Genomic DNA, 121,896 nt, shown 5'->3' on the forward strand with positions numbered 1-121,896 from the left:
CACCCACTACACAAGGAATTCATAATCAAATAAAACAGCAAAAAAAAAACAAATACAAAAATCTAAAAGGAAATCTAAAAGAAAAACAAAATATTAAATGGAAAGGGAACAATAAAAAAAATTGTAAGAAGAAGAGATGAGTTCAAAATTCATAAACAAATTATGTTTGATTGCCCAGAAGGTAAGGCCAAAGAACAACAACAATAACAACGAAAACAAAAAACATTCAATATGATTTATGGGTTATCATAAAAAAAAAGTAATAATTTCATAATTCACACTTTTTTAAACCTTTTATTTTAATTTTATTTTTTATTTTGGTTTTTATAGTACTCAAAATGAATATTCATTGCGCCATGCCATTAATATTCTTTGTATATAGAATGGAATCGTAAAATGAGCTTAAGAAAAAAAAATATTTTGAACTCCATAATAAAACACAAAGTTCACGTTGTTGTCTCACGCCACGTGTAGGTGAGAATAGGTATTAATAATTCAGTGTAAGACATACAAAATAATATCTTGTGTCTCTTATCTATAAAATTTATCACAATATTCTGATAGCGCATTTTAATGTTGGGACACGCATTAAATTTTCGGATTGATGAAAGTGACCTCTACATAACATATATGATTTTTTATTGTTATTATGGTAATTTTTTATCAATAATTTTGATCAATAATTAAATAATTTTATTTTTTTTAGAATACGAAGGTTCATCTTGTTTGCGATGAAAATAAATTGAAAAGAAATTTTTTAAATAAAAATTCAATGAGCAACAATCAGATTTACTAACAGTATATTGACAGTCAAGCAGTTTGATAAGAAGATATTAAATGTCAAACGTATTATATGGAAAATCAAAAGTACTCAAATCAAATTGCTCATTGATAAACGAAATTTATTTAATTAATTCGAAACAAAAATTTATGCAATCTAATGACACTTATGACTGACATTTTCTGGAATGTCATTGACGACAGTTAGTTGACAAGAAATTTAATTAATAAAAGTTTCAATATTCCAAATGAAATGAAATTTTTCTGAAACTAAAATAAATTTTTTGCAAATGCTACAATTTGTCATATACACTGTACTTTTCATTAATTTTAATTGAGACCAAATTTACTATTATATTATATACTACATGAAATTTTATTATAGTTTTTTAAAAATTAATAATTACATACTTAACATGCAACAATTTAATTTTTACATTATCTACAAAATTCTTAAATTACATTATACATACGAAATTATTTTATATATGTATAATGAAACTGTTATATTATATGGTCTGTAATTGAGGTTGTCTCTATATTATTATATTAATGAAACAAAAGAAAAAAAAACTCGTATAATTTTTTTATAAAGAATCCATTAATTATTTCATAACCATATAATAAATCTACTTTATCATGTAATTTAATGTTATATTTTTCAAATTCAAATAATAAAATTTAATTCCAAGACAAAAATTTTTTACATTTGGCATAAAATCTTTTAGCTTTCGTATATTTATGTATGAATATGTAAAGGATTTTAAAAGACATTTAAGAATATAATTTTCATTAAGAATATTAAGATAAAACTAACCTAACCTTATTTATAATAAACAAGAATTAAAAAATTAAGTTGGTATACTATTCAACTGTAAGATATTGAGGCTTGTTCTTATGCATATATAGAAGCGCCTTATGTTTTAATATGGTGTTAGATTATCTAATTACACCTGTGAAAACCTTAAATTTAATGTTCAATATTGTCCCATGTGCGTAACAAAATGTCCAATGAAGGACATTTTGAAAAAATTCAACATTCCCATTCAAAAATTAAAAATTTCAGAAATTTTAAGCAGTTTTAGCTGTCATGTAAGTGTCAGCTTTTCAAACTTTTTTCCAAAACAAAGGCGTCTGTCATCATTACTTTTATCATTCACATTTTTGTTAGCTAACATTAATTTTTGATGTCATCATTTCAAAATTAACTGTCAAAAAACAGTGTTGCCATTATGCATTGTAAACTCATATTTTGTGTTTTTCTTTAACGCAGAAAAAAATTAATCAACTGGTCTCTTTAATTGATTTTGTTTTCATTCACTTTTTTGTAACAATGATGGCAATTGGATGAATTTTGTAATACCCATTTCCAATTTTAGAACATAAAGTTATAAAGTACGATACAAAAAAATATTTAAAACTAAAAATAATAAAGAACTCAAAATAATTTTGTAAAAGCCCAGTGATATCTACAGCTATATACAAGTGCACATACATTTACATATGGAAATATGTATAACATTTTTTGCATATTTGTAATTTAAACTCATATATTATAGTTTTATTAAATCGCCCCATTTCAACAAAAAAAAAAAAAAAAAAGAAACTTTTTCAGAAAAACAAAAAACAATGAATAATTTTCCGTTTCCATTTACTTTTTTATTAAAAATATAATTTAAATTTAGCCCCGTTCCCACGAAAATTTACAAAAGTTAACTTTTATGCGCTCAGCTCATTAAAAAAAATAAAAGAAACCTTTACTTGTTTTCTTTATTCAGTTTTTTCGAATTTTGCATCGCTTTTATCTAGCTACCATTTTATAACCATGCAATAACAAAATTAAGTTTATAATTTATTTTTATAAAAAATGTAAAAAATTTAAAAAAAAAATAAAAAATGGCAAAAAGTGTTTAATTATAACAGGATCTTGCTTAATATTTTGTAGGTCTAATATCTAATTAAGAACAGAAAAATAAAAAAATAAAAAACAAAGAAGTGAAAATCAAATGAAAAAATTAAAATAACAAAAGTCTGCATAATAAGGGGCCATTTTTAATTTTTCCCTTTATTGTTATAACAATATTTTAATAACAACTGTTATACATGTGATATGTTAACATTTAATTATATTGTATGCATATTTACAATATATAATTTATATAAGAATTTTTAATAAGAACGTGCCAAATAATTAACCTTTAAATAATTTGAATTGTCAAATCTACTCTGAAATTTAATATGTTGTGTTGAATATTGAATAGTGTGTTGAATATATTTATCTCATATACATTTGCACTTTAGCCTCAATGTTTCATGCCAAACATTGAAATATGTGCTTTGACAGAAATTATCTTTTATGTAGCCTTTTATTTAATTTAATGATTGCAACGTAACCTATGATTCTGAAGTTGAATTCATTGGTTCATTTAACGTCCACTGAAATAATATGCGCTCAAATATTTTATATGAAAATTTAAATTTCTCTCATTTTTGTAAGTGACAGGAGCTGCCTTTCACTTAAAAAATATTCATATTTAAATTTTTCATTAATTTTTTTTTTATAATTGCAACAAAATTTAATTTTTCAAGTTTCAAGTACAAATTTTGAATTATTTAATAGTCACGTGTCTTTCAACTTTTACAAAATTTAAAATTTGTTTTGCAAATAAAATCTTGTATAAATTAAAATGTAATTATTGTTAACTTCAAAAATTATTCTGTATGATTAATTAAAATTGAGTTCGTATAACAAATTTATAAAAAAATATGGAAGTTAAATTTATAAAAATCAATGAATATTAAAGACGTATTTAAAATATTTTTTATGAACCCCTTTTTCCGCCCAGTGTACCAATATTCCTGCATTTTTGAATAGAACCAAACAAACACATTATTCAATTGAAGTTGAAATTCTGTATCAATATTGTTATAGACTTGTTAAAAACAAGGGTTAATAAATTAATTAAAAAACTTTCAATAACTTCTTAAAAAAAAGCAAAAAAAAATATAATTATGCGGATGTAGTTGCGAGAATAATATTGTAATTTTATGTAAAATTGAAGCAAGTAAGTGCATTGCATTATATAATTAAAATATAAGCGGTTTTTTTCTTGTTCTTTTCATGGGAGAACGAGAACCTTAAGATTCTTCTCACTTCAGTCCAAGGAATTCCAAGGAGACGGCAGACCTCGCTTTTCGCTTTGCCCACTCTTTTCGGTGGATCATCGAGAGGCAGTGTTCAGCGCGTACACTCACCAGCCGTCTGTCGCCCCCTCGATCCCATTGTAAATATAAATATTCTCAAGTGAGAAATGCCCGGCTCCAATGGGCAACCCTGTCATTCAGAGCATGCAGTATCGTTCTTCTTCTTCACATTATCGTCCTCATATTCTACTGCCATTTAAATAGCAATTTAATTTATTGTATAATATAATCCATCTGCCGGAATAAATATCGTAACTGCTCCTCTCATCTGAACCTCTTATAAATTTAATTCTTTGTTATCGTGATATAGAATTTTTATACATCTGGAATGTTACAAGTTTAATAGAAAGCAAAAATATTATCCAGATAATTCTTAACTAGATCAAAGTATTTTAATTATTTACAGCAATGCTATTTATTTATTGTATAAGCAATAAGAAAAATAAATAGCCCTAATCATAATATCTATTTCAAAATATTAATTTCAAAGTATGAACATCTACCTTTATAATAGAGAAACGCTATATTTTGATTACCTTTAATAATAACATGAAAACATGCAAGATATATGTACCTGCCATATAATAACCTGTATGGCGAATAAAGTAATAATAATTGCGAATAATGTTTTTTTTTGTATACGTAGTATAAAATTAATGAACACAGAAAAAAAAACATACATCGTGTGAATTTTTGTTAATATTTTTTTTAGAAAAACAAAATGACCTCCCGATTTTCTATGTTTTCGTTGTGCCTTATACACGAGTATATGATGCTAGAAACAATGAAGTTATAAGTAAATCTCGACCTAAAGCAGTCATAGAAATAATGAGCAAAAATGACAATAAAAAAAATATGTATTTAAATTTTTAGAAGGCGGGACTATCCAATTTTCGATTTTAAAAATTGTTTGTGCTTAACAATAAAAAATTTAATCGATTTGTAAAATATCAGAGCATGATTGGCAGTTTGACATAAAAATTGGGAATTGGGCAAAAAACAAAGATGAAATGAATAGTAACCAAATATAGCATTTAAAAAGTTTTCTAGTAGGTTCAGGAATGTGATTAAAACATTTTTAAAGATAGCTGGTACAAAGACTTTTACTAATTCACAAATTTATAGTAGGGTCGACCTTGGGGTATCCTCATCTGGTGTAGTGAGAACCGAACTCATAGGGAAATGTGTTGATACTCTTAGCTCCTTTTATGGGTCCCAAAGACAACGGCTCTACGCGCGTTAAACTGTCCACACTTGGCCGTCCAGATTTGATTTTACAGTTTGTATTTGTATCTAATATTCGTCTTTTTTCTTTAGGTTAGACTCGAACAAGTGCATTTCTCTGCAAAAAGAGTTCGTTCAATGTGAATTGCCCATACATAAATTAGAAATCTTTTCCTTACAAAACGTAAAAAAAAATATTAAAAAGATTGAATAAATAAAACTTATGAAATTTTACAGCTATTTTGCATGTTAGGTGGCATGTTAGATAAGAAATGTAACAAAACACGAGATAAGCAGAAAAAGATGAAAAAAAGCATGCAAATGGAAATTGAATCAAGAAGTTTCATAAAGGCCATCTGTAATCTACAATTCTGAAACAAATTCAAACAAATATAATGGATTCTACATTAGAAAAAGTTTTATACAATTACTATCGATATAAAAACAACAATAACAGTTTACAGTTTAGTTTTTTTATCTTTCAATTCTAGTGTTGTTTTTTTTTTTTGTTTTGGCGCGGTAAAATTCATAGCGGAATATTAGGCAAAAGTCTTCTTATTCTGCATATCAGATCAATCTATCTTCCTTTTTTTTCTTTTAATAGTATCTGCTTTTGTGTTGTTGTTATTTCAGATGCTGGAGATATATATATATATATAGGTATATATATTTGTTTAAGTAATTGCATGATATTTGAAGATTTGTTTGATTATTAATAACTTTTTTTTTCATCCGCTACTATTTTGTATTTAGGTGGGTATATCTTTATATATAAATTAGTCAAAGCAGATATTTTAGAGTTATGTGTGTACGTATACGGATTGAGTGTAGTAGGAGGAGCGTGAGGAAGAACATGACTAGATATTGCGTTGGATGGCACACCTCTTCCTTTTAGTTAGAGCCCTTTCGTCCAATGTGGTAGGATTCAAGTTATTGGAGGAATGCATCAGTGTTGTTGGTGTTTTGACTGAGCATAACTACTGAACATAATTACTGTAGACAGAACTGTCGTCTTCGTAAAAGTGATCGGAGGGCGATTCAAAGTGGAGTTTTCCGTATCTTTCCCATTAAAAAAATTTAATAATTCATTTTTGGTTATAGGTTGGTAACAATCTGCATAGGATGTGCCAAATGAAGGGCTAGATGTGCCAAATCCTTTTGAAACAAATGTTGTATACATAAATCTGATCTGATTGCAATACGCATACTTCTATGCATAAAAGTTTAAATGTATTGTGTGAAATATAGTGAAAATATGTATGTTTTTTTCACCCAGTTACTTTAAAATACAAAATAATTTCGTATTTAATTATCAGAAAGAAGGTGCACAAGTAGAGTGAATGAAATATGATTAACTGTATTTAAGTGCCTTCTTTTTGTGTAATATTATGATTCGCCATTTATGTCGCGCCTATTCAAAACTAAAGCGTATCGATTCAATCGCTTTGAAATTGTATATTTAAAATGTCCATTGTCTTCATATATACACATTATATGATTTAAGTCTATTTTTAGTCAAAATTTCCATTATTTGTTTATTACATAGAGATAACATTCACCGTACTTATACTTATATGCAATGAACTAAATTGCTAAATATGGTTTGAAAAAATTATGTATAAATAGAGTGGGCTTTTTTGTAATGTAACCAATTACAAATAATTTTTAATAAGATAAAATGTGTGTGACAAATTGCAGAGAGATCTGTTATAAACCTTTTGAATACATTTTTAAGCGTCTTACAACTAAATTTTAAAATATTTCTAATAAGTGCAATTATTTTCTTCTCAATCAATTGATATCGGTTGACAACTAATATAAGAATTTAATTACCTACGAAATTGACAATACGCACAATGAAAATAATTACATTTTAGTAACATCAACAACAGGTAGTGTTCAAAATAATTTTATTTATTAAAAATCAATAAATTTAAAAAAAAAAGCAAAATAAATTTTCAATGGATTTATTTTTTGTAATTATGTTGTGCCATTCAAAATTTTACTACCGACGCCGCTATTGTTTGTCGCAGTCACATCGATATAACTACGAACTTGGTACTAACACTAATGTTTTGATACAATTTTTTCCTAAATTGTACAACAATATTGTTTTTATTTTTCCTACATATTCACTTTAAAATGCAAGTGTATGATAGTTTTTGTAAAATGTTTGTCAATCTAAAAATAAACTTAAGAATAAAGAATAAAGTTTTTTGAATAAGTGTACTTAATCGTATGGGCTACACTTGAAATAAAATAAATGCATTTAAAATGCCATATGCTGCTCTAATCATATTTTATGATTATAAGGATTTTATATTTTAGTGTTACCCGACCGACTACACTCAAGTCAACCTAAAAATTTTGTTTACATGGCTTGAAATGTAATAGCTTAACGTTATTTTGGACTTTTAAACTGCCATGCATAGTACAAAACACAGTTTCAGTTTCGAGCTGATTTTAATAGAAGTATTCAAGCTGCCATATAAACGAGGTAATTGTCACAGAATAAAGTTAAATAAAGTTGCAGAATCAAATCACATTTTTTTTTACAAATTCTCGTCATTTCTTCTGTATTAGCTATTTCGTTTTTTTTCTCAATTATTCAATAGTTATTTTGCAATCTTCTTGTGATGTTTGGAAAAGTATAAATGTAACAAGAATTTAATTGCGATATTATTTTCTTTTTTTTATTATTTTTAGTTCAACTGGAGAACAACAACACCTGTTCATTGAAATTAATGTTAATTCACATGTACTCTTTAAATGTTAAAAATAAAATTAATTCAGATTTTTTCTTCTTCTATTATTATTTGTGCATACAATAATTTTTCACAATTGTAAATTCTTTTTTGCCTGTTTTGGTTTGATTAAAGTTATATATGTGTGTATGGTTGTAGTTTATCTTTGTTAAAAGAGTTTACAACAAAATTGACTTTGACGTTGATGCATTATGTTGTATAGGGTATACAATAGACAAAGATGAATTTAATTTTTTTATAGTTTAGATTTATACAAGACAAGATCGCATATACATAAGTAAATTCAAAGTAGGTAAGACTATGATGAAATACTAATCTGAATAATAAGATTTTTGATTACTTCTTTTATACATATGTAGTTTATTTTATTGTAGATTACTGGAAATTGAAAATCTAATTGTTGTTACGGTAAGCATCCAAAAATGGTATTACCTCACACTGCACTATATTGGCAATTGAAAATATCAGCAATAAGAATATATAAGATGACAAGTAAAATAAGACGGAATATAGGAATGGCCAGTCTGAGATGGTCAGTCAGTTTGCATGTATGTTAAGATATAACATAAATGATATAACAAATTCATAGACTCGAGAAAATTCTTCTAATGTTGAATCCTTGGAGTACTTAGAAAATCTTTTGGCTTTAAATGAAAATATTCTCAAAAAAAATTAAAAGGGACAATAACAACTATAAAATCAAATTCACAATTATAATTGAAAAAATTTTTATTTACTTTTATTATTTGTTTTTGTATTTTGGCTTAAAATTAGCAAAAAAAAAAATAAAATAAAATATGTTTGTCGACTTGTTCTCTTAAAATTAAAGCTCTATAATATTTTGAATATATTATTTTTATTACATTATTTAAATTATATTAATTAAGCAAGAGAATTCTTAAATTTTATTTGTTTTTCAATTTTACTAATGATAATTTTAGTTACAAATTTTTTTTGTGCGGTTTATAATGCGTGTAAAGTTCAAATTTTTATAAACAAATCGCTATATATTGTTGCCCATAAACAAATTTTTTATTTCATTGTCAGAATTTTATTCTACAAATGTGTAGAGTATTGCATATTTTGAAATTTAAAGAGTATCAAAAATGTGGTTCTTGTCAAAAAATTAACAAAAATAAAAAAATTTATTATTTTTCTTTGAACTTTTTCTTTTAATTTATAAATTTTTTTTAGCAATTTTGTGCTTTTATTGAAATCATCTTCATTATAATTTGTGAATAATTAATAGAAAAAAGTTTATAAATAAAAGTGTTAAATTTATTTTATTAACTTATTAAAGACTCAAACCGAAATGTTATTATTCTTTCGAATAATTTCTTAATTTAAATTAATTATAAAATAAAATTATTTTTAAAATTTTTATTTATAAATTTACAAATATTTACAAAATTTTTTTAACTAGACAAAAATGTATTCTTATTTTTATGTTTAATTTTTTATTTTACAAATTGGACAAGATTATCTTAACAGTCCGCTTATCAAATACAAAAACCTACTAAAATCTACAATGTTTAATAATAGTATGTACAATAAAAATTTTATTTTAATTTTCTATAGAGAAATTTTTAATTGCTATAACAAGTTTTTCTAACACCCGCTAATATATTACTTATATCTTCATCATCACGTCGCATTGTATCGCTTGCTTCATAACTAATCGGATATATATTTGTTCCAGGATGTGTTGAATTAATTGGACCACCAATCATAGCATCCATTTTGGCTAAAGATTGTTGTCCAATTGGTGGTAAACTACCTAATGGTGATTGATTACTATGATTATATGCTTGATAATAATCTTGATGTGGATGATTTGGATGTGTATTAGATGTTGCATATGCAGGTATACCAGAAAAATGTGTTGATGTTGCTAAATTACCAGTAGCTGAAATCATTGCTTGTTGATGATGATACAACTGATTGTTATGATATTCATATTCGTTAAAATTATGATTAGAATCTGGATATTTCATATATTTATCTAAATCTCTTGGATCCATTTCCTCGGCAGTCGGATGTGGTGGTAACATATGCGGTTGGTATGTACTATATTGATATGGATATGTAGCAAGTGGTGCTGACACTATACCACTGCCACCACTACTACCACCTCCGCCTGGACCACTTATATTTGCAGAAGATGATTGCATATAAAAATTATCTAATTGATTATCACTGCTCGCGTTACCAGCATTATTACCATTTGAAGAATTTTGCTTACTACCCATTGCAAGAACTGAATTGTTATTAGATGAACTGGAATGTTGGTTCGAGTATTGTAATGAAGCTGATGTTGGTGGTAAACTTATTGTACCTAAATTTTGATGATCTTGTGGTGTTGGTAATGGTGGATAATATGTCCCTCGGACTATATGTCCATGATCAAGAATACCACGATTACTACAAGTAACATACATATTCTTACCAGCTACAATAGTTGTTGCATTTGTTGTTGCATGTAATGCTAAATAATTACGTTTATCTGCAGTATTTGAATTGAAACCATTAGAAGTTGTTGTATCATAACTGTAACGTTTGTTTTCTCCATATTTATCACTTGAATTTGGATTATATTGCTGATTATTTCCATATTCATTACGTTTATGTGCTTCTAATTCATTTTTAATATAATTTGAACCATAATTTTGTGACTGCTGCATTTTTTCAGCTTTTAATTGACTATAATCTACAAAGGCTGCCGTACTATGTAATTTAGATTTATCACCGTGATTATTTATACCACCACCACCACCACCACCGCTAATATAATTATCTTTTTCCATTTCTAATGGGCTCATTTCTGGTGTTGGTAATGCTGAGACATCTTGTAATTTTGAATTAATATCATTACATTTACGTGGTTCTGGACTTTGGGTTGGACTTGATTCCGGTGTATGCATTGAATTATTAGAATTATAATAACCATTATATGAATATGGACTTAATCGATTCGATGATGTATCATTATCATATGATGACATATCACCAGAATTATTTGACGATTGAGTATTAGACTGTTGTTGTGTTTGTTGTTGTTGTTGTTGTTGTTGGCTAGATTGTTGATGACTTTGATTTGATTGTTGTTGTCCAGTTGCACTACTATTACTATTACCATTACCATTTGGTAAAGCTCTAGCTTTTGTATGTTTTCTTCGACGTGGTCGATATTTATAATTTGGATGTTCCGTCATATGAATAACTCTCAAACGTTCAGCTTCTTCTACATATGGGCGGCGATCTTGTGGTGTTAGAGAGCGCCATTTTTTACCTGAAAATATAAAATTGGAAAATTTTGTTAAAATTTTAATAAATTTTAATTGTATCTTAAAATCTAAATTATATTTAAATAAGGGAAAAAAAAGTAATATTAAAAAAGTAATCAAAAATTTTTAAATGACAAAGAAAAAAATATCTGACCGGTCAAATATTTCAAGTTTTTAAGTGGTTTTTATTATTATTATTATTTTATATATAAGAAAAAAGTATGTTACGAAATGTGTAATAACTTTCCGAAAAATTAAAAAAAAACAAATAAATTATTATTCAATGTAAGTATTTTTAAATAAATTCCCGATTTGAATTACAATTTAAAAATAAAAAATATAATTTTTATTTATTCATCCCAAGAAGGGACGATGACACATAATTATAATATTAAAAAAGTTACAGTGTACTGACATGAAGGTACTCACTTGCATGCCACTTATAGAATAAATAATTTTTAAAAATTTTATATTTTCATTTTATAAATTAATTTTTTTTTGTAATTTATTGATTATTTGAAAGAATCGATTAAAAAATTATTTTCTTCACAGGTAATTAAATTTCAGAAATGTGAAAGAATTTGGTGAAATTCTTTAGGAAGAAGTCATTTTTGTATTTTCCATACACTTGACAGTAAGCAACATTCTCTTTCAATATCGTTATATTGCGTGTGTTTGTACTTTACTGTAGATTATACAGTAAATTTGAGAGAGAATGAAAGAATTTTTGTTTCCGTCATGTTGTTGGAATTCTCTTATGTTATGTGTAATTTAAAATGTTGTTGTCACATTATTTAAAATGATAAACCAAATTTTTATTTTAGGAGCAATTCAGTGGTATAGTCTGTGAGAGCTGACAGTATAATAAGAGCATAGCTATAAAGCGCATTAGTTATTGTTATTAAAAACAGAATTATTGGGAGAACAATTCTTCTGGTAAAAGAATCAACTGTTAGACCAGTGAGTCAAAATTATGAAAATATGTACATCAAATCAAATCAATAAATTTGCATAAATAGCTTACGATTATGGATTGAACCCGACTGTCTTTCGGATAACATCGAAAGTAATTAAGCTTTATCTCAAAAACCATTCAATTTATAGCACTACCGTGCAATAGATGAATATAGTACATAATATTGTATCTATGTCGTTAAAAAAAAGTTGCTTAAGCCTTTATGGTCCATTTCTATCCGAAAAAAAGGCTTGTTGTATAATACAAATGAAATTCCACACAAGACAGTAGAGTAAAAAAGCACTATTTGGTCACTATTTTAATTACATTACCAGTACGTCTGAGTCTGATTTTTAACTTTTCGTACGGATACCATCAAGTTGACATGATCAACTATATCAATTCTCGTTTGGTAATAATGAATATTACCATTGAATTTTACAAATAAATAAAAACATCTTCAATGATTAACCATTTTTTTAATAAAATTTATTTTAATACGAAATTAATGCAAATTACATAAATACAAAAATAAGCAAAACTAACAAAAACACCATGCAACAACTAGGTCAAAATCATTCATCCCTTAAAAGGTGAGCATGAAAATTAATACAAATATAGAAAAAAAAAATTGACAATTTTTTATAAAAAAACTCATCATTCACTTTGCAAAAAATACAAACAAATCTGAAATTTCTAATTTAGATTATGTAAAGGCAGGAGAAGCTATATAAAGTCTATTATGTTTGTAAAGTGTAAACAATACAATGTCTACATATAATTCCAGAAATAACAATGATCCCATTTACCTTGTTCATAAATAAAATAATAGGAGTAATAAAATAAAAATTCGTGTATGTAAGATTGTATTTGTGAAAAGTACAGCGCAACGTACTTATAGCAGAGAAATGCACTTTTAATTTGATTTGGTATGCATGCGTATGTGTGCTGAATACTATATTATGAACATTTAAATTAAGTACATGTAAAATTTGAACTATATTTGGTAAGGTATAAGTGATTAGTGTTGGAAAGTTGATTTAAAAATGTGTAAGTTTGATACTTAAAATTGATTATGTTTTAAAAATAATGACAATGATTTGTTGATGAATTAATTGCAATTCCTTACATAAGGCCATACAATTTAATCAATGACATATAATGTTATTAATACAAGAATGCAGTTAAATTTTGTAAAATTTATTGTTCTTTAAAATTTGCAGTCTCAATAATATTCTTAAAAATCCAACTAAAAAATAAATGATAAAAAACCCCAAATTACACGTGAATGAATAAAAATTATTGTTAAACATTTCTCAAGCTTTCATTTAAATAACAATGAGTTGAAAATAATTTGTGATTTTAGAGAGAAAAATAATTAAAATATTTAATTTATAATATGGTGAATATTTAAAAAAATTTTAATATTTTAATGACCCATGTGCCTTTTTTTATGAATATTAAATATTTTGATTTTTAATGAATATTTTCTTAGTGGAATAAATTGCTTGTATAATAAAGAACACGATCGAATTCGGGTAGATTCTGAATAATAAAATTGAGTTCAATATCAATAAAATACGTTCCACCTATAACGGCAACACTTTCCTTCATTAATATTTTAGTGTCGATCAACATTAAGGCAAATAATTTTCTGTAGCTATTCTGAATTTTGGTAGCTGTAGTTTCGATTCGAATAATACGATTTTTTGAATGTATCAATCAATAGTGTTGAAAATAAAAATTTTCGATGAATTTTTTTCATCGAAGAGCGTTTAACTATGCTCACTAGTTAAAATATTTAAGTGAAAACTAGATAATGGTTATAATGTGCACAATTTATAATAAAAGATCTTTAAATTAACTATGTAATTCAAGAAAGGAAAATTAACAAGCAGAAAAAGCAAAAATTCATTCAACCCATATTCATCACATATTCACCACATACTCACCACATACACTTTATAAATTGTTTTCTCGCTTAATGTTCCTAATATCAACCATTTCTTTGCATATCATTTCTCATTATCAAAAATCATCGCAAGATTTCAACTTTATGATTAAAAAGGAAATTATCATAAAAACAATAAAAAAATAAATAAATTATTAACTGAGCCACTCATTACGAATGAATTGAACGACGACTCATGTTTAGATTCAAGAAAAAAAAGAAACCATAAAAACCAAAAAAAAAAAACTCAAAAAAAAAAATTTGCTGACAGACAGGTGTGTGTACGTGTTATTTTAATAATAGTCTCCCCATTTCATTAAATATGGTGTTATATTTTGTACGTGTCGTCTTAATATTAAATTTTCGAGAACCCAACACGAAGCTCGTTTTAACCTAAAAGTGTATGTCGTGTATGTGATATCTAGTAAATATCTAAGCATATATAAAGATATAAATCTTGGGTGATATTAAAAGTACCAAAGAGAAAACTTTCATAAAATTGTGAAAACGGATTACCATGGAAAAAAGATAAGATAAAAACAAAAAAACAAAAAATGATTTTATCTTGTATATATGTTTTTGTAATTTCACTTTATTTTGTTTTTGTTGTACTTTATGATTAATATGAAAATTTTATTCACACACAAACACACATTGCCACTTTTGCTGTCATTTATACGAGCGAATATAAACACATGCATTATTATATGCACATTTGTGTGTCTCCTAATTGCAGTAATTGCAGAGCCCGCTCTATATAATTGTAAGGTTGCTTTCGTTCTTATTTTACAGTCTGTGATTTTATTTCTTTTCTGTTTTTTTAAGGTGGCATATTAATTTTTAAAATAACACTTTAAAATTGTTATTCACTGTTATTAAAATACACTATATGAGTCATTCTTCATATTGTATGGTGAGTCTTGTAAAAATTGTATCTTGTTTTAACTGAATAAACACTCATTGAGGAAAATACAACATCGCAATCGAAAAAGTGAGGTAATATAAGTGAGTTTACTAGTCTTATTTTAGTTATTTGTGACAAGACCTAAAACAGTTTCTAAAGAACTCGTAAGTTCATGTATATCTTGAATGAGAAAAGTTTACATATGGTCGTGCCAATCGGACTTGTTGTTGATAATTACCCCCAAGTTTCTAACCCTTGCTGAAAATATAATAACAGTACCATTTAGAATCTTGGAAGTATCAATATGCCTATTGTAGGCAATTAAAGCCTGGGTTGCCGAAGCGTTGAACAATAATCCATTCTCACTAGAACAAAAACTAACAGCATGAAATAGGAAACTTGGAAGTATCCACATAACTATTGTAGGCAATAAAAGCCTGGGTTGCCAAGGCGTTGAGCAATAATCCACTCTTACTATCCTAAAAACTAACAACATCCAGGTCCGCGTTCATTAAACCAATACTATAATGCAATTCTGCATAAATTTGGCAACCAGCATAGTTAAGGCATTTACCGAGGTTATTGATAAATGGGCAGAATAGAAGAGGACCCCAAATATTGCCTCGCGGTATTCAAGATGTTATTGGTAGTATCGACGAATCCTCGTTACACAGTGACACATATCTTTATATATAATGACATATATCTATAAATTTTGCGCTGGGAACAAGTTGAAAAGTTAAAATAAACTTCAAGTTTGTGACAAAGCAAAATATGATCAAATATTAAAATATGATCATTGTCAAAAGCCATTGAAAAGTCAAGTAGGGTAAGAATAGTCGCTCGTGAAGCATCCGAGCTAATTGAAATTTTATCAGTCAAATCAACCAGTGCAGTAGCAGTACAATATCCTTTACAGAACCCTGACTGAAAATAGAACAAGAGGCCATTTCTGTGTACAAAAGCACTGATTTGATTGTGGAAGCTTTTGAAAGTGCGGCTAGGATTTGCAGATCATTTAAAGCAGAATCATTCTTCTTAGGAATAGGGAAAATTTTAGCACATTTCTAACTAAAAGGAAAAGCAAAGGTATGGTATTGAATAAATGCGTAACAACATCTTGATAAATTTTATAGGTATATGGTCATAACGAAGCGAATTGAACTTTACAATGTAGATAGGATTCCTCCAGGTCTCCTCCAAAGTCATATTATGGAATCCATCAGAGTTTTGAAAAAAATTATTCACTTGCCTTAATTTTTTAGAATGAATAAACCCCAAATTGTAGGCAAAAAAAATTATAAAATTATTGATATAACTAGAAGATTTTGAAATATAAACTGTTAAATTCATAGCTGAAATTGTTAACTTTAAAATAAAGTTTTTGATTTTACAATTGACTTTGTAAATGAACGGTTACATTGGTTAGGATTATATAGCAGAAATATTTTGCTATACTAAAAAACACTGCAATATTTCAACTTTTAGATTAAAGAAATTTAAATTACCATAAATTTATTTATATAGAAATAATTGAGGCCAAAACTCCAATGATGGGCAATTTGAAATTAATCAACTTATGCTTATAACGTAAAATCTTACAAATAAAAGAATTATACCTATTAATGTTTGAGTCTGTGTGGTTGTCCTTGTACAAGAATCACATTATAGAGTTTTAAAAATAATAAAAAAAAACGTATAACAAAAAATAAATTTTATGAGTAATAATAATGATTTATTAGCTCACATTAAGCCACGAAAACCGCACCGCACATATATATAAAAAAAAATAAAAAATCAAAAACCAAAAATGACACACTGATGAACTGATTGAATTCTAAAATTAATTAAATATTCATAGAGCTCCTTTAAACTTTTACATATATACGAAAATATTATTTTTCTTGACATTTTTTAACGATATTTTATTAATATTGATTTTTATCTAGAAATTATCATGAAGGTATTAATCGTAAAAGGTGTCGTCTATGGATATAAAACGATATGAATTCGTAATGAGCCTATATGATACAGACTATATAAAGTCAGTAATAAAGAGGAGAGTTAAATAAAATGAGTGAGTGGAAATGCCATTTGGAAAGCTACTTGTTCTTTTTTGTCTCTATTATTCATAAGAAAAAAGAGGAACAGAAAATATTTCCGTTGATGATTTTAAGAAGAATAGAAGTTGAAGATGGAAATTTTACTTAACGAGCCATGTGTTCTTAAGGCAATCAAGACTTCAGAGGACTTGCACAGAGTAAGTACACTATAAGTAAAAATTAGCTGCATTCGGCATAGTTAAAATGATCGTCATTCGATGCGTAAAATGAGGGTAACAATCAATTTGATGGTTGCAATTGCCACTTTCGACTTTGGTGAACGCAATTTAGAAAAATTTAGCATTTCAAACCTTTTTTCTCTGCCTACCAAAAACTAACCTCAAGAAACACAAAATTAAAAACTTATCACTAAAAAATTGCCGATTTCAATAATTATTTTGACGATCATTTTGGCATAGCGTTACAATAGAAGAACGATTGACGTGTGTCAGTTGCAATGCCAAACTTTTAATAATTGTCAAAGACGATCGTTTTGACTATATACAGAAAGCAGAGATTATTTTGTTCTGGTTGTCTAGGTGTATTCAATCAAGCTGCAGTTTTAAGCCAGGCTTTTAATAAATCGTACATTAAAATTAATTTATGTATATAATATCTTTAATTTAAAACCTTCTTTATTATAGTATTTTGTTACTGATGCAACTATTTTGCACTGGTATTAATAAATTCCGGATTTAAATGTTTTTTTAAAAACGAATCAATAAATTATTCTATTTTTTTCTAATACACATAAATAAATTCTTCCCGCTTTCCCGCTTTTTTATATGCACTCGCTTACAATACATATAAATAGGGTATGCAATATTACATTTAATATGCATAATTATTTAACATGTTTTTGTTTTAGCTCCCCCTATATTATTATTAGTATTTGCTATCTGAATACTTTAACCTTTATGATAATTATAAATTAAGAGATAAGGCCCTCATTTTATAAGCGAAAATGTGACTATAGTAAATGCACTACAGAGTAAAAAAACTAAAGTAAAAATTATAAAGAAAAATAAGAAATAAAAAAAAAAAAAGAAATAAAACAAAATTAGATTGTGGGAGAATTTTGACGGTGGGAAAAAATTTCAACACACATATTCAGTGTAAAATAGCGTGTTTGCGAGTTGAACAATAGAACTTGACATGAAATTGAGGCAAAAGTTGTGCCGTTTTTCTTAATTTTTTTCTTCTTCTTATACATATTTAAAAAAAAAATATTTTTTTTTTTTAATTTATTTAATATTCTAGTTTTTTCTTTAACTTTGACTACTTGTTCTCTTCTAAGTTTAAGATTTTTAAAATAAATTAGACGATACAACATTACGAAACAACTGAAAATTACTTATAGTGAACAGGTTGTTTTATGCCCTATAACAATGAACTTATATGATTAAATTCGTAATGTATAAAGGAAAAATAAAAATGACCCCGCCAACAGTACCACACATTAATTTTAATTTTGCCAGTTGTTTAAGGTATATGCCATTTTAAATTGGATGTTGAAGTAAATAAAAAAACGAAAAGTGCTATCTGAGAGATTTGGATTATGTACGATTTTAAGGTTTAACATTAGTTTTTTTATTAAGCTTCAAAGGGTTGCATTTGGAGACAGTTTTAAGGCGGCATTTCGCAAATTTTAGGTAACGAGAGCACTTTCACCGTGTACCGATGAGGAGAAAACAAAATCTTTGGAGAAGAGTGGCGGGAATGTTGGCGAGATATCGATTTTTGATCAAAAGAAACCAGAACTACAGATTTCTCAACTGATACAATATTACGACGGTGGAGAGGACAGAGGGTAGATTCTTGGAAAGGTGATTTTGGAAGAATTTTTACGAGTATTTTTGAAGTCATGAAGGAAGTTCATTGGTTCAGCCTGTCTGGATTTTCAGGCAGGACCTGCCTGCTTTAAATCCTAATTGCTAAGCTGTATATATCTAACTGAACAGACAGACAAAATTTATCTGTTAAAACATATAAATGAATAAGCTTAAAAAAGATTCACTAATATATTTTAGACGAGTCAATCAGGCCTCAAGTTTGAACTTATTTACCTACTCTACTACTATTTAATTTTTTTTTTTCTTATTTCCTAATTAAATTACTTCTTTACTTTCCATGTTGTAAATTTATTTTGAAAAGAGGAAAAACTGGATTTTGGTGAACGCGCGGTAAGTATACCAGGAGTGTGTGGTTTAGTAATAATAAACAATGTTGGCGACCTTCTCTCATTTTGAATTTTATTTAAATCTAAACTTTTTTGTTCTATTTTTAATTTTAAATTTTCTTGTTGTTTTCGTTTTTTTTCTTCAAATTTAATCTAAAATTTTGCAATATGCTAAATTTTAAGAATAAGATCTTTTTCTCCAATTTCAACTGCCTAAAGTCAACAAATCTTGAAGCGACAGTTTTAGAATAAATACATTTGTACACATAAACAGTTACTATGTACATACATACAATCTTTATATATAGAAGAGAAAAAACATGATTTTTTTTTCTTAGTACATGATTAAATTTTTTAAGCGTTATTTTACGGTTTTACCTAATTAATAAATTGCAAAGTTAAATAAGTGGAAAATGCAAGAAGAGTAGATTTTTAGTTACCATAATGAGGTTGAGGTTGAAATGAATTTTCTTGCAAAAAAAAAAAGCAAGGTTATTAATGATTAATTTTTTATATGTGAGTTTTGAATTAACTATGTTTTTTTTTTTGGATTATTCCTGAGCGACGCAGATGGTGACAGAGTGGCCAAGCCTTTGAGACTGGTTCTAGTGTTTGGTATACGCTGATGGAACCAAAATGGATTCAGGAGTGGGCTCGAGCGTATATGGAGTCCAGCCGGAGAGACGTATAAGTGCGGGCCCGTAATGCACAGTGTTTCAAGTTGAGATACATACCTACATAAGTCTAGAAGAATAACTTAGAAAGGGGATATAAAAATCGCACCATCTATGAGCTCTCTTACAACAGGGCGGCAATGTTGGCGCTCCAATCGACTCAGGTCACATCCATCTGTAACTGGCATCAGCAAACAGAGTAACACTTACTTGGGTGCCAGGGCACAGCGGGCACAAGGGCAACGAGATCGCTGACAGGATTTAAGGTCTCTTTCGTTCGTTCTTTTCTGTGAACTGCCAATATCTGGCATTAGGACCAGACTTTACTCTCTGCTTGGGATGGAATCAAATGAGGGAGGCTATAAAGGGATGTCATCATGCGAAATTGTTCCTTCCATCTTGTTTAAGGAAATTCTCCTCAGAGCTGCTTGGAATGGACTGAAATCAGGTTCGTGCAATTACTGTTTTCTTCACTGGTCATTGTGAGGTGAAGTAACTTGCACAAACTGGGTAAATCGGGCTCCCTTTTGTGTAGGTTCTGCCGGGACGGCAGAGCCCGGGAACAGGCCGTCATTCGGCATAAGAGCGTCCATCTAAACTACACGGTTCTTTTGAAGAATCTCTCTAAATCCCCGTTCCAATCTTTGATATCTCTTCCAGCCAAATAACATCTACTCTACTCTACGTGACCAGTCACAGAGATAGTAAAAAGGAGTCTCCTAGTTGTCAATCTTTTAATATTTGATCAACTAATTTAGTTAAAAAAATTTGCACAAATTAACTCCAAATTTTCATAATTCATACTTCATTTTAATCAAAAATATTCGAGATTTAATAAGTTATTCACTGCAAAATAAGCCGACCGGTCCTATTGTTTGCAAGCTCATGTTTAACGTTTCAGTATGATTTTGTCAAAGTTCATTTTCTTGCAATTATTATAATTCAAAACAAAAATTTCTTAGTCACATTATAATTTCATTTTGATCTCATTAATAACATTTATACACGCGTAACTTATTTCTCAACTCGTATTTCAAATATTTACCTTGAATGCGTGTAAATTAAAGATAACCGAAATTTATTTATTTTAGGCGTCTACTCATTAGTGTTTCGCTCTTCTTATTACATAAATTTTAATCCCTTCTTCCTGTGTAATATTTGAGCAAAACGAAATCTTCGAATTTTTTTTTTTATATGATTTACGATGCACCAAAAACTTTTAAAAGCCTACGTATTTTCATCTTCTGAATGCATTTTGTTCTTCTTTCTTCTTCTTTTTTTTAATTTATATTACCATTTAGGAACTTAAAGTTCCGAAAAAGATTATTGCATACCTCATTAACAAGAAGGGAGGGAGAAGACAGAAAAAACTTTAATTGGGATATATGAGTTCGAAAATGATTTAAATCGTGTTAATGGAACACTGTACGAAAATGAGAACCAAAAAAAAAGATATTGAATGAAAAATCTATTAATGTCTTGATAAATAACCCGAAAATGTTGTATGTGAATCTCAAGTGGTTTATTATAAAAGTATGAATGAAACCCGCAATCATTATAATCACAGTAGGATAAAGTAAGATTACAAATAAACGTATATAAAATGAATGAACCTACAACCGTTTTAAAATCTGTTTCATTAAATTAATTTTGGATTTTGAGTTGAATTGGATGGATCTTGAAGTATATGGATTAGAATTTTCTATAAAAGTTTATAATGTCTTGTATACATTAAGAGCTGCTTACCTAATAATTGTAGCCTAAAAAGATTATTGTAATATCCCACAAAATCATCAGATTTTTCCTATACCAATGACAGTTAGAATGCTGTTAATTCTCTCCAAAGTTCAGAAATCAATCATGTGTTTCCGAACCTTAATAAGAAAAAAAGGCTGCTTCTTAATATGCAACGCCGTTTTTTCTAACTTGAACCAACTCGTATGATAATTGAGATGTCAGTGGTAAACAGGAAATTCAACACTTTGAGTGGTTTTTCTAGGGTTTTTTTCGTTAATGTAATGAAGACCTTAGACTGCTGTTTTTAGAGATATATAAGATAGTAATCTTATTGGAATACATTAACGCGGCCCTATTAAAGCGAGTGGGTATAGTAACTTGGTAGACCAAAGCAAAGATTAGAGTGGAAAAAACGGTACCCTTCGAACACTCCAAGAAGCCATAGTCAGCAAATTCATTATATACATATCCCTTAGTTTTTCAATTCTCTCCAATTTCATATTCATTTCATGGACATATATATGTATAAAAAAAAAAAACAAAATAATAATTCGTTTATAAAGGAACACGATACGAAGACGACCACTCAAAACTTGTTAAAATGTGTCAAAATCAATTTGTAGTCATTAATTAAAACAGAATCTTTTTAATATTCATAATATAACATGTACGTTGAAAAGGCCACTGTATCTCCTCATTTATATATGCTATATACTACTATACACGTTATATAGATTAAAGATCTCTTCCAATTCACAAAAACCAGATATAAGAATAAGAATGGAATAAATTATTGCACCAAAATGATTATATGATGCGGTTGCTTACCGCGATGTATAAAGTAGTAATGTTTTGGGTCAGATTACATTGATCTTTTAAGTGTAAAGCAAGTGTTTAGATGAAGATTTAGGTTTATCTTAAGAACTGCTCACCGATTTTAATTTAAAAAAATGAGATGCAATATTTAAAGTTCACATAAAATATTATACGTATTTAAAATTTTGAGATAATTGGCACGCGACTATGGTGTTTATTGGTTTGTTCCTTGTGCATTTTCTTTTCCTCACAGCATACCCGTGTTCCTTTAAGAATAATTCACTAATATATAGTTTTCATAATAAATCCTTAACAATTTTAGAGTTTTGATGTCCAAAAAGCAAAAACAAAATTTAAAAAAAAATTGAATACATGAAGAAAATTCAATTAAGAATAAAAGAAAGAAGCTTGTTCTCCAGTACCAGACACACTTATCAACGTATTGGCGGTATACAATTTTCAATAATGAAATCAAAAATTGCATTATAAAATTTTCGTGTCTAATTATACCTGAATATATTATATTTGATGTTAATAGTGGTCTTCGGTAAAAGCAGACAGGAGCCAAAATATTGTTATAAATAATTTTTTAATTAAAAAAGAAAGGGAAATGCGAAAAAGAAGAAAAATCTCGGAATGTGAATTATGAGCTCAATTAGTAATGATATTATTAAAGAAACTTGTAAATTATGGAGGCTTAATGAAATTGGGATTAAATTTGAAAATTTCATGTTAATATTTAAGGTATTTATGTTCAAAATGGTATAAGCTAAACTGTCAACAATGAAAAAGATTGATTGTTAGAGTTGGCTGGAGAATTATATAAATTAGTAAAAGAGTTATATTCACTGTAACATCAATGATAAAATACAAATAAATAGTGGTAAAAAAAAGAATCTTTAATGATATTCTCTGAATTTTTGATCCTGTTTAATGGTAACAGTCGACTGCACACCGCCTAATAACATACCGCCTCATATCAATCATCGATTGTAAAATAATGTGGAAGAGTAACGTATACAGAATGAATAATGTTGCGAGATGCGATCACAGGCAGCGTTGCATATTTGCGATTGCTAAAGCTTACGAACGATGTGAATCAAAAAATCGCCAACGTTTAAAATTTCATAGTGGCATTGTTGATGTTAAATCAGGATCATATTAGCGGAGTTCTCAAGAAAACTTATTTGAAATGAGAAAAATAGAAAAAGCAATGGCGAAATTAAACAGAAGCAACATGTTTAGTTATTGGCCAGTAGAACCTTATCTAAATAGAACTTAGTTCAGAAAATTTGCAGACAACATCCACAGCAATCATATTCAATCAACAGTAACTCATACTTCTATAGAAGAGCAGTATTAACTATAGTCAACAATAAATGGATAAGTACAGTAATTAGGTAAAGTTTAAATAATTGGGGGGAGAAGTTCTCATTCATACATTGAGTTAGACAGCATGTATTGTCAGTTTAGTAATAGAAAGTTCCGCTAGAAATTGGAGCATAACAGTTGCTCATTATAACGTTATAACAAAACGACAGGAATAGAAATTCCGAAAAAACTCTTAGTTGTTGTTATATGTAGCCGTTTAGCATAAAAATTAAAATATCATAATCATAGTGCCGTAATAAAATTATAAATCTATTTTAATTATTTTATTTCCCTAATCTAATAGGATTATAAACGGTTAATGGTTTAACTCAAAAGATCTAAATTGAAAATATAAAAATGAAAAAAAAATATAAATTTTTGAACCAAAAAAATTAATCGATTCAAATTTTAACAGCACACAAAAAATTCAGTTCCGCGCCAAATATTTTTCTTAAAATTCCAGTATTTTACCGTTATTATAATTTCCTGTTAAGTATGTATATATACAAACATACTAAAATCATTAAATTATAACCGTTATTAATAAAATGAAAACTATTAATAATTTTTTTTTTTTAAATTTTTATTAAATTTTAAATGCCTTGTAAACGTAAGTTTATTTTTTCTTTAAAATTAAAAATTTTTAACATTAAAAAAATAAATTTTTTTGATTTATTAATTTTTAAAGGTAACCTAAACATCCGGAATTATGAGGCACAAAAATAATAATAATGAAAAAAAAAATTAATATACAAAAATAGCAATACAAATTTGTTATTTTATTCTATTCTGCGCGCCTTTTCTACGTCAATAAACATTCACCAAACTATAAAATTAAAATATATTAAAAATTTACCCTATGCTAGTGTATAGGATGTGTCATAAATAATTCCATACGTATATATGTATACATAATGATAGTTGAAGAAATTGTAAACCAGCTGACACGTTATTTTTTTATATCAGATTGCAGGGTCGGTTTTAATGAAAACCAGCAAATAACTATTAGCAATATCATATTGTTATAGCTTTTGCACAGATATAGTATCCCAGGTGGAGGTTAATATACAATTGAGCTGTGCCTGAGAGTAATCGTCCGAAAAAAGTGCAGTAACCAAAGGATATGTATTCTTTAGATGGTGGATTCTACATTAATATGGATCTACCTTGTAGTTTTACGTGACCTGGCAGTTTCGAGCGGGGTTATGTTGTTTTGAGTTTCAGTTTACGGTGGACTAATGAAAAATGAGGCCGCAAACGCACTTGCAAGGCGAATTTAAGGCTGAATGATTAAGATTCTTTATGGGCGTCAATAAGATAAAGTGAAGAGACTGACTGGAGTTTCGGTTAGTAACTGATTTTCGAATGAGGAACAGCTCAGAAAACAAACACATTTATGCTATAGTTTCATGTTTCCAAAACACTGTGCTGGTAAAAACCAACTACTAAAGTACACAGTTATAAGTATATGTCGTTTTTTAAATATGAAACGCATAGAAATTCTAAGTTCCAGTACTTGATCTTTATTGTTTTGAATTGCTAAATAGGTAAGAAATTGTTTTTCCGACATTTATTGCAAATAAGGTTCTGAGTGCTTTTACTTGATCAAAGTATAAAACAGGCTTTAATATAACATTCTGTTCAAAAGATATCAGTTCTTCTACCAAGTAGTAGACTTAAATGTGCCAAAAAATAATCGAATGATTCAGGCGTTCGGCTTCCTAAAGACCACCTCTGACTTTTCCCTTTAAACATAAAAAAAAAAACAAAAGAAAAATCAAAATAATTTTTTTTTTTTCTTCATCTACAAATGACCCCTGTAAGACGCAATATAAAATCGCACAATTCGAATAGAAATATAAATAGTGGTTGTTCCTACAGTGAAAAAAAACCGCACATTGTTAAGATTATTAGACCTCATCAAATTGAAATTAAAGATCTGACCATCAAAAAAGAAAACAACCAAAAAAAAATTTTTTTTCTATACTCGTATAACGAGTCGTAACTCATCACATCTCGGCAATGTTTTTTCTTCATGTCTACATGTCAAAATTCAAAGTGGAAGAGCATAAGTATAGTGAAGGAAAATTGAAGAAAAAACACAAGGGCAGAAATTTTTATCATATTTTTTTTCGGTTGTTTTTTTTATTGTTGGAAAAAAATCTTTAAAACGTTTTTAAATTTTTCCCTGTTTTCTTCTTCTATTTTTTAGTTTTTATGGTGAAAATCGTAATATCGTAAAATTTGTGATCCATCAAATTTCCGGGCTAAGATCGTGTAATAATTTTAACTATTCTGCATATTTAATTTTTGCTACCGTTTAAAAAATTCAAAAACTTGTGTATCTATTTAATTATTATGTTTCATATAATAAAAATGATGTATAAAGGTTTGTTTGTATAAATTTGTAGGTAAGTATAATATGGATTTGTAGATAATTTCATAATTCTTTGAATATGGTGATTAAACTTGCAGTGATAATTAAAATTTATGATAAATGATGATATGAAGAAATAGAGAAAATCAAGCAGAGATTTACTTTATATCGCATTTTGGTGGAATCCATTGTGGACTTATGATAGTTTGTGTAAAATGGGGTCTGTATGTGTTGCATAGTGTTCAAATTTCATTGTATTTTTAAGTAAAATTTTCAAAGATATCGGGATATTTAGATATAGTCTCATGAATGTGTGACGGATTTTGCGGATGCGGTGAATGTGGAACATGTCTTTTGTGGTTGTCCGTCTCTGATGCGGCAAACGAAGCGCATCCTGGGCGAATTCATTTACGATGATCTTAGAGGAGCCTATGGCGCGGCTCTTGAAATTCGCCAAGAAGGGTTGATTCGTTCCGGTAGATGGTTTTTGAGTACTGCATTACATGAGTACATGCAAAATGTTAATTTGAAGGTGGGCGATTGGCATTCCTGTCAGTTTAATGCATGGGTTTTAGTGGGATGGCTGGGCGGGATCATCGGCCATCTACAAATTTGTTTGTCCGTTTGGAAAGTTTTTACATTTTTTAAAATAGGATTAGGTCTTTGCGATATAGTGTTTAAATATGATGCGATATAGATCTTAAATAATTTGCACAAGCAATTTTTAATTATAAATAAGAGGGGACTATAAACAAATGGGTAGGCGAGCAATTCCCAATTGTTAGGATATAGTTACGGTAACAGCTACCGTAGTTTAGCTCTGTTAAAGTTATAAAACACGCATTTCAAGTTGGAAAGCACGCATTAGTTTTTATTCTGAACCGTAATGAATATCGGAAAGTTTTTAATATAATTTGAATAAGGTAACTTAATTATATTAAAAAAAACTTTATGTAATAAATACAAAGTTTTTAATTTTATCGTGCATAAAACATAAAAAATTTACATAAATAAAAACTTTGACATTTCGTATTGAGAATGTAATTAAAAAAAAAAGCAACAACAACAAAAAAAAAAAGAAATTTTAATTCGTTCATGTGATATAAAAAAATCGTCCATAAATTATTTTAAATATTTTTTTTTTGTTTTTAGTTCTTTAAGCCAAGTCATTTTGCTCATCTGTAAAAAGAGACGTAAATTTTGACCTCCCGCTCAGTTTTTTTTAAATTAGTAAAGTGAACAGATTGTATAAAAATAATATTACGATTTATAAACCAACACGCACACACATACAATGTATAAAGTGAAGATTTTTAATATCAGTATTAATTATTTGAAAAACAGTACAAAAAAAAAATTTCTAGTTCATATTTAACAGTTATTATGTTTAATTTATGCAAATATCTTGTAGATTTATTTCAAAAGAAAAACTCTTCTCTACTCTTGCATAAAAGAGTAGAGTGCGCAAAAGAGACAGATAGGAAAAACTTATTTACGCGATAAACAGTCACATTAAGTTGAAAATTTAAAATGAAAAAACAAAAAAATAATAATAATAAGAAAATTATTTGACTCCAGGTAACTATAAGAAATATGGAAGAAAAATGAATTAAGGGTCGTTTGTAAAGTCTTGGTTGCCAGAACTCTGTTTTGATATTTGCTCATCTTAATCAATAAATTACATAGGAACATCGAATTTATGTACGACATGAAGGAGAATGGAGTCTTCCCTTTATTCGATATACTGGTGCAAAGAATATCAGACAAAATTGGATTCAATATCTTCAGGAAGAAAACTCATAAGAAAAAAAAAATCTTCACACTGAAGTCAGTAGTTAAAAATGTTTATTCGGTTGAAGGTACTTATAAATTCATTACGCAATACACAATTCATTACACGAATTGGACGGGATAACATGAGCTTACGTTGTATAAACAGATCAGGTTATTGAAAGAACAAGGAACAATATGGGCATCTTTGACTTATGTTATGATAATCATTCATCGAATTTAATAAATAAGCAGCTATTCAGATATCTAAAACGAATAATAAATATCAACTAAGGAGCTTGTTAAATTCGGTCAATGATAAATTGAAAATATATGAGAGATTTGATGTATTTAAAATCAAATGTAATTATTTAGACAAATTTTACATACAGCAAACGACAAGACCAATTTAAACAAGACTAAAGGACATTTTAACGTTGCACCCGCAATATGTTTTTAATATTTTTTAGGGATCCTCAAAAATTACCTAAAATTATAAGCGAAACAGCAATTTCATAACAAATTTTATAAAATTTTCGCATTCACAACGTTACAATAAAAAAATTAAAAAGCAACAAAGTATAAATTAAAAATCAAGAAGAAAAAAAAACTATGAAAAGTTGTTTTTCTTGTTGTTGGGGCATCTTCAGCCAACCGTTACAATTTTTTTTTTTTTTTTTTATAGATTTATAAGATATTTTTCTTTAGATAACAAAATAGTTATTTTTTCCCTTTTTGTTTTTTTTTTCTTTTTTTTTAATAACGGGTGAGGTGAATGTTGTTACCTTGTATTTTTGTTGCCGTGTGTTGCCGTTTCTTGTTAATGAATTGATTTGTATGAATATGTACGAGTTAAAAGAGAAGAAGAAAAACATAAAACCAAAAAGGAAAATAATGAAAGATGTCAGAGTATCAGTAAGATACAATTTAATTTCATTTTTTATTTTTCTCTATATATACTTACATAAAGTAATAAATCAAGAATGAAAATAAATGAAACAAAGAAAAATTACAAAAAAGAACGAACAACTTTTCAAATTATAACCTAAAAAAATTATTTTAAATTTGTGTGTACATGTATGTATGTATATATGAATGTATACTGAAATATAACACGAATAGTTTTCTCTGTTATTCGTTTATAGGTGTAAATTTTTGATGTATTGGTGTTAAAAACACATATTTTTTACACATCTACATATACATGCATATATTAATTTGCGATTCAAAATGGTGATTATTATTATAAAAAAAGTAAATTAAAAATTTTTTTTTTTAATCAGAAATTAGTATTATTATTTATTGTACCTATATGTACATATGTATGTATATAAAATTATATAAGTATTTAATCGAATTTAGTGATTAAGATAATCGATAATATTGTTACCTCGCAGAGAAATTTATTACGTTCAAAATAATAGACTGTAATTTTGACAAATTAATTAATATGGCATTGAAAATATTTTCGGAGTGATTGTAAAATTCCAATTAAAAGTATATGAATCAAAAATTGAGTACTTTTTGTTTTATAATTAACATTAAAGAACAGAACAGCCTATCTAGCGCACAAGGAATACATTAATACACTTTATCTCTGAAATCAGTGCAGTTAATACTATAACAGAGGAGCTTATTAAACTTTACTAACAAAATAAAATTAGAGATGCGCAGGGTATAAAAAATAAAATAAACTAATTAGGACAAGTTTTAAGTGGACCAATAACAATAAGATTAGAGGAGCCGTTCGAAGTAGAAGTAGTAGGAATTCACAGTTTTTAATCTATGGCTACGAAAAATTTACATATATGTATATTAATAATGGATAATGAGTTATCCAACAACAGTAAATAATTTAAGTATTATAGAAAAGATTAAAATGGAAGAAATACAGAAGAGGAATTGCAACAGCATGCAGATGTACAAATTAAAGACTGCATGTTTCAAATGAATTGAGGCAATGCGGTTATTAACGCGATAGCTACTTAAATTCACTATTCTTTGACAAGTTTTTGCTATGACAAAATAATTCTATATTATCATTTTAGGTTTGAGAACAACAACAAAAAAGTATACACATAAACAGATAGGTTAATCTAGAAATAGCAATGTACGTAAACAGATATCGATTGTTAATATCGATTGTCTTAGAAGAAGAATGTCAGATTTCATGAAGTTCGAAACATCAACGAATTTTATGAAGATTTCCTATTAAAATTGAAAGAAAAATTCTTTACTTCAAAGTATTTAAAAAAAAATTCTAAATCGGAAAAGTTATTGAATACTTAATTTTTTAATATAGAAATATTTTGTATTTCAAAAGTGATTTACCATTGTGATAATATTAACGCCCTTCTCTAATATTCTGAAAGCGTATATACAATAATGACAATTTGTTATCTATGTATTCAATCATTTCATCATAATAACCATATTTAATGTTATTTTACTGTTAAAATGTGATCGCATAAATTTTAAATTTGAAAAATTAATGCAATCCTAAGTGTACATATGGTAATATGCTCTTCATTATGTAAATTTCTTTTGGTGTTCAAAATTAAGAACTCATAAATTTTATGAAATCCGTTCACATGTTTCTTATTATCAATTCACGTTTATCGATTTCTAAAAATCCTAAACAATAAATTAAAGAAATTTTTTTTTGGTTTGTCAACTCTGATTAAAATCAATCAGTGTCAATTTTTGAAAAAAAAAATTATAATATTCTTACTTACTATAAATACTTACGGACATACGGGTATAAGTAGCTATAAAGATTTCTAATTAGTTATTCTGTTCTCAAAATTATTAATTTACAAAAGTATCAATCATTATTTGAAAATTTGACAAAATTCTATAAATTAATTCAAAATAATTTTAAACATACATACATAATATAAAACAATATAATAAAATTAATTCATGTCACCATTAAACAAGTTATAAGGAGATTGCGATCAGAAATTTTAATTCTATAATTACGATAAAAAAAAAAAACACAATAAAAGGAGTTCATTAAACTGATATATGTATAACATTATTGTTATTGCTTAAAAATGCTTAAAAATTTTAAAAGATAAAATCACATTTTTCTTTTTGTTATTACAAATGCGATTTCATTTTTAAGATTACTGGTTAGTATACTAACAGCATGTCATGAAAAATATTAAAGAAAGTCTACATGTACTTATGTATGTATATAAGAAAACAATATAATGAAATTAATATTTTGGACCAATAACTTTTAAAATGACATTATGCCAAAAAGGTGAAAATTAATGGCACCTAATATTGTAGTTTATATACATACACACATTTACATAATGTTTATATGAAGATTTATATGTAAAAACAAAAATAAATGTACACATTTATTAATGCAGTGAGTAAAAATATTTTTTTTAAATACACACATATGTATATTTTTAAATAAGAAGTCGGTATATTGCGAATCATAGTGTACAGGTTGTGCGAGATCCAACAATACTTCCACAGTAGGCTGATAGAATGACTTCAAGCAGACAATAAACAAATACTGGCAATTTGCTTTTTGGGTCCTCCTTCCCAAATTATGAGGCCTTAAAACCGTATAATTTTTAGAACTCTTAATACTCATAAAATTCTTATTCTAACGGTATACCAGTGGTGTCGAGCACTTTAGTTTCAGAGATATTTAAATTCAAAGTCAAAATATTGAAAGGAAATGCTCCTACATGTTCATAATTTCAAAACTAGTTCACTTTTATTAACCAAATCTTTTTTGCAGAATTTAGCCCAAGAACTTCAAACTTCAATAACAGAATCATTTATTATGTATTTATAAAAATCACATACCCCTAAAATTATGCAAAACTTATGCAATAACAGAATCATTTATTATGTATTTATAAAAATCACATACCCCTAAAATTATGCAAAACTTAAAACTGTTTACAACAACTGATTTATATACATACATGAGTACATATTTATACTTTTTTATTTATATTTCATTATTTCATTATTTAAATATATTTAACTGTTATACATGTCTACCTATATTTTATCTGTTGAAATGAAGTATGTACAAATTTTGGAAGTCCATTAAAAAATATTGCATTTCGTTTTTTTTTTCATTTTTTTTTTTATTTTCTCTTCATATTCCTTTTTCATATAATAGCTGTATGAAAACGTTTAACTTATTATTTACTTATGTACGTACATATATACGAAAATGTGACATTTCAATTTCAAAAAAATTTATTGATCTTATTAGTTTTGTGACACCATAAACCCATAAAAATATTTTAACAACGCACCAAAAATCCAAAAAAGTATAAAGTAAAATACCGTGTACTTTGGTATTTTAATATCGAAAAAAAAAAGTAAGAAATATTTTAATATCGAAAAACAAAAAGCAAATAAAATATATATAAAAAATCGATTCATCGTCAGTCATACGAGTCACATGTCACAAAAACCTAAAACAAAATAATCGAAAAAGGAAAAATTGTGTAAAAACAAAAAAATCAAAAAATAGCAACAAAGAATTTAAAAAAAAAAATGTTTGCCACCAGAGGGATATGAAAAAAAAAGCAAAAATAAAGTACGACTCAATCAAATGGAGGGAATCGCATTAAAACAAGTATAGACAAACAAACAAACGAAAAAATCAAAAATTCACCTATCAATATGGAGAGGGCCCCATTATAAACTCATTTTTTTTGTGTTTTGTGTTTTAAATTTTGATTTTTTTTATAATTTCTTAATTAAAAATATTGGAAGAAAAAAAAATTGGTATTCAGGAGAAAAAAGTTTTTTTATTACTGATAAAAAAATATATAAAAAGTTTTGATGTTTTTATTTTATTTCTTGTTTTTTTTTCTTTTCCGAAATTGAAACTCTTATATTTGTATTTGAGTTTACACAAGTTCTTTCATTAAATGTATAGCCTAGCTCATGCTCTTATTGACTTAAGAAGCATATGTGTAAGTACAGAAAAACGAGTGATCCCGTAAAAATTTTGAATTGAAGTGACTATACACTTGAGAGAGAGAGAGAGAGTGAAACACTAAATAAGAGAGTGAATAAAATGACAGCAATGTGTTATGAATATTAATTAGGTACTTAATATTTAATTTTTCTCTTATTTTTTGTTTTTTTTTTTTTATTGATAATAATAAAGGGGGGCGACATTAGGTCGTCGTTATAATTTTTGACTACCGTGTGTTCTACAATGATTTTTTTTTTTGAAAATTATGATAATAAGAGAATGTGTTATTGTACTGTTTTGATTTTAGACTATTGACAAAATCTATTCTAGCATTTTAGAATATAAAAATTTAAAGAAAAATAATAAAAATAAAAAAAAAGAAATTATAATAATAAATAAATTTTTGATTTAATAGAAAAGTAAATGAAAAATTTTAATTAAAAAACATTGCGGTATTTTGGCGGCATTTAAAAACAACAAAATAACTGACGTAAACAATATTATTAAAATGTCAAATTGAATAAATTAATTTTCAATTTTTTTTTTATTTCTTTCTGTTTTTTTTTTATAATAGCAACAGAAAAGCAAAATAATTGCAAGACGTTACTGTTTTTTTTTCGTTTATCAACTAGTTTATTAAAAAATTATGGTGTTTTAAATCGTATAATTTAAGAGATATTAAAAAATACTTGTAATTTGTTAAAGAATGTCATTTTTTATAACATTTCGAACATTATGGCAACAATGGTGTAATTATATTGTTTATTATTGTTGTTTATTTATGTATATTTTTGTTTTTTATATTAAATATAGGAAATTAAATTGAATTCACTGTTATTTTAAGTGTAAATGGCCATATTTATGTAAAAAATTTTAGTGTACTTATAACGTAAATAATTACTTGCTGACAATAGCCTATTCAGATTTTTATATCGGCAATAAAAATGATGTGAAAACACTGATCATACTTTTAATATTCGGTTTACATTAAAAGAGTACAGTTAAATATAAATATAAATGAAAATTTCAAGTTATTTTTTCTATTTATAACTGTAAGTATATAATATAAATAAGTAAATCTTAATTAGAATAAAAATTTCTAAATTCATTGTAGAATTTAGTAGTCTTTAGTCTTTAGTCAGCGAAGCATGGCCTTTTCACACGACTTCAAGTGCTAGGAAATAAAAATAAGAACCATCGGTAAACCTCGAAACCGAAAACTCTGGTGTTGTAGCTATGCATTATGGTAATAATAGTAATGTGATTGAGATGGAATTTAGTATAATGACTCCAGCTGCATATGTTGTAACAAATTTTTGATAATATATGCCCATTATATATCAGTTTTGCTGCTTCCACTTGGTCACCGTCTGCTCTTTTAATAGCCATAGTAAAAGTAATAATGCTTTTTATTACCGTACGAACGCAGATTCGAAGGATATAATAAATTTGACTTACCGTTTGTAACGCTAACAAATAATGATCTGGGATATAGACTCGAGTACATGTTTTTAATCAGTGTCGAATTCAAAGTCCATTTAACCATGGCTGTCCGTCTGTTCGGCTGCCCGTCCGTTTGAGCGATAACAAAAAAAAAAACTAATTGAGCTAAGCTCACCAAATTTTCACAAAAGATTTATAATAAAAAATGACAGAACCTTATTTAAAATTTCTGTATTCTACATCTAATGCCCAAACTTCATTACAGTGCAATAAATAAAACCAAATATCTAATCAAATATAGCATACCTATGGAGTGAATCACTTAAATAAAGTTTTTGCTTTTTTATTTGCCTTCAATTTCTGCAATATTTTCTATCACATAAAAGTGACATTTTGCAAATTTTTTCCAAACTGTTTTTTTTTTGTACACACATTTGTGTTTCTTTTATGTTGAACTTTTTACAATATTGAGTGGTTGAATACTGGTGTCGTTTGAATGGACTTAGCTTATTAGTATAAATAATTTAATTTTCAAAATTATGTGCAAGTTTTATGTGTTTTGATGCACCACGTGATTTTATATGTAGCTATACATAACAGTACAACTACATTTATATTCCGTTATTTAAAATAATGTAAGATTGTCAATATACGGCTTGAATTTTTTAAATGTGCGCATTTATACTTAGAACCTCTATAATTCTTATAAGAGCATATACATTTCCAAGTCAATCCGGTTTTTACTTTTACTCTTATGTATACATAGACGTAACTAAATTGTAACTAAATAGTAAGAATTATTTCCGATATAATATGCAGAAGAGCGGGTATATTTCAAATACTTCTGAGGTGAGTTATTCAGTTTTTCAGTTTTATTATGTAAATATAGCAGTAATTTCTAAAATAGCACCTTAAAATATTCCATGTACTTCTTCCATACTTTTGTTAACTTGCGGCGTTTGCAATAATAGTAAAAGCCAACATGAAAAAACGTAAGAAAATTTATGCTAAATACTTTCCATTTACTTACATGTATAAGACTATGGTTGACTATATGAGTAACAAATGTAGACAAAAATTTTTCATTACTTGCTTTTTGGCTTCTATATTGAAATTGAACATAATAACAGAGTGGGAGGAGAGCAAAATTATTATTGCACGAAAATAATATTGTCAACAAAAGTATTAAGTATCATGAGGTTTTATTCTTTGCGTTCAATATTATGTAAAGCGATCAGTAAATACAGGATCATTGATAGAGTGAACGTCTAAGTTAAATTAAGGAGGGGAAAATCATGATCAATATGTTTTTCGATATGTTATTCACCACTTTGAATATTGTGCATAATGTGTGTGTGTGACATAATGTTCTTGCATGTGTGTATATATTTTGTGTTCATTTTAATGGAAAATTGATTTTAAAATTCAAAAAATGAAGTTTTTTTTCTTTTTCTAGTTAGGTTCTTATATATCAAAGGGAACATGCTATATTTCCCACTTCTTTAAACGATAAAAAAATAATAAAGTAGCAGTTCCTTCAAGCCAGATATTTGTTACGTCATAAATATCGATTTTTCTGTAAATGTTCCGAATATGTGTTAAACTCAGATAGATGTGCGAAGTCATGTTTTGGAGACACTTGTGTTCTTTTCGAAAGCAGCCAAATATAATTAAGTATTGCGGTACCGCTCAAAAAGTCTTAAAAAGGACTTTGAATGGTGTCCCATACAAATTTGCACGTTCGAACGGCGCGGTTAATTAGATATATTAAGCTTATCGTTTAATTTTTCGAACTAAACTTCACGATAAATTATTTTTTCGCAATTTTTTTACTTTTAGAATGAGTTGCAAAAAGAATTTTTGATCTTGAAATGATCGAAAAAATAATTTCAAAATCAAACAGACCGCACTTCATTAAATGGCGCGTTTTAGATTAAACAGGTATTCGGAAGTATTCTCTAATATTCGTAAATAATTAATATTTTTGCGCTCTTCTGGAGCCGAAAACTGCAATAACTAGAGACTTGAAAATTATTTTAATTTGATTTTTGCTATATAAATTATAAAAGTCATAATGAGAATTCAAATTATGAAATTGTCGAATTTCATTTTCAATATAGAAACAGAATAAAAAATATAAGTAAAATTTAATAATTTTTGGTAAACACTTTACTTTAAAATGCTTGTGCGTATTATTGTTTTGCTACTATACGAGATTATCTTTAAAAATTAGAAAGCACTTTAGCGCTTCTATTCAAATCTATTGTTAATTTTTTATTTTGAAGTAATTTAAGGTTATTAATTATTGTTTATTCTTATCGTTAAAATAAATTGATGTTACCGATCATAAAATAAGTGGACAATCTATTAAAAAAAAAACATAATAAATACTTGTAATTTTTTTTTAATAATTGTAAAAAATTTTAATAGGCTATTAAAACAATAATTATTTGTGTAATATTGTAAAGATTTATAAAGATAAAGTGTTTATAGGGCATAAAATTTGATATTTATTTTGGAGTACTTAAAGTACAAAGTATGTACTCTTTAATTTTTATGTAAGAATATGGAAATCAATGGAATATTTAACAATTTTTAAGTACAAATAGAATCAAGTAAATTAGCCTAAGGACTTTGGTGCTCAAATAAATCGGGATATGATAATGAAATAGCTAGATTAAACTTATATCATTGTTATGTCAGGTGAAAAATTAAGTTCAAATTAACTCAAACAAAATTTTGTTCAATTGTAATGGGACTGGAATTGCTTTGTTACTATTTGGAGCCTGAAGCATGAGCACATTTTTGCTGTTTTTCCCTGTTTTATATTAGCGCATAAATGCACTCCGTTTGAAAATTGACTTAGTGTATCAAATTGCTCCTAATTACAGCTATTTTCTCCGGTACTTTGAATTCCTATGACTGTAAAATCGATAAAATATAAATAATCGATTATGTCGATTAAAAAATTTTAAGCATTTTTGTATAAATTCTAAACATTTTCTTGAATTTTTTATTTAAGAAATTGAAAACCTATATTTAATACGAGTATGTAAAAGGCATGAAATCTAATATGATCAGAGAAAATCGTTTTCTTTTTTTCCTCTGTCTATTGTTTTTCCTCTTTAAAATTTTAAATTGAAATCAGGTAAATTTACCTGGATAATGTTCTATTTATGTATTTTAAACAAAGTTGATCAACATGTACACGAATTTGAAGTTCATGTATAAAAGTTGTAGTGAAAACAACAAAAATAAAAAAACCTATGGGCTTGGAACCTTTTCAGAGTTTTACTTGCACAAAACTATTTTGTTGCATTTTAATATCGTATATATAATCATAAAGAAGTTTGTTGTTTTGCTGCTCTTATACATTTTCCATATTGTTTACAACAAAAGAAATGCGCATACACATTCGTAATATAGAATTGTGTCCGATGATTTTGTTTTTTTTGTTTTTATTTTCTGTTGATTTCTTTCAGCTCACGCGATAGAACAAATTAAGTTAAGTGACAGAAAGGGACACAAAAGAGCATGAGAATGATTGCTGCGCCACATTAAAGGTAGAAAATAATAATGATAGTAATAATAAAAGAATAAAGAGAAAAAAGAAAACAAGAGACAAAAAAAAAAAAAACAAATAAACAAAATAAATAAAATAGAAAATACATAAAAACTGTTAAATAAAAAAACTGGTAAGGCACGCTTCGGTCCGGAAGGTGTAATTCACGTGTTTTGCATACAGTATAAACGTCACGGGATTATTTTGGTTATTTTTTTATTTATTTTTTTTGTTTTGATTTGTCATTTTTTTGTTTGTTTTTTTGCATTGAATACTAATTAGAAAAAGTAAATGTAAGTTATAAGAAAATTAATAAAGAATTCAAAATTTTTTTATTTTCGTTCTTTGATTCATTTGGTAAAGGAAAACCAAAAATTAGTAAACAAAAAAAAATTAGGTAAAAAGAATTTGTAATAAAAGAATTTTTAAGATTTACTGTAATAGATTTTGAAACAGAGTGACATTTCTTAAAGAGAAATTTGACTACACCGAGAATTTTGTTCATAATTTTTTTTGTAAACTGCTGCCACTAGCTTAACATATTAAATTCGAAAAACCACACCGATTTGCAAACACTTGCCTTCCCATGATTGAAATTTGTTAAATCATCTCTAAAAAAAATATTTTTGCATAAAACAACAACATACATTTCAGGAAATTTACAATTTCGAGTAGTGGCGCCTGAGAACGAGATATATATTAATTAACGATATTAAGAACGAGAGATCGAGAACGCCCGATACTTACGCAAAAAACACACTGATTTATAAATATTTGCATTCCTGCTATTGCAAAATTATCAAATATACTGTGCCTAAAGAAACAATAATATAAAATTCGAGAATTTAATGTATTTGTATAGTGGCGCCCGATCGTGGGAATTAATACAAACGATTTATTATATTTGTATTATACTGAAGCTTATTTAAGTCTACAATATAGCAAATGACCCTGTACTTCTTCTATTTGCATATAGTTATCAAAGTCATAATTGTAAATGGGTTGTATAGCATTTAATAGTTGAATATAATTTAAAGCGCATATAGAAAAAACTGCAGAATTTTAATTTATAACTTACATTAAAATTAACATATAAACAAATAATTACATTAACTACATAATGTACAGTATGTATAACTATTATACATACCCTATATATATATATATATATACATACAATAATATTTACTACTTTAGCTGTACTTGGGAGGTATCATAAAATTCAAATAAATTAACATCACTCTTAATGGGCTTGTTATTGAATTTGAAAACAGTTAATTATACGTGCAAATCTATAAACGTATACATAAAATTATCATGTAAAAAAATGTTACTGAATGGTTACTATATTAAATATTATGCGTTTGAATTTGATATCAAAAAATCTTTTAAAATTCTTAATGTTACAATACGTAATTACAAAATGAAAAAAAAACAAGTTGACAGAAACAAAAGTACTTAGACAAAATTAAAAGAAATAAGGACTTGACGCCTTTTAATTGCTATAATCAGCACTATCGAATAAATCTAGTATAGACACATTTTTAAAAATCGATTTTGAAGTGTTCAAATTAATTTTATTTCTATGCAGTGCATATAATTGACATTTTGTTATTCAACACTTGAGTTCTTAATTCTGTCTTTAAATAACAAAAAAAAAAAAACAAATACAACAAATATTTTATTGCAAGGCGCATAAAACTGCAAAATACTTATGATCATACAAAGTAAATAAATTTATTAAAGTATAGAAAGAACAAAATAAAAATAATAATAAGAAAATTTGCAGTTTTGCATACAAATTAAAATTTAATTGACTTGTTGGAAAATTTTTATTAACGTTTCTTGACTATAAAATTATATTTTGCTCTCCTTCAGCTACTCTCCCCAAAATACTCCTAATGCAATCAATATTTAATAGGTGAGTGATTTTTGGGTTTTGTTTTCTTAATTTCCACAAGTCGTTAAAATTGACATTTCTATTATAGTGTTGTAAATCAAAAGTTTCAACTGTTGTATTTTTTTTTAGTATGTCAAATTATATAGGCATATTAAATTTATAGAGTTGTCAAATTTGACGACCATCAATATGAAATACGAAATTTTTTTAATAAAATTGTGAAGGCATTAAAATAATAAAAGAATGAAATTATTTAGCATACTAGAAGTAGATAAAGAATTAAAAATAAAAAATTATAGAAAAAAGAATTAAACAAAAGAATATTTCTGTTCAAAAAGTATGCGTTCTGTTTACAGAAATTTTATGAGTTTTTTTCCATATTACGTAAAGGAATATTATATTTAAAATATTCAAAAATCGAAAATTTATTAGATTATTTTGTCTGGACGAACAAAGAATTATTATTATTATAATTATTTATATATTGGTACTTAATAAATTTTTTTAAGGAAGTTGAAATTGAAAAAGAGTTGCAAGGTATTCTGTACAAAATCAGTGTTGTTTTGATGTTTTAATATTTGAAATATAATAAAGATGTGCGATTCTACAATAAGTCCCGAGTGGGTGTGGTGGCCCGATGCCCTTTTGCCCCACTCAGTTCTCTTAGAATAATATAGATGTCCACAAATTTTTATTAAATATTGCATAAAATTAGGAAAAAATTTTGAAAAAAAAACTGAGAAATTATAACTTCACATTTAATTTTTCAATTAAAGTAATTTTAAGTTCCGTTACAAAACTGATATATTGTTATACTTTAGTTTTTTTATTTAGTTCTGCATAGTAATAAAATACTCGAAAATATTTTAATTTTTACAATTACATATGAGATTAATCGCTTTCTTAAAAGATAATTAAGTATACGTGGTGTGAATATCAAATGATCATGATAATTCAAAAAAATAAATTAATTTCAATCTTTTATATAATTTAAACTTTATATTATTAAATCGTGAATTAAGGTATAACAATAATAAATTAAACAAGGAAACTAAATGAATTCGCAACCGAATTAACAAGTTTCTTTTTTATTCCGCGCTCTAATTAATTATTATACTAATTACAGCATATAATCAGTATAATTAAATAATAATTTCCATAAATTATTGACAGAATTTGGTGTTGAATATAATAAATGCTCTCAAATAATACGAGGCCGAAGACTCCTTTCCTTAGTACTTAGCACAGTATATTGCTTGCGATCATCGTTAGAGTATGTGTTCCGGACTGCTAGTTGGGGCAAACAGAATCGCTCGGGAACTGTGAGCTCAACTCGAAGGGCGGAGGAGCGGCAAAAAGCCGGGTTAGAAGCCTGTCTGGAAGAATCTTTGACAGGCAGAAGGTTAGGTGAGCTGTGGGGTCATTCGAGGCCTACAAGTCCCCTGATGGAGATGGAATTTACCCCGCCATGTTGCAAGAGAGCATGGAGGATTTGGTTCCACTCCTAACACAAATATTCAAGGCCAGCTATTGCTATGGTTACATTCCACAGAGTTGGAGAAGGGTGAGGGTGGTATTCATACCGAAGGCCAACCGTCCTGACACTCACCCGAAGTCATGCCGGCCAATAAGCTTGACGTCGTTTCTCTTGAAGTCGATGGAGAAGATGCTAGATGTGCACGTGAGGGCCACATTTGAGGGGACCTCACCTTTGCACGGAAAGCAGTTCGCCTATCGGGCTGGAATATCAACCGAGGTTGCCCTGCACCGCCTCACTCAAGAAATAGAAAGGACAAGCTGTCTCATAGCGAGTATAATGTACAGGGCTACGCTGATGATCTGGTCGTTGTTGTGAGGGGCCAGCATGATGATGTCGTGGCTGACCGAATGCAAGGTGCTTTGAACATCATACGGGACTGGACTCAGGTGGAGCGCCTTGGTATTCACCCGGGAAAGGCAGTCATTGTACCATTTACTAGGCGGCGGAAATTTAGTATGCACCCGTTGCTCCTGGGGGGCAAAAACATTGAGCCTTCCAAGTAGGTCAAGTATCTGGGAGTAGTTCTAGACCAACGACTAAACTGGGGGGCTCATCTTAATGGAGTCATAGTTAGGGCCACACGGGCTCTATGGGTTTCGACGAGGCTATATGGAAAAATGTGGGATCTTAGACTTAAAACTGCTCTCACTCGATTGCAGCGCCTCGCATGTCTTGGCATAACGGGTGAACTGAGAAAGTGCCCGAGGAGATGGAGGTTCTCTTGGGCTTGGCCTAGCTTCATATTCACCTAAAGGGGGAGGCTATGAAAGGGGCACTGCGGATAAGGCAATACATGGAGCCAAAGCCGGGTAATCTTAGGGGCCATCTAAGCATTATTGCGGAGATCGATGGCCTACATGACATGAAGATGCCCTTGGACTTTGGTCTGAAGGAGAGGAACATAGTCAGGTCATACGTTGTGGATCTAGCTGAAAGGCGGATCTGGGATGGATCCAAAACCAATGAAGGGATGAACGTGGGTGTGTACGGTGAGGGCGTAAGCATATCAAGGCCCTCGGACGCTGCCCATCGATATTTCAGGCTGAGACATATGCCATAGAGTTGCGTGCTCTGGAATGTATCAGAAGGAACATGAAAAGGAGCAGGATTTTTATTATGTCGGACAGTAGGGCTGTTCTCGGGGTCCTCTTGTCTGATGAGTGGGATCCAGCCTGCTAAAAGAATGCATTGACACTCTTGGCGTCCTGGCCAGGCACAACAAATTAATCTTGATGTGGATGCCGGGACACTACGGAGTGGACGGGAACGAGAGAGCTGATGATCTTTCCAGGGAAAGAGCGCCGGCTCCCTTCATTGAGCCAGAGCCATGCTTTGTGGTGCCCAAGACAACGGTCTTGCGTGCCCTCAGTGAATGGAAGGAGTGGGCTAGAGTTGAACATTGGGACAGCTGCCTGGGCCTGTTCGCACTCTGGGAAATTTGTGCGTCCCCTGGAACTGGGGGGGCAGGGTCTGGCCATGCTCAGTCGTCCAAATTTGAGAACATTAGTGGGGGTTCTCACTGGACACTGCCTTTTGAGGGTCCACCTGAAAAGGATGGGCAGGGTGGCGGATGAGGTCTGCCGTTTATGGCTGGAGGAGAACAAAACCATGGAGCACTTACTGTGTGAGTGCGAGGCGATTGCTCGCTTGCGGCGGAGGTGCTTCGGGGCGGGGGCTTTGTGACTCCGGGGAGAATCTCGCAGCTTGATGTGGCTGCCATACTGCGGTTTGTCAGGGGCCTAGGAATAGAGTTAATGTAGGGGGTATGAGAATCACAAAAGATCTTATGGGTCGACGTGAGTGGGGCCTAAGGGCCTCGGTCCCCGTGCAGGAAAAAAAAATGTATTTGCAAATAGGATTCTGTTTTGTCTGAATATTCTCTTATACTTGAATAATCTGACCTATAAAAGGTTATACCCATTTCCTGCTTTAAATCCTTTCATGTTTTTTCTTTCATGAAAAAAAGGGAGCCTCAAAACCTTATTATCTTTGATCAAAAAAATGTGTGTATAACCTAAATTTATTTCTTTAAAATTTTTCAATTTTTATTCATATAAGTAAATGAATATCATTTGGTGCATCGTCAGGAATATCTACACTGCCTACTTGATACGCTCAATAAAAATTTTAGATTTACATTAATGTTTACATTTAAATATTTGTATGTGTTGCATCCTTGAAGAAATTTGACATCTGGTTTTTTATTTAAAAAAATAAAATAAAAATCAAATAAATTTTATTCTTATTAATAGCTTTTAATATGATTTTGATCTACGAGCTTGTGTCTACAAAATTATTGAATCGATTTTTAAATTTATTTCGTTATTTTCCAATTTGAAACTTTTATATAAAATTTATAACTGATATACATTTAGAATAAGTAGATTCATATGTTAAATTTGTATAATAAGTAAAATGTACAGAGTTCTGAGGTTACCAACTTTTCAAAAAGAAAGCGTAATTGTGAATATTACTAAAAGTTGGAGGAAATCAGATTTATTTGGTCCCAAACCCTTTTTCAATATGCTCCAGTAAGAGAAAATTGCTTGTTTGCAGTCGGAATACTGAAATATCTCGCCAGGAATGCAACAAACAAAGTCTCCTGTAGGAGGCCTACAGGAAGGCGACAAAAATCTAAAATTTCTTCGGGAAATAGTTAGGAAAAACAGTTGACGGGCGACTCTGATCTGAACTGCAATATTCACTAACTGTATGACTTGCGATTTCGACTCATATAATTGTGACTTTATTTGTCGTGCTCAAAATATTAAGGAAATTCCACAAAAACCAGTGTACGTTGGCAATCCTTTTAGATATTTAAGTATGGATGAATGAAATCTATAATATTTTATAGATATGTACATGTATATGTGATGAATGATGTGATGTGATATGATAATGATGAATTTATTGCGCTATCAAAAAACTTTGAAATATTATATTTATACATATATGTATGTATGTACATATGTATACTTGCAGTTCATACTTAATAATATTAAAAACGCAAAAGAAAATAAAATTAAAACCAATTTTATTTTTTTTTATCGTTTTTTCGTTCTGGTTAAATGATTGCGCGATCTCTGAAGGGATCGTCATTTCCTGTTCATTTGTTATGGTAATTTTTTATATACAAATATACAGATATGTAAGTATAGTTGTATGTAAGTCATTTTTTAAGGTTATTTTCAACAATACAATCATCTATACTTGTATATAACGCTTTTTTTCCTACTTTTGTTGTTAAATTTTTTAAAATAATCGAAAAAAAAAATTTCTAATGTTATAAATTCTAAAAAAATTTATAACAAATACAAAAATAACATAGAAAATTAAATGTAGGTGGAAGTTTAATTAAGCGCTTCTGAAATATTTTTTCTATATGTAAGTCATAAGTAGTTCGCGATATATGGAATCACTTTGTATATATAAAAGTAGGTACAGGTATGTAGAATGAGTGTGTATATGTAGGTACAACATAAGTTGACCTTGAACTAAAATTTATAATTCGATTGTCAGAAATCATTCAAGTTTTTCAAGATCAATTTTCACAAAAAAAAAGTAACAAAATAAAAACGTAAAAAAAACTGAATAGAAAAACAAACATGGCGTTTTTGGCTTTTTTAATTTTCTATTTTATTTTTATTTATTTTGTTTTTTTTAAATTTTCTAGTGCAAAAAAGGCGAAATTTGGATTGTAGTTAAAAACAAAAATTGAGAAAAACAGAAAAAAAAATTTATTACATTTATAATTTTAAAAATTAAATTTTATGAGAAAAAAAAATTTACGATATTTTTGCCTATTTATTTGGAAAACATAAGTTTCGTGAAAATAGAAAAAGATGACAGACAGTTTGTGTACATAATATAGAAGCTGCATACCAACATAAATATTTATCTAGGTATGTAGAAAGGTGATTTATTTTTTTGTCTTGCTTCATTACAAACAAGACATTTAGTGAGATGGCGGAGAATACTTGGGATCCGGCAGAAGAACTCTCAGGCGGCAGTTATCTGCAACACCGACTACTGAGGACCAAATGCATTAGTTGGAATTATATGGCATTTGGCAGGCTTTGGATCACAAATGGATTTCATATCTGTATGGGAATGTACTCCCATACCCTCTGATTTGATGGTAGTGCTTTCGGTGAGCAAAATTTGCAGAAATTATATAATTTTTTGTCATATTTAAATTGAACTTATTTATTTTCTGCTGTGATTTCCTTCATAGAGTCAGGTATTATATTGTATTTTGCAGAAATATGAAAAACAAAGTTTTGCGATTAACAAGTTATGTATGTAATTCAGCTTCATATACAAATAATTAATAATTAAAACAAAGAAATCTATTAAATTTATGTATATTCATACATTCAATTATCACCAACATTTGACATTTTTTAATTTTCGATCCAAATGAATCTCTTCTCCTACGATCTTAAATGAATCTCCTGCAATACCCTATAAATTACTCCTAATATTCGAAGCGACATATTTGTTTTCTTAACATAAGAGAAAACAATATTTATTAAAAATTACTGATACAACATATTATTAATATACGTGACTACTATAAAATAAATAATTATTTACATAGCAAACTGAAATAATGATACCCGCTTAATAGCCAGAGCACTTATAATAAGGCAGAGAGTAAATTACGATAGCATCAGTTTGTTTTCAAACCATATAGCAACAAAAAAAAAACAAAATTAAATAAAATAACAAAAACAAGTACCGAAGAAGAGAAGAGCATAACCATATATATACTAATGTCTCTGATAAGTTCGCACACACACTCACTCACATTCTAATGGATCGGGTGATTTTATTTTTATTTTTGTGTTTTATATATAATTTATAAAGCATAAACCAATCATTTGATTTTGGGTGGAGTTTATACGGTACATCTATTTATATTTATATAAAGATGTATTTATTATACACATATAAACTTTTTAAAAGTATATAAGAGAAAATAAGATGTTTAATCAACCGAGAAAAAGAGACGACAACATTATATATAACTAAATACTTATTATATTCATTGAATTTCATATTTTTAAATGTTCGAATGGAAGAGGTAATAAAATAAAACATCGTATTGGATTGTTTGACTCGATCGGTATCATCTTTTTATGCATTCAACTTGTAATTTGAATGCAATTTCTATTTTTTGCCTTATTATGCATAAAATGCAGCATATTAAGGTAGATGCATATGTGTTTGGTATATTTAAGAAAAAAATTTTATAATATTTGTAATACACAAAAAAAAAAAATAAAGTTTTCTAAAAAACATACCTAACATTTTACTTAAATCTGCATTATGTAAATCTGGGTTTTCATCAGCTAATTTTTTTCTTTCAACTTTTGCCCATACCATAAAAGCATTCATTGGTCGCCTTATTCTTGTTTCTTTAGCACTTTTTAATGAACTACCAGGTCCAATTTTACCACCCGGACCATATGCTTGCCTCGGTAAAACACTATAACTTGAGGCACAAAATTCATTTGGATAACTATACCATACTGGTGCAACATCATCCATTGAATTTGGTATAATATTAGCGTATGGTGAATATTCAGAGATCATTGGTGAATTTGCATTAAGTAATGGTGAATTTGAATTTAATAATGGTGAATGTGATGACATTAAAGGTGATGATAACATTGGACTTTGTGATAAATTTGGATGTGATAATCCACTTCCACTACCGATTGGACCACCACCTCCGCCACCGCCACTAGGATTACCTCCACCACCACCACCACCTGATATATTTGTTCCACTTGTTGGTGGTGTACCAACAAGGTGCATTTGTGAAGGACTAGGTGGTGGTATCATTGAATGTGTAACTACTGCTAAACTTGATAATTGATGTGAATGTTGTGATGATGACGATGATGTTAACATTTGTGGTGATGCATTAGAATTTCCGGTTACAGATGATTGTGCTTGTGGTGGTGGTAAAGGTGATACACCTCCAGTTGTACCACTACTATTGTTATTTCCACCATTTGTTCCAGAATTTGTATTTGATGCTGTCGAATAATTTTGCATTGATTGTCCTACATAACCACCATCATCATGATACATTATACGATGATATGTTTGTTGATGTTGTGGTGAACTGAAAAATAAAATTAAAAAAGAAAATTATTAGTCTAACTGGGTAGGTATTTAACACTTACATATGTAGCTACATAATATTTAATTAAGTATAAGTACTAAGTATGTTGTTTATAATAAATACGAGCACATAAAAATTGATTTAAAATTTAAGATAAGTTTTTCAATAATGATTAAAAATTTTTTGCTTTTTCAAAATTTGAAAGCTTAGGAATAGCATAAATTGAATAATTGAACTTTGTTCGAATATGATTTCAAAAGATCAGTGACCGATTATGATGAGTGGGAACTGTTATGAGTAGGGTATAACTTATATACGATACAATTGAGATGGACGAACAATCTGGAAATATGTGGAAAGAATTATGAAATTTTAGTTGTCTTACCTGCTTCAATTTATTCACTCTAATTAAAATTCATTCTGAAAGAGGATAACGGCCGACTGTGATAGGTTTTAAGTTCTGCTTACAAGGCAATGTTATAAATGTGGGAGTTTTTATTTGTAAGGTCATAGCGTTAGCTTACTTCTGCATGGAATAACTTTTGAATGAAACCCGTTCGTATCTTTCACATCAATAGATTTTATACGACTAACTGTATTTGACGCTTTTTCACTTAATCTTTAGAACTGTTTCGAAAAGTTATTATTCGCAAATTAAATTTATTATATTAATTTTGAAATAATTTACCTACATGTATGGCAATTTTAATTCTATTAGAATAAAATTAAATTAATAAAATTTTAATTACACTCAAATTAACCTAAACTTACGTCAATAATTTTTAACGTCACTATAACTTTTAAATTGTGTTCCAGTATACGCTTGCTGTTTTATATTCTTTATATATTTTGTTTTATAAGCAACTACTTTAAAATTAGTAAATATTTGCTATATAATTCAAATATATTGGTAAACAATTAAATTGGATTTTGTTTTTTCAATAATTTTAAGTGTCCATCGTTCTTTAAGGATTGATATCAGACTGATAGTCAGCATAGGCATAATATATAGATAGTGCGAAGTGATTATTAATAAGCAGAAGCTTTTAGTGCACTTTATTACGTTTTTGATACTTATACAATTAAGCTTTAACTTATTACTTGCGGGTAGTTACCATAGGGAATTGAAAATTGAAGTAATTTTTTTTTTGTTTTTTAATTTTTGGAAATTAAAAATAATCAAGGATGGCACCGACAATTTTTGATAACTAAAATTTTTTTATTCGAATTTGTTGTAATTTTATAAAAAATTTGTAAGAAATTTTAAAATATTTAAAAAAATTAATTGGTTTAATTCTAGATCAAATGAGCGTAATTCATATACATTCGAAGACCTGACAAAAAGGCCGGCTGATGTCGTAGGTATTCAATCTACAGAAGTCAAAGTTTATATTACTCGAACTTAAATATTATTTTTTTTAGGTAATCTTTCACTCGGTTTACATTAACGAGCTCAGGAGGCTATGTTAAGTTGATATATAACCCAGCATTTACACATACAAGTTACTTGCAAGCAAGTTTGTATAATATTAATTGTCAATTAATTTTTCGAAATGTCAAATTACTTGCTATTATGACGTAGGCGTTTAGCAAGTTAATTTTTGAAAATGTCTTTGAGAAGAAAACAACTAGCAATTTATATAATTGTTTATAAATTTTAGAAACCATAAGTTTGCTAAGTTTAATTTTTTCAAAACAAAATTCAAAAATTTTATATTAAAAAAAAAAAAAAAAATCAAAACAACAAATTTTTTTTTGTGAATTTCTCAATATGTCAAATTACTTGCTCAAATTACTGGCAGCAAAATTTTCTTGCAAGTTGAACTGCAAGTAAACAAGCAAGTAGAAATATTTCAATGTGTTAGTAAAATTTTTGTATGTATTGCAACTTTCTTGCAAGTAACTTGCACGTGTAAATGCTGGGTAATAATCAATGACAAGCTAACACATGACAGCATTAACGTTTCTATACTGATTTATAAAAAATAAATAAAAAATTGGTATGTACAACAAATCTTTACAATTGCTGAACATTTGATGCAAGCAACGTCATATTAATATAACTTTAAAAAATTAATTCAAATGTTAATGAACAAACAATCTACCTACTAAAGGAACGATGAATATAATGCTTTAGCATTAGACATTGTTCAAGTCTCGTCGGTTTGTTTCTGACGGCAACAGAATTTTAACAACATCTAATATGCTACAGCAACCTAATCACATACGTTAAGGATTCTGTCGTTTCATTTATCTTCACAAAATCATTAAGCAGAAATAAAACTATTCCCTTTCTACTCAGATTTCTTTAGGCTCTAATAAGCGTTCAAATATTCCTTAACAGAAAATTTCCTTTTACAATATCTTAGAGTTAAATTGAACAACTAATTTTTTTTTTATTTTGATAAGAATTTTTCCTTATCTTTTGTTTATAATTCAACTCACTGATTTATAAAACTTTCAAGTGTATACAATGTACATACAGGCACGTTTTGTACAATTTTTTATTTATTTAATTTTTGTTTTCTTTTTTTTTTATTTCCAATTTGGTGAAATACCTTATTGTAATCTATCTCTTTATCGCTCCTACATGTATGTCAATATTATATACTCACAGGCATACTCTCTGAAATCTTGAAAAGTGAAATTTCTTATCAAAAACAAAAACCATAATAAAAATTCCAAAATATAAAAGTGTCGTAATAACGTTTAAGTCGTCATCATATCGCGTATTTACGTCGTCTTTTATCAAAGTTTTAAAAAGTATTTTAAAAATTTTAAAGTTCAATTTTTTTTTCTTTTGTACTATAAACTTTTTTAATACATTTAATTTTTTTTATTACTTTTTGCTACTTTTGACAAAATTTTGGAATTTCAAATCCATAAATTTTTTTTTTTTAATCTTTTATATTTTATGATTTTAAAAGTAGGTTTTTGCAGCAGTCAAACAAAAATTATTTTTAGTCATTTTTTGCTCAAATCAATTGCGATAATAATTATAAACTTTGTTTCGAACATGAAATTCAGGATTTTCTGAAAGAAATTGCAATTTTTGACTTTAAAATGGATTTACACATCACCATTCTGTGGCAGAACACATTACAAGCAATCACAAATTTTTCCACATTCTAAAATTGCAGCCGAAGTTTTAAGGAAACCTTCTACAAATTTTTCAAAAATTTTACTGAATACGTACTGAAAATAAAGTCACTTAGAATAAAGAGCAAAAATAATGAACAATTCATGATTTACGGAACCCTAATCGAGAATGTCACAAGATTCAACTACTTTGCAAGTATCATTATCACACAAATTTAAGAGCAAAAACGAATTTATCTAACAGAATATGATTGGCTAGAATAACGCTTGGAATAATGTGCAAAAGTTTGAGGTCATCCCATCTGGCCAGAAGCACTAAAATTAGAATATTCAATTTTTGCAATAAGTCTGTACTGCCTACACTGCATACAGAAGACACAGCATTCAAGTAAATCGAAAAACAATTTGTATGCTCAAAATTTAATTAATCAAGATCACTTCAATGTTCTCCGTCTCATTCAACGAAATTAACATTTCAATCCAAATTCTTTGTTTTTCTATAAATTCTTCTAATCCATATTGAAAAAGAATTTATTTAGTTCCAATCTAAAACTAAATACTGCCAATCTATAGTACACAAACTTTAAAATTCTATGATAAAAGAAGAAAAAAGTAAAAAAAAAAACACCAGAAAGATAAAAGCTGCCAGCTTGATTTGTTAAAAAATTTGTTCTTTATAGTTAAAGTATTTATTTTTAAACTTACTTGAGCCACAAAACAAGCAAAACCAAAAAAAAAAGAAGAAAAAATAAAAAACAACTACATTAAAGATCAGTGCAAATCAAATAGTGATTGCATTCTAACAAATTACATTTAAAAAATTAAAGAGAGAGAAAAAATTATCACAATTTAAAAAGATTTAAAAAGAAGTGCACTACAAACTTAAAAATAATGTCAAAAAATAGAATTTAGAAAGCCCAAAAAAAAAAATACTTAAAAAGTTAAAAAAATAAAACATAGATGGCAACATAATAAAATCGTGAATTAAATCGACAAAACGATTTCACAGCAAGAGATCAAAAAGAACAAGGGTACAATTGGTCACAAATTTTTTCTGTTTTGTGTTCTGTTTTTTTTTTCTGTTATTATTTGTGTGTTTTGTGTCGCAAATGAGTTTTTAGAGAATTTGAAGTAGAGACAGGCTAAGCGAAAAAAAATGATAGAAAAAAAAAATGGAATAGGTTTGTTCACTGTTTAGACAACGTTTTTTTGTTGTGATTGTTTTCTTTTTGTGATTGCTCCTATTATTTTTGCCTGAATAAATGTAGAAGAAATGTAGAAGTCAACATTTATTTGCTTCTGAAGTAAAAACTTATATAATGTTTTTTTTTTGTATTTTTTTTTCTTCAAGTAACAGAACCGTGATCAAAATGTTTTTGTAGGGTTTTTGTTGTTTCTTTGTTTTGATTTTTATTTATTTTTTTTTTTTCTTTCTTAAAAAATATTTTAGTTTTATTTAATCATAAATGTCAGGTTCCAAAAAAAAAAAAATATCGCGAAATATTTGTAATGAAAATTTTTTAACTGATTTTCTTTTAAATTTAGTCTACATACCTTCATCTACCTTCATTTATACTCGTATGTATGTATATAAAAAGGTACTTAATATTTTCGTTTAATAGAAAAAATTTTAATATATTTTTTTATTGTCAAATACAAACAAATTACAATATTTTAATGCCCTTTAATATTAAAATAAAAAAAAAACTATTTATGTTTATTAAATAAGTATTTAAAAGTAAAGCGGTTCGGATTTTAGGTTAAAAAGTGAGTGAACGAAATGTGAACTAAGCAAAATTTTAAGAAAAATTTGATGATTTAATATTTTGTTTTCTTTTATTGAGGAAGAGTGAAGAGTTTGTTACACTTGTGACATTGGGATGATTCAACAGATTATCAACAGAGTGGCGTCAAATGAACACCAAGAAATCAGTTTGTTTTCAGGTATTCAATACCCATGCATCTGCATTACTGGAGCAATGAGGAGGTTTTGAGCCTCTCTAGGAGCGATGCAGGGAGGTGGGAGCCTTAAGAGCCTGACATATCAGGAGGGCTTCTCAAGGAACGTCGCGCTTCTATGTTCCCCCAGGAAGTACATGATTAGAAGCTACGGCTTTGAGAAAAGTTTTATCTAAAAATTTGGCAATAGTGGAGAAGTGAGTATTTGATCTACTCGATGGGGTCGTACACCATAAAATGGAATACTAATATATGGGTATATAGGTCAAGCAATGGGAACATATTGGAGGGTCTTCTTAGGGGGAGATATTTGCAATTGATATGTATGTGCCGTTCAATTTGGAAAATGGTTATGGGGGACAAAAGGTAGCGATCATGTCGGTTTTGGAATCTTGAGACATTGCTTAATCAGGGGTCACATGAGGATTAATCTTGGAATCTTGGAATCTTGGAATCATGATTAATCTTGGAAGACTAGAACACTAGCAGGTTTTGTGGGGAAATGGAGGATACTTTGATGTCCGTTGAGCGTTGATCTACTGGATGGTCTCTGGATGGTAATGTCGTCGCAGCGAAAACAAGAGGCCCGAGTTAGTCAGAGGAATAAGTCTCGAAGGCGGGCTTTGAGCATGATAGGTTGACGGGAGGGAGAACAATAAATCCTCTCTTTAGGTCGCAGTGTATTGTTACGCCATGTTTAATGTAACCTCTAATCTAGCTAGCCAATTTCGAATACCCGAATCTAATTTGTAACTATTGCACTATGAGATATTATTTTACTTAATCCAGTCAAATAATAATTCGAATTCTCCAAATCTAAAATTTCGGGCCAGTTAAAAAGGTTTAATAGTTTTTTTCCTAAGAATATTGCCTTTCCTATTGGAGTTTTATAATTATGTTTGGTTATATGTGCATACTTTTTTTATTAAAAGAAAAAAGCATGATCATGAGATGATGATGGTTGTGATTTGCTTTTTTTCATAAATATGGCTAAGCATTTATTATCAAAACTATTTCAATTTTTTTTTATTATATTTTTCTTATTTATTTTTTAACAATTTAAAATCTTGATTCTCATTTATAACCTTTAATCTATTCATTTTTTTTTAAATAAAATCTGTTCTGCACTATTTAAAAATTCAGGAATTTTTATAAGTTATGTGAATGAATAAAAATTGTGTTCAATATGTTATAATTTTGTTTGTATATATGTATATACGAGTACTAATATGTGAATATTATATTGTACATGAAAATTATTTTTTCAGTAGTTGTTATTTTATAATTCCTCTTTTGTATAGCTACCAAATGAACTTTGTAGACCTAACATTTACACTGTAAATGTAATAAAAAATACAAGAAGATGGTTAAGAAATTGCTTATTTTTTTCCCAATTCTATTTTAAAATTTTTAATAATTTTGAAGGTGTGCTAAATGTATTCGTATAGTTGTTGATTTTGTTAACGAGAAATAGTTTTAAACAACTAAGTTGTTATAATAAGTTTACGATATAACTCCCAATTTCTTATTTTGGTAATTTTTTTTGTTGAGATTTTGCAATAATTGGCAATACTTTCTTACGTAATAGTTTCATTAGTTTTCAAATTATTGCATTAAATCTATAAATTTTATATGCGCCTTACAATATGCAATTTTTCTAAATCTCAATTATTGTATTTCATTTAAATTTTCTTCCACTTAAATACAATATAAAGCAGTATTTTTAAATACATATATGCTTGAATAATGCTTGAATAAGAGGGAGTTAGAAAAAGAAAAAAATAATGACAATAAATGGCGTCCAACATTACAACCACTAGGTACCATAGGGCAGTGAAAAATAAGTTAAATATTCCAACATGAGTAGTCAAATGTAGAAATAACATTACTATGATTAACCAGCATATTATTAATTTAAATTTAACCGAATTTGAACTTAAGAGCACACCTGAGAGTACCATTGCCTACACGCATCAAATAGCAAAGTGCTAGAATCAACATAACGTAAGATTCTTGGAATTGCATTCATATTATGATATCATCAACTGATGTTCATTACGATTATTAAGCAAGACAACAGATTTAAAATATGTTACACTTCTTTTGCAATCATTAAATTTTAAATAACTTCAGCACATATATATTTTTAGTTCCATAAAATGCAGCACCAAAATTTATTGTATAACCGTGAGAATCTTAATGCAGAATCCATTTGATTAAATACTTTAAAATTGTTACAATTCCATGTTTTACACAAAATGTTTGTTATTCTTTTTGTATTTTTTTTATTCATCTATAAAAATTTTTAAATATTTTCGAAAAAGTAAAGCCGACACAATCGATATTTAGTATTGTATATAAATTTCAAAATTATTTTTGATCTAAGTTAAAAAACAACTTTAATTTTAAAATTCTTAATATATAAAATCGCTCAAACTCCCTTTCGAAAAGCCCGAAAATTCAAATCTTCTTATAATATTCATTTACACATATTTTAAACAAATAACTTTAATCTTAATCTTATGTATAAGATCAGTATAACCAAAAAAAAAAGCAATCAACTGAATTCTTAGAAGAAAAAGGAAACTCTAATTTATTTTCATTTTTTTTTTGCTTTCCTTGATCAAATTTATATAAACAGAATCCAAAAATTAAAATTTAAAATTCTTAACAAAGTATAACGTACATATAATCAGAATAATATCACAAGAATATGCACTAGTAGATAGATAGAGGAGAGTGAATCGCGTATAAACGCGCTTATGAACATTAAAAAAAGAAGGCTACACCAGAACAGCACAACAAAAAACATTAAACAGTAGCGAAACTATGTACCAATTATTCCTTTTTTTTTTTTAATCTAATAGCCAATTAAAAACAAACTTATAATCGCATACTTATGTACAAAAAAATAATCAGATCAGGCTATCTGCATCAGAGAGATATTCTAATTAATTGCCTATGCTCTCTGGCTTTTTTTTTCTACCTTACCTTTTTGCTGTTTTTTTTTTTTTGTTTTGTATTGGAAATTTTTTAAAAATGTTTTCTTAACATCAATTTAGATCCAATTTTATGCAAAACATTTCGAAAAAAAAAAATAATAAAATTGAGAATAAATTTACCGTTATACGCAGACACGATAATTTATTAAGCGGTTTAGTTTTTAATGTTGCGGTTTTTTTTTATTGTTTTTCTTCTTGTTGTTTTTAGTTAAAATCAATGATCATTATCACTTCGTCTAATTTGTGTCACATACTCGAATATATAACTTGTACTCTCATTTATACACATAGAAGTTGTTTTGTTTCTCTTATGCTTTTTATTTTCGTTTTTTCATATACGTCAATGTAGACTGCGAGAGTATTGTTATTTTGATTTAATTGGAGTGATTTTATTACATTTGTGTGTTCTTATGAATTCAAATTCAGGATTTTAAAATTCTCTTTGAATTTCAGTACGAGTTTCATATTTGATTTTGCTCCATGCTCCGAAATCCAATTCGTTTTATAGAAACAAATTCCTTAATTCCATTTTAATATATAATCACCGTTCGATGTTCAATGAGAATGACAAATACAACATCTGATATTGTTGAAACAGCCAAAAATTTTATTTTTGATTACATTATTTTTGACAAGAGTGAAGAGAGTCGGATGACACAGATATATTCAGTATTATTTAATTCAACTACACCGAAAATTGGTTTTTGTAATAATTTGTATTCTTCATTTTTCAATTCAAGATACATAATAAAAGACACTGTTTTCAATATAGTTAAGACATTAAAGTAAATAGAGATTTTTTAACAACTCATATTGACTCCTCAATTATGAATACAACATTATTACGAATATTAAAAATACTAAATACTAAATTTAGTATTTTATTAATATTACTAAAAATGAAGAATTGTGTTATACAATCAACGTTGCCATAACATAATTAAGAACCTGCGTTATTTTTCATTAGTAATTTGTGAAATTTATGTGCTTACACCATCTCTAGCACTTAAATTTAAATTATATTCAGAATTTTATTTCAACATGTAAACTCAAAAAATCCAAAAGTCGCTCTCTTATTATTTGAATTTCATACACTAAGTTTGACTTCATAATCTCAAAAACTAAACTGACTTTACCCTACTGCTTTTGTATTTTTCATATTCATTATCCATATTTATATTCTGAGTGCTCTAAATTTATTCTGATTCTATTCTATAAATCGAAAATTTATGAATTAACATATCACAATATTTTTAAAAAATCTTATTTTATAATATTATACGAGTAGTACAAATATAAACTGGCTTAGAATTAAACGACATCACTATATCAACTTTTATTTTTACATTTTGTATAAATAAATGGAAACAACCATAATATTATACTAAATTACAGTAAACTTATGGGATAACCAGCTAGGTATACGCAGTAACAATAAACATCAGTTTTATAAATATTAACTGATCATTCATCGGCAGGCAAACCAAAAAAAAAAGCATTTTTTTTAAACCATTTTTGAATATATAAGCTCATATAAATCTTAAACCATTTAATATTTATACTTCCATGCATCCAAAAACATAAAATCTACATCTATATGATGAGATCTTCTATGCTAAATGGTTCACAATATTATAACATAGTGAAGAAGTTTAAGTTCTTAAAATAAAACTATATGGAAAGTCTTTAAATGCGCGAATTTCTGAGAACTTGAAAATGTCGTTTAAAAGAACAAGAAAAAAAAAATTTATATCTTTTCTTGAATTTTTTTGTTCCTTTTTTGGGGCTTTTGTGAATTACCGCCGATTGTCCACCGAAAAAAATAAAAATAATAAAAAAAAAATGTAAATAAAAAAGGCAACCAGAAAACACACGAACGGTAACATTATCAAAATGTGAACTTCTGTGAACAACACAGATAGTTACAATAAAACAAAAAAAATAATAAATGTGGTCACATTTCAGTATAAAACTGTGTAGCACAATTCTGACTCTTTTTTTTTTCTCAATATCTACGTAAAGCGATATGCAGGTAATTTGAAAATAGAATCGGACACAATATTTTCCATAAGTGTTTTTCCTAACCTTCATAAATGCAAGTTCAGCAAAAAATTAACCAATAATCAGTCCGTCTATTAAGTTAAGCGTTAACTATTTGTAAAATGAGCTAACTAATAAGGAAAAAAAAATTGATTCACCATTTTCAAAAAATATCAAAAACACTTTTAAAGCAAACTGCTTTAACCATTCTTTCGATTGGGACCATGTTCCTTTGATTAAATTAAAAACGTTATTTTGGCTGTGCAGTTTTAATGAGTTTATTAAATAAGATTAAATTGAACATGGGACACAACAATGCACCGCGACCCAAGAAGTGGATATATTGTGCCCTCTTTCCCTTTGCGCCCCAACAGGTATAAAGAGTTTCCTCGAAACCTATCCTTCTCACAAATTCTGGTGTCTTGTGGGAATTTCCAGAGAACCTGGAAGTGCTCAGTCCTTCCCGGCCCAATCTCGTAATGTATCTGCCTAGAAGCTTTTGGGCTACCTCATCCCAGAACAAACTCGCCATAATTCTCTTTAATGAGTAAGGAATATAAACTCATTTCTTAGGTGATATTTTTGTGTGAATAAGTTCATGGTCGCGATAACGTAAGCAAAAGGAATGTAAAAGATTATATTACGACATGGGACAATCAATCGACAGCCAAATTAAATTTTACTTTTAAAGTTCTATGTGATCACTTAGAACTCTTTTAAAAGTACATACTTGTCCCATGATTCATAATTTCTTACTGTATGTTTGAATGTTTAAGAGTATGAACGTGTGTGTTAAGTTTTTGGTTACATTTTCAATTTTTTTTTCCTCCTCTACACTAATGTGTTATACTTTAAATGAACGGCAAATGTTATAAATGTTATTCCGAAAAAAAAAAAACAAAAACTGAAAAAAAACACATAATTACTTGAGGAGTAGTTATAAAACTGTTCTCTTGTCCTAAAACATTGCCTAAAATGTGTCCACCGTTCTTATAATGTGTTGACCGTATGTTTTGTTTTTTCTTTCTTGTGTTCAGCTTGTATTTCTTTTTTATAAGTATTTTATAAAAATAGCGAGTTCTGTGTAATAAAAATATTTTTTTTTTTATTAAGATTAAAGTTTATGCGTTGCGTGCTTATGTCAAATGTCTAAACTATAAAAATTATGTAGTCTAACTAGTTAAAAATAATAACAGAAAAGGAAAATATAAAGAAGGAAAAACGGAGTAAAAAAGATAAAAGAGCGAAACGGAAAGGTTATCGGTTCTTCTTGTTGGTTTTTAAGATCGAACGGAAAATTGGGTAAAAAAATCTAGTTTGTTCTCTAATTTATTACCTCAGTTTATTTTTTTTTTAAATATTGCTATCTTATCCGAATTTTGTAGATTTTATGTTATATAATTACTATTTTCACATTAAAAGGCCTTTAATATAGTATTAAATTTCAAATTTTTAATTTTGATGACTTAATTAAAATACTGTGTAAGTAATTGTGGAGATTTTTAATTGATTTGGAATTTTATTTGCAGTACAAAGTCTTTAATAAGAGGTTAAACTGAATACTTTAATTATTTTTTTTGTAGTTATAGTCAACTTGAGAGTAGCAATAAATCATTTAAGGAAATTTATGTCAGTTATATTCATCGATAATTATTTCTAATCTTTATTTTATATTCTTTTCTTGTAAAACTATTTGCACTAATAAGACACGACGAAAATTTAAATTTATTAATAGTAGTAGTAGTTCCAGAAGTAGTAGTAGTAGTACAAAAGGGAAACTTCGCCTACGCGAATGCCAATATTAAAAGGTTCCAGATATTCTTCATTAAACGCAGTAATTCTTTCATGAAAGTCCTTTCAGCCTCCTCCAAACTGCCAAACTGAAAAACTCTTAAATATTTCTTTCTCTTCTAGATCCGGAAAATCGTAGCATAAGCAGATCACTTAGTATATATTTTCTATTACCCTAAAATGATATCGTTTGACAATCCGGACAATTGTCCAATGATGCCGCACCCAGTCTATCATATGAAATAAACAGCTTTCCATTTTAGCTTTGACCGCAAAAGTAAAATCCTAGTCACCATTCTCGTTCCACCTCTTCTCAACCTACTATAATCCAAAGTAGATACATACTTTTTCTATTGTAATGTGCACTACATATCTCTTTGCTTATCTACTTTTGTATCTATTCTTCTATCGTAACATTATTACAATGTAGACCCAGTAAATCTATAACTTATATAGATTTATGTAGACTATAATGTAAATTGGATATAGTGTAAGTTTGTTATTAATAAAAATATTAATATAATTAAGTGAGGGAGAACTCATAACAAAACAATCATATTAATAAATCGGATATTAAAGTCACAAACCTTTTCCAGTTATTATATTCCGTTAATTTTTCATAATATTATAATATATATTTGCAATACAATATGTACCACAAAATTTTTTGAATAAATCATTCGAGAGCATAAAAAAAAGAGAACATATTCATTTTCTCAGGTATAACACAAAATTAAAAATAACTGGACTGGTTGAAACCAAAATAAATTCCGTAGTTTAATTGGCACGTGTCATTTAAGTAATAAAATTGACATTTGGTTTTGTTCTTCCTTTTTTGTTGTTTGTTATTATTATTGCGACTCTATGGTTTCACATTGTTTTCATTTATATCGAAAAGTTTAATCGAAAACAACAAAAACAAACAAAAAAAAAAAGAGCTGAGGTAAAAATCGTTAAACACGTTTCATTACGTTTCGTTTTTTTTTTTTTTCCTTAAAATTCAGTAATAAAAAATTAAAATCAAGAAGAAGAAATCATTTAATTTAATTGTAATCAAACAATTAAATTGAAACAAATTAAATTACTCTTTTAACTCTTGAATGTGCAAATATGTGCGCAACCGCGTTTATAATGGATTTGTATCGGGCTTTACACTTAAAATGCTCATATTATTTTTGTGATGTGCAATACCGCACGAAAATAGCTCATCTATACTAAGAAATTGTTATATTGGAAATTGGGATGCTGGTTGTCAAAGATTTTATCTAAAAACCATTTACAATAAAACCGCAAAGATATTAATCAGATGATTATAAAAATCTCATCTGTCAACTTCTTTGTATATATCACAATATATAACTCAAAAGAATGCAAAATGTAGATATAACAAAGAAAACAACAATACGCAATTATTAAGAAAAAGTAATGTAAGTAAATAAAATTGAATATAGTTAACTGGGTTTATGTGTAAGCATGTAGTTATAGGTTAGTTTAATTTATAAAATAAAAAATAAGAAAAATATGTCACATATTATTGACTTTGGAATTCTTGAATCATCTGAAGATCAAATTAAAAATATCAAGTTCATCGTTTTGAAATCTCAATCGTATAAAGCAACTTAAAGATCGTACGTTTATATCGCACGATCATTTGCGGTGAAATTCTACGTAAGATACAATGTTAAATTGATTTAAAAAGCGATGAATGATTGAAAACTTTTGAAAAATCACGAAGTGACTTTTTGTCTATCTTTCATTTAATGATCTTAAAAGTAGTATAAAATTTCCTTTATATCTGACACTCGTTATATTTGCAATTGTTAATTAAAACTATATAATAAAATAAAATTTTGTATTATGAAATATAAAATGTAAAATTGTAAATCCGTTTCAAGACTTACAAAAATTTCTGTACTAATCCTTTCACAATTTGCAATTTTATTGGTGCTTTCATTCAATAGGATTAATTTAATTGTATATGATATACTGAGTCATATGAAGGGTTAATACAAACTCACGTATGATACTTGTACATGTAGTATGAAGTATCAGAAAATAATAATTTTAAGTATTTTATAAAATTGATGGTCCGTGCAAATAAATACGTTTATCAAAATTTTTAATTTTTAATACACTCAGTCAAAATTGTATACACTTCTTGACGATTCGGTTACCTTTGAGGCGGAAGTTTTGAAGCTATATTGAAAGAATTTAATACCGCGGAAGGTCTGCCAGTTGTAGCTAGTAATTTCATAATAGTGAACTACCTGGCCGCGATTCTGGGCCTAACATCGCATGGAATATCCTCGAAGCTGGTGGGCCAAAGTCATCGCGAGCTGGCGAGGGCGTGTTCTCACCATAGTGTCACAATCCTGTGAGTCCCGAACCCCCGTAATATAGAAAATGAATGGACGGGTAAGGTGTCGATTTCTCGGTGGGATATTGTTTGCCTGACGGCAATCTACATAGGACACTGGAAGTTAGAGGAACATGCAGTTACGCTAAGGTTGCCTTCAACACAAAGTGTCCTAGCTGCTGAAAAATGGACAAGATCGAGACCAAACTGGTCATGTGGGGCAGAGCAAGTGTCACGGAATATGATGAAATATCGAAGATTAGTATCGGGAATTTAGAAAAACCACCTGCAATCGTATGCTCAGTGAAGGCCTGGTGATTACAGGATAGTGGTGCCAAAACGACACATTTGTGCTAATTTGGTTACGGTGGATTTGCTCCACCGGCCACGTCGACCAAATAACTGATTAAAATTCTGAACTTTTATATAATTCCTTAAGTAAACGTCAAACACTCACTCGTATGTCAATGTAAGTTTGACAATTTTAATTTTTATATTTTATTAATGAAGTGGCGAAATTAATTAAAAAATAAATATTGTTTTAAAACATTAAATTTAATTAGTAAAATGATTCATGTACAATAATAGAAGTAATACAATACATCAGTTTTAAAATTGATTTATAACAAATTTTATTAAAAAAAAAAAAAAAAAAAAAAAAAACAAGAAAGAAAACAAAAAAAAAACTAGATTTAAAAAACTAGAATTGAAAAAGAAATCATTCAATAAATCAAACACGTACACAGAATTCTCACTACATTTATTCTTAATGGTTATACACATAATGGTTAAATGCAATAGTTTCTCTGTAATTTACACTTAAACTTTGTATAACATTACATACGACACGAGTATATATTATGGCGAACGATGACAACTCTAACAACTTATTTAGGAAAGACGACAGATAAAATTGAGAATAAAAATTAAATGTCAACATTATTTCATTTATGTTGACATCAAAATTGAATCATTAACTGCCGTTTAGATTTACCATTTTTGGTAAAATATTATTTTGCTTGTTTTACTGAGTGCATGGTCACCTTTTCGGATCCAAAAGATTCACATAAGACACTAAAATGTTATTGATTTCTTTTCACTTAATTTCTGTTTGCTTTTTGAGTTTTCTTTTTTTTATCTTTTGTTACTCTTTTAATAATTTTAACACTGTTTCGACATCTTGTTTTTTTTTACTTAAATTGGTAATTCCCTGGTCACAATTATACCTATGTAATGTAATTTTTTTTCTCTCCTTTAAGTGGGCACATTGATGAAGTTATCTTATTATTATAACATTTATGAAGTTCTTTGGTATAGTGTCTATCACAAATAATAAAAATGATTCGAAAAATACGTGAAAACTAAAAAAAAAAGAAAATGAGCAAGAAAATCTCAATTGGAATTTTCAATAATTTTTTTTTGTTTTTGAATTAGTTATGTAGAAGGCACACAGAATTGAACGCCGTTGAAAACGAAAAAATCACTAAACAAACCCTATGAAATCAGATAAAATACGGCAAAGCTTGATTAGCTCGGTTGGCAAGAGGGGTGGGGGGAAGGAGGTAAGTGGAAAAGCATTTTTTTTTCTTTTTAACAAACTATATATAAGAATTTGTCCTTGTATGTGACTACCAATTTGGAAAATCATAATGTACTTAAATAATACTATTGGTATAGAGCGTTACAATATTAGCAATACGATTAGTTCATGTAACTTTGATTCAGTTCATTTATTTCAGAATCTTCTCAAGAATCAAATCATACAATGAATTTGCTGACATAGATTTTCGATTACGCATGAAAACTATGGGAGCAGAAATGAAGCATATGAAATAATGTAAAATGATTTTTGATTAAAGGAATTATTAATTATTGTTAACCGGTTTTGGAAAAAAAAAACAAATTTTATAAATATTCATAAAATAATTATCTAAAAAATCAGGAATCATTTGAACCTTATTAAAATTTGTGTGAACATGGAAGACATTACAAGTTCAGACTAAAATTTAAGTCATTTGTGAGATATTCAAAGGAATTACAGTGTGAATCAAATATTGCAAAATGTATCTGAATTCTTGGTCCTGTTCAGTTCAATAAGAAACATATCTACACAGCATAATAACAAAATTCCAGAACGTTTATTCTTTATAAAAATTTTATAGTCGAATAAGAATAAAATGAGTTTACTACTGCAATTTAATTAAATTTTTTAATAATTTGTGACTTTCACAGAATCTTTTGTTTGTTAGCTCTTTTTTAATAATTCCTAAGTGCACATCATAATTATTGAGTTTATAGATATACCTGCTAGAGTTTGGTTACTAATGGTAATATTCATGCACGAAATGATGCAGCTTCTCTTCACAGTAGTGCTAATAGCTATTACAGATGGTACACTACTATCAATTAATGTAAGTGCGTTAGTGTGTTATTCCAGATAAAGACAACTAATTATTTAGACTATAGAATAAATGGTCGAATTCTTATTAGAGTTGAAGGACCTGAGGGATTGCTTTGATAACATGTTGTCAATCACTGCAACTCTACCGCTGGTAAGACAAGCTATGTTGGTATTTGGTAGAGCTGTAAAGAATTTAATGATTCTAATATTTTCATTTTTTTTATTTTAAACCAGCTTCGTTTAAGTCATCTACCATACCTAACTCTGATGTATAGTGGTTTATTCGTATATTCTCAACAAATATTTCTGCAGTACCAAACTCAATTCTTCAATTTGATCATCATTACTGTTGATAGTCGTAGATTTTTCTTCATACTTTTATCATAGTTGTAGATTTCATTATTTGAATCAGTGCTACATGACAGCTGCAACTACTGAAGAGTAATAAATTTAAAAATATTAGAAAATGAAGGAAAAATAATGATAAACTAGGCTTACAACAATTTAAAACGAAGTAAAATTGATTTTGAATTTACAGTTTTTCCTTTTTTTTTATTTCACAGTAAAAGAAAAAAAACTGAGATCTTGAGAAAAAGATCTTGTCTTGTAGTGTCAGAACAGTTTGCTTTCTCGTTTTCTAGTAGTGTTACACTTGATAAATAAAAAAAAATTATTTAATTTATTTATGAGATGAGATGAAATGACAGAATCAATAAAAAATATAACAATTTTATCAATAGTAGTAACCTTTATAGAAAAAGTACTCTGAGTTATAACACTAGCAAAACGTTAAAGACCATGGCATTCTTGTCAGACGATTTAATCATCGATTAATATTTCAAAAGTTTTTTTAGGATTGAAAATTAATTCATATTTTTTAATGTTAATAGAGTTATGTGTTAAATCATTTGCTATTTTCAAGTTTTTTAAGACTATTAATAGAGAGTTTAATAGATCTCTTAAGTAGATAGAATGAGAAATGGAATACGAGTATAAGCAACATGTGATGTGATAAAGCAGTGTGAAGATGAAAAAATGTGGAAAAAGTTCCAAATCAAAAATGAAAACCGTGGTAATCACCAGAAGAAAAAAATTTGCTTTGTTACGATGTTGTTATTAGATCGGTAAATGAGTTCTCTCGAACACAGAAGGAAACCTAGGAATCATTCTCGTGAAATCTACATATCAATAAAATCTTCATTTGATGTAGTTATCTTATCAGGAATAGACGGGCAATCATTTATTTTTGGATTTCAATTCAAGGTTGATGAGCTTATTGTATTTTATGGCAGTTCATCCATTGATAATATATGTCGCAGTAATCTAATGGAGGAAAATGTATTTGAATGTTATCGGCATTTTAAGAAGACAAGGGTCTATCATTGAGGTTTTGTGAAGAGTTCCGCCATTGTAGCTGAAAAAAGAGTTAGGTCACCGTTTTAATAATCAAGATGATAGCAAAAGTCTTGTCGGTATTCTGAAAGCCCTGGTGGATTTAGACTGCATTGTTTTAATTGTTAGCCAAGATAAAAAAGATATAATGTGAATGAATTGCACCTCATAGTGTTTGTCATTAAAGGCAAATGCAAAGACCAAAAACCAAAATGGACCGATATTGAATGGTATTAGTAGTTAATTACACGACTGTAAATGGTGTTAGTCTCCACATCCTTGGAACGAAGCTTTTACTTGAAGTGACTACAAATTTGGGAGTTCTTTCTCGCACTAAACCGATCGTGTACAATTTTCCGTCTTCAGAGCTACGGATTGACGTTGTAAAATTTTTGGGTATTCAGCAGGTTTCTTATGAGTGGGTGCTGTCATGTAAATGTCTATGATTGCAGTGATTAATTGTAGAAATCGACTTCCCGGTGTTGGGGAATCAACCCCGTATGAATCTCAAAATTAAAATTTTGATAGGTTAAACAACTCGTTATTCAATTAACTTCCTTTAAGTTTTTATTTTCTATAATATATTTTTGTCCATGACTTTATTCTCAATCACATTTTTTATTAATTTTCATGCACATACGTCTGTGAATTTTTCCATAATATCATTTCCCATATCACAATGAATAGGTCAAAAAAACAGTTTTCCTTTATTTTTATTTCAAAAGTCTATATATAACAAAAAAAAAATTTACATATAAATTTGTTTTGAGAATCAATAGTATAAACAACATTATCAATTTGATTAGCATAAATTAGATTCCTATTACAATACAAAATATTCTTACAACTAAATAAGTATAAATTCACTTAATTTGAAATAATTCCTAGTCAAAGCATGTCAACCAACCACTACTACTTATACAATTCGTACGTATAGACATGTATAAGTAGATGTTTATATAGTGGAGTCTCTTTTTATGCAAGCACAATAATTTTCTATCAAATACAAAAATTTATTTTCATTTCTATTCCACAATACACATATACATGAACATTAGAATTTGCATTTATTCTATATGTTTTATACATACTCACACAAACCCATTTCAATTCAATATATTTTGTTCGTATTTGAATATCCTTGGTGGTTGATTGGAATGCCGTTATTATTATGCGCTCTGACAATATAATATGCAAATCAGACACTCTTCTTGTACATTCTGAATTGATAGAATGAGAAATAGTAAAGGAATTTGATTGAATTAAAACCATTTTCATTATTATTGTTTTATTACATTTGTGAGTTTGTGCGGTAAGAATTAAGAAAAATAATCTGGGGAAGAGGAGCGTTTTAAGACAAAAACAATAGTAGTAGAAAAATTTTATGTATAAAAAATTGCATAATCGACAGGCAAACAATAACAGTATTGGAAGAAAAATAATAACAGTAAGTAAAAACGACTTAAGCGCCAGCGATATAGGAATGAGTTTTTTCTTCATTTTGATTTTTGTTTAACAATTGCTTTCAATTGTTCTCTACGTCTGCAAATTTAAATTTCAATTTTTTTTTTGTACAAATCGAACAAAGAATACTTATATTTACTAACTACGTTTGTAATGATTCATCAATATTGTTACTCTTATTCTTATTATTTTCATTTATATACCGGGCATTTGAATTGATATGCCAAATATGCATTGGAATGTTTATAAAACAAAAATATTAATATACATAATTACATTCATGTTACATATATATGTATAACAAAAAAAAAACTCAAAAATAAATAAAAATAACAAAAAATCTTCAATTGTTTTAAGAAAAGTGTCAAAATTTTGACAAGCAATTCAATTTGTTCATTGAAATTTTTTGCATAGAAACTATTAAAAAGTAGGCAGACATGCTGCTAAAAAAATTAAAATAATTTTGTTTTTCAATCAAGCTTGTGTGTGTTTGTAAATATTGTAATATAACGCCATCCTATAATATTAAATTTAACTTGTTTGAAAAAAGAGTTGCCGTTATGTTAAAAAAAATTTTTTTAATTATGAAAATTAAATTGTTTTGAAGATTTAACGTACGTCCGTACAATTAAATTAAAGTACTGAAGTTCCGTAAAAATTTTAATATTTTATGGCTGTTAGAAAAACAAAATGGCTGTTAAAGAAGTTCTAAATTTTTTTTAGGAGTATTTAAGAAAATTCTTTTTCTGATTATTTTCGGGACTTTAACGTTGCCGTACAAACACCGATGACGCTCCGGTCGCCTAAATTCGGCAGTTACTGAAGAAAACATAAAAATTACTGAAGCAAATTGAAATTGAAGGAGATTTCCGTAAGGACATAAGGATATCTGAAGGCAGTGTGTTTACTATATTACACGAACATTTGAGTATGAAAAAGCTTTGTTCGAAATGAGTGCGTTTGCTAACACCGAACCAAAAACAGCAACGAATTTATGATTGATGATTGAGGCATGTCTGGCCCTGTTTCACCGTGATAAAACGACTTTTTTGCGTCGCTACGTCGCAATGAATGAAACATGGATCCACCATTTCACTCCTAAGTCAAATTGAAAGTCGGCTGAGTGGACACCAGCGGGTAAAAGCCTCCCAAAGCGCCCAAAAGACTCAAACCTCTGTTGACAAAATTATGGCCTCCGTACTTTGGGATAGCCATGCCATATTGTTCATTGATTATCTTGAGAAAGGTAAAACGATCAACAGCGAATATAGCATGGCATTATTGGAACGAAGGCTGTAATCGACAAAAAACGAGCGCACATGAAGAAGAAAAAAAATCTTTTTCACCAAGATAACGCATCGTGTTAGAAGCCGATGCAAACGATGGTAAAAACGAATGAATTGCACTTCGAAATGCTGCCCCATCCACCACACCCGCCTGTTTAGCCTCCAGTGATTATTGACTGTTTTCAGATCTCAAAAGGATAGCCTGGGAAGGAGATTTTGATCGAATGAGGAGGTCATCGCCAAAGCTGAAGCATATTTTGAAGGAAAAGATAAATCGTTCTACAAACATGGTATCGAAAAGTTAAAGAAGCGCTGAAATGACTGTGTCGCCTTAAAAGGAGACTATGTTGATGAATAATATCAAATTATGTCAAAATGTTGTTGTTCTGTTATGTTAATAAGTTTTGCTCAAGTGAAAGGATCTGACAATTCTATACCTAAATAGATACGATTATTTTATCTTTTTTCATTATTTAATCTTTAAATATAGGATATTTGACCCAAATTTCAAAAATATTCGTCCTTCTTTTTTTATATCTATATAGGTATATATAGTTTCCTTCTATATAGGTATATATAGTTTATTTTCTGTGAAATTTCTTCACTTTTGACATCTAAATTTGAAAACAAAAGCATTTTTTTATTCAAAATAGTTCAAGTTCCAATAAAATAGAAAGAGAACGAATCATAAAGAAAAAACAAACAAAATATTAAAAAAAATATATAAAAAAAAAAAGTCCGGAATTGTTCCAATTTCTCAAGTTTAGGGTTAAAAACTTGATTACATATTGTTCTCGTTACGTCACATTTATTGTTCCATCACTTCTTTTTTTTTATATAAGAAAATATAGTTAAATAACTTTAAAATGTATGTAAGTAAACAAAAAAAAAATAACTTACAAAAAAAGTTTTTTTAAAACAATTTCAATTGTTTAAAATTTAAAGTCAAAATAATTGAATGAAATAAGAGTGAAGAAAATCAAATCAAAAAACAATGTGTATGTAGTGACGGCGATGGCAACAATAATGCTAAAAACAAAGCAAAAATTAAATGAAGACGATTTAAGAATTGAATTGGAATAATATGCAATTACTAGTGCTGATAAATTGCAATGCACATAATATTACATGCACATGTGTGTGTGTATGTTTCGACAGTTAGAGAGAATAAGATTTTGTTTTTACTGTTCCTGCTTTTTATTGTTGTAATTCGCATGCTAAAAAATAAAATATTTCTAATTTTCTTGAACTTGACTGTGAGAAATTCTTAAATATATCCTGACATTATACATAAATACATTCATACATACATATACTTAAGTTTGTGTGTTGATATGGATTTGACATATTAGAATTTTTCGTTTTCATTTATCAAAACCAAAAAAAAACAGTAATGTAAACAATTTTAAATATAAAATAAAGAAAGCACTTACTTTTAAAATGATTTTTCCACAGCTTTTTTGTACGAAATACACGGTATACAATATATATACTTATATAAATCTTCACAATATGAGCAACAGTATGCATTATATAGATATGTACCTACTTATTGTAAACAATTTTAAAGAGAGAGGGAGACGAAGTAAACTGAAGTATTTATAAAATTTAAAAAAAAAAATAAGTAAGTACGCTCTCTGACTAACTTCTGTCTCTGATTGACAAATGATTAATTTCAATACAATAATCGATTGTTTTCTCGATTGTTAAGAGAAAATTGAAAAATAAGATGAATTTTTTTTGTTGTTGTTTTTCTATTAAATTTTTATTTGATATTTTTTTTCTATTGTTGTTTGTTCTTGATTTTTTAAAATTTTAATATCATCGCGTCTTCGACAAGTCTTTTTTTTTACCATCTTCACTACTCATACCAGCATTTTATTGAATTTCTTTCCCTATTTACAATTTTACTCTTATTTTGACATTGAATTTGAACAATGTGACCGTAAATAAACGAATGAATTTGAATTTTACCGTAAATAAATGAATAATCGAATTGTTACGAAATAATAACAATATTGAAAAAAGTTTAAAATTTTTGATTGATTAATTCAGTGTTTAGCGAAATATTTTAATAAAGTGATTTCGGAGAATTTTTTTCTAGTGATATTTTAGTATAAAATATAAAAATATTTATTTTGTATACGCAAATAAATGTATGATTATATATACTTTGCATACAATACAATAAAATTATTTTTTGATTCATAAATTTAAGATTGAATGAATGTAGTTTCGGGTTTTCATATAAAATTTGCATAAAGTGCTCAGAAAATATAGCATTTTAGTTTATATTGTATTGCAATAGTAACAGCATGCTCTAAAATATTTAAATGGTTATTTTAAAAGTGTATTAAGGTAATTGTGATGAATTTTCTGTGTTTTTGTATTGATTGCTTTATTTGAGATACGAATTTTGTTATGAAAGAAATAATCGACTTAGTACAAGTTAAATTAATGACAAACACTTTAAAGCCTTGTTGACCAAATTTGGAATACAAAGTGAAAACCCCAGGTGCACCAAACAAATTTCGACAAAAGCAAACATAGCTAGAACAGAATATTGTTGGCTTAATGTACACTTCTCCAATGGTGAAACAATGGATATTTTGACACATTGCAACGAAAATAAGTTTCTAACAAAAAAAATGAATATTATGGTATAAAGCTATGAGGTGGTTGTGCCAAGCAAGCATATATCAAACAAATACAAACTTTCCAGAACAAGGTCTATTATAATATGATAGGTGCTTCCTGGTATATGTATATGTGTACGTAATTTCATAGGGATTTGAGTATCCCCGAAATAAGTGAAGAAATAATAAACTGTGCTATGAAACATTGCGGATGCGCTTGGAGCAGCATGTAAATATTGAGGCCTCTGGACTTATAGAGGAAGGTTGTAATGAACGAAACCTGCTGATTTAGCCTGAAGTGGTGAGATAGCACTTCTGTGACTTTCTTTACGGAATTAAGACACAAAAACCCAGTAGAGCAGTTATTTACTGACTATTGTTAGTCAGTTTGACTTGTTTATGGAGGTTATAGCTACCCTGTTGGGTTTTGCAATTGTTTATTTTTAAAGCCCACATTATTTATACTACAAAACTAACAATTTATCAAAACCATTCAATAATTTTCAATAATTTTAAGTTCTAACTAAAAATTAATCAAAATTAATAATCAAACTCATTAAAATCATTAAAATCTTTCAATTTCTCTTATACTATTAATAACATTAAATTTAATTCATAAATTTATACAAAAAAAAAACAAATCAAAAACATTTTTAATAACATTAAAAATATAAGAATGAAAAAATATTTCAAAAGAACCCCATTAGTTTTTGCAAGCTAATAAGTCAAATAAGGAGTGCCCTTTTTTTCCAATATTGTGTATGCTATATGACGAATATTTTACAAATGTATAATTTGATGTACAATGTTAGCTCACTTCAACACTCGCTTTGATAATTTTTTTTTTTTACGTATTCCTTGGATCATAATAAAAATTTGCTGTTCTGTTGAGTTTTCCTTCTTTTTGTGTGTTTGTTTATGTGTTTTCCATTTCTTTATATTGTATAAAAGAGTGCATTAAAAATTTGCTGGGTGCGCAAATTCTTCGTTCGATACACTTAATTAGGCTGTTTTCTGTTTGAATAACAAGTATGAGGTTAGAATATAAAATAAGTTCTTAGTAGGCCTCTCAGTTTATTTTGTTATTTTTCTTTTATAATTCGTTTCGCTTTGATTTGGTTCTTTTTCGTTCATAGTTACATAGTCGCAGTCATTCTGAATTAATCATTGTAAATTATGATCAATATTGAATTATTGTAAAATATACCGTTGATATGGTTAAAATTTCATATATGTATGTATGTATGTATGTACGTATATAAAAATACAAGCACAGTGTTAGAAGTTTAATGATGAGAACAATACACAATCTTCACTTCTTCTTTGTATTCAATATATTTTGTATAGTTGTACAAAGGGTTATAGGATTATGAGTAAAAAATTGCAAAAGGTTCTTTATATCTCTTTTTTCGTATAATTCAACTTGAATTCGCTTTAGATGGAAAATTTAAGTTGTAATCAAAACACCATGTACATTTGCATTTATAAACGTATTTATATTTTCCAGGTGAATTTTTTTTGTACCTATATGAACACGTTATAAAGTTTGTTAACCATAAAATGCCATACCATACAAAACATAAGTGTACAACCGATTGTTTGGCATGCAAACATGCATCAATGATTTTGAAACCACAAAAAATCATAATTTTATAAGTTGTTATTATGCTGCTTTTGCATTCGAATATAGTATATAGTTGTATGTTAAAACTATTCAATGCCGTTTTACACTAAAGTGCCAATATACTGTTTGCGTTTTTAGAATTTAAAAAAAAATTATTCTTTTTACGTATTTTTGGTGTTTAAAAGTTACAGATTTGGAATTTTATTTTTTGTTTTTAAAAGTAACAAAAGAAATAAGTAACGCATATAACAGGAAAGGAACTTTTAAAAAATCAAAATGAAATAATGAAAAAACAAATGCAATTTCTGGGATGGCGCAGCACAAAATACGAAAAAACAAAAATATAGTGAAGAAAAAACTCATACAAGAGTGCTATAAACGATAATTACGTGACAAAATTTATTTCAAATTGTCAGACATTAATCATAATAATAAGGAGTTATAATGAAAAAAAAAATTTAAAAAAAATTAACCTTAAAATGGCAATAAGATAATAAAAATAAAGGAAGAAAACAAAAATTGAACTGCATCGCACTGAAGAAGAAACTAGTATGACTGGAAAATCAAATAAAAGCAAAGTTTAAAAATAAAAACAACAACGTAAAACTAAATAACTACATAAATAAGAAGTTTTTTGAAAACATACAAGGACACCCAATTAAGGGGCTTCAAATTTTAAGGTAGGTAAAACTTTTCTAATATTTCATCTTCAAAATCACAAAATTAAATTATAAATTAATTTATTTATTAGATCCAATTTCAACGCTAGAAGCTTTGTTATCACATTTTTGGTTAATTTCACTCAATTTTTTGATCCATTTTAACTCTAAGGCCCTATCACCACTCCTTTGATTAATCTCAACTCTATTTCACCTCTAAAACCACTATTTCATGCAAAACCTCTTACACGGTCGTTAAAATCTCTTCTATGCACATTTTATTCTACTTTTATAAGAGTTTATTCTCGTCTGTTTAATTTTCTGCCGTCTTGCTCTCTCTAGTGAAAATTTCTACCGTTTTATTCTCTCTGGTTTACAAATCTTCTGAATCACTTTATTTGTAATAAAGTTATGTATAAATTATATTGCATGCACAAAACCATGGAATTGAATATTTATACACATGTTTGTGTAGCGAATAATTATAGAAACCTGTAATTATTTCTGTTTTTAGCATTATTTTATTTGATTTTATATACACACATACATATGTTCGTATATTTTATTAAGTTATTTTGATGTCTAAATCACTTAAATTTCTACAAAGTAACGAAATATTTTTTGACAAAAAAGGGTAATGCTTTTCTTTCTTCTTCTTTTCAGAGCTTCCTTTAAAAATAACGATTTAATAATGAAGAAGTATATTAAGGTTAAAAATAAATTCCACAAAATCACCTTTAAATAACACCAAAATTGAAATTATATATTGGAATTTTGAAAATTCTCACATAAATATCAATAATAATTATTTAATAATTTTTATAAAAAATTCCAAAGAAAATACAAAGTATTGCGTTATATGACTTATTATAGTCTATATAAATAAAATGTATCCCAGTAAGAAAAAACCTACTTCATGTAAAATGTTGCCAAGACAAGACCATATGACTTGCACTCAAAAAAACATCGGACCTCATGTAGACCCAAGCTTTTAACTCTTGATCTCCTATTGTAAAATTCCAAGCCACAACTTCATGAACTCTAAATTATAGTCATGTAATCTAAATTTAGAAGCTTATATACTTCTATCCATTTCTACAGGGATTGATCTAAACTGAATGATAGGGTTGGAAGAGGAGTCTTCTCCAAACAATTTGGTGTAAAGAATGTTTTCCTTCTTCTAGACGGGAGGTGGTCGTCATAACCACCTAGGTAAGTTTTAAAGTGGGTGGTGGGCAATGTGATATCATGTAGGTATGTAGAACATCAGTATTGTCACGGAGAGTCAGGCAGCAATAAGGGAGTTGGAAGCGAAACTGCAGGGTAGTCGTGCAAGCTGTTGCTACGCAATGCGGCAACAGAGCAAACCAACAACTGGTGGGAAAATGGAACGATATGCGACGCTACCAGACGATTTTGATCTTAGGTAGATTTTCATCTGATGTCTCTTCCTTGGCCTAACAGCGTCAACCTTTAAAATTTAATTAAACATTTTGGAAAACTTAATTAAAATTTTCCAAGATATTTTTAAATGTATAAAAAAATTCGTTATACAAGGCCAAGTTTCAAATTAATTTCATGAAATCTTGATACGAGTGTAATATACGACACTGTTATAATAGTTACTGTCATGCAAGTACTTATACTTGAAATAATTAAATAAAGCATTGATCATTGTGTCGTCTTTTAAACAACATAAAATGAAATTGTGATTAAAAGTTAAACAATGAAAACACTTGTCACAGCTTTTTCCTTTAATTTTCACTATGACATTACAAATCAAAATTTAATTTAAATATTGTGAATTTTTTTAATTTTATGCATAGTTCATTTATAAACCTTGACCGTGCTATAAAAATAGTGAGAAATTATTGTCACCTTAATAAATAATGTAGAGTGTATTAATGTACTTCATCTTCAACGAACAATAATGTGAGAAATCTTTGTAAACTCTACATGAACTTGACATTTTTATTATACAAGATTAAATTAAAAGAAAGCATTGGTAAAAATCGGAAATTTATATATTTATGTACATATGTATAATAAATATTTTTGACAACGATAATGTTATAAATTTTAATTTTAGAAATTACCGTTATTAAAATGACAATTTTATGATCTCTTTTTTTCTCCCCGTTTACATTAAAATTGACATTCATACATACATTTTATATTTAATTTACAGACATCTACCCAATATCTTTATTTTCTTTTTACAATAAAATAAAAAATTACTTAAAAGAAGTTCAACAACAATGCGAGATTGTATAGATTTTATTTATATATAGATTGTGACTGTCTGTATAGCTAAAACGTTGAGCGCCTATTGTAAAGTCAAATTAATAAAAATATTTATCACGATTAGTTAGTGGCAGTAGTGTCAATGTTGATAATGACGTTTACCTTTTTTGTGTATTTTGTCGTCAACATTTTATTGTTGTATTTTTTTTTCAAGCAGTCTAAGCAAAATTTATAATAGAAAAAAGAATAAAAAAAATAGACAAGAGTAAAAAAGTTTTGGAAAAAATAATGACATTTAAAAAAAAATATAATAAAAAAAGGTAGAAATTAAATAATTAAATTAAGTTTTTTTGGTGTTAGGTGGCGTTGCAAACAAATCCATTCAAGTATATGACAATAATAATTCTTCATTTTAATTTTTCTCTTTAAAATTTAAAAAAATTAAAAAAAAAAATTTTTCGGACCTTTGTACATTTATTTGTATTCGTAACAATGCTGCCAAAGCTCTAAGGACAACAGTATTTTGCATCAGTTGCCAGTTTGACTGTGTGAGTAAAAATTTGTCAATTACAAAATCAAAATAATTTGTTTAAATTCTAAAAATTTCGTGATTCTTCGTTTAAAAACATGTAAAACTTTTACGACAAAAAAATTTGTAGTTTGTAGATGAAAGGGTATACAAAGGGCGAAGAATTGGAAGTAACGAAACATTGGAGGAAAAATAGGAGGTAACGCATAAATAATTTCTTGTAAGTAACATCGTTTTCTTCTATATTTTTGGAAATTAGTAAATCAGATTATTGTCAACAAAATAATGCTGTCACATTTAAGTATGCAAATTTCAAGTGAAACTCTACATTGAAAATGTAAAATTAGAATTTTTGAAAAATTTAATAAAAAGAATTCAATGAAAAAGAAGAAACAAAATAAGAAAAACTGAATGAATTACTAAAATTTTTTTTCTTTTTTCGAACAATAGAGTCTACCTTATCACCGTAAGTAAAAGTATATTATGGCGAATTTGTGTATAAAATAGGAAAGAACAATGTGGATAAAGTTCACAATTTGAGTCGCGATAGCGGCAGCGAGATTCCTATTGTTTAGCAACATTTTTTGTTATTGTACTTTTTTGTTTTTTTTACTCTTTGATTGGGTTTTTTTATATTTTTGTGTAACAAAACCTAATATTATTTGAAGGTTTTAATATTTTTCTTTGATAATATGAAAATTTTATTTCAATAAATAAATAGGAAAGTCATAATGTTTAGGATAGCGACTTTTATCAGACAAAAAGGCGCTTCAATTTTAAGTAATATAGAAAAAAAAAATGTTTTGTTTTGGACTCGGTACGGTATAATAATTGGACTTTCTGTTTCTATTACGAAAAAAAAAATTCTCTTTGCTTATTTTTATCTTTGTTGACCAAAAAATTATTGTTTTAAATAATATTCATAAGATGATGTCAATATGATAAGCATGGTAAATATTATTTAGTTTATTAGGTATATTTGAATGTAATCTTTATAAATTACAGTTTACATGTATTTTAAAAAGAGGACATTAATGAGCAAGTATGTTTCGTATGTTGAATAATCTCTAGGAATTGTTTGTACAATTTTATGAACAGGGATGCTCAACAGGAGATAAAAATGTACTCAGTTGGAATACAATTTTTATATGCACGATGAAAAAAGAAATTAATATGGAATGTTCATATTTCGTAAATTTTTTGAAATCTTTTAATAAGTGGAGTGAGCTGTTAACGTTAGCATTATAAATTTGAATGCCTATTTAAGGTATGCCGAAAAATTCGGTTAGTGGCTCCGGAACATTTTAATTTTTCCATAACAGTAAAAATATTCTTTTTAATTATAATTAAGTAAGTTATCTTCAGAACTAAGAGGGATGGATAGAAAACGCGCTAGTCTCATTACGAATTCTTTTTCTGTACGATTGCCGGCAAAATACCTCTTATTCACTGTTGGCAAGTCTCTGCGTACGACGACGAGACTGCTGCCCACATTTTCTTATATACTTCCCGGTAATGGTAAGGGGGAAATTGTTTTCGATATAGAGATTTTTTTTTAGTATTAACAAACGGTTTTTAAAAAAAATTCTACTTCTTAATTTGTGCTCCGAACAGAAATATTTTAGATCGCCAGCACAAACCTAAAGGTGCTACAGCAAGTCTATTCATTCTAATGGAGGTATGCATTCTAATTCGGGACAATATTGTCTTATGTTGAATAAATTTTGTCAATGTTTTTAATATCATGATTATCTTAAATTTCTTTCTCCACTTTTTGTTTTCAGCTTTAATTTGGAATCTAACTTAATAATTCATTATTTCTTCTTTCTACAATTATGTATTTAAAAAATTAAATTAATATAATGTATGTAGCATTAAGTTCAATAAAATAATATACTTTTAACACTTTTAATTCAAGGTGCAATGAAAAAGAAAACAACTTCATTTCTATCATAACTTCACCCACCCATACCATATAGCAATCATAAAGTACAAATTGTTTAACATCCATGTAGAATGTATAATTTAAAATATGTACGTTACACCTGATGTGATACAATTGCTTGAATTCTTATCGTTTCTTTTTTCAATAATAATATACTTAACATTGTGTAAGTGCAGCAACATTGTAGTCTAGTAATATATGTACATAAATTTGTTCTAAATGCCTAAATCAAGATGACGAACCCAACTTTTATTTTAGTATACGAAAAACAAAGCATATGAAGACTATTATATAGAATAAATTTTAAAAAACCAAAAAATATGATAAATAGGTATTTCACATTTTAACCAGCATGCGGTACACCAACCAATAAAACATACTACAGTTTATACTACTACTACATCATATACTCGTACAAAAAATAGTTTGTAATACAAGTCGTAGAATATGAACGAACAGGTATAAGTATGTAAGTACATGAAATAATTTTTAATATACTTTTGATTAATAATCGCATAATTTTGTTCTTTCTTTTTTTTCTACTTTTTAGCTTGTTTTCATGTTATATGTTATACTTAGTTGGGCGCTTCATCATGTATACGTATTAAATATAGAGTGAGAAGGCTTGATGTTTATAAAAAATAAAAATGACCATTGGCGAGTGCCTTTTAACACTCATTTCAATATTTTCTGTATATATTTTTTTTATTTCATATTTCACGCATTTAAATTTTTTCCAGTCAGGTGAGCAAATAAACGATCATTTAACTTATGACCAACTATAATACTCCTATGTACAAATATATGTATTATACCTTATAACATCAAATTTAATATAAAGGTATGAAGAGATCAAAATAAATATAAACTATCTATATAATTTTTATAGTAAAAAATAGAGAGGAACGTGAACAATATTTAAGCATACTATAGCTATAGACAATAAAAAATAGTTAATAAAATTATTTTGTAATAATTTTTTATTCGAAAAATATATATAGGAGGTAGCGGACCTTTTAAATTTAATAGATGGTAATGTACACTATATTTTCATGTAAATATGCAGTTACTTAAAATAATAGTATAATTTAAATGTGTACTAGATGTTTTTCTATTATATTATGTTATTAAAATAATAATTTTATTTTACCTTTATTTAATTGAATGTTTTATCTCACAAGTAAGTTATTACTTAGGTAATTTGTTGATTAATTGAAAAATAACATTAAATTAGATTTATTTGTTTAGGTCATTAAATAAAATTTTTTTATAAATTTATTAATAGTTTATTAATTTTTTTTAGATAGCGTGATAACATTTTTCATAGTTGGTTGAAGAATTGAAAATAATATGAAAATTCTTATGAGGTGAGGAAAATCATTAAATATATTAAAGTGAATGAGGTGCGTGAAACACGTAAATATTTTAAATAAAATAAAGTTTTTTTTTGGAGATGGAAGAATAAATAATGGTCAATTGAGTTGATAATTGTTGCAATCTCAGACAAGAATAAGATGAAGCAATATTTCTGTAGCATAATATTCTACCCACACATTTATGGAGCAAGTTGTTATCAAAATTATTCTTCCGTTTCCGGTTTGTAATCTATGTGTTTGTAGCTGCTACTTATACTCATTTTTTATTACATTATTGCATTATTTATTATTATTTTTTAGTTTAATTATTTTTAAAATAAAAATCAGCACACATGCATATGCAGGTAAACAAATTCCAAAAATCAAGAGGAGAAACTTAGATTTTGACGTTGTAATCATAATGAGTTTTTTTTCTTATAATTATAAATTCATTCTTTTCTTAATGCTCAACAGGTTAAGCTGATGTTTTAAAAACTGTTCAACTATTTTGCGCTAATATAATTAAAGTATTTATAAGACACACAGAGGAATTCCTCGAAAAATAATAAGTATAATTAGAGCATCATTTGCTTAATTGGTCGTGCTTCTTCATGGGCGCCTGAGCGTCTATAGAACTGCGAACAGGAGAAAAACGAGGCTGCCCACTCTCCCCTCTTCTGTGGTGCTTGATGCAGTTATGAAGAAAACAAAAAACACTGCAAGAGGTAAAAATGGACCCTCACAGGTCTTTGGATAAACGTAACCAAACCAAAATGTCTAAGAGTTAATGCAAGAACAACAATCCCTCTGCAAATAAATAACAGATTGTAGATTGCAAACAGTGCACCGCGGCCAGAAAATATAGATCTATTGTGCTCCTACTAGGTGCGGGACAAAGCCCTTCAACACCCCCTCGATACCCTACCTTCTGATGAATTTGAGCATCTTTTAAGCGCGGGCAGACCGCAGCTAGCGTGAGCACGTAGTTCCACAGTACCTCCCTTCTCATGCGGGCAAAGGCCCAGCATTCCCTTAGAAAATGCGCCGAGAACTCCTCGTCCTGTCCGCAAAACCTGCATACATCTTCACTTCTCAGACCAAGCCTTTTAAGGTGAACCCCATTATTTCCTAAAGCGCTCCTTGTTATAATTTCCCAGAAGCTCCTTAGCCAGTCGAAGCCCTGGAGGACACCTCCAACGCTCCGAACGCCGCCTCTCCATTTCCTTCCTTAATTATCCTCGAATCGTCTGTGGTTCGATTCCGCGGAAGGGCTCTACTCGCCAAAGTGTCCGCCGCCTCGATTCCTTCTACGCCCACATGTCCAGGCACCCAGCACAGTGTGACCCGGTTGAACTTACCGAATTTATTGAGTTCTCAAGACAGCCCCATACTACATCAGAGGATACTGAGAAAGAGCTCAAAGCTCTGATAGCAGCCTGACTATCCGACATCGTTAATATTTCTTATCCACGGTATCTTTTCTCAACGTTGAACTACACACACATTTCAATGGCATGCACCTTCGCCGGAAAGACGCTGGGATACGTCCGCATGGGTTCGGAGAGTTTGGTTTTTGGCCCAAAAACGCCCGCATCCGTCCCCTCACGGGTCTTTGATCCATCCGTGTACAACACGATGATATGTGAGCCGACCGGGTAGCCAGCAAAATCTTCCTTCCAGCTCCCTCAGTCGCTTAGCAACGAAGTGAAGTTTTTCTCGAAGGTATATCTTCTAACCATGTCATCTCTGGGAAATGTGAGGAGCAGAGCCTGGCCGATGAGACGTTCCCGATCTTCTCCTCCGAACACTCCCATCCCATTCTTCCCAAAACGAATTCGCCGCTCGACAATGAGATGCAGTGGGGTTAGTCCCAAAATCACCTCCATTGCGCGGTTGGACATGTCTTCATAGCTCCAGGTTCCGTTCCGAAATGGCTCTGCACACCATGAGTGCTTGGGTAGCCTTTGCCCTTACCACTTCTTCGTGTCTTCGCCAAAGAAGCCCGCTGTCAAATACCACATCAAGGTATTTCACTTCCGTTTTCCTTTTTACTGTCTCTCCGCACACCTATATAGTTCGCAGACGCTCAAGCTTTCTTCTCTAGTGAAATAAATAATAAGAGCATAGAAGATATCTCCGAGTTCTGCTAACTGGGTGGTATGGTTACTATAGATGGGATAGACTCAGGCTTGCTAGAATAGCATTCGAAAGACTATGGGCAGTTTGGAAGCAGCATTACCTAGCAAGGGGTACCAAAGTAATGATCTTCGACGCGTACGTCAAATCGGTACCCCTATATGGCAGTAAAACGTGGCTAATAAAGAAGAATAGGGTGCATAGATAAAAACTATAAGACAAGAACCATAAATAAAAAAGATATCTGGAAATTAACAGGACAGGAACCAGTATACGCCCAGATCAAAAAGAAGAAATCGGGCTGGGTAGGCCACACTCTCCGAAGGCCAGTAAATAACATTCCACGAAAAACCCTTGAATGGAATCCGCATGGTAAAAGAAGAATAGACACATCCAAAAACACATGGCGCAAATCAGTAGAAAAAGTAAGAGGTATCAACGTTCGTTCGGCTCCATTTCTTTGTATTTTATAATTTCTCAACATTGCGGTATTTGTACCGCAGGTACAGTAACTGTCACCTGTTTTTATTAGATTATTAAAATTAATACAAAAAAGTTTATGCATGTTAAGTACATGTTTACCTTTTATTTCTCAAAAAGTTCAATTGTACCTACTTACATACATTCATACATTGTAAGAATTGTAATTAATTTGGATTTTATTTAGATTGAAATCTTATACAGGTTATAATAAAAAAATTTCGAATAATTGCAATTTTCTCGAAATATTTTTTTAAAATTTTTAAAATTTTTTTTTTAAATAAAATATGTCACCTTTGAATGATTGATACTTTTAAATCAATTCGAATGTAAAGAATTTCAATTGATCTAAATTAAATAAGCGAAAAATAACAAAAAAAAAATTTCTGAAATTACGTCACGTTAAATAATTTGATTTTTTTTAACTATGCTATAAAAATTCATTTTTCACTTACATACGTGTGTTTGTAAAATTAAAAATTTTCTCAAAATATTTTTATTGAAAACATTAAATTTTAGTTTCTCGCTTGAATCTTTTGAATTAAAAGATACAAAAAATTTTTCTCATTAAATTGATGTCGGTATTTGAAAATTAGAAAAAAAATTTTAACATTTACGAAACCAACCAGCATTTTACGTTCGATTAAATGAAATACTATAAGTAATTCGCGAAAAATAATTTCAATTGAGCTCATGTCTTTTTTTTCTAAATTTAATTTAATGTTAATAATATGATTGTCCCTATACAGCGCCGGATCTGTACCATACATATTCAAAGACCATATATTCAAGGTAAACACAATGAGCGCGCGAAAACACGGACGCCATTGAAAATTTTAAAAAACAAACATTTTTTGCATATTGTTCATTGTTTTAAAGGCTGAGGCTGTTCACCAAAGCCAGAACCGAACCTGTCTCTACATATACTAAAAAATTTCGCATTTAAGTTGGAAAAATCAAAATGCCAAAGAAAATTTCAGTAGTTTTAAACATTTTGAAATTACAACTACACACATACCTACATACATTTGTATTAAGGTTAATAATGCGTGGAAAATAAAAATAAAGCAAGAAAAAATCTTTCAATTTCAATTGACTTCACATATCAAAAATATCAAGCCAATAACAGTTTTGCTTCATTTTTATGGGTGGTTTATTTTTTTTTTTTTTGCATTTTATATAGCGATTGATTGATTTATGCAAAATTCAAAAGAAAAATCGAAAATAACGACATTTGATAGTTTATTTGGAATTATACATTGTGTATATCTACGTAAATCAGTTTTAAGGCCGCATATTGGGCATTTTTTATAAGTATATAAACTGAAGAAAATTTTTTTAAAAGAGTCACTGATGGTAGAAGATTTAAGAAACATATTGAATTTTTGAAAATTATGAAATTGAATCTACTTACACCAAAAACCACGCATATATTATATTATGTGAAAGTATTGCAAGAGAGGAACATTAAATGTATAAATTATACGATTTTCAACTGTTTGAACAATAATACAAATATTATACATTTTCAATTATCGGTTAACAACAATTTTTTGTAGTATACCCTTATTATATGCAAGCTACGACGTCTCTGAACGAAAAACATTGTTTTCCCTGCATTCCGAAAAATTTGCATTTTAAAAATTCTAAACAATTTCCGAACAGAAAGTTTATTTCTTTTTTAAAGAAAAAATTTTATTTGAAAAATTTTTCTGAAGACAAAAACTTCGAACAATATTTTTATTCCGAAAAATTTGTATTCGGACAAAACCCTAATGAAATTCAAAATGAAAAAATTCAAATATTAAAAAAAAAAAAAACAATTTTTTAATTTCAATTTGAAGAAAAATTCTCTCCGAAAAATAATTCCGAATTTTATTTACAAGCAATATGATCAACATTTTCTGAAAAAATGCTTCCTATGCATATTCATAACAAATTCACTTCTAAATTGACCTTAGATAAAAATAATTTCTATTTGGAACATTCCTGATTAGTTGTTAATAGAAATTAAGTAAGGTTTTTAAAATTAATTGTAGTTTTATTTAATGAATTTTAGTTTATAATTGCAATTGGGAGTACTAAAACCGTCTTCAAAAAGATTTTCATAGAAAACATTGAGTTGTATAAAGATTTGGTTCTACAATTGAATACATATCTGATAAAGTTTATAATATGTCGTATGTATATAAGAAGATTCATAAACCGAAGACAAGAAAATAAAAAAAAAATAAATAAAAAAATTTATTGAAGAAAAATCGAAAAAGACATTCGGAAATTTATAAAAATACCTACATATACGAAATCGGACACAAATCACAATATACATTACGCTTGTTACATACATAGTTGTAAGTGATATCGGAAAATATACATATGTTATGTAAAAATTTGGGAGTATTAGGATACTGCGAGCGCATCATATCATTATTACTATAGCATATCGTTCCAATTCGTAAACATTCATGTATGACCGAGCCAGTTGATTCAAATGATTTTTTCTTTCGTTATTTTTATCATATTTGGTTAAAGAAGTTGCGATTTTAGTGTTTCGCTTTTATTTTTATGTTTTTTCTGTTTTCTTATTTATTTTTGTGCAAATAATTCTTAAAAGATTTCTATCTTTATTTTTGTATATTTGAATTTATAATTGGTTTCAAGCATTTACAACCAACATATACATACATCTATTTTATCACAGAATACATTTGCGGGTTTGTAAGTATATGGGTTTACATCATATATGAATATAACTAAATTTGTTTTTCTGGTTGTTTTTTCAAATATAGCGCGGTTGGTATACTTAAAACATGGTTAAGTTGCAATTGAAGTTTAAAGAGAGATAATTGCATTCGCGCTGTATGTAGTTCTACGAAAATGTTGCCTATATGCAACATTATTGCGGTGCACAATAAATTTCAAAACGCAAAAAAAAAATTAAGAATTTTATTTCAATTTTTTTTTTTTTGTATTTTTGAATATTATGCCTCGAAGTTGTGAATTTTTGTAATCCTACTTTATTTTTTCATTTTCTCAGATTAAATTTCAAGATTTTTTTTTCTTTCATTAGTTTCTCTTTATTTTTTTTTATTTGTGCAAAATTATTAACAATATTTACATGAAAGCGCGGGCGCGCACATAGCGTAAAGACCCTACTAAGCAAACATTAAGCAACAACAACAGTAATAACAAAAAAAAACTCTCCGCTTGCCACCAATAATTTCGATTTAAAAAGATTTTTTTTTCGAATATATGAAAATTAAAATAAATATAAGGAAATAATAAAAACAAAAAAACGTCAAATTTCTGCCTCTGGAAATTATCTTTGGTCAAATTTTTTTTTCCTTTTCATTTTTTCAAAGATATTGCATATATGTAGGCAAAAACGCATAAATAAAAATGTACATGTATGTAAAATTGTTGTTAAAACAAAAAAAAATGTCGAATACTTTAATTTTTACCGATAGTTAAAATTGTTGGGCACAACATAAAAAAAAATCTAAATAAAATAAAAAAAAATATCAGAAATCAGAGATTATGGGAAGGAAATAAATTAATGTGTGTGCAATACTTAATTTTGTGATGTTTGTTTAGTTTAAGGCTTACCACCATTATTACTGTTTATAGGAGAGGAATGACACAAGGAGAAATTGTTCTAGTACAATTTTTGCGTTCCATTTACGTGTTCACATTAGTCATGAGTAGCCAAAATTGAGCACAACCGTAGTGCTAGTCAATTATATGCTTGAAGGAATGCATAGTCGATCTGTTCAGTTACGTTATTTTTTTCCGGTCGTGGAAATAGTATTTCTAATCTAAAACATTATTTTGACATTTAATTTTAATGTTTGAAATATATTAAAGTATACGTAATTAGAACGAAAATAATATAATCTCCTGAAACTAAGAAATTCAAGATTTCATTGTGTTCAAGATTTGTTCAAGATTGTGTTCAAGATTTGCTGAATTCAAAATTGAATTTGAAATTATTCAAAAAAATTACATTAGATTAATGTAAGGCATAGTTCGAATTGTACATTTTTGTCGAATAGTAGTAAACTCAAAGTTTTTATTATAGCTGCATATGTGCTCCCAATTAATTCAACCAAGTCACAAACCGTTTTCTGAGTATAGTAAATAATCCAAAAATTTATACACATTGGCAATCCACTTTATTTATACGAAAATTGAATGTGGATTCTTGTAAGAAAATTTACGAAAAATTAAAAAGTTTTAATCATTTTGAAGGAATCTTTGGAAGAAGTAAAAAGAAAAAAAGGAAGAATTATTAACAAATTAAAAATTTTTGAGTTTATTACAATTATTACCAGAAATATCTATGCGTCTTTTGAAAGGATAATCCAATGGAACATTTATAAAATTTAATGTAGATGAATTGAATTTTGGATAGGAATACCTAACTCAAATGTCAAGTGGGACATTGTACAGAATAAACATCTCGCAGATTGATATTACAAAGAAGCGAGTTCGTTTTATGTTGACTACAAATGTTTTTTCGTATAGTATGAGTTACATGGGATATGACCTTTATAGAGAGATTAAAACCCACTGGTTATTGAAAAGCGGTTCTTTATGAGATTTCAGCTCAGAAAGTTTGATGACGAGGTTTTGATAAAAGCCAAATTTAGTTTTTTTTTTTTTTAAATTCGAATTATTCTTAATTATGTGCAAACAATGTTTCAAATGATTCTCGTTTTACAAAATTTACTTACTGCTCTTCTTTACTTATACATATAAAGCTATCACATGTGCACAATATACATACAACTAGAATACATGTTGAGTAAGTACGCGAAAAACAAGTATATATACAAAACCATTTGGAAGATCTTTAAAAGATAGTTAGCAAAGGAATTGTAAGCGCACTTTTGCAGTAAAATAATCAAAAACAAAAAGGAAAAAAACGCGTAAGAAATTAAAAAAACGACAAAAAAAATTACCCACAAAGCGAGGGTACAGAATTTTTACAAAATATTTTGCAAATTTGTTTTGTTTCGAATAAATATTTAACGATTAAGTATTGTACGGTTCAGAAAAAAAAAAAAACAGATAACAAAAGAACCGGTCTGATTTTTGGTGAAAATTTGGTCGGTCTTTTGGTCTTATACCAAATTATGTGTGTACACGTATACTATATGAAGCAAAAATGGTATTGAATAAAAATTTAAACTTAAACTCTGCACACGTATAAATATACGGTACATAGTAATTATGGTGGTTTATGAAATTTTTTCGCAATTTTCAGTTTATTTTAAAGTCAACAATTTTATCAGATTAGCAAACAGGCAGGCAAACAAGCAGGCAGGCAAGTATTGATATTTTTTCTCTTCTCTTTTATCAGCAATTAAAAAACCGGTCGATTAAAATGCATGTACACATAAACGTGCATACCTTAACATATATGCACGATGCATGTTTGTTTTCTTCATTTTAATAACGGAGTACATTGAATTGAGAGTATAATTAAAGAGAGAATGAGAAAGATTCTAAATTCCAGCTTTTTTTTTATCTTATCAATTAAAAATTATGTTACATAATAATTATATTGGATAATTATTATAAAAAAAAATAAATAAATATTTTTTGCTCAAAAGTGATTAATGACTTTATTCTTCTTTCTATACATAAATGTATGTACTATATATACATAGGAACGTCTAAGGAAAATTTATTCGAAATTTGAGATATTTTTTACATAAAGAAATAGGAGGAAAATGAGTTGAGATAAGCCCTTAAGTATACTGAAGGGTATAATGCAAAGAAAAAAAAAGAGAAAATGAAACGAAAAAAACTAATATCAAGATTTGAAAATTTAAATGAGAGTTTTTACTTTATTTTTTTATTAGACTCTCATGAATATTTATTGGTTTTAAAGAGCCTTAAATTCAAACTAATTTGAGAGATCAAATTTCTATATGAATTGCTGATAAAGATTTACAATCGTTTTGTATTATTTTTATAATAGCTCTTATTCGTTTATATATTGATCTTTGCGCAGTTTTCATTTTCGAATTTTTAGAATTTATATAAAGAGTGAGTCTTATATGGTGCAATAATAATTACCTTTCTTCCGAAAAAAAAATAAATAAATAATTAAATTAATCTTAAATTTCATTATGTTCTAATTTATATAAGAAAAATAAAAAAAATGCTGGCAGAGCTAATGAGACGAGGCTGGATAAATTATCAAAGCTGGAAATCGGAAGTATTATAAAGATTGCTCAAAAGGACCGGGTAAGTAGACCACCCATAATCGAAGACGACCTGGCGCTTGCAACGTGATAGTAAAAAACGATACATTTGTGGTAATTGATGTGCGTAAGTCTTGTTGTTCTATTCATCGGCAGTGTTCTATTCGAAATAAAATATCCAACTCAAATTTCTTGCGAGTGACAAAGTGTAATTGTCAGCTGAAGAAGCTTCAAAGAGTAAGTTTGTAAATAATAATTTATTTATTCAAGAAACAACGGGTGAAGAAATATTTGGTAGAAAGGGACAGATAAGAATTAATATTAGACGAAACATGTTACTAGAACTCCTTGCAGTGCAGATCCGGTCTCGCTACCCACAAAAACATCATAACCTATGCTGCAACGACCTGGTATCAATACTATTCTAATCCTTTTACACGATATAATATTTCGAATTGCCCAAATGATTGGCTGTCTATTTCAAAAATTTCTGATTGCATCATAAGATGAGAAAGAGTATCTGAAAATATTATTACTGACTCGTGATTGACAAAATTGCCTCGTACAATGCAGCCAATTCCACTTAAAAATCTCAACATTTGAGACCATATTCCTCCTAACTAAAAATTTTTGTTCATCAACTACAGTGTAAGCTACGTCCTCCTTAGTTTAGAAGCGTTTGTGTACATCCTATACAAATTGGAATCCGATTCTGCAACCGCCGGAAAATGCTGGTTGTAACTTGAAGGGTTCGTACTAGACTTAGAGATATAGTAACATAATAACAGAGTAAATGATAAAATTAATAAATAAATAATGGAATATGTAAAAAAATCAATTATCTCGATAGTACGATTATTATAGTTGCACAAAAGAGATCAACATCTCAAATAAGATTAATTTGGCAGGAGCATGGTATTTTAATTTTTTCATAGAATGTGTGCCAACATAAAAATTATGTAATTTTTGTGGAAAAAATACAACTAAGAACATTTAATTACATTAACGATAAAAATATTTTAATAAAAATTTCTAATGCCCACCAGGAAAATGTTAAATTGCAAACAAACCTTGAATTCTCTTCATATAGCAATCAAATATTGTTATATAACCTATATAAATTATATATTCGTGCAACTGTAGATATGATCAGTCCAAAAAATAAAAGTATAGTAGCATTTGACAAAACTAATTTAATTGAAAAAATTTTAATTTCCTACAAAATAAGTCATTTGTATTTTCATAATATAAAAGTGTTTAAATACATTCATTTAAATTTTTTTTCTGAAAAATCTAAATTTTTTCTTGTCATCCAATTACCAAATATAGTTTAAATGAAAAAAACATTTAATTCTTACATATCATTTATTCAATTCAAGGTTATTTTTTTACGCTATCAATCAATTTAAGGTTACAATCGTTATATAGGTGCATATAGCCTGTATTTTACATAGTTATATCATGTTTCCTATCTTGTATTTTTAAAAATAAATTCTCTACCCTCCTCCTCATATTTAAATCGACACAAAATTATAATATGGTCTGGTACCATAATCCATTAATAAAAATCTAAAACAAAAACAAAAGCAACATCATTTCCTATATCTGTCTCAATAATAGCAGAAAATAAATGAATTATAATTTAATTTGTAAATTATTAATAAACAACCTGTGAGCAAAACTACATATATTTTTATATATTAAACACTTAATTAATTAAAATCTCATCATCTAATTATATAATACCATAAATAATATACGTGTATGGACCCTATACAAATATTTATGACCACATACATTTATATTTTAAAATATTCTTCGACTATGGTGCATTTAAAATCAGTATAAATGTTTTTTTTTCTATATAATATCTATATAGTATAACAAATTCATAATCTACTCTACTAAATTAAATTTATTACAAATAACAAAAAATTGTAATCTTATAACTAAAATTTCTATAATATAATAAATTCCACACCTACATCTTAATTAAAAAGCAGAAGAAAAAATAAAAACAAATCGACCGGATAAGTCGTCATTCTCACAATGTGATACCGTCCGTCTCTTAAAATATTTTCAGTAAACCTACCTAAAACATTTTTGGTAATTTTTGTCGCGCAAATTTAACAATAAATACTTACTATGTCTTTCGATAACACCAACCTAGTGTGTATGTATAAATTATCCAAAAAAAAAAAATATGGACTAAAAATATTACCAATTATAAGTGTTTGATAATAGAAATCATTTAATAAAAAAAAATATTTAGTGAAATTTTCGTAATACTCAGTTGTCAGTTCGTAATACTCAATATCCTACGTACTAGAGAAACCATCTGTCATCTCTTTTGCGGGCATGCTCTCTTTTTTTTAAATGGTTAATATTTGTTTTACCTTCTTTTCATATTCTAATATTTTCCCAATTATCTTCGTTTTCGTGAGCTATAGTTCTAGAACTTGGACATTAACACAGTATGACATAAATAATTTACAAATATTTGAAAGGAAAATATTAAGAAGAATTTTGAAATTCGAAATGGAATGAAAACAATGAGTATGATATACGATCAAATCGAGAGTTGATAGACCTGATTCAAAACGAGGATGCAAATTATGTTAAATCACAAAGGTTGAGATGACTTTGATCTCTGCACTGCATGGATTTGACAAGCTGCAAAACAAGAATTTTTGAAGCCAGATCACTTACGCAGAGACAGGTAGGAAGGCCGAGGTTAAGATTGAGGGATGATGTCATAAGCGATTTAAGCGAAATTGACATAAATAATTGGCAAGACATAGCGGTTTATCGAGGGCAATAGAGACGAGTTGTTGATCAAGCTAAGGCTTACCTCGGGTTGTGACGCTGATGATGATGATGATCTTAGTTTTTGCACTATTTTAGATAGGTACAAAGGCATTATTACTCCTTCAATTTATAATGCGACATCTTTAATTTATTGAGTGACTTCTTATCAAAATGACACTTTGTTTGGGTGTTGTTCTCTGTCAAGTAAAAGTGAATAAAATTTCTTAAAAAACAAAAAACAAATAACTTAAATTTTCGGTTGTTTTCATTTTCTTGGTTGTATACTCTTTTACCGACTTCCAAGAGTTTGTAGTAAACTTAAATTGAAATTACTTTTAATTACTCAGCCAAAATTATAACTACGAGTATTCCCCATAAAAATTCTAAATATAAAATTTTTAATTTTTTTATTAAAGATGCAAGGACCCTCAGTCGTGATGTTAAACCGGTTTTTGCTTTTAAACCAGGAGTTGTATGATTTACAAATTATATTTTTTTTTTCCTGTTTTTGCCCACCTTTTTCTTGATTAAACTCTGGTCACTATAAATTTACAATTGATATCAAATCAAGTGTTTCTGTCGCGACCATCATCAACATTAGCATCGCTATAAATAATCTACACTGCTATCATAAAAATCTATATAACATTATCAAATACATACATGCATACATATAATGTAAAATTGAAACGATAATAATTGTTAACCTTGAATTTCTAATTAAATTGCTAAAAATGGTCATTTCAATATTATTATTATTACTTATTATAAAAAAAAAATAAATGTTTTTTTAAATTTAATTAAAATTTAACAAAATAATAATAATAAAAATAAAACAGAAAATAAACAAGCACTTCCTGCGACAAAAACTATCACAACGCAATCACACACACACAAAAACCATTGACATTTATATTCATGCATACACCAATATGTAGTATAACATTTTAAGAGAGTATAACATTTAAAGTAGCTTGGTTGTTTAATACAAAAGGTGACAGGAAATTACGAAACTTTTTTAATTTATTTACGAAGAAAGAAAAAAACAAATAACAATATAAAATGACAAGTTTTAAAAAAGAGAGAAAGAGAGAGAGAGAGAGATATTGAATGACGAAAAGCAAGAGAAAACAGTTGAAAAATAACAGAAAAAACAAAATCTGCAAATCTAATCAGAAAAATTTATTTATTTTATCAATTTATAATAAAAAATAACAAAACAAGAAAAAAAAACTTTAAAATTGAACAACTCCATTTAGCTGTGACGATTGACGCGTTGCGCACTCTTGAGCTTTATATCGTAATAATAATAAATTGTTAAGTACACCTATTCACCTATTTACTAGATTTTACATTGTATTATATTTTTTTTGAATAATATGAAATTATAGCAAAAAATACATACACACAAACAACAATATTTAAATAGTCATATAATAAAAAAAGCTTTCATTTTATAATTTCTTTAAAAGAGATTTTTTTTAATTTAAATTACCAATCTCAAATAATATAATATTGATTTATAATGTCATAATGTTATATGAAAACCTTGAAATGGAAGTTTTGAAGTAGCGGGAAGTTTGTATTCGAGTTCGATTAATAATTTATATAAGATTAACGTTATTTTAACTGACGGAAAATGTGTTAGATTCTAAACTTACATGAATATAAATTATGATACTTTGTTTATTGGGCCTGCATAGTTCAAATAGTTAAAAATTGAAGCCATAATTACAACAAATTGAATGTACACCAGATTACATTGTAGACATACTGAACACTTACATAAAAATACTTAAAAAGTCAGTATATATTGACGTTGTTATAAACAGTAGGTAGAAATAACGGTAACTAGCATAAAATAGTGAAACGATATTTCAAATGTTGCTAACAGAGCTATTTCCTCTTTTTTGAAAGAAACAGATTCATCCCCACAAATAATTTAAAAATGACATTATCTTTAAAAATGACGTCTTTCATATCATAATTTTGAGAAGGTAACAAAGAGAAAGAGTGAGAGAGACGCGAAAGTTGCAATTGTTAACGAACTGCAACCAGTTTATATTGACCAGTTATAAATTATTGAGTTTTTTGTAATACAAACAGTTGCAGTGCAAAATTGCAATGACTCATCTCAATTAATTACTATTGTGACTCATTCTCATTGAAATATGTATGCATACAAAATGTAGACATTCGAGTTAATTGACATTATATTTAAAATCGAATAGTTCTCCAGATCAACTCATTTAATTGTGCTACTCTTTTTATATTTTTTTATCACAAAATCTATTTTAGAGAAAAAATTTAATCATCTTAACCTACCTTAAATTAAAAATACATAAAAAAAAATTGAGTTTTTTTTTTGGAATTTTTTAAAAAATGAGTTTTTTTTTATTCTATTTTTTTTTTCTAAATTTTAATTTTATTCATAAAGCTAAAAGTAAGCGTCGCAGTTAAAAAATTTTCATTTAAATTTTTATTTTTTAACTGATTAACATCATTGGCAATAGACTCCGTCATACATTTTTTTTTGTTATTTTTTTTTACTTAACTTGATTATAGCTTCTCTATTCATGCGTGGTAAAGTTTCAGCGGAAATAGGAAAGACAACAAAACAACAAATACAAAAAAAAACAGAAGCAGCAAAAATAATTATCTCGAAAAATTCAAAATTTAAAAAAAAAAACTACCAATTTTATGACTAAACGCTTAAAATGCTTTAAATGCTAAAAAAATTTTTAAATTAAAAAATAACAAAAAAAAAAGAGCAACAAGAAAAGAGCCAAAGCTTAAAAAAATTTGCTTTTCATTTTTATTGTTTTTTTGCTAAAACTACCAAAAATGGTTTGAGAAAATTGAGGAAATTTTTAACCATTAAAAAATTGAACTACGCTGCTTAGATTTTTTTTTGTTGACGAATTTTTTCTTATTTTGTTTCCCTTTTACTCTTTTTTTCGAATTTCTTGAGTATTATACGATTTAGATTGCAATTACTTACCGTCTTTGTCGATATATTCATTGCTTTGCTAAGAGTAGAGCAAACTTCACTTCATATTGCTTACAAGGTACCAATATTGTATACTTTGAAAAAATTGCTCTCGAATATTTAAATTTTAGGCAACATACTGGTTAAAACTGGTACGGAAACTAAAACTAATGAAAATAGTTAAGAGCATTCTAATATCCAAATGAAATGAGTTGAATCTATACCATAAAATGTAAAAATTCGAAAATATTTAAAGGATATTGGGATATTTAAAATATAAATTTAAATTAAATATTCAAAATAGTAACATACCAATAATATTAAAAGTAGGTATTAAACTGGAACTGGGGTCAGAATGAATTGAATAGTTAAATGAATGAATGGCAAGCTTAATAAAAGATTCTAGTCGCGCTTCACATCTGCCATCGAAAGGAAGACTACTAAATAATCGTGATGCCGTTGATGAATAAAAATAATCAAACTGAGACTTGTTAGCTTCTGGGTAACGATAAATAATGGCTAAAATGAACATGTAAGTTTTAGTTTACATTACCTCTTAGGGAAATAGTATCAGAATCCTTACAACATCCTTACTAAAACTTTCTAAAAGTAACAGGCTAAGCTGTATAAATGAGTGGAAGCTAGGTGTACGTCTATTAGACTTGCATATTAAACGAACAGCACGTTTTTAATAAAAAAAATCAATAAATAAACGAAATTTACTGAAATACGTTCCAACCCAACAACACAGACCTTAATGCAACTTTGGCTTGAAAAGCCAATCGTAAACTAAAGTCAGAATCGAACGAGGAGATTAAAAATTTAAGTGAGGCAACTGAATACTGCTTACAGAATGAGACCTTTATATAATCGATTGAATTACGGGAAAAACACGGATTATGGAGAATTGCCACATTTCTTTTGAAATAATTCTCAGAATCGAAGAAAACTTCTGAATTAACCTCTGCATCCCAAAAGCCTTTGCCCTTTTTGGAATAACATTTTGTCCCTTACACATAATTTCAATATTTACCGACAACTTCGGAATTTCTTGAAAAACAAAAAAATATGTTCCTTTTTTTTTGCTTAAATTAAACATTTTTAATTAGCACTAGAGACTGGGGAGAAAATAACGGCAAATTTTTAAAACCTTGAAGATTTTTTATGAGAAATTTCCATTAATTTTTAAAAAGATTTTTATCTCTTAATATAATTTCTAAGAAATCATTGGCAATAAAATCGTTCACTTAACTTTTTCATCTATTTAATTTTTATTTTTGTTTTTTGCAAATTATTAAAATGTTATCCATGTCCCAGAAACATGAGAAAACAGAAAAATTATCACTTTTCAATTTTCAGAATTTAAAATATTTATTTCTTTGAATATACAAAAAAAAAATTTAATTAAAAACAAAAATATTTCAATTCAATCTAAGGGCAACCGAAAAAAAAATTATAAATGAACTGAAAATCGGATTTTTAAATTTCTTAAATATTTTGAATAACTTTTTAAACGAATTTATGTTTTCTTTTAATAATAGACCCTTTTTTTTCTCTCAACTATAATAATTTCAAATATTCTAGAGACAAAAAACAAAAAAATTTTTTAAAAAGTCAATCAAAATTGATTTAAGTGTTGAATTGTTGAATGTTTCTTTCAAAAATTTTATTAAAATTAACCTTTCTCATTAATTAAGTCTAGATGTCTCTCTCTCTCTCTTTTGACAGTGTGATAATTATTGAGAAAATCTCTGAAGAGAATTTCGTAAATAATATTTTGAAAGATTATATAGATTGACTTTGCTATTTACGTAATTTTTACTCAAATATTATAAATTGAGAATTAATTTACGCCGTAATCAAGATAGTAAAATTTTGGCGAGAGTATGGTTATAGAATGCTTTAAAAAGACGAATTTAAGACTCATTTCTTTAGATGTAAATGTTGGTCAAGAATTGTTTTAAATATTTTTTCTTAAAATTCAAGTGTGGTGAATTTACAACAAATTCAAACTACTAAAATCATAAATTTCAAAGATTTTCCATAGGATATATTATTAAATTTTTGAATATTTTCAATTTTGTACTTTTCCGAATCGAATAAATTATTAAAGAAATGTGCTTGTGATAATGGAAAAAAAAACTTAAGGACAAAATCTTACAGCTTTTAAACTACTAAATCTTTCTAATTTTTCTCGTTCCTCTTTATTAATAATACTCGTTCTGATTTTAATATAGTGTTTAATGTTAAATAAATCCCAAAAGAGATTAGAAAGAATTTTTTAAGAAAACACAGAGAAAGAAAAAACCAAAAATGCAAAACTATTTTTACAATATACAGAAAAAGGACAATATTATATGTAAAATATATAAAAAAGAAAATATTTCATATTAAAATTCTAAAAATTTATTAAAATTCAAATATTTATTACCTTTTGATCCCATTTTCTTTTGCATATTTCTTTATTATACTTTTTATATTTCTAAAGGGGGACTCTGAATTCTGAGTTTGCAAAATTTAATTCAAAAAAATCGATTCGAAAATTGATTATCGATGATGATCAGAAAAATGATCGTAATAATAATAATAATGATTGATGATTATCATTATGATAAATGATATTGATAATGATTATCAACCATAATTATCACTATATACACAACAATAATAATATTGAATGAGACTAATAGTGATATGCGGTAACTGGATGAAAGAGGACTTCATATCTAAAATGATGATTATTATAAAATAAAAAAAAATTATTATAATCATTTTATATGTGATCATTATACGGTGATAATCATCATAAATAATGATGATATAAACAATAGACTATCAGTTGCATATTTTGTATAAATTTTTAAAAGTTCCTAATCTTCATTTGATTTAAAGACACTAAAAATTTTTAAAAGAAATTTAAGAATCAGAAAAAAAAAACAATAGAATAAAATAAAAGAGAAAAAAAATGTATTCAAAATAGTCAGAAAAATTCTGATATATGACCGTGCACATTATTTTTTTAGTATTGATCCTCCTAAGACGTGTATAACATAAGAGTAGCAACGGTACTAAAAATAAAATATGAATTTCAGTTCAAAGAAAGAAAAAAAAAAAGAAGAAATCTCTTTCACTCTCTACTTGTCTCAGAAGTCCCTTTACATAAATCAAAATATTTCCTTATTTTCTTTATTGTTTTGGTTATTTTTTTCTCATATGACATATATCCTTCGTATGTCAGATGAATGGGTTCTGCGATTATTTTTTCGTTTTCTGTTTTTTGAACCCGTAAAAATTTAGTTACTAAAGATATTATGTACTTTACTGTCCATTTATAAAATTGAAATCAATTGAACTATTTAAACTTTCAAAATGTGAAAAAATTGCATACCTTTAGGTACACTATTTATTGACGTAAATAATTTTATTATTTTATTTTTATTTTTGGTCCGCGTCGTACATCTTACTTGTGGGTTTCACTACAATGCCTAACATTATATTGCAACCTGTTTGCTTAGCTCAGCAGGCCGGTGTGCGGGCCAAGCTGGAAAAGCTACAGAGGCTGGCCTGCCTGGGAGTGACCGAGGCAATGCGGACGGCTCCTACCGCTGCATCGGAGGTGATGATCGGGTTGCCGCCACTGCACCTCCATACATTGAAGGAAGCTCGGCTAGTGACTTACCGACATCTCTCTGGCGAGGACAAGACAGGGATAAAGTTGGCCCACAGGACTCACAGAGACTTTATTGAGAGCGATCCGATTCTAAGAATAACTATGTCGGACGCCTGTCTGCCGCGATACAACTTCGACCAGAAGTACAGGGTTCTGTTTCCCGATCGATGGACGTGGAATCGGGGTGGCCCGGTACTTGAGTCGGGTTCGAGCGTGTGGTATGCGGAAGGGTCCAAAACGGAGTCGGGTGTGGGTACGGGTGTATACGGTTTCCGCCCGGACACGCATGTATATGCAACCCTTGACCCGTATTGCACGGAGTTCCAGGCCAAAATATATGCAATAGAGATCTGTCTGAGAATCAATTTAGAAAGAGGGTATAGAAACCGCACCATCTATGTGTTCTCGGACAGGTTACATCCAAGCTGGTGTGGGGCTGCCTTGCTGCACTTATGAAATTGGCATCGGAGAACAGAGTCACGCTCATTTGGGTGCCGGGCCATGCGAAGGTGTTTCTTTCGGCGTGCTCCAGCGGATTCACCGCAGAGTTGCTGGGGATGAGCAGGAGCCGGGTTCGCACTATTGCGAATTTCTTCACGGGGCACTGCCCAGTGAAGTACCACCTGCATAGGCTGGGGAAGTCGGGCTCCCCCCTGTGCACATTCTCTGCGACTGTCCGGCACTGGCTGTTCGGCGCCGCAATTGTCTTGAACATGGGTCCCTAAGTGTTCGGGAACTGTTGTCCAACTCCCTTAAGGATATCTCCGGCTTTGTGGTTGGGACGGGGATATTATAGGCGGGAGCGTGGGGAGGCTACAATAAGTCAAGAATGGCTGCGGTGGCTTGGGGGGTTACTCCTGTCCCACTCGGTTCCCTTAAAATCTACAAAATCTACTTAGCTTATGCCCCAGTCAGCGCCATTTCTTCTTCTTATCCGTGCCTTATCTGGGATCTTCACCTACCAGCTCTCACAGATCCATATTGGAGATTCTTTTTGGCCAAAAGATCCTGCGTACTCTTCTGAGGAATTTATTTGTGAATACCTTAGCACTATTTATAATGAGCTTATTTGCGTATCAGATTTAACTACCACACAACAGTATAGGTTTTATGCAAGTCCCGATGTTCCTTAACTTAGTTTTTCTGATCAGGCCGGACCACCTCCATTCAGCCCACATTCTTCCAAATGCTGCTCTAACCAATCGTTGATCCTGCTGCATCCCCTTTCCTCTAACCAGTCAGATGTCTCCTCTGCATTACTGTCCAGGATACTACGGAGGTAATTGAATTTTGTTACATTTTCTATAGTTGTATCATTTATCATGAATTGTATAGGAGTTCGAGTTTTGTTTGCATTTCTTCATATGTCTGGGAAAATGTCATTGGCGTAGAATAGAAATTCCAATGATACGGTAGCTTAATATTGCCCAATCAACTACAGAAATTATTGCCATTTTTGATTTCATTTAACGAAAAACTATAAAATTTCATTTTGAAAAAAAAAAAAATGGCAATTTCTAGTTCCACTTCATATATGTACCATGTAGACACCAACATATACTGTAATAAGCACCAACGACATTTTTATTTAAGTAAATCCAAATCTAAATCTGCAACATCAATAATAAAATCAGGGTAAAATTGATTTTTCTTATTGTTTTTTCTTCCCGTTTTATATGAACTTCTAGATATTTTGTGGCGGTGTATTAAGATTTTTTTGTTTATGATGCATACTTATATAGAGGATTTGTTTCATACTTATTTTTTTCCTATACATGTTTAGTTTCTTGTGCTTATTTTAATTTGAATCGATGAATAATTTTGCCGCAAAAATTCATGATCTCTTCTGTAAAATCAAGAACATATTTGGTGGAGGAGGAAGATGTGCGAGATGGAGGATATCATGGAGCATATAAAATGTGAATGATGGTTATGGGCTTTCTATAAAGTTATTCTTATGTTAAATAAATGTTTAAATATTTAGTATTATAACCATTATAATATATAAAAATGTATGTTTAAAATATGCGTATGATCAGACTGTCAATTGCACAATATTGTTATTGAAAGTTCTAGGGAATTAGAAATTTGCCAGAAACAAAAAATATTTAACTAACAAATTGTCAATTTAATTCTAAACTTATTTTACGTGAAAATATTATAAATTATAACCTCAAATATACCCACAATTTTTCTAGAATATGAATTATAATATTGTCTCCCTTGTTACACGTGTTGAACCTAAAAATATGCAATTTTTATTTATTTTCATATATTATTAGGATTCAATTTTATAGATATTTTCGCTAGCTTTTTTCGCTAAATACTAAATTTTACTAAAAAGAAAATTATAAAATTAATCACTAGAAAATCAAATTGACTATTGGTACAAAATTATACAATATATAAAGTATATGATTATTAAAATTTTATTAGAAAAATTTTACTATGAGTAAACGAAAAAAAATACTACGCGTATATTTCCTGCTACCCTGGTATTCTGTTTGCGTACATAGCTGTTCAAAATAAATATTACGTTAATGTTGACATTCTGGCTGCACATTGCATAGACCTGGGTAGCCAGCTTTGATTCATTTAATAAACGAACTGGTAATATTTTATTGTTGATGTGAAAGTTTTTTAAAGCTTTGTTATCGCAACCTAATTCAAGCAAATGTTCTTATTTCATAAGTTTCTCGAAATATGAATAGCGTATTCTTGTTTCTAAGATAGTACTGAAACCATTTACACCCATTTCTCATTATGCCGTGTTCGTATAAAATTCATTTTTTTTCCCAAGATTTAATCCAAAACTTCAACCGAAATATCGAATTTTCTACAAACACATGTTCAAATCCTTAACACCATATTGAATTTGATAACATAAATATCGAATCTAATATCGAATATTCCAATATAATAAATAAATACTATATATTACATAAATACATACATATTTCTTATTTTAATCAACTAGGTAGATGTAACAAAACTTTGTATATCGTCGAATTAAGCAGAGAGGCTTTTTACTATGAAAAAATACTCGTACGCTCATTTAACTCACAAATATCATACATTTATGTATATGTTGTATGTAGATCTATTTTAAATAATATGTATGTTTTGTTTATTACAACAACGTTAAAATGTTTAAATATTAACTATCTTGTATATGATGCTGCTACCTTACCAATATGGACATTACATTACTTTAGAAATTGAATTTTTTTAAATTTTCCTTTTTCTTTATTCTGCCTATATTTTTTGACTCCTTTTTTTAATATTACTTTTTTTTTTTTACAAAATTTAAGGTAGTTGGACAGTGGTTTTGTAAAAATAAATGTCGACAATTTTTCCTTGAATGCCTCCGTTGTCAATAAAACTAAAAAACAAAAAAAAAAAAACTTTTATAACAGCAAGAGACCGCTTTAAGAGTCACCATCATCATCATTACATACAACATATTATAACCACAATAATAATAATCAAAGCTATAAAAAAAAAACGTTGGTATCATCCTACCACCATACTATCATACAACCACACAGTACAGTATAATATGAAATATAATCAGCGTATAATCAAAAACTATTCATTTTTATGCTCTTATTTCTCTATCTTTTTCGGTTTTTTTCTGGATTAAGCGCATCTATTGAGGAATTAAGATATACCTATGTATATATACACCTATTTATATTGCATATACTTGTTATAAATTCTACTTTATCCTTATATAGTAGTTATGTTTTTTGGATAAACCGAATCCAAACCAATTTTATCATCACAAGAAAATCCAAAATTCAAGAAAAAAAAATATTAAGGAACGCAAAAACAAATAGGTTTTGTACGTAACCATACGTTATATTTATATGTATACATATAGAATTAAAAATAAAATAAAATTTATAATAAAGAAAAATCAGAAAGAGCTGTTTAAGCGAGCACCTTGGCTGTCGAGCTAATAACGAAAAGTATAAAGGATAATAAAAAAAAAAATCAAAAATTTTTATTTTCTTGCATAAGTGCGCAGTCTATAGAAAGTAAGTACCTTTGTTGTTCTTATTATTTTTACTATTTTCTATATATTTGCAAAATATTAAAGTGGGTCTGATCAAGTATTGCATGTATATAGTAAAACTTTGTAATTTTAGATAAATACTAGTTATAATATACAAAATATTCATTTGGATAATCGCGCATATTATTTGCTTAAAGATAAATCTTGTATTAAGTTAAAGATTCAAGTTTAAAATAATAACAAATAAAAATAATATAAAAAATGATTGGAATAAGAAAGATGAGAGAAAGAAGTTTTATTTGGTATGGCTATTGTTTTTGAATCAAAAAAAATCGAATCTATAGTAAATTCCCTTTTCGTTCGCAAATAAGGGTTCTGTAATAGGTACAGAATGAATTTTATATAATGAAGTTTATTCCAGATGCCCAGAATAGAATGAAAATAACGATTGAATTCACAAAATCAAATGTTTCGGGTCAGAATATCTTCTCTTAAGTTGTAATTAATGACGGACGGCCGATATAGATAAAAATATAAGCCACCCGCCTTTTTCGGCTTTTGCCAATAAATCCAAAATTATTCCGTCTGCAAAAAGTTTAATGTTATTGACTTTGAAAAAATATAGTAAAAAAATTAAGATCTTTAATTTTTGAAAGTGCTGTTCGGGCGCCAGTTTTTTATTAGTGAAATTACAAACCATCAGCGCTATCTGTAAAACTATGCGGTAAAAAAATTTAGAATTTTTAATATTTGAAAGTTTTATTCGGGCGCCAGTTTTCCATTAGTAAAATTACAAATTATCAGAAAGTGATACTCAGTTGATTTGGCGTTGAAACAAACTTGAAAATACAAGACAGTCATCTTTTGGATTGGTTTATGATAACTTATATCAGCTATTTGGTGCTACATTCTTGGAATATAATTAAATTTAATATGAAGTTGAATAAAATATAAATTGTGTTAACAACTTTGACTTATATTATTAGGAGCATAACAAGAGTACTTGAGATTGTTGAAAAAGTTTCCTTTGTTTTTCTTTTGGAAAACCCTATGTATCGCATCACCTTACAAAATTTTTCTTTATTCCCTTTCGTTTTGTTTTTTCGTCTACATTTGTTACTTTATTATTCTGTGTGTTTTATTTTAAATTATATAAAGATTTTCCGAAAAACAAAAATCACCGCTGCTGATGTTGTGATTCCCGTGATTGTTACGATTTCGTTTTTATATCAGAACGCAAAATCTTCACAATGTGCATATATATACGTTTGTGCTTACATATTTTATATTTCTATATAACACTTTTTCTTTAAGGTCCTTTTAAGTTTTGTTTGTTTTAAATATTAACAATTTTTGTTTTATGTATGATTGGGGAACCCGAATTGTGAAACAGTTTAGAGAGAATATAAGAAGTATTTTGTAAACAGTTTAGTAAGACAACGCAATAATAATACCTCATCAATTTTCTTTTATGTTATACGTTCAATAGAGTTAGTGATAATAAAGATACGAGGTACCTGTAAAAAGCATAATAAGTCTAATGATACTTGGATGAGTAAATTATGAATTTAATACCGTTTTTAGAAAAAAAAATGGTTGTTGTAAAAAATGGTTGTTGTAAAAAAGTATTTTAGATTAAATTTATTTTACTTGCTAATCAAGCAAATTTTTGAACTTACAAATCGTTTTAGTTGAATTCGAGGCACAGGAGGCACAGAAGGGGATAAGCGTCAATTCTCAGCAAGACATACTAACATGCGCTTGCAGACGAACTTAATAAAATTAATAAAAACTCTGCGGAGTTCTATTAAACATATACAAGCTAAAATTAAAAATGATACTTTTCTTTTTTCTTTATTTTTCGCCTGATCTATTTAAATATTTTTTTTAACTAGTTAGAAATTTTAACTTGTTTTCAAAACTTCATTTTTGTTATGGTTTGATCTGGTTACTTTTAATCATTATTTTTCTATTTTCTTTATTTTTGCGAATTTTTCAACAACTATTTTTCTTTCCTTTGATCAGCAGCACATTTTTAAAGCATACATAGATGTAAGGAGTGGAACGAGAAAAAAAAAACGAAGAGAAGTAAACAAAAGAAAACGATAAGCCAAACAGTAAAAACGAAGATAAAACGAATGAGACAACGTACATATAAAATAAGAAAAAAAAATGCCGACATGCTACGTTCATATGTCGATACCACGTTTACTTTTTCTTTAATTTTCGAGCCGATTATACGTCTGCGTTCAATTAAAATAAAAAACTATGTACCACAAAAAGATTTAAAAGTGGTGCTAGTGGTGGTGGTGTTGATGGGTAATGGATATAGTGACAATGAAAATAACAACAAAATTCTATAATCTGCAAATTAAATTATAGTAGTTTTTTTCCACAATTTTCCTCCTAAAAATGCGCGTCTTCTATATATTACAAAATTTATTTTCATTTTTATGCGTTTATAGAAGAGAATATAGAAGAGGAAACTTCAAAAACTTCCACTTCCATTTTATTGTTAAATTAAAACAAAATCAAAATAAATAAATAAATAAGGAAAAAAAAAACAGAAGAACATTGGCAAGGAAAAGTTTTAAAATATGTCAAAATATGTAACATGTTTCATGTTAGTATGTATATGTGTGTAAATTTACGTGTACGTATTTAAACTAGAGCTGGCTTTTTTTTTGTTTTGTTTTTTCTCTTCGATCTGCCACGGTTCGATAATATTTGGGGTTAACTTATTTTTGTTGCTTTTTTCGTTATTTGTTCATTTTGTGTATATGTATATTTTGCGTATTTCTTGTCAGAATTGCAAAATCAACGAGAGATATTTATAACTTGGAAAAATCCGACTTTAAATATTGTAAATATATAGTATCGGGATTTAAAGTATATATTGATAATAAACACATACGTACAAATATATATTCATAAATGGATATTATTCCGGTGAATCTTTTTTCTTTAGAAAAAGTCACATTTTCAAGTTAATTTATTACGATCAGCAAGAAAAAAAAGAAGGTACACGTTCATATATGTGTACATATATAGAATGTGAACTCTTAAATGAATATGAAATAAAAAAAAATAATAATATCAAAACGCAAATAAAATAAAATAATAAAACAAGTTAAAACAGTAAACGACCAGTAGAAAACAGTAAAATAAACAAATATACTAACAACAAAGAACTTTGAAAATGTCAAATTTTAAATAATGTGAACGTTTTTCGTTTCAAAAGCAATAAAAGCAAAACAAAAAAGCATTTCAGACACGCTGGACCTCTAAACAAAAATCTGCAAAAATTCAGATTTACAGAGTAATGTTCAGATATATGTATGTTACAGAGTATTACATTAAAAATACGGTATAATTCAGCAAAACTAGTTAAAAATAGTTGAGTTCCATATTTTCTTCACATGACTATGGTTTTGCTATTTCCGGTTCCGGCGTAAGTGTGTACTCAACTCAGCTGAAAAAAAACTACTAGTTTTATTCCGTACAGTGTTCGCTAACTTTTCTCATTTTGAATAATACAGCTATTTAAGGTTTGTTATGACTATGAAGCTAACAAGGAAGAGTAAAAATATTATTATGAAATACTTGAAAATAAAAAAACGAAATGGCGCCTGATCTCGGGCCCTTTATCATTTATAAAAATTTTTTGTTTTGTTTCTTAGTTATTAGAATCGAATTTAGTTACTACAATTGGAACCACCCTGTTTACAAACGAGCAATGAACACTATATTTATTTTATAGCAAAAATAGCAATCGAATATAGAATCCAAAATGTTGCATTAACATTATTAGGACAATATAAAGAAACAAATAAAAATCTCGATTTTATTCCACTGAAACTGTTATTTTGTTTCTTTTTGTCATTTCGATTATTATAATAATCGAATAAAAATTTGAAATTTATGATCGGTGAAAATTTTTTTTGACAAATAAAACTTTAGCGCGCGGGGAAATCGTATGAGTGGATGGTAAAAAAAAAAAAAAAAAACAAAAAAAAAAAACAAAAATAAATAAAATTCACATAAAATACTTATTTTTGTTATTTTTTCCATTTGTAGTTATTTTCATTCTTATTGCTTCCCAAAAAAGGAATTACTGTGCCTATGGAATTTATTTAAATTATGAGGATTATGCTAATAATGCTCTTTTAATCCTCCATCCATTTGGAATAAGATTAAATTACATTGTATAAAGACATGAAGTGTTTAATTAAGAAATTTTTAAAACGTCCAATATATTGGAAAAATTTTTCTTTAATTCAAACAGAATTGTTAAATTTATAAAATAAAATTCTAAATTTTATGTGATTTTAAATAAGTTGTCACAAAGTATAAATTATTTTTTTTTAGTTCGTTTTTAGTTTCTTTCGTGTACGTACAAATAATTTGTTGTTTCCTAAACATAAATCTGAAAATTAACAATACTAATAAAAAAAAAAATTTAAATGTAAATATAAAAATTCTAATAATTTGCGAATTAACTATATATATGAATGCAACACCTCTTCGCACTCAGGCAATTTTTTGTTCGATATCTTATCACAAGAATGACCATTAAACCTTGAACTTGCAACTTCGTTTCAAATGATATTTATAATGAAAGCGAGCACTTTAGCCGACGGTCTAAATTATTTTCAGTTAACTTTGTAACATACTTAAAGGATGGCGTAAAAATATCATTGTTAAAAGAATCAAAAAGAGATGGCACCCGATCTTGGACCACAGATCATAATGTATATCATTCAACAAGTAAGTATGTAATATAATAAACTTTTAACATTCTTACTAGCAAAATTTCTATATTTGCAATATTATTAAAAATTCCACAAAATATATTGAACTTTTTAATTTTATTCTTTTTAATTTTTAATATTCCATCTTTTTTTTTCATTATTTCATTATTTTCATTTTTCATTTTTTTGTATTTATTAATATAATTAACATATTGGAGAATAAAAACAAATAAAATAATAAATTAAGTTTTTGTCTTTTCGAGATTATTTTAAATTCAACTCATATAGAATTTATCTTTTAACAAATAGCAAAAAAAAATCGCACTGATTTCAATATCAACGCGTGTCTATTTTGGTTATTATTTCATTAAATTCCACAAAAATTACTTGTGGAATTTAATGGAACACACACATACAAACTAATGGCTTTTACTTAAATCATTTTTTCTCTTTAAATTTTGAATTTTTTTTATTTAACTCCATTACAACTCTATTAGTATAAAGAAAATGGTGAAATAATAGAATTTTAAAAAGTTCTGAAAAAAAAAATAATAACAATTGATTTATAAATTATCTTTAATTTTTTTTTTGTATTATGAATATTTAATTTTGTTTTTTTTTTGCGTTCGGTTTATTTTTTCAGTGCTCGCATACAATTAAAATTAACGTAATGAATGCTAATAAGAAATTAAAAAATTATTTTTCTATTTTTTTGTTTTTTTGCAAAAATGAAAATAAAATTGAATATTATTTAAGTATATAAAGTAATAAAATTATATTTAAAATAAATTTATTTTAATTTTTGAACTAATATTCTAAATTTTAATGATATGTAATTTGTGTACTGAATAATGATTAAGATTTAGAAAAAAAATAAAATGAAAAATTAATAACTGTAGCCGTTTTCGGCTTGAAATATATTATTTTTATTTTTTCATCGGGTACATTCTTTGTAAGGAAACGCATGGTTTGCTGGTTGTATTCAAGTTCTTAAAGCTCATTTAGTTATAACTCTATCTCCTAAGAAATATAATTATTAAATGGCTTAAGCTCAGCGGACCTCCTATGAAACAAATTTTTTTTCGAAAAGTTTTCCGAAAATACTATCGGAATGTCAAATTGATGGGTACCATCTATCAAATTCGAGATGTCATTTTAGTTGCTGCAGTAAACATTTCGAAAGTACAGCTGTCATTTTCATATTTTTTTTTGTTTTTGTTGAACTGAAGTTTGTTTTGAATTGAAATAATTTATAATAACAATATAACTATAATAACAAAAGTGAAATAATTTATTTGAATTTTTTATTTGAAAAAAAAAAATTAATTTTGCATTGGCGATTAATTTTAGTTGTTTAATTCTGCAGTGGCGATAGTGAGTAGCAAAATCGGTTTTACAATACCATTCAACGGAAGATACTAAAGGAACAAAACAATAAACTTTAAAAATTTTTTTAAGAAAAGTAAACGCTTATTTCTGTTAAATTTCTTTTTTAGATTTATTAAAAACTACCGGCTATCAAAAGAAGGTTTTGAATACATTTTGAATTCTATCAAAAGCGAGTTAAAAATGTCAATACGGTCGACTTCCGTATCGGAAATTATAAAATTACCGGGAACAAAAACATGGAATTGGGCAAGATATGAACTTGCAATAAAAAATTATAGAAGCTAAACAAAGGGAAGTGAAACAACATTTTTATCAAAAAAGAAAATGATTTAACTATAAGAACGAAATATGTTAAACGGGGCTGATTGTTTGTAACCACATGGCAAGGCAGGCTGAACCTTTTTGTATCAAGGTAGTTATGTTTTAAAAATTATATTATTTTAACTAAGCATTCTAACGACGAAGCATATGCTCCAGCTTGAACCGGCCCCTGGTATTAATTTACTTAATGATAACTTGGTAATTGGGGCTTTTGGTTTTATTATTGTATAATTAATACTGTATACAGGGAATCCAATTTTTATTGAAAAATTAATTCATGAATTTTCGGAACTACATACAATAAAATTCGAAATTTTTGTAGATGCCAAAAAAAAAAGGAAAGGCTCACGACTCAAATAAAATTTTTTGTTTTTACATTTGATTCACATTACATTCAACTTTCATAGTTCGTATGATTTATTAGAAAGGAGAAAGCCAATGATATAAAAAACCGAATCCACATAAAAAGTGTAGAGGAAAATATTACTAAAAAAATAAAATATTACGTATAGTCATATATTAATATAATAATTAAAAAATCAAAATTTATATTATTCTAAAATAACAAATATATAATTAATAACATTATTAGGTATTAAAATTTCATATTTTATCTTCAAAATAATAAAAAAAATATCTACATCAAGCTTCTCGAAAATGAAAAAAAAAATTTTTTTTGTTAACTATTTTTAAGTTTTAAACAAATCTATCGAGAATCGATTTAATCGATATCACGATTTTTTTCTTTTATTGTCGTGATAGGTCAAGCTTTTAATTTCGTTTTTTTTTCTTTTGTGATTTGAGTAATTGAAATTTTATTTTAAATTTTAATTAAAAAATTGCTATACTTATATATATATATATATATATATATATATTTATGTACTTTATATATTTATGTGTAGAAATGTTTATTATGTCGATAAACGCTGTTACGTTTCATTTAATCTTTAAAAGTGGACAATAATATGCGATACTGATATCATATAATTTTATTTAGATATGACGATAATAAATCGAATTTATTTCAAGTACGCATAGCTTTATACAAGGTATTCAGTTCAGGTTGATAAATTTTGCGGTTATTAAAATAATGATCAATTTTTTATTTTTTCCGAAAAAAAAAAACAAAAGTTTTATTTCAATTGAATCATATAAATTATATAAAATCAAATTATAAGGAACTCTTTAAGCTTCACGAAAATACTAATACTAAACTACTAATAAAAATTAAAATCAAATGCGTATTCACAGCATATTTAGGTAAAGCACTCTAGAAAAGAATTCAAAATTATGAAATTGTGCCGTTAAATTTGATCTGTACATATGTATGTTAATAACTTAATATTAACTGCAAATAACTCCATAAATGTGCTGCTTAAATAACAATTACTATAAATGCATTTATTGCAAGAAACAGAAATTTCTGGAACACATTGTAAATATGTAACCACAATACACATATTATATACATACACATAAACTGTGTATTAATAATTTTTTATTTCAAAATTCGAATTTCATGCATGTATATAGGTACGTAATTATTATATTTGATGTAATTCTACCGTTTTGACTGATAAAGAAGACTGACCTATATATTATAAGTCCATTTAGGGAGAAATTAATTAAATTAATATAAAAAAATTGAAAATTTAAGAAGCATTGAGTATAATTGGCAACCATATTTATATTATGGCCAAATTATCAGGTATTAAGCTAGTTCTGTATAATTATAAAATATATTATAAATGAAATGAGGAAGCTAAGGTGCTGGCAAAGGAAGGAATGTCATATATCTTCTTGGCCGGGAGCCCTTCTGTGTAATCGGCCACATACACTGTTCGTTGGAAGCAAACAAAGGAATCAGAGAGGAGGCGACCGGAGAGCAAAGGTTTTCAAGGGCTACTTCAACTTCTCGAAAATTAAGACCAGAAGCGATTTTATAATCCTATAAAGATAAACAAGAATCAAATCAAAATTCTTACCGTGGTCCTGTAGGGTCAATGCAGACTTAAAGAGCACCTCAGTAGACTGAGTCTCAAAAATATAGGCACTTGCAAATTGTGTAGGAAAGATGAGACTTTAGTACATCTTCTTATGGGAGGGTGTGATGCTCTCGCTTCCATGTGAACGGAAATACTGCGGTCTTACAAGTTGCTCGAATTTATTAGATGGTGGATCTTGAGCTGGTGCTGTACCGGCATGTCCCGCACTCAGGCAGGACAACACAATAGATTCTTATCGTGATCGCGGTGATCTATACACCCTTGAAGTTTTTTTATTATTAAATTTAACTTGATTAACTTCTGTGGTCTGTATATGAAGTTTGAGTAATTGCACCTTTACTACAGCCTGATATCACATTTTTTATTTTTTTTCAATGAAACTAATCGAAAATTGAAAATTTTTCTAGAAAAATCTAATGAAATCTCAAAAGAGAAATTCTACTAACAACCAAATCTAAATTTTTCAAGGTATATCAGCTAGAAAGTTGTTTACTGAATAATATACAGATATTGACAGAGTGGATTCGTTACGTGCCGAGAGCATTGATTTTTTTTGTTAATTAGAATTTTAAAAACATGTGTTGGAGTACATAATTTGTGTGTATAATTGTACAAATTTGCCCCATAAAATATTGCAAAAAAAATAATTCGCTTATTAATTTTTCACGATTGAATTATTAATTTGTTCTAAATAAACCTCTTATTGTAATTTCATTATATTTGAAATTATATATAGTAATAAAAATAAATAATAAAGGAATAAAATTAATTATCAACACTTCAAATCATAATTTCAAAGGAATTTCAATTATTTTGATTCAATAATTTTTTTTTTATTATTACAATACCAGAAGACATATTTTCTTTAATTATCTGCAATACACACATACAAATGTGCACATGCACATATGTGTGTTCATATGATTTTGTATATAAGGTTATAACAATTTAATTTTAATTCTAAATAACATAATAAGTATATGTAGTTGTTTTCAATAAACCAGTTATTGGAATAATTTTCACCATTATTTGTATTTAAAGTTAATTTTCATTTAAAAATACTAGTTTCTTTATAACGGTACTCCGAGATCATGAAAATAATTTTTTTTTATTTGTATTCTCTGATATTATCTAATAAATAATTTATTAATAATAATTATTTATTTTATTTGATTTCGATACATTTATGCATATAAAATTTCAGTTTCGATTATATCGATTTGAAATATATGGAATAGAATTTTTGAATTTTCTATAATTAAATTAAAAATAATAGCTCATCATATTGCTACTATAGGAAATTTTATTAAATTGAAATTGAAAAAATTATAACTTTTCATTCATTATTACTAGTAATAAGCGGTTTAATAAGTAAAAATAGTGAGTTAGTCTTTATAATAGATACCTAAGTTAAAATAACTTTCCAATTACTCATTACAAAAGAACTTAAGTGTACAAGTGTATGTAAACAAATCATAAGTATCTTTAATATGTTTGATTGTTAGAGATAATGCCATAGTATAATATTTTTCCGATTAGATATCAATATGTATAAGCATAATATAATGGTTAATAATTATGTAGACACTGGCTCCATATAAAATTTACTCTTCTTTTGAGAATATTTAATATTTTTAATCCTCTCAATAAACTTTTAAGTACATATACGTATAGTTTGAAAAATATTTTTGGTGACATTGGATGATAAGAACTGGACATTTTCCCTAGAAATTCATGTAACATATTTATTGGTGAAATTTTATTTATGAATAGTTGACTGGTTTGTAATCATATGTACAAAAAATACTGAGTTCAATACGACTGAAGTCTTATTGTACTCTGTTAGTCAATTATTTAGACCTAATGTCTAATTATCATCCTAAAGTATCTAATTTTAATAAAAATTTTTTTTTGTTTTCGGGATTTATGTCAACAGATGTCAATGTCATTTGGACTTAATTTAGTTTTCAATTTAATCAAGGAAAGATTTACATTTGAAAAACGCTTCCCACTCGAAAACGCGCAACTTAAAATATTAATTAGGTGTGTGTTCAGGAGCTATAAATTTGACGGCTTTGGTAACATTAATTAGCCACCAATTAAGTTATATTCATTATTTTCGTTAATAGTACGTAAGATCTCGTTTATATAGCCCATCGAACATCGATTATAACTTTAGAAAACAACAACGAACGCAAGTGTAACTGGTGATGATATTTCAGTCCAAAAATTCAAGTAAAAATTAGATACTTCATCACGCAGACGTAGCAAATTTTTTAAATAAAATCAAATTTAAAAACTCAATTGAAACAATGCGGATTAACATACAACAACAATCGTTTACTTTCATATTAATAGTGCAGAGCCCATTTAATTGACGAAATTGGAAAAATTTTTAGTACAAACCAAATTTAACTTTGCATTTTTTGCATACACATACACCTAAAGTTCTCTAAAATTTTCTAAAAAACTTATCTTACGCTATTTCCGATTGTTTTTTCTTTATCTAACATATAGTAAAAACCTTACATAAGAAAAGTACAACGTAAAACGCAGTGAAATTCTTAAAAAGAGAATAGAATTGGAAATGTATAGATAAAATTATAAAATTTTAATTTTAAAGAATTAAGTGTGTACTTTAATAATGCTTTCTATATGTACATACTTATATACAATTAATTTGAAGTACTTGTTTTTTAATTCTTTTTCCAATAATATTGATGATTCATAAAATTTTCATTTAACTGACCAATAAAATACATCGTATTTATATAATATTATTTATTAAATGATAAATATTAATTTTAATCAATGTCACTTACATACACATCATTGTATACAGATAGCACAACCGTGTTATGAAATTCAAATTAGTCACTCTTTTTATCCATACACAAATATACATTTAACCTCACATTTCTTTTTTTTAAATCGGGTTAGAAATTTATAATAAAATTTTGTTTTTTGGAAAGACGCAAATTTAAATCTCTTTCAAAATGCGCATTTTTTTTATAAAATTGCGCGTTACAATCAATTAAAAATTATTTGAAAGTCTCAATAAATACCCAAAAAATTTAATAAGTGTCTCAAATCCCTCCTTGGAGTTAAATAAAAAGTCCATCTTCAAATAACGATTTAATGAGCTCCGAGTACAGTGAATGAACACCAAACCACTTGACGTAGAAATATCTTTTTATCTTGCAGATGACTATAGTCTCTTAGAGACGGAAGTTGTCGCAATAAATGAAGTTCTTCAGAAATCTCCTCGCAAAGCCTTACGGTTAACGACAACCCTTATTATTTCGGGCTTTGGAAGCACAGACAACTAATTCTACAACATTCTTGAATTATAAGAGATTTCTCAATGGCGACACAGTTCGAAATTGATCTGAGGAATGAAATAATTCTACCTGAAAAGGAGGACTTGTGTAATTTGTTCCCCGCAAAGCGGCAATAGACAAATCAAAAGCAGGTGGGCAAATTAAAAGCAGGTGTCGTATAGGAAATCTTATCTCTCGTAAGAGAAATTAGGGAGCAGTAAAATGAACTATAACAGGGCATTTACTGTTTGTTAAACATGCCAAGATAAACGATAAGCTCATTTACTTTGCTGATGTTCAACTTTTGTAAAGACGAAGCAGATCTAGTCTGGTTTGGCATTTACTTTCTTCAGTTTCTTAAATTTGATATTTCAAATTCAATTAACTCTTTAGAGTCTTATAAACGAACCTTCTTGAATTTTATTCACTAAATGTTATAAATTACTAAATGCAGTATACATACATATATATAATATACATATTTATAATATTAAATAGACAATTATTTTTACTTATTATCATACAAAGAAAATCAATAAAATATTTTACATAAATATATACATAAATTTAAACGACATATTATAATTACCGGTTTTACTGTATACACTATTAAAAAGTATAATAGGTATAAATTTAGAAAAGAGTTGTTAAAAATAGCTTAAGGGTAAATGTACTGAAATACAAACTTTAATAATGTAAAATTATCTTGATTTTCTATAACAAAAAGAAAAATAATTAATAATAAATAAAAATGAAAGCAATGATCATTAGAATTATTATATACCTTAAATATTTATTAATTTATTTATTATTAATATTTATTTAGATTTGAACGAATTACATTTGAAATCGATACTTTGTTTTGATTTTAATCCACCTACATTTTTTAATCGAACAATTAGATTATGTCAAATTAAAATAAAATCAAAAAAATGCTTTTTTTTTAACAGTTAAACCATAATGTCAACATAAATCATTTGCATAAATACTAGTATAATAGGGGTAAGAATTAAAAAGAAAATATTTTGCTTTCAATTTATTATAGCACATAAAATATTCATAGCGATCTAAAATAATCTTGTAGAGAATAGTTTTCAATAAACAATATGTAGTGTATGTATACAACAAATTTAAACTAAAATGAATGAAAATTAAAAATTTATCAATTTACTGGATGACATATTAAAATAACGTGTCAAATAAATTGCGATGTGTCATAAATTTTTAAAAAATATTATTTTTTAGCACTTTTGTAAATAAAAAAAAAATGTCATTTGAAATGTCAATACCTACATATTATATATTTTTTCTTTTCAAATAATTTGTCATAAAATATTTCATAATTTTACTGTTTAAATAAATATTTGCATAAATAAACTTAAACGTACTTACATATAACTAGCACTCAGTTTAGAGCTATCAAAAGAATCATGCATTTTAATTTTAAAATTTTAATTTCTGTATTGCTTTAGAGACGGAGCAATTTAAATACAATTTTATAATAAAAAATATTAAATTAAATGTATATAGTTTTCAAGATGTCTTAAAATTTTTATAAAAATTGTATGTATTTTTATAAAACATTTAAGGTTATTTTATTGACATTTTTCAATTTTATTGACATTACTGAAATGTCTAATTTATTTATATTCATACTTGCCATATAAAATATGAATACTAAAAATAGAGCTTCACTTTTTTCAAGGTTTTAAAAATTAAATCATTAATTTACTATTTGCTTTTTATTCTTATCTATAGCGAAGAAAGCCCAAGAAACAGTATGAATCAGTTGGACAGATGAAGCAACCTGTGCTAGAACCCGAGAAGGCTAAATTTCAATTACTATTTTTCATTTATTCCAATTTAAATATTCAAATATATCAATTATTCAGGTAAGTAATTTGTATTTCTGAAAGTTCAAATTGTTGTTGCTACAAAGTTAAAATTCTATTTATTATTTTAGGAAAAGTAATGAAAAATTGAAGGGCAATCTAAATCAATCCGAATTTGATTAGAGGAATACGATACATTGTAGTATTCGATACAATGCCCGTAAACTCCAGAAACAATGAAATATTTAAATTTAAGGATCTATTAACATTTGTATTATTTCTTTTTCTAAAGTTTACAAAACAGTTTTTGTATCATTGCTTTAATTAGATTGTATAATATGTAATTGATTCACAATTAGCTTTTATTAGCAATATTTTTGAATTTTATTATGAAAACAGCTTTAAAATTGTTCCGGGAACAGAGATATTTTTGATTTGATTTGATAAAGTGAGATCATGAACACTAGTTGCATACTCTACAATGAATATAAATAGATTTTTTTTTAATACCAATGTAATGAATCATTATACGGTATGAAAGTATACATTATATTCGTATGCTAACCACTACGATACATGACCATATTAAAACCACTAACTGCACAACAGTAAAACTAAGTCTATATACCCTACATGTCTATAGTTAGATACAAAGGCAATACTCCAAAGTTGCAAATGAATTTTTTCAATTTTCATTACAAAAAAATATAGAAACAGAAAGAAAAACTATAATTAATTTAACAAATCTTGTTAAAATTAATTTTGTTTTATGTTTTCTTTTTAATATTCCAATAAAAGAATATACGTTCTTGCATATAGAAAAAACTTGAAATAATTAAAAAAAAATAGAGAACTCTAATTATGGAGTTCACAAACCGTAACTACACGTTTTACGATAAAAAAATTATAAACAAAATTTGTTTGACATTATAAAACAAAAAAACAAAAATTAAAAATTTTATATTGTTACCCCATATGTTCAATATATTAATGAAAACCGTCGGCAATCTGATTTACGATCAAATTTTTGTATTTTTTTTTACGATATTCATTAATAGTTTTTCCACCTTAAAATTTCTATTTTTCAATATAAAGAAGCCTAATTTATTATCATTTTTGCCTTGTTAGTACTTTTGAGATTTATAAAATTAAAAACATCGAACGTGTTACAGAAGTTTAAGTTAAAAGTTTAAGTTGTTACGATCTTAAATCCCATTAATCAAACTAAAAGGTTTAATTTAATTTTTTATATTTATAAAAATTAATTTACTTTACATACACTTACCTATAATTTGTCATATTATTATTCTCATGATCTCGATCAGAATCCATAATTTCCTTTTGTTTTTATTTTAAATTCCTTTATGCTCCCGAAATTCAATATTATGTAAAGCTTAAATTTAGTTATTCACGATATATTTTTAAACAAAGTTATGATTACGTGTAGTACATATATATTATTAATATATGTATGTATGTAGATATATATAGTATGCAAAATAATTAAAAAATTGTATAAAGAAAAAATTTAAAGAACAAATTCAAATCTAGGTCTGATTATTTAAAGAGCCCATTTTTATTATCGTTATTTTTTTTTAAATAATTTTTTGATTATTCAATTTTTCACTTGCAAACATCACATTCACAATTTTTATTTAAAACATATGGTCGGGTCAGATTAAAGTCTTAATAGGTCAGATTAAAGTCTTAGTTTTTAAATTTTAATTACTTTAATAAAAAGAAATTTTATTTTAAAATAAAATTCCATGAAATTATTCACTCTTTAAATAATTATGAAAAAATTTGTGATGTTTCCAAAATTGTATTGTCAGATGTTTTACTTATTTTTCATGAGAAATTCACAATAGTTTTAACAATATTATTATAACAATTTACAAAAAAAATTAAACAGCTAGTTGTAGCTATTTACTTAAAAAATAAAAACAATTAAAAGCCAGTTCATCAAAATATCCACAATGTTTTCCAATTATATCAGAATTTTTTTCCAATAATTATATTTTACTGAGAGTAGTGTACTTTATCAAAGATTTAAAAATCGCACTTGTTCAAATATTTAAATTCAATTGTTAAAAAAAGAAATATAGGGCACAATGTGTGTGTTTTTACACATATGGGAGAACAATATGAATTTATTTTTTTAGTAATTTCTAATTTTTTTCTTTATTAAAATAATTAAATATTTTTTAAGAAAATATTGATTTTCAATATTTATTTAATAAATAATGTTAGTTTTTTGACTATTATTTTTTATCAAAAAATATTTAAATTACATATACTTATATTTGCTATGCGATTTATGGATTTGTACATATATATATTTACTTAAACAAAATTTTCGGGTAAATAACCTTAATAGATAACAAATTTTCAAGGTTCTATAAATTTGAATTTTAAACTTTTTGAATTTTTGTAAAATTTATTGTGAATTTATTTTCAAAATTAATGTGTCTTTGCCAATTTTAATAATTTTAATTATTAATTTTTTTGTTCACAATCTTTACTATTATGATTTTTTTCACTTATCATTAAATATTTAAATTCATATGATTAAATTTTATAATATTTATTTAATTATGTACAAATAAAAATATTTATAAATAACTAATTTTTATTAATTAAACAAAATTTTTTTTGCTAATACTTATAATACAATTTCATTATAGCTGTCATAACAGACCTAACAAAAATTCATTAAATAATAAATGATTTATCAATTCTTAACATTTACAGTAATTTAATATTTATGTAAATAAAATAAATTAAACTAAATAAACAATTATGAAATCTAATAAGTTATTGATTCTAATAAAAGGAAAAGTGTATATGTGCACTGAATGCATTATAATTTAAGTATTCATATTCACAATTTCAATTTTAAAACTATAACAGTATTTGTAATTCACAATTAAATTTATTAAATAAATTAATTTTTTTTTTGAGACAATTCCTTTCGAATTTTTGAAATTTCCTTTCGAATCTATCAAAAATACCTCAATTAATTTTGGAAAGTATTTCAAATGAGTAATTTTTAAGTATTCCAGTTTTGATTGTTCTTTTAAAAATAAAAAACATAGAACTAAGCAAAAAAAAACAACAGAAAATTCAAAATTTTTTTTTAAATTGTTACTATAAAACACACGTCGCGCGTTACCAACCGCATTCAAAAGCTATGAACGATTCAATGTTCAACAAGTAACTAAATAAGCAACAGGTAGGATAGTATTAGAGTTTAAAGGTAAATATGAAAAAAAAAAAGAAAATACTCTTATGTATTTTTATATTATTTTTAACAAGATAACAGAGAAGTTCATTTATATTTAAGTTTAAATGAGAAAATGAAACAACAATATACCGACATTTATTGGTGAAACACCATTCGTATACATATACAAAAAAAACGAAACAAAAAACAAAAACGGAGAAAAAAGTGCAAAAATTAAAAAAATCAAAACAACAGAATGGAAAAATTTCAAAATTCGAACAAAAAAAGATCAGGTGCAAAAGAAAATCTGATTATTTACACTATTTTTTTTTATCCTAATACATATATGTATATTAATACGAAGGCACACACATGCAAAAATATTCATTTTTACTTTTATATTTAATACCTTTCATACCTGTTGTTTGTAACACCGTAACTGATCAGTTGATATTATTTTTCTGATCAAGTACAAATGTGTGTGTATATGGGTATGTATATGTAAAAAATTGGAGAAAATTTTTAATATATTTTTTTATATTTCAATCATGCGGAATAAAAATAAGTTAGAAAGAGTAAAATATATGTGTGCGTGCTGTCTTAATAACAATTTAATTAAAATTAATGCATATTATTTTATTGATAAAAAAAATTGTACAATACAATATAATGATAGAGTGAGACAACTATATGGCATTATAGTTTACAGTAATGTAAAAGAAATATTAAAATTTTTAAAGTGAGATAGAACTTTTTGATTTTTCATTTAAATTTAATTTTTTTTTTTGTTTTTCTTGTTCGATTTTTTTTTTGTGTTTTTTGATGAAGTGAGATAGCATACATGTACCTTCATTCATTAAAATGTAAATGAGGAAAGTTATTGATCAAGTATAACAAAAAAGTAAAAAACCAAAACGGAAAAAAAAATATTAAAAAAAGATTTATTTTTATTACCTACTTATTATATACTTATTTAGTGCTCATGTATGAGTATTATATACAATTAACTTTTGTACATGGAATTTATTTTTAAGTATGTATTTGTATACGTGTTTAATATTTTGTATACACGTATAATAGTCACTCCCATGTAAGATTTCTTCTATATAAATGATCTAAACCTTGTATATAATTTACAAAAAAAATTTTTTTAATTATATTGTTTTTTTTCGCAAATTTTTGTCATGCTTACAGCATCTGTCCTTTGGTTGAATTTTTTAATAATAATTTAATTTAATAGAATTTGGAGCATTAATATGTTGATTGCTTTACTATTGAACCGTTTTCAAAAGTAATTTGTAATTTTCCGATTTCGTAACATCACATATTTTATTCATGAATATAGGCCTTTTTCGGCGGTACCACAACGGGCCTAGGTGGCCTATGTGTTCCAATCGAGGGGGCGCGTTACCCTAACTTATAGGCATTTTTCGATTTAGACACATCAGTTTTGTGGTCAGTTAATTGATTTTATAACAGAAAATGATAGAAGATACCTTTATATACAAATAAATTTCGTGATTCTAACTTGCACGTGCACTTTTAAAAGGACTACCGATAAGATTCCCAAAAAGAAAAAAATATATAATATTAATAGAGCTATAAAAATTTAAAAATTTGTTTTATGAAATTTTGTTTTTGGAATTTTACAAATTTTTCCATTTCAAACATATGTATAGGGGTAAGTCTTGCGGACAAATAGTCACGGTAAGATGAATTTTTAAAAAATATTAAGGAATTTAAAAAATTTTGTAAAACTAAATTATATTATTACATGTTCTCTCATATTTAAAGAGAACATGTAATAATATAATGGAAAAATTTGTTTATATTGTTAATTGCATTTAAAAATTTCGGATAGTTTTCGAGTTCAATAAACGGAACATTGCATATAATGATAGTTTCCACCTAAAATTTTTAAAGTTAGTAACTGAAATAAACAAATAATATTAAAAGCGGCTTACAATAATATTGATTAATCAATTTGTTAAATGCTCCCGTAAGGTGATCGCTGATATAGTTTTTTTTTTCATCAACATATCTCAGAAAATACTGCGTTAGCGTTCTTGTTATAGGGCTGAGATCTTTTTAGGAATATTCGAAAAATTTGAAATCTTGTACAATTGGATAGATATGAGCTAATTCCAATCAAGATTATTCTGAATTATTCTAAATTTCCAATCAAGAATTTCTGAATAGCTTCTGATTTATGAAGCTATTAGGGATGCTCTTAAGGTATCCTGTCTTCATTAGTGTATAAAAAATTAATGTCAAAATACGGTAGGATAAATAAAGCTACATTATTGAAAACGGTTGACTACATTTTTGTAGCATTGTTGTAGAAATTTTGTAAGTGTCAGAATTGTGTTCACTCACTATTGCCAATTTTTTTTCTATTACTTATTCAAAATAACTATAAATTCCGGGTAATATAAAAATTGTATGATCGTAATAAATAATTCAATATGTCTATATTTCTCATGCTATTGTAATTGTATTAACTTCTCATCATTTTTAAATGCTTGACGATTTTGCTCAGCAATTTAATAGCCGCTCTGCAATATAGACATGCACAAAAACCAAATGATAATTGTTTTGCTCATTCGATTTAAATTTTGATGACCACTGATGTTAGATTTAAGCAATTCGTCTGATATAATTTGTAATTCTATAAAGGCGGCCGTTGTTTCCTTCACTGTAATTACAAATGAAACTAAATGTTAAATGAAAATAAAAAAATATATTTTACAAAAGAAATATTTTTTTTAATCTAGTCAACCAACAAACATTTATATAAAAAATACTCCAATTTGTACCAAAAACTAAAAGTCGTATTCCATTTAAGGTTTGATTTTAAAAGTACATAAATTAATTTTAAAATGTGTGTATGTATTTATTTAACATGAATCTCTCTCTATTCCTTATGTGTTTTAAATATTTATTCCAAAACACACATACTACAATTTTTTTTTAAATATGAAAGGACATTATATTTAAATTATACTCGTATCTATACATAATTAAATATGTAATGATCAACTTCATAATGAATATTCAACTTTATAATTTTATATATAAAAAAAAACAAAAGAAAAACACATTCAAATTTTAAGTATGAAATCTCAGTTCATCATACCATACAAACATTTTAAGTTATATAAAAATATACCGTACCTTTTTACACACAATATATGTGTACTGCCATACCAGTATATTTTTATGTATTGCCGTCTATTTATTCAATTTTGTATGATAGTTTATGACTGTTTTTTTTTTGCTATCATCACACTGTATCGTTGTTGGATGTTAC

General features: G+C 27.6%; 1 protein-coding gene across 2 annotated transcripts; it reads right to left on the reverse strand.

Annotated features, from left to right (window-relative positions):
• Positions 1-9,409: 9,409 nt before the first annotated feature.
• On the reverse strand, positions 9,410-116,724 carry LOC129619278 (putative transcription factor SOX-15). 2 transcript variants are annotated; one of them, XM_055534451.1, is made up of 3 exons: positions 116,649-116,724; positions 46,817-47,646; positions 9,410-11,262 (listed from the first exon to the last, which is right to left on the reverse strand). In XM_055534451.1, the coding sequence occupies exons 1-3, from the start codon at positions 116,693-116,695 to the stop codon at positions 9,560-9,562; spliced, it is 2,580 nt and encodes an 859-aa protein (XP_055390426.1). In that variant the 5' UTR covers positions 116,696-116,724; the 3' UTR covers positions 9,410-9,559. The 2 variants fall into 2 exon arrangements, with proteins under 2 accessions (XP_055390426.1, XP_055390428.1); XM_055534453.1 differs by lacking the exon at positions 116,649-116,724 and adding an exon at positions 48,032-48,156.
• Between the last annotated feature and the right edge of the window lie 5,172 nt (positions 116,725-121,896).

This window comes from Condylostylus longicornis, unplaced genomic scaffold (assembly GCF_029603195.1).
Source record: "Condylostylus longicornis isolate FDR11 unplaced genomic scaffold, ASM2960319v2 ptg000011l, whole genome shotgun sequence".
Classification (NCBI taxonomy): domain Eukaryota; kingdom Metazoa; phylum Arthropoda; class Insecta; order Diptera; family Dolichopodidae; genus Condylostylus; species Condylostylus longicornis.

Coding starts and splice junctions, on each gene's coding strand:
- LOC129619278 (XM_055534451.1), bottom strand. CDS start 116,695: ATGGATTCTGATCGAGATCATGAGAATAATAATATGACAAATTATAG. Junction 47,647..116,648: donor AATAATATGACAAATTATAG/GTAAGTGTATGT, acceptor TTTATTTTTCAG/TTCACCACAACATCAACAAA. Junction 11,263..46,816: donor AGATTTAAGTAAAATGTTAG/GTATGTTTTTTA, acceptor TTATATTTTCAG/GTAAAAAATGGCGCTCTCTA.